General features: G+C 37.1%; 15 protein-coding genes, 1 non-coding gene and 4 pseudogenes across 20 annotated transcripts; 14 read left to right on the top strand and 6 right to left on the bottom strand.

The window, feature by feature from the left end:
• Positions 1–7853: 7853 nt before the first annotated feature.
• LOC141844505 (transcription factor GHD7-like) lies at positions 7854–9197 on the top strand. Its single transcript, XM_074732539.1, has 2 exons — positions 7854–8381; positions 8697–9197. The coding sequence occupies exons 1-2, from the start codon at positions 8019–8021 to the stop codon at positions 9006–9008; spliced, it is 675 nt and encodes a 224-aa protein (XP_074588640.1). The 5' UTR covers positions 7854–8018; the 3' UTR covers positions 9009–9197.
• Positions 9198–15645: 6448 nt separating this feature from the next.
• On the top strand, positions 15646–16311 carry LOC141843963 (zinc finger protein ZAT9-like; annotated as a pseudogene).
• Positions 16312–18001: 1690 nt separating this feature from the next.
• On the top strand, positions 18002–22314 carry LOC141844584 (SKA complex subunit 1 homolog). Its single transcript, XM_074732626.1, has 9 exons — positions 18002–18120; positions 18215–18339; positions 18429–18541; positions 18638–18701; positions 19704–19771; positions 19857–19962; positions 20066–20095; positions 20242–20355; positions 22084–22314. The coding sequence occupies exons 1-9, from the start codon at positions 18024–18026 to the stop codon at positions 22159–22161; spliced, it is 795 nt and encodes a 264-aa protein (XP_074588727.1). The 5' UTR covers positions 18002–18023; the 3' UTR covers positions 22162–22314.
• Positions 22315–30084: 7770 nt separating this feature from the next.
• TRNAF-GAA (transfer RNA phenylalanine (anticodon GAA)) lies at positions 30085–30157 on the bottom strand. Its single transcript has one exon. It is a non-coding gene; the product is annotated as a tRNA-Phe (tRNA).
• Positions 30158–38251: 8094 nt separating this feature from the next.
• LOC141844105 (14 kDa proline-rich protein DC2.15-like) lies at positions 38252–38843 on the top strand. The gene has a single exon (XM_074732106.1). It carries the CDS (start codon positions 38252–38254, stop codon positions 38672–38674), a length of 423 nt encoding a protein of 140 aa, XP_074588207.1. The 3' UTR covers positions 38675–38843.
• Positions 38844–46843: 8000 nt separating this feature from the next.
• Positions 46844–56412, top strand: LOC141844082 (nucleobase-ascorbate transporter 11-like). 2 transcript variants are annotated; one of them, XM_074732079.1, is made up of 11 exons: positions 46844–47551; positions 49058–49155; positions 49227–49397; positions 50789–50889; positions 52307–52442; positions 52606–52656; positions 52750–53037; positions 53764–53998; positions 54267–54547; positions 55175–55536; positions 56041–56412. In XM_074732079.1, exons 1-10 carry the CDS (start codon positions 46891–46893, stop codon positions 55391–55393), a joined length of 2241 nt encoding a protein of 746 aa, XP_074588180.1. In that variant the 5' UTR covers positions 46844–46890; the 3' UTR covers positions 55394–55536; positions 56041–56412. The 2 variants fall into 2 exon arrangements, with proteins under 2 accessions (XP_074588180.1, XP_074588179.1); XM_074732078.1 differs by having other exon boundaries at positions 55175–55551.
• Positions 56413–57236: 824 nt separating this feature from the next.
• Positions 57237–58876, top strand: LOC141844282 (alpha carbonic anhydrase 7-like). The gene is made up of 7 exons (XM_074732322.1): positions 57237–57506; positions 57576–57793; positions 57883–57989; positions 58053–58155; positions 58224–58391; positions 58483–58536; positions 58648–58876. The coding sequence occupies exons 1-7, from the start codon at positions 57425–57427 to the stop codon at positions 58747–58749; spliced, it is 834 nt and encodes a 277-aa protein (XP_074588423.1). The 5' UTR covers positions 57237–57424; the 3' UTR covers positions 58750–58876.
• Positions 58877–63653: 4777 nt separating this feature from the next.
• Positions 63654–66291, top strand: LOC141843891 (putative pectate lyase 1; annotated as a pseudogene).
• A 36-nt stretch (positions 66292–66327) lies between these two features.
• On the bottom strand, positions 66328–69633 carry LOC141843893 (large ribosomal subunit protein eL37x). The gene is made up of 4 exons (XM_074731916.1): positions 69574–69633; positions 69343–69478; positions 68999–69100; positions 66328–66492 (listed from the first exon to the last, which is right to left on the bottom strand). The coding sequence occupies exons 1-4, from the start codon at positions 69574–69576 to the stop codon at positions 66446–66448; spliced, it is 288 nt and encodes a 95-aa protein (XP_074588017.1). The 5' UTR covers positions 69577–69633; the 3' UTR covers positions 66328–66445.
• A 490-nt stretch (positions 69634–70123) lies between these two features.
• Positions 70124–74078, top strand: LOC141844191 (uncharacterized). The gene is given in 7 exon segments (XM_074732222.1): positions 70124–70200; positions 70810–70866; positions 70944–71041; positions 73116–73432; positions 73511–73581; positions 73583–73749; positions 73751–74078. Coding segments are annotated over 6 exon segments (816 nt in total). The 5' UTR covers positions 70124–70200; positions 70810–70857; the 3' UTR covers positions 73905–74078.
• Positions 74079–74264: 186 nt separating this feature from the next.
• LOC141843888 (uncharacterized) lies at positions 74265–82247 on the bottom strand. Its single transcript, XM_074731912.1, has 18 exons — positions 81627–82247; positions 81078–81188; positions 80931–80987; positions 80719–80795; positions 80553–80652; positions 79544–79617; positions 78829–78929; positions 78517–78620; positions 78073–78126; positions 77931–77986; positions 77818–77856; positions 77460–77601; positions 77154–77338; positions 76769–76839; positions 76598–76670; positions 76270–76331; positions 74842–76108; positions 74265–74749 (listed from the first exon to the last, which is right to left on the bottom strand). Exons 1-18 carry the CDS (start codon positions 81705–81707, stop codon positions 74491–74493), a joined length of 2913 nt encoding a protein of 970 aa, XP_074588013.1. The 5' UTR covers positions 81708–82247; the 3' UTR covers positions 74265–74490.
• Positions 82248–84509: 2262 nt separating this feature from the next.
• On the bottom strand, positions 84510–89551 carry LOC141844127 (putative calcium-binding protein At1g02270). Of its 2 annotated transcripts, XM_074732133.1 has the most exons (10): positions 89328–89551; positions 89137–89241; positions 88941–89046; positions 87297–87517; positions 87133–87209; positions 86949–87063; positions 86742–86867; positions 85276–85386; positions 85089–85196; positions 84510–84941 (listed from the first exon to the last, which is right to left on the bottom strand). In XM_074732133.1, the coding sequence occupies exons 1-10, from the start codon at positions 89400–89402 to the stop codon at positions 84702–84704; spliced, it is 1284 nt and encodes a 427-aa protein (XP_074588234.1). In that variant the 5' UTR covers positions 89403–89551; the 3' UTR covers positions 84510–84701. The 2 variants fall into 2 exon arrangements, with proteins under 2 accessions (XP_074588234.1, XP_074588235.1); XM_074732134.1 differs by lacking the exon at positions 84510–84941 and having other exon boundaries at positions 85107–85192.
• A 4868-nt stretch (positions 89552–94419) lies between these two features.
• Positions 94420–99266, bottom strand: LOC141844391 (uncharacterized). 3 transcript variants are annotated; one of them, XM_074732450.1, is made up of 7 exons: positions 99139–99266; positions 98307–98695; positions 97139–97276; positions 97014–97056; positions 95922–95984; positions 95692–95806; positions 94420–94717 (listed from the first exon to the last, which is right to left on the bottom strand). In XM_074732450.1, the coding sequence occupies exons 2-7, from the start codon at positions 98669–98671 to the stop codon at positions 94587–94589; spliced, it is 855 nt and encodes a 284-aa protein (XP_074588551.1). In that variant the 5' UTR covers positions 98672–98695; positions 99139–99266; the 3' UTR covers positions 94420–94586. The 3 variants fall into 3 exon arrangements, with proteins under 3 accessions (XP_074588551.1, XP_074588549.1, XP_074588550.1); XM_074732448.1 differs by having other exon boundaries at positions 98307–98771; positions 99139–99256; XM_074732449.1 differs by having other exon boundaries at positions 98307–98730; positions 99139–99256.
• A 2096-nt stretch (positions 99267–101362) lies between these two features.
• LOC141844586 (heavy metal-associated isoprenylated plant protein 44-like) lies at positions 101363–102014 on the bottom strand. The gene is made up of 2 exons (XM_074732631.1): positions 101844–102014; positions 101363–101755 (listed from the first exon to the last, which is right to left on the bottom strand). Exons 1-2 carry the CDS (start codon positions 102012–102014, stop codon positions 101363–101365), a joined length of 564 nt encoding a protein of 187 aa, XP_074588732.1.
• Positions 102015–110919: 8905 nt separating this feature from the next.
• Positions 110920–111435, top strand: LOC141843962 (brassinosteroid-responsive RING protein 1-like). Its single transcript, XM_074731969.1, has one exon. The coding sequence runs from the start codon at positions 110920–110922 to the stop codon at positions 111433–111435; it is 516 nt and encodes a 171-aa protein (XP_074588070.1).
• A 667-nt stretch (positions 111436–112102) lies between these two features.
• Positions 112103–113017, top strand: LOC141844577 (brassinosteroid-responsive RING protein 1-like; annotated as a pseudogene).
• A 6344-nt stretch (positions 113018–119361) lies between these two features.
• LOC141843832 (brassinosteroid-responsive RING protein 1-like) lies at positions 119362–119913 on the top strand. Its single transcript, XM_074731853.1, has one exon. The coding sequence runs from the start codon at positions 119362–119364 to the stop codon at positions 119758–119760; it is 399 nt and encodes a 132-aa protein (XP_074587954.1). The 3' UTR covers positions 119761–119913.
• A 4859-nt stretch (positions 119914–124772) lies between these two features.
• LOC141843961 (brassinosteroid-responsive RING protein 1-like) lies at positions 124773–125184 on the top strand (annotated as a pseudogene).
• A 5671-nt stretch (positions 125185–130855) lies between these two features.
• LOC141843960 (F-box/kelch-repeat protein At1g23390-like) lies at positions 130856–132475 on the top strand. The gene is made up of 2 exons (XM_074731968.1): positions 130856–130890; positions 131290–132475. Exons 1-2 carry the CDS (start codon positions 130856–130858, stop codon positions 132473–132475), a joined length of 1221 nt encoding a protein of 406 aa, XP_074588069.1.
• Positions 132476–142324: 9849 nt separating this feature from the next.
• LOC141844579 (F-box/kelch-repeat protein At1g23390-like) lies at positions 142325–143727 on the top strand. The gene is made up of 2 exons (XM_074732621.1): positions 142325–142330; positions 142429–143727. Exon 2 carries the CDS (start codon positions 142453–142455, stop codon positions 143668–143670), a length of 1218 nt encoding a protein of 405 aa, XP_074588722.1. The 5' UTR covers positions 142325–142330; positions 142429–142452; the 3' UTR covers positions 143671–143727.
• The last annotated feature ends 452 nt before the right edge of the window (positions 143728–144179 follow it).

Here is a 144179-nt window from a genome sequence, read left to right as displayed (position 1 = left end):
ATTCCTAAAATATTATTTAATTTAATTAAAAATATTATAAATAGTATATTTTATATTATTAAATTTGATCAACATAATTTTTAAAAAAAAAGTCAAAATCATTATAACAACTTTAGTGACTACTACAACAGTGGCAATGGTGTAGCGGTTAGATCCGATATAATCCATATATATCTTCAAAATGATATAATATTATCCAATTTGAGCTCACACCCTCATGATTTTATTTTTTGACTTTATTCAAAATGTCTCATACCAATCTAGATATCTCTATCTTATAACTCCAAGATCTTTTCCATATATTTTCAATATGGGACTTTGATTGTATCCCAATAATCTATCCCTCAAACAAAGAAACACTGAGAGCCTCTCCTAATGGTCCCAACGGACCCTTTACTGGTCCGGTCCCAACGGACTGCCCCCCTTAATAGTCCCAGCGAGCTCTTTACTAAGAGCCCCCAATCATTCCTTTGTAAGGGTCTCCATATAGACTCACATAGACCTACTTTGATACTATTGTTAGATCCGATAAAATCTATATAGATCTCCAAAATGATATGATGTTGTCCAGAATCTTTTCCATATATTTTCAATATAGAACTTTGATGGTATCTCAACAATATATTTTCCAACTTTATATTTCTTTGTCAACAAATAAGATTTATATATATATATATATATAGATTTGATATACTGCGCGACGTATCCTCCCCGACTCGTGCGCGACCGATCCCCGCCGTCCACGGCCGGACCGGCATCGAGTTGCGGTTCCAACGGGCCCGGTCCGGCGGCCGGAGGTGGTCGGACGACGGTGAATAGTGGCGGAGAAGTGGCGAAGGTCCGAGGAGAAACACTGTGCAATTGCGATAAACGGACGGCTGCGGTTTCACGCGATTCGACTGTGGACGGCGGGGATTGGTCGCGCACGAGTCGGGCAGGATACGTCGCGCAATATATCAAATATATATATATATATATATATATATATATATATATATATATATATATATATATATATATATATATATATATATATAAATCTTATTTGTTGACAAAGAAATATAAAGTTGGAAAAAAAAAGTTAAGGATAAATGTTTTTCTATTTGTTTTTAATATTTATATTTTATCTTCGAAAAAAAATACACGAATCGAATAAGTGTGATTTTTTACTAAAATAATATGATTTTAATCATTTTAAAAAAAAAGAAAAATAAGATATATTTATTTATGGAAGGGGCAAAATTTAGGCAGCTTTTTATGAGAATTGTCAAGGGTAGCTTTTTGATTTATTATCAAAAAAGCTCTTATTTCATTTACGTACGTACATTTTATTTTTTTGAACTGTCTTTATTTGTAGTGTTATTATAGCAATTACGGATTTATAACTAGTTACAACTTAGATATTTCAATTCAATTCTGATCAATACAAAAAAAAATATTATAGCAGTTATAGTTCATAATTGATATAATATGGATACTTCAATTGCAATCAATACTAATAAATTTTATTATAGTAATATTTCATCTTTAGTCAATATTATATTATAGCAATTCAATTCTAATCAACACTAATAATATTGTATTGTAGCAACTACAGTGTTAGTACCGATGGAATTAAAATATCTCCACAATGGTATAATATTGTCCACTTTGGGACTAACCCTTCATGGTTTTGTTCTTGGGCTCAACCTAAAAAAGTCTCGTACCAATAGAGATATCTTTCATCATTTTAAACTCATGATCTTTTCTATGTGTTTTAGATGTCAAACTATATTTGTACCCTTACAACCCAACATACAGTTCATAACTTTTGTAATATGAACGCTTCATCTTTAGTCAATATTAATTAACACAAGTTAATATATTATAGCAGCTATAAATCATAGTTGTTATAACATAGACAAATTATTTCTGATCAATAATAGTCATTAATATTATATTGTAGCAGCTTCGAGATCATAATTATTACAATTATGTAATTATAGTAATTATAAAATCATAACTGTTATAATTGTGTAGCAGTTACTATTATAATTATATAGCAATTATGGTTCTAGTTATTTAGAAAGTAAAGTGTAGAATGAGGTACTATTTAGATAATAAATCAGAAGAGACATCTTTTGAGTATTTCAATAAAAAGATGTACATTTGAGTTTTATCTTTTATTTATCCATTCTAAGGGGTATTTTGTGTGATGAAGGATGTGCCTGATTTAAATAAAAGAAAATCATGGCGTGTTCTTAAAAAAAGGTTCGTTCGGAAGAAATCTGCATATTTGTAGCATTAAAAAATAAAAATTAGATTAGAGGTTTTCTACACTAAAATAAAATTAAAATATTAATAAGTAAATATATTTAAATATTTTTTTCCAAATTTATTAAATCTTTTAGAAAACAGTTTCATTTCTAAAGTGTATCAAACTTCATCTTTTTTGAATTGTATCTAATCTTATATTTAAGAGCACAAATAAAAAAGACACCACTTATTTTTAGAATCATGGAGATGATGCCCTACTTTAATTTTTTATCAAAGGATATTTCACTCTCATGTACAATTGTTAGTGCAGTGGAAACGGCTTAGATCGCTAAAGAAGATGAGTGAATAATGATATGCAAATCAAAAGTTTGATTTCTCTTACTAATATTTTAACAAGGACAGTAATTAAAAACACGAATATAACATAAAAATACAAATGACAAATTTACTTAATTATAACTCTCGGATTATTAGTCTAAGAACTAGCTCCACTAAAATCTCCTTATCGAAAACAATTTGAAGGTGAAAAAATCTTGTACAACGGTTCAATGTAAAACAATAAAAATAAATTGAACGAGAATGAAATCGAGCGTGTTTATTTCTTCTTCAAGCTTAAGTCTATTTATAGACTTCATCTCGATCTTGTTGGGTTGCAATTGTGCAAACATAATCCCACATCTAAAACACATGGAAAAGATCATGAGTTTAAAGGATGGAAAGTATCTCCATTAGTATGAGGCCTTTTGGGCAGAGTCCAAGAACAAAACCATGAGGGCTTAGGCCCAAAGTGGACAATATCATATTATTGTGGAAATATTTTGATTCCATCGGTACTAATAAGTGGTATCAGAGCGAAGTCGTTCTTCACCAGACTAACCGCCGGATGAGCCATGATCCGGATCTAACCATGTGGGTTGAACCTTAAACAAAGAAAGTGGGTGCTCCCGTGTTTGAATCAAGAGGACCTGATACCAGGCAGGAAGTCCTAGTAGGTCGGGTGGACCGATGGGCAAAAAGTCCTAGTTGCGGCTAGGTAGGAAGTCCTAGTAGGTCGGGTGGACCGAGGGGCAGGAAGTCCTAGTTGCGGCTAGGTAGGAAGTCCTAGTAGGTCGAGTGGACCGAGGGACAGAAAGTCCTGGTGGGTCAAGGATTCAGATATCAAAAACGACGTTTGAGGGGGGTCTGTGGTCCTTTGTTTGAGGGGGGGATTGTTGGGTTGCAATGGTGCAAACATAGTCCCACATCTAAAACACATGGAAAAGATCATGGGTTTAAAGGATGGAAAGTATCTCCATTGGTATAATGTCTTTTGGGTAGAGTCCAAGAACAAAACCATGAGGGTTTAGGTCTAAAATGGACAATATCATACCATTGTGGAGATATTTTGATTCCATCGGTACTAATAGATCTGACCGTTGTGCTGACGTGGCCGTTCCAGGCGCTTAGATTCGTCGAACTCAATCCACTCTGACAATGTTTCACTAATAGCTCTAGATGACTCCTTGCAATCTGGGTGCTTGGAAATGATCCAGGACGCTTTGATTCTAATGATGTGGACTTCATCTTAATCCATCTTGACAACGATCACACTGACCTGGATTAGGTATCTGGGCGCCCAAAATGGATTCAAGCGTCTTGTACAGCTCCAGCGCTTGGAATGTGTTAGTACCGATGGAATCAAAAGGTCTCATACTAATGAAAATATCTTCTATCTTATAAATTCATGATCTTTTTCATGTATTTTCAATGTGGGACTTTGATTATATTTCAAGAATCTTCCCCTTAAACAAAGGACCACTGGGAGTCTCCTACTATTATTCTCATGGTCCAGGTTCGAACTCTCCTACTGAGAGTTCCCCATCCCCTACCATTATCCTCATGGTCCGGCTCTGAACTCCTCCTACTCGGAGTACTCCTACCATTATTCTCATGGTCATGGTTCGAACTCTCCTACTAAGAGTCCCCCATCCCCTACCATTATCCTCATGGTCCGAGTCTGAACTCCTCCTACTCAGAGTCCCCCTACCATTATCCCCATGGTCCGGACCTCCCCTACCTCTTTCATTTTTCCTGAGGGTCTTCATATGACTCTACATAGATCATGACTCTAATACCACTTGTTAGTATCAATGGAATCAAAATATCTCCACAAATGGTTTAATATTGTCCACTTTGAGCTTAAGCCTTTATAATTTTATTTTTGAGTTCAACCCAAAAGGTCTCATACTAATAGAAATATCTTTCATCTTATAAACTCATAATCTTTTTCATGTATTTTCAATGTGGGACTTTGATTGTATCCCAATAGAATGGTCAATCCAAGGTTGACCATTTTCCTCTTTCATTATGTCTAGTCGCCTTGCGTAGTCTTCCTTTCAGTTTCTCGTCTCTCGGATGCACTGAGCCCTTCCGGCTCACTCCCGTGTGTCTTTCTCGTACCGACGGAGTACTCTTCCGCAGCTCCTCGTATCTTGGTTTCACCGAGCCCGTCGGCTCCTTGCTCATATCATCCTTCTCGCTTGCTTGCGTCTTCTACCAAGGTTCACCATTTGGCGTACGTGGATTATCCTAAGTCCCTATACAGTTGGACACACACATCAAATATAATATACAGACCTAATTTCAGACTTATTTGATTACACATCAAAACTCTACTCGAGTCCTAACAACAATTACTCAATTACCCTCCAATATATTATTCTCATTATTATCTCTATATTTTCTGTCTAAATATTGAACTAGAGATGCGTTGTAGCATTTATGAAACTATAGTTGTTACACAGTTGTAGCAGCTACGAATTTATAACTACTACAACTAAGCTGCTACACAGTCATAGCAGTTATGATTTTGTAGCCACTATATAATTGTAACAGCTATGAAATTGTAACTACTACAATTATGAATGTTAGGTAAGCTTTGAGATGTCATAATTTTTATCTCGGATTGAACCACGGAACACATAATATATCAAATCAAAGCTCGTTCGAGATCTATATTTGTTACAGGATCGATGTAATCCATAATGGTCCAATTTTAGATTAAAAAAATATCGTTTAAACATTTTTTAGAGGTTCCAAAGAATTTTAATCCTTTTATTTAAGATTGGTTTCCAAATTATAGCAGTTACGATTTCATAACTATTACAACTGTTGTAGTTGTAGTAGCTACAAAATTATAGCTATTATAACTATAAGTTACAACTATTATAATTGTAGCAGCTACGGTTTAATAACTGCTATAATGCATCTGATCGATTCAAAATTTAGATGAGAAATACAGATAGGATGATAATAAAAATAGTAGTGAAAAATAATTATATCGTTTTAAGTGGGAGTGAAGCGTCCCTTTGACGATTTACGAAAAAACGTCTTCTTCATTTTTATCCTATATTTAAATAGAAAGCTAATTTTATATTTAAATATATTTTAAAATATATAAGATATAAATAAATAAATTTTAAATGGTCAAGTTACTGTTGTTGGTAGGGTGGTTGGATTGATTGTAATTGATTAAATTAAATTAATGTTGGTATTTGAAAATAAAATATTCATTAAATTGACTATTTTATGCCACGTTTAATATTTTAAAAAGTTTAAACTATTTTTTTCTAATAAAAATAACACTATCATAAATTATAAATTGATGGATCAAAATAATTTTGAAATTATAAAAGAGGTAAATGTCTACCTAAATTTATAGGTAGATATTTTTAAATTAATAAAAAAATATTATTTTCATTCTCTTAAATTTCTTTTGTAACACCAATTCATACATTGAAATTAGGGAAAAATATTTTTTCTCTTTAACAAGTACAAAATACATTTTTTTTAAAAATAATGATTTTAATATTCAGTTCAACTGCTTCAAAATATAATTTGACTAACTATATTTATTTAAATTTAAAAAAGCTTGAAGGAATTGAATATATAAGGCATCTTAAGATAATGATTTGTGTTTCTTAATTTAATATGAGGAAGATAAAATTAGAATAAAATAGTAGTTAATCTTTTTTTTAAAAAAATCTATAAGCGGAGCTATTTAAAAATAATAATTTAATCTTTATTAATTTTTTAAAAAAGTGTATCATCGTGATTGTGTCCTTATTTTCACATGCATATTAAAAAATAGAAAAATAAGTGTTTTATCATAATTTTTATTTAATAACAATTTTAGACAAAATAAAATATAATATAAACAATTTTGATCAAAATTGATATTAAAGTATTGAGCGATTTTGAATAGGTTAAAGTGATCTTTTATCAAATTAAAATAATTTTAACCAGTTAAAAAATTAAATAATTTTATTTAAATTAGAATAATTTGACCAAAATTACTTCAAGAATAAGAATATTTTGTAAATAAAAAATAGTTTAACACCCTTTTTGTTATATTTTTCCCAAAGAAATTTGATTGATATACAAAAAGTTAAATCATGATATGTGATTTCTCAATATCAAAAGATGTATTTACAAAAAGGGTCGAGTCATGAATGATAATTTGGACAAAAATCAAAAAGCGTCTTTTTTTTCCTAAATCAATCACATGAGCATCCCTCTCTCATTTTTATCAAAAGAGCATCTTACCCGACCAACTTAGATAAAATAACACAGTTATCCTCAAATACACTAGTCGACATTATTATCTCTTGGCATACGTATTAAATTTTGAACCAATAGATTAGTTATATGAACAAGATAAATCCACATTGTAACTGTTATCGTAGTTATAACAACTATAGTTTCAGAGCTGCTACAATATGAATGCTATTAAACAAGATAAGTTTGCATTGTAGCAGTTACTGTTTCGTGGGTATACAACTTGAATATTTTTGAATAAGATAAGTTTGTATTGTAGCAGCTATGAAACCGTACATATTATAACTACGATAACAATTATAAAATCATAGTTACTATAATATTGTAGTAACTACAGTTTCATAGCTACTACACTGTAGACTTATTTTGATCGATTAATTCATAATTTAATACATATATTAAAAGAAAATAATATCGAATAATATATTTTAAGGTGACTATGTATGAGGGTGGGATGCAAACCTTTGATAAAAAAATAAAATAAAAGATAGGGGCCTCGTGATTTCTCAATCTCCAAGGGCGTATTTGGCAAAGGGCCGTACGGCTAAGCCAACATGACGGCGACGCCGGAAATTAAAAGATTTAGCGACAAGATCTCCATCGCCTCCGCTTCCTGCATTCATTTCTGATCAGATATTGCACTTGCCAACCTCTGGCCCTCGCAGCCGCCACGCGTCCCCCCGACAACCCATCCTCTGCGGCGCCCCGACACGGAGCAGCGTCTTCCCCCGCTCGTCTCTCGACACGTCTCCTCGTCCCCGGATCACTCCGCGGGCAGGTGCAGCGTCGCCTGTCCCTGTCCCCCTTGCCGAATCGCGATTCCTCCGCCACAGCCCCGACTCATTTGTTTTATGATCGACGAGCGATTTGGTGGAGATCTGAAATTTGGAGGAAAAACAAAATAAAAGTGGCGAGGAATCGTCCACGTAGAGAAAGTACGATCGCTATATCTCTTCCTCACACCTCATTGGCATCCTCTTCCTTTCCAAGATTCTCTCTTGCCTTCTCTCTTCCTTCTTCTTCAGAGAGAGAGAGAGAGAGAGAGAGAGAGAGAGAGAGAGAGTAGCCACGCATCCATTTAACTCCCTTCTCGCTCACAGCATCTAGCCGAACATCTTCGCTAGCTGCTAGCTCCGTCTGCTTCGGAGGACGCCAGTCATGGCCACATGATCGGAGCCATGTCGGCTGGGAACGTGTGCAGCGTGTGCTGCGGCGCCGGCGCGTGCCCCCACTGCACCGACCTGAACAACGCCATCCCGGTGCTGTTCGACGAGCCCATGCGGGAGTTCCAGTTCTTCGGCCACGACGACTCGGTGGCGTGGATGTTTAACGATCCCAAGGACGGCGGCGATCCGCCGCCGGAGGAGCAGCGTGCTGCGGAGGGGTTCAAGTATCTCGACGTCCTGGGAGGAGGGGGAGGAGGTTTCGACGGCGCCGGACATGGCCTCACGTTCGACGTCTGCTTGAGTGGCTCCTCCCGGCGACCGGACACGATCCCCGCGATGGCGGCGGCGTCCAGTGCCACCATCGTGAGTAGCTTGCTCCTCCACTAACCTTCTCAGCTTTGTTCCCTTAAGAAATTTCACGAGATGCAAAGATTTTGCTAGCTGGTAGGGAAAGTTTATAGATATGATCAAGGATCGATCAGGTAGACTGTAGATTTTCTTTTTCTTGATTTATCTATCGTCAATTAAATTCATTAATATAAAGATAAAGATCAAAAAAGGGCACAATTGCATGTTATTTCATGTGGCTTTGCTAGCTAGATTTGATATACATCAACATCAAGCCATTTTTGTTCCAAATACTTGCGATCGACTTTCGTGAATCTCTTTCCCGTGTAGATGTCCTTCGCCGGAAGCACATTCACCGACGCCTCGAGCGGGATCAACAAGGAGGTCGGAGAAGGCCTGGCCGCCGACGGCCAGGGAGACCCGATGGTGGAGAGGGAGGCCAAGATCATGAGGTACAAGGAGAAGAGGAAGAAGAGGAAGTACGAGAAGCGGATACGGTATGCGTCGAGGAAGGCCTACGCTGAGATGAGGCCGAGGGTAAAGGGGCGTTTTGCGAAGACGACGGAGTCGGCAGAAGTCCAGCCACCGCCGGAGCAGCAGTCTTATGGCCCTGATAGAATTGACTTTAGATGGTTCCATTAAGAAGAGGAGGAGGATTAAGAAGAAGAAGAATAAGTGTACTAGAGGTTCCATATCCTCATAGCTATTGAATGATTAAGCATTCAGTGTATTATTACTTGATCGAATATTGGGAGATAATATGACTTCTGTTAATTAATTAGATTAGATTAGTTTCAATTTCTATAGCATTAAGATGGCATTTGCATTGCATTGAAACATGACTTGGGCATTCCTATAGACAGAGGAATAGTTAGTATACCACAAATAAAAGAAAAATAGCTCAATGGACAAAGTTTTCATCAATGTCGGATTTTGAAAAAGGTCTATTGTATACAATTTTACTTTACTTTGCAAGAGACTATTTCGAGATTTGAACTCGTTCATGATGCATCTAAATCTTTTTAATTTTCTAGTCTATCTAAAGAAGCTAGGTAGAGATTAAGTTTGCTTAGTTAAGTGTGAAGTTCAATAACTCAAGGTGAGTTTTAATTGACTAGAGAGTTCGATCAATTTGGTAGTCAATTGAACACGAGACAGCAATCAACTTGAGGTTCGTTTCAGTCATCTAGACAAGATGTCCAATTGAGTGCCCAATTAGTCGTTAGCTATACAATAACAACTTTTACTTGATCATGATTAGTTGTTAATTTTGTTTATAAAAACTGTTAGGGAGCTTTAACCAGGAATGGTTCCATTGATATATCATAGTGTCTACATTGCTCGAAGGTCTCCAAGGACTTAGACACATGTTGAAGGCTCCAACTTGAACTCTTAATAACCTCTTCTACTTAGTGTTGGGTTGTAAGAGTGCAAACATAGTCCCACATCTAAAGTACATAGAAAAGATCATGGGGTTAAAAGGATGAAAAGTATCTCCATTGGTATGAGGCCTTTTGGGGAGAGCCCAAGAATAAAGTCATGAGGGCTTAGGCCCAAAGTGGACAATATCATACCATTGTGGAGATATTTTGATTCCATCGGTTCTAACAAGTGGTATCAGAGCGAGACTGCTCTTCACCGAACTAACCGCCGGATGAGCTATGATCACGTGTCTGAATCAAGAGGACCAGACACTAGGTGAGAAGTCCTAGTAGGTCGGATGGACTGAGGAGCAAAAAGTCCTAGTTGCGACTAGGTGGGAAGTCCTAGTAGGGTGGACCGAGGGGCAAAAAGTTTTAGCTGCGGCTAGGTGGGAAGTCCTAGTAGGTCGGGTGGACACAAAAAGTCCTGGTGGATCGAGAATTCAAACATCAAAAACGACGTTGAGGGGGGCCTGTGGTCCTTTGTTTGAGGGGGGGGATTGTTGGGTTGCAAGAGTGCAAACATAGTCCCACATCTAAAGTACATGGAAAATATCATGGGGTTAAAAGGATGGAAAGTATCTCCATTGGAATGAGACCTTTTGGAGAGAGCCCAAGAACAAAGTCATGAGGGTTTAGGCCCAAAGTGGACAATATCATGCCATTGTGGAGATATTTTGATTCCATCGGTACTAACACTTAGTTTTCATTTTATCTTTTTTATTTTAGAGGAGTATTGTATTGTAAACATCTCAGGTGTTCCATTGTCTCTGATCATAAAGAGACGAGATTAATGAAATCTTTACAACATGACTCACCGGACAAATCATATGTAGTGGAGCAAGTCTTTGTATTGGTGCAATTAATCTCATGGCAAGATTGACCAAGTTGATCAAATTTGAGTTGACTCGAGTTGAATTTTGACGTTTAAGTAATATCTTAGTTATATGTCAAGTAGGTCAAGGTTGACCAGATACTTGACGGTGAAAAAGAGTCAATTAGGTCAAGGTTGACTAGATATTTGACGGTGGAAAGTTCAAATGGATCACGATTGACCGCACTTGACACGAGATGGAAAGTCCAAGTGGATCATGGAGGATCGAACACTTTGTGATGATAGAAGTCTTGACAAATCAAGGTTGATCAGATGTCAGGCAACAATGAAGCTCCGATAGGTCAAGGTTGATCGAATGTTGGACAACAAGAAGTCCCAACAGGTTAGGATGATTGGATATTGAACAGAGGAAGTCATAACAAGTTAAGGTTAATCAGATGTTAGGCAATGAGAAAACCTAGCAGGTCACGGATAATTGAATGTTAGATAGAGGAAGTCCTGATAATTGAGGTCAATTGGATACCAAGCAAGACGCAAATTCAACCTTGAAAAGGTTGACATTAGGATTAACAATTGATTGACATGACGTAGCAATTGATTGGTAAATTCTAAACTCAGAATTCCATGTTTGTTGCATGCAATCGATTGATAAACCTTAAACTCGATTGGAATTCAAGATTTAGAATTGACTATTAATCGATTAGAAGAAGATGACTAGCAAATAGAATGCTTTGGAATCGATTGGTCTAAAATAATACTTTGGCGCAATCGATTGGTAAAGTAAAAATAGGCATTTAGTAGGTTTAAACGGTCGGATTTGATGTGGCAATCAATTGGTGAGTAAGACCAATCGATTGGTAGGTAGAAATCAGCCTAATTGCAACCCTAGAAAAGAGAGTTTCATGAAGATTAAAAGTAGTTGATTCTTGAGAGGTTAGAGGCGAAGTACTGTTGCATTTCAACTATCAAGAGACATTCCAAAGTGACAAGCAAACATCCAATGTAGAGTTCTCAATTGTAAAGTATTTTTACTTTCATTTCAATTTATATTTTGTATTGCTTGTATTTGTTCTTGAAAGAACTTGTTGTAAGAGGCTTCTCCGCCTCCGGAAGATATCCAAAAAGGAGGAGTTCATAGTGGAGGGAGATCATTAGAGGTAGACCTTGGATCAATCTTCTAAGAGACGGATACACAGTAAATCTCGGAATTATGCATATAGCGTTGATTTTGGATTCAAGTTTCCTCCCCACATTCAATCACGAACACGAGATCAAGATGATAAGCAATCAAAGTTTTTCACTTCCCCTCTAGCTCATAAGATCTTAACACTTTGAACCATATTAATTTGAATGCGCTATACATGACACAAACAACCAAACACACTCAAGCATTCGTTTGTGAATCTAACATTTGATTTGTCTCTGTCTTAAAGAAAAATTTAAACTTATAGGTTACAACTATTCACCTCTACCCTCTAGCTTGGCTTAACACGATCAAATGATTCCATGACTTAAGTCCTGCAAAAGGTCATATGCTGACCTTTAGCGCCCCACAGCCATATATAAAGAGGTAAATCAGGTACGCAGTAGTCAAATAGGAGGGAGGTCTTACTTCCAAGGTGGTAGGATCCCCAAAAATTGATCCTTGCCCAATCCTGTAAATCTATCTCCGGTGAACCAACTGTGCTAAGCTCTGAGGGCATAATGATTCGATGACTTAAAGGTCTCTAATGAGGTGGACTTGAAGGCGATCAATGAAGGATGTTATGCATTTGAAGAATCAAAGATTCTTAGCAATAAAGAATCTAAGACAAGGGGCTATTGAAGACCTAGGAACAAGCATCTTTAGCAAGAGGTTAAAGACCTAGATGCAAGCATCTCGAGCAAAAGAGGTTAATTTATCATTCTTACAATCTTACTAATTAGGAGTATATATATCGTGATAGAAACCAATCGAGAAGAATTCTCAAGTCGGTGCTTCTTCTACGAGGAATTTTTATATCATTTTTAAGTACTTGAGTTGTGCTACGTACCATGCATGAAATTAACATCATGTGTTTGAAAGGAGGAGTTCATAGTAGAGATAGTGATCTCAGAATGGACTCTTGATTAGTCGCCTTAAAGAAGTGGATACCAAGTAAAATCTTAGAATTGTACATGTGGAGTGACGTTTGAATCAAAGTTTCCATTGTACATTCAAATGACAAGCACAAGATTAAGATAAGAAGCGATCAGAGTTATTCACACCATCCTCTAGTTCGCACGGGTCCTAACATGAATATGATATAGGACTAGCACAAGAAAAGTCAAACTTCAATAGGTCATAACTTTTAACTCGGCTATTAGAATGAGGCGTGATTTTTTCATACTCGGAGCTCATTCCGAGATCTATATTTGTTATTAGGTAGAACTCATAACAGTCTAGTTTTGAGCCCATCAAATATCGTTTAGTGTATTTTCGGAGGCCTCAAATATCTTTTTTATTTTTTTGATAATATTTTATGTTTAGGATATATTTGGTAATTTTTGGTAATTAGGGATATCTTTGTTATTGAATAAAAAATTTTCTTTTCGGTTGTTTTTCTTCATTTGTAGATTTTTCATTTTGTTTTCTCCATAATTCCTCTCTCCCTTCAACCAGTAGGATAATCACTATTTTATTCGGCATCAGAATATTTTTGTGCTGCTCCATTGTTAGTGATTATGTTTGCTCTAATCTCTATCCAAAACTTTGAACGGTTCAAATCATTTTCATAATGATGTAGTTATGAAGCTAATTATTTACATGGCATAATGATTGCATCTAGTGAAAGCTAATGGGCTGTGCTTGTCATTAAACGTCCAAATCAAACATTTTTCTCGGAGGAATTCTCATTAACTCATCAAATTAACATTAAATTAGCTTTAGGGAAACATGATATAAATAAATATAATCTCTTTTTTTTTCAATTCTTTTTCTTCATTTATATTAGTGTATCGGAATTCGAAAAAAAATATCAAAAGGACTTTTAAAATTTTTTTATCTAAAAAATAATACTATCAAAAGGACTTCTTGATAATTCTTACAAAAATTAAGATCATAAATGAATCAAACGTTCATGAATAAATTTGATATTCGATTTGATAAGAGCTAGTTTATGTTCGTTTAATAAACACAAGATCAATTAAGTGAACAAAAAAATGATAAATCCCAGCCAATCCAGATGCCCAACATCCTTTGATTGCGTTCCCCATTTGGAAGAAAATTCTTACAAATAACCACGGGTCTCTGGGTCACAACCCGGATGTCCTACCGTTGCACCATTGCCCCGGAGACGACGGTTCAATGGTGCAGCTCGTTAATATATATACAAGATCAATTAAATGAATTAGCTTGAATACATATTTGTTGGGTTGCAAGGTGCAAACATAGTCCCACATCTAAAACACATGGGAAAGATCATGGGTTTAAAAGGATGGAAAGTATCTCCATTGACATGAGGCCTTTTGGGGAGAGCCCAAGAACAAAGCCATGAGGGCTTAGGCCCAAAGTGGACAATATCATGCTATTGTGGAGATACAAACATCCTTTTGGACCCAACAATTGGTATCAGAGCGAGACCGCTCTTCACCGGACTAACCGCCGGATGAGCCATGATCCAGATCTAACCATGTGGAGACCCTAGGGGAAAACAAAGGAAGTAGGGGAGACTTGGACCATAAGGGACATGGCAGCCGGATCATGAGAAATGGCAGCGGAGCTTCCAGTGGTCCTTTGTTTGAGGAGGGAGTGCAAACATAGTCCCACATCTAAAACACATGGTAAAGATCATGAATTTAAAAGGATGGAAAGTATCTCCATTGTCATGAGACCTTTTGGGTAGAGCTCTTGGGACCATAAGGGACATGGCAGCCGGATCATGAGAAATGGCAGCGGAGCTTCCAGTGGTCCTTTGTTTGAGGAGGGAGTGCAAACATAGTCCCACATCTAAAACACATGGTAAAGATCATGAATTTAAAAGGATGGAAAGTATCTCCATTGTCATGAGACCTTTTGGGTAGAGCTCTTGGGACCATAAGGGACATGGCAGCCGGATCATGAGAAATGGCAGCGGAGCTTCCAGTGGTCCTTTGTTTGAGGAGGGAGTGCAAACATAGTCGCACATCTAAAACACATGGTAAAGATCATGAATTTAAAAGGATGGAAAATATCTCCATTGTCATGAGACCTTTTGGGTAGAGCCCAAGAGCAAAACCATGAGGGCTTAGGCCCAAAGTGGACAATATCATGTCATTGTGGAGATGCGGACATCCTTTTGGACCCAACAATATTTGTTCAGCTCGTTAATATTCGTGAACAACGTTCATAAATAATATTCGTGAATAATATTCATGAATCATTTTCATTAATAAAATTCTTATCAACATGATAAGTAAATAAAGAAATTTTTAAAATGAATAAATAAATTTATATTACCAAGCTCAATAATCAACCAAATAAATTTAAAATGTAAAAATTTTAAACAATCAAACAAACTTGAATTGAGAGTTAGACAAACATCTACACAAAATTTAAACCAAGTTCAAACTCATAAAACAAAAATCAAATCAAACTTGAACAATCATTTCAATGACTTGATTCTTTTTAGACTTGACTTTGTCTCCGGCTTCGTTCATTTATTTTATTAAATAAGTTTGAACAACATAAAGCTTAACTCGATGTCACTCGTTTAGGGCCCTAACAAAAATAAGTCTAAAGTAGTACTATTTTATACAAAATAGCTCCAAGAGTGATGCTATTTTGCATAAAACAGCTAAAATGTGGAGCAAGAGTAATTTAAATATTAAATTATAATTGTGGTATATTTTTGTTAATTTTTAAAAGAGATATAAATAAAAAAATACACTCTTTTGATTTTTCTGGCTAAATAAATAAAAAGTTATTTTCTGGGCTTGTTTTGGTTTGAGGAATGCTTGTCAACTATTCTCTTCATTATTCTCGCTCGCCGGAGAAGAAGAACACTAGAATTGCGTTGAGCCAACCATGGAGAGGCTACGCTTCAACGATGGCCGGGCTCTGGGAGGCCACATGCGCTTCCACGCAGTCTCCTCGGCGGCCACCGCCTCCGCGCCCCTGCTTCAGGGTGATTCGTCCGCCTCTTCCGGCCAAGAAGCTTCCTACGGCTTGAGATAGAATCCTCGACAGGGAGAAAGGCCTCGTCGAGGCGGAGCCAGCGAGATCCATCTCGGATACGATGCCGGAGGATTGGAGGACATCGCCCTGTCGCTCATGATGCTCTCTCAGGACTCTTCTTATAATCGGTCCGCCGCGCTCCGACGGCTTCAATGACGACTACAGAGAAGAAGAGGATTGGGGGAGAGGGAGGTTCGGCCATCTCGGCCGCCTCCGCCACCGCGGAAGGGGCGAGTCTGGTACCAGTGCGGCAGGTGCAAGAAAGCCTTCTGATCGTACCGAGCACTCGGCGGCCACCGGGCGAGTCACAAGAAAACCAACTGCTGCGCTACGGATTTAATTCCGAGCCCTGCAAGATCTACGGCGATCCAGGCCGACTCCGCCGACGCGAAGGTTCAAGGGTGCCCCTTCTGCTTCAGACTCTTCAGAGCCGGCCAAGCCCTCGGCGGCCACAAGCGGTCTCACTTCACCTCGTCCTCCATCGTAGTGGCCAACAACGCCTGCATCGGCTTCTGAGCCGGCGATCGAACAGTAGAATAGAATGGTTCGATTCCAGCGAAACATGGCTCTAGTTGCTAATCTGTTTCTGTCAGTTACTTCAATTTCAAGCTCTCGTTGTTCTTTATCTCTCCTTCTTCGGGCTTCCTTCGTTAGCTTCCGGCCGGCGTCGAGGTCGATCGCTCGCTCCGCCGACTGGAAGGTGGTTTGTGGCTCTCAGCAGTGCCACGCGCTCTAATTCCACCTCTTCTCCACAATGTCACTGTTGCATTACGGCCATGTCTCCGCTGTTAGCGCAGAGCACGTCGACGGTGCGTGGCGGTGCGCCAGCGGCGGAGGCGGCGGGTGCAATTGAGTGGGTGATATTGATTGGCTTGGCTGCAACATAAAGGTGGAATCCGTTATCCAGAATCCTATACGGTCAGTTCTGACCATATGTGAGAAAGTTGTTCTGTTGAGATCGCCTTATGAATCCGTCATCAACCACGCAGCACCAAGGTAGAAGAAGATGATAAACCTATAAACACAAACACAGTGAGAAGGAAGATAAGGGATGTCCCTAGCTCGACCACTCTGACGCTTAAGTTAGTCACTGAGGAAGAAGCAGAAACTAAGAGCGGGTTGAAGTTGTTGGAATTACGTATCTTTGCATGCAATATCGAGAGATTATATAAACGGAGAGGGGAGAGAATTTACCAGTTTTGTCTTATCATTAATTAAGGAGAATATCTGCGCAGTGAGATTTTATCAGAAGAGCTGTCTTTCGTTATTAAGGAGAATATTACGCAGTGATTTTGTCAGAGAAGCTGTGAGAATATTGCACAGTGATTTTGTCAGAGTTGTCCTACTAAGGTATGGAAAATATCTTGTCGTGATCATCCACGATCATATTCCCTCACCGTCAAGGTGGTGATATGATTGTTTGACATATTTTGATTGTGCCTGACTGAGAACGGGCTAAGACAGATCGTGTTTGTTAATTAAATAAAATGGATCAAGTTAAGTGGCGGAGTAAATAGGAGATGGGGATTTGGGTGAGTCGAACGTGCTTGATTAAGTCCAACCAACCAGTCAAGTCCACCGTGACGACTAGGTCTCCCTCTGCTTGTGCAATATGTCCGAACAAGTCACCTTATTTTGTCTGACGTGTCGCGATCTTCGACTGGTCTTTGCAGACCAGGTCATAACACCCATAACAAAAATAAATCAGAAAATTACAATTGACCACTACAGGGAGAGCATTGTCTCGGTTTCACTGAGATTCGATCCTTACCTACTATAATAAATTTATTCCATAGTAAACAATTTAACCATGCTCCGAGAACGACTTTGAGTTGCACTTCACCGAACATCGGTTGCCCGTTTTAAGGTAAAATAATTGGGCAAGTTCAAATATTAAATATTTAAAAAATTATATAGGGCGCCCTACCACTACACTTAATTGCCATGGTAATTCAATTGATAGTCAAAAGAACACTCTATATATTAAAATAAATTTATATATTTCAATTTATTTATATTTCACTGATCATAAAAACTATTTCTTTTCCCGAACTGGGAATATCTTCTCTCTTTTCTATTTTTCCGCTTTAAAAAGAACTCGGCGCAAATTAGAAACTTGCCCTCCAAAAAGGCTCCGGAGCATTTCAAAAGTCGGGAATGGCGGAGATTTAGGTATACAAGGGCTCGGCGGACTGTGAATCTGCGACCAAGCAAGCGAATCAGCGATCATGGATCTGAAGCAAGCGGGATCGTCCCTTGACGCTCTCGTCTCCTCCTTCCAATCGCGCATCATCGAGCTCCAGGAACTTGTCATCGCCCGCAACAGTGCGTCATCTGACAATCCCCCTCTTTCTTCCATTTCTCGACGATCTTGAAGAATTTCTGCTTAAAAGATCTTCCTATTGTTCTTCTCGTGCAGTGTATCCGACCACCAGCATGCCTGATCTGTCGGCGGTCGACACTACCCTGAAGACGATGGAGTCGCAGATCCAGGCGATCAAAGATCGGCTGCAAGAGGAGCGAAATGTCATCCCTAAGGCCAAAGTCTCTCTTGTTCTGCATCCGTTTTTAAGGCTAACCCTAACTTATGGACTCGTTTCTTTACCTTCTTTCCTTCTCGTCTTATGGTGTAGAAATTCATCGAGCTGTCCCAACGACAACAAAGAAAACTGCAGCACATGCTTTCTCACATGCCCCCCGCAATGCTTGAGACCAGGTCACGTTCGGATCACAATCCCTCCATCAGGTAATTTATTACGCATGAATTGAGATCTATGGGGGGTGTCGGATAATGGTTTGGGAACCCTAGTTCTTCAAAAATTCCCTTTTTTGTGTTACACAGCATGGTAACAGACGATTTGGAGGAATCTTTTCATCTTAAGGAGGAACCTGTTGCAATGCCTAAGGTTAGAAAGTGCTTAACTACTTGTTTGCTATAGAATCTCATTTGCTCTATCAGAATGTTTGGCATGTGCAAATCGTCAATTTCCTAAATGCGCAAAAACAAAGTTTGTATACAAGACTATTTAAATTCATCTTACACTTTTTACTCTTATTGAACTAACTGGCATTCTTTCTCTTCTCTTTTTGAGTGAAGATAAGATTGAGTGCATCCCATCATGCATTAAGCACGAAATATAGTACACAGAAAAAGGGCATACCCAAAGCAGAGTGCAATGGACACGAAGAGGACTTGGAAGCTACAATCTACAAGTTTGCTCTACTGTGCTACATAAATAAGTCTTTGTGCAGTTGTTTTGCAGATGAATTGTGTTAGAATCGAGTCTAAATGTCTAATTTTTATAGACCTGCAGTAGTTTTTGAATTGATATTAACAAACTAAATTAAGATTAGACAACGAGATCCAGAATTGTGTCGGATGTCCAAAATAGTGATGTTGCTCTTCTGGCAACCCAACTACATAAGGGACTAAGGCTATGGCTCAGATACTCACTGTGCATGACCTCAGGGAGGGTGTCACAGTCTTCCAACACTGCATTAAGAAATAAAATAAAGAGAACAAGAATTGAAACAATGATTATCTGTATAGAAATTTGTTTATGATGCCTTGAAAACCATCCACCATCAACAAGTTCACTGCAAAGCAATCGTAGTTGAAACACATGCAAAGATGAAAATTGAAATGGTAAAAATAAAAGTTTTTTTTTTCAAAGAAAAAGTAACACAGCAGACCTACAAATTGATGTTAGGTTTTTCATGTACCTAGAAGCTTTTGCTGACATCTGACAATCTTTTTATATCTAAATTGAGCATAATCTCATAACTTTGTGCCACTGTGTTCAACAATAATCAAGTTTGATCCCACTAGGTGGGATTGGTTTGTGCTACTGTGTTCAAGTAATATTATTGTTTGATCTTGAGCTGAACAATGAATTACACCTATTTAGATGAGGAAGGGTCCGACTCCTGCTCCCCGTTGGTATATTTCTTCTGATGAATTGGACTCACTGTCATCGTAAGTTTATACTTAATGTAACTATGGATTGCAATGTTCTTGTGGTTGTTGGTCATTGAATCAACTCCATCTTTTCAATGATTAGTTACATGAGGGGAAGACTGACATTGGACAAGGTCAACATTGCTATCAATGAGATAGCTGTTTACGCAGAAACAAATTCTCACCTAATTTCATGCCCAAAGAAGAAGGTTCAAGCTGCTCACTACTTTGTTTTTAAAAAGTGAAAAAAGAAAAAACTTAATCGGCATTTGTTATAATGAAAGATGCTTATTGTTTCTTCTTCTCATGTAGCTAGCTGAAGACACCTGGGAGAAGGCCCTTGTAAGTACATTCATTTGGTTACCAAACAAATTTCTGTTTTCTTGTACATGCTGTAATACACAAATTGTAAATCCTCATGTTATGCTGTATGTGTATGTGTATCTCCAATTTTAGACAAGTCTGCTGGTCTTGTTGTCAAAATGCAGGAACTAAGAGATATAGTATCAGCTGATTCAGTGAAGGGCAAGCACTTTTTCCTTGAAACTGACATAAAAGGACCAGGACTCAAACTTGACAACACAGGAAAAGCAATTCTAACTGTAAGTCATCTATCATTGTTAGCAAGATGTTTATTGTGCCTGTGAAGTGCTCCACAAATTTGGTACTTGGGTTTGTTGCCTTGGTTCTTATGATCATACTTCCCTCCTTAATCATATCAGTATTGTTATCGGCTGTTCCACAAACTTAGGTATCAATTGTATTAGGCCGGTAGGATCATTGGTTGGATCAGAAATGGTGAGAAAAATTTAAAAGAAAAAATATAAAAAATAAAATAAAGTTCAATGTACGTGGCAAAAGATGTCAAATGATTTGATGATGGGAAGAATAGCCATCTCATTCGAAGGTCTTGTTGGCTTGGGCAATTGAAGTTCTTGGCCCTTATGGGAAGAACAACTATCTCATATCTCTACTTCATGATTAGAAATATGCAACTTAGCACGGAAAATTTGGATATATTAGTGTCTTCTTATGACTTCTAGACAATATGGAATGAATGATAGCCTTATGATGCTTCTATCTACTTTCAGATAAATATAAGATACTCCTCGGCAAATAATCTCACAAGCAAAATGTCTCCCACGTATCTCAGACATATAAGAATAGAACGGTCGCTTAATACAAGAATACTTCACTACTCTTTGAGGAAAGTGGGATGAACTATCTATACATTATCCTATTTCCACATATGCCAAAGTCTTGAAGCGTCAATTAAAGAGTTTCAAGTTGGAAAATTCCTATTCAAATGTGTTGATTTATACGTTGCAACCTGTTCATAATTTCTTGCCAATGCAATTATGCATCCTTAGACCTTAGCCAATGCTCTGGTATGCGTCCTTCATGGTACTCTAGCAAGTCACCCCTCTTCTCCTTCTAAAGCTATGACAGATATTTTATTTATATCCTTTGTCTTCATTGCTGTTGCAGAAGTCATCCATTAGATCACTGTTTGAATTAGTTCAGAGGATAATCCCTCCAATGCTGCCTAGTGGGCTCCCATTGGAACATGGCTGGTTACCAATCTCTTCATTATATTGCGTCCCTTCAATGCCCTTTCAGATCTAATTACCTCATGTACAAACATTGCTTGTCACCAACAACTGCATCCCATTCTCTTATTGGATAAGATCACATCTTATCGTGCAGGGTTTGATGGGGTGGCACTAGTCTCGTTGACTAATACCTCACCAAAAGCCAAATTACAGGCTGGGCCATACTGTCACGGTTTATCCATGGACCATTTTTCACCGTCAATTGAGTTACACCCACTACATTCCAAAGAGTAGTCGATGATAGATATTATTGCAGCTCTTATATATTTAGAAGGAAAGGAAAGACCGAATTTTCAACAACACTGTCACAGTCTCACATATTAATCCAAGCATGGTGGTGTACACATCCCAAAACTGACGGTGTCAGTTTGTAGATGAGAAATGGAAATGTATAGTAGTCCTAATTAGTTGTATTTTGTTATTGGATTATATTATATGTTTATCTAAATATTCAATTCAGCTGTATTTACATGTAATTTGCACCAGTTGAGTCCAAAATCATTACCATGTAATTCCTCTCCACTAATCTTGTGTAATGGCCTTTGCTTCATATAAGAAATTCCACAAATCACTCCTTGTTATAGGCCATTGAAATAAAAAGTTGTGAGTTGGATTTGTCAGTTTCTACAAATTCTATGTAGCAATAGTTGGAGTTCTTGTGGACATGTGATTGCTAAACATTGTGTGAGGTGCTAATTTCTGTTTTGTGGCCCACAGGTCCTTCGACATCTTGGCCGTATCGTTGAAGCTCGTATCGGTCATCACCGTGTGTTTAGCCTTCAGAAGCCTCAATAACATCCTCACTTTTCTTGAATGCGTTTAAATGAATGTCATCTATGGGTCCTAGTAAGATTCTTTCAGCAAGAACACTCACGAGATTGTCTTTCAAAGATTGGTCGGTGGCTCGTAACTCCGTGTGTTGTTTTCGTAAAAATGCACTTGTGCTAGGAAAAATTAGTATTTGTAAAGTCGATTTAAATATTTTTTTGTGCCGTATGCGCTGACTGTATTCATGTTAGAGCTTTAGGAAAATGTTCTTAGCTTTATGTTAATTTATGTTTTAATAATTTGATTGGTAAAAGTCAAAAGAGTGTTTTTTTTCTACATCATTAAAGGGATTATTCACTTTTTATTTTAATAAAAAAGTGCCCTTTTTTCATTGTTCAATTATATACATTTATTTAATTGTTCTTTAATACTGTTCAATCTAGTATTATTATCTTTTATCTAAATTTTTTATTTAAATCTTGAGTTAGTCGGATGTATTATAGTAGTTGTAGTTTTGTAATTATTATATATGTTATAGTATATACAATTTTATAATTATTATAATGCATATTTGATTTATTAAATATCGAAAGGAATTTACACTATAACAGTTATAATGTGAATGATAGAAAGTTACATTATAATAATAGTTATGAAGTTATAGTTATTATAATGCAAATCGATTCATCCAACAATCAAGTTGTAGTAGATATAAAATTATAATAATTATAATATATATAGTAGTTATGATTTCATAATTTTTATAATGTGTTTAACCAATTTAAAAATTAGATAGAAAATTTAAGTAGGAAATAATAGTATTGAATAGATCGAAAGATAGTTGGATAAATATATCTAATTGAATAGTGGGAAGAGGTGCATGAAAATGGAAAGTGGATATCTGTTTCATGATTTGGAAAAAAAAAGGAACGTCTTTTTTATTTTTATCCTAGTTTTATTTATAATTTAGCTAACTCTGAGATAAGATTTGATAGTTGTTTTTTTATTTATACTCTAAACGTTCATACATTACTAATTTACTATGTGTCTACATGAAATCTAAATAAAAGGGATTGAATAATGGTAAAAATTATGTTATGTGATTATTTATAATGAAAAAATTTTGTCACGCATATTGTGATTTTTTTTTAGTTTGTAAATTTGAAGAAGGGGTTGGTAGGTCATATTACAAATTGTATGGATGATTGCAACCTTACTTTTATTATAGATAATTTAATAAAAAATCTCATGGGTTAACATGGTTGATTCCTAATAGACGTTGTTACAATAAGGTCTTGGGGTTGATTTTTAGTGGGTGTGGAATGCCCTATTGGATGTTTCATCCGCCGTTGTATTTGGATGAAGTCTTTCGTGATTCACCTCTCTTTCAAATTGTTTGGGACAAAGAACTCTCATGATCATGATATCACTTTTTGCCATAATAAATAATTTAATAAAAATTTATTTTATATTTTGTGGATGGAACTCAAATGGATTCTTAGAGGGGTCTTCTTTTTAACGAAATCTTCAACAAAATTCTATTTTCTTTTTAATTTTTTTGAAATGATTATATTTAATGCAAAGTGTGTCTTTAATTGAAATAACCTTCAAGGAAAAATTTTCACAGGTTGTAGGGATAGCTGGCGAGAGTGTGTATTTTATAATAATTAATATTAATAAAATAGGTTTAGAGATCAATAGATTTTGTTGCAGATATTTCTACTCGTAATTTTTTATAGCCATTTATGACTCTTGATGAAGGTCTGAGTGAGAAAATTTGGCTCTCGGGGCATAGCTGAGTTGGTTACGACGTAGCAGACTTGCAGAAGAGGGCAAGAGTTCGAATCCTGATGAAGCCAAGCAATACCCTCCTGCGTCGTGACCAACTGTAGTTTCTCGATTTACCTCCTCACAGATGGTCGTGAGGCCGACCGTGTGGGACCGCTAAAGTGGCGGATCCACCTTTTTGCAGAAGAGTGAGAAAATTTGATGAAGGTTTGAGTGAGAAAATACTCATAAGATTGACCGTTAGAAAAGAGTCAATGATACACCATTAACAACCTATTACTGTGAATGAAATGATATTTACGTGATTGACTGATAGGGAGATATAGAAGATCAGTAATAGTTTTGTATAGTATAAATTGCCATGCAATTATAGATTATCCGATGGCTATTCACGACTTTACTAATATTTAATAAAATAGATTTGGGAATTAATATATATATATATATATATATATATATATATATATATATATATATATATATATATATATATATATATATATTATTATTATTTTCATCATCAAATGCATATATGCTGTGTGGATTTTGAATAAAGTACTCTGTCGCTTGCTGTCACATTATACATACTTTATGGATCAACCCCAAATTATTTTTTTTTATTCCCAGGGATTTTATGAGACTGACTAGGATTTATCATTTTTTTAGAGTAATCTTTTTTTTTGTTTAATTATTTTCAAATGATTATGCAAAGTGTATCTTTAATATGAAAATCCTTTAAGAAAAATATTTTATGTGTTGTTGTGATAGGTGATTGCTCATTTGAGAGAGCGTCAGATTGAAGATCTTAAGGTGGTCACGTATTCGTTTCGCGCTCATCCCAATAAATTTATTTTATAAAAATTAATATTAATAAAATAGGTTAAGGGATTAATATATATATATTTTTTAAAAAAATATTATTTTCGTCATCATTTACAAAAACGATGTTATGTTGATTGTTTAGAAAAAATAATGCTCTTTTAATTTTTTTTCTCAAATGACTATACGAAGTATGTCTTTCATAAGAATAGCTTTCGAGGAAAAGGGGTAGAGTGTTGTGATGATAGTCAATTGGGAGAATGTCAAGTTGAAAATTTGAAGGTCACATATTCGATCTACCAATAAATATATTTTATAATAATTAATATTAATAAAATAGATTTGGGGATTATATATATATATATATATATATATATATATATATATATATATATATATATTATTTTCATTATCATTTACAAGAAGGGGCACACACAATGCTAACTTGCATGATATCCGAGTAAAGATAGCTTTTTAAGCACTTGAGCAAGAAAATTTAGAGTTTTGAGCATGAATAGTGAACAAATAATGGCTAACTTTCTTCCTTTATACATGCTAAGCTTTTTTTGAAATCCGTTTGATCGATTTTTCACTGATTTAGTCAGCCACCAAATAACGACTTTTGAATCTTTTGAAATCCTATTTGATTTTGTTAATTTTTAAATATCAATCGAATCGATTTATATATCAGTCGATTGATATAGTTGATCGAATGACTAGTCGAATTGATTCTTTTCTGTTTGCTTCTAAAGTAGAATCAATCGACTGATATCATGAATCAGTCGAATCGATTTTCTTCTATTTACTTTCAAAATATAATTAGTCTACTGATATCACGAATCAGTTGAATTAATTCTCTTCTATTTGGTTTTAAAACATAAACAGTCGACTGACACAACGTATCATTTAAATCGATTCTCTTCTATTTGCTTCAAAACTTAATCAGTCGACTGATATCATAAATCAGTCGAATTGATTCTCTTCTGTTTGCTTCTGAAACAAAATTAGTCAACTGATATCATGAATTAGTCATTGCTTCCGAAATAAAATCAGTCGACTGATACTCCTTATCAGGTGAATCAATTCTCAAATCAATTCGACTGAACTGATAAACATAATTGAAATTGAACAGAAGTCTTTCTAAGATATCAGTCAGTTGATAATTCACTTCTAATCGACTAGTATCAATATCAATCGACTCCTTTACACTTAATACACAAGTGAGATTTCTTATAATTTTATTCTATTCTTTATTGATATCAACCATCAAAACTATAACTCATGGGTGCGATTATATCAACATTAATCTCCAACCCTATTTTATTAGTATTAATTATTATAAAATATATTTAGTGCGATGAACGTGGATCGACCACGTGATTTTCAATCTTCAATCTGACACTCTCCCAACTGACCTATCCCTGCAACATACTATGTTTTTTCCTTGAAGACTATTCTTATTAAAGACGCAGTTTACACACTCATTTGAAAAAAATTTTAAAAAATAAGACCACCCCAAGAATTCATTTGGGTTGATCCAAAAGGTATATAATCAAAAGTAAAGTTGTAGTCATCTTTACATTTCTAAACAATCGTATTTAAAATCTACATAACATATGTATACATCACGCCCTTCTTATAAATGATGATGAAAATAATATTTTATATATATATATATATATATATATATATATATAATCCCCCGGCCTATTTTATTAATATCGATTATTATAGAATATATTTATTGCAATGAATGTAAATCAAACATATGACCTTCAAATCTTTAATCTGACGCTCTCCTAACTGAGCTAGCCTTGCAATACACTAAGTCTTTCCTTAAAGGCTATTTTTATTAATGACGTACTTTGCATAGTCATTTGAAAAATAAAAAAAAAAAGTGTGCTTTTTCTAAACAATCAATGCCTTAATTATTATAAAATATATTTATTGCAATGAGCGTGGATCGCATACGTGATCTTCAAATCTTTAATCTGACGCTCCCTCAACTAAGCTATCCCTGCAACATGTTAAACCATTTTTTGGAAGGCTATTCCTGTTAAAGACACATTTTATATAGTCATTTGAAAAAAAAAATAAAAAAAAAAGTGCTAACATCACACCCTTCTTGTAATGATGACCAAAATAATATTATATATATATATATATATATATATATATATATATATATATATATATATATAAATTATATATATATATATATATATATATATATATATATATATATATATATATATATATATATATATATATATATATATATATATATATATATATATATATATATATATATATATATATATATATATATATATATATATATATATATATATATATATATATATATATATATATATATATATATATATATATATATATATATATATATATATATATATATATATATATATATATATATATATATATATATATATATATATATATATATATATATATATATATATATATATATATATATATATATATATATATATATATATATATATATATATATATATATATATATATATATATATATATATATATATATATATATATATATATATATATATATATATATATATATATATATATATATATATATATATATATATATATATATATATATATATATATATATATATATATATATATATATATATATATATATATATATATATATATATATATATATATATATATATATATATATATATATATATATATATATATATATATATATATATATATATATATATATATATATATATATATATATATATATATATATATATATATATATATATATATATATATATATATATATATATATATATATATATATATATATATATATATATATATATATATATATATATATATATATATATATATATATATATATATATATATATAAATTCCCAAATTTATTTTATGAATATTAATTATTATAAAATATATTTATTACGGTGTGTATAGATCCTAAGATCCACCTTCAGATCTGTCTAACGCTCTCCCAACTGAACTATCCCTGTAACACAATAAGCTTTTTTTCCTTAAAGGATATTTTTATTAAAGGCACATTACATAGTTATTTAAAAAAAATAAAAAATAAGACCACTCCGAGAATTCATTCGGATTGATCCAAAAAGTATCTAATAAAAAAAATGATACGCTACATGAAAATATAACATGAAACTCAATATGACATACTCAATTGCATGGATATGACCCCACTGTATGGATGTAGAATCGACTACATGAAATGTGTCATGTAAATTTCTCAGTGGCGGAGCCACAGGGGGGGCGCGTGGGGGCGGTCGCCCCCCCCTGACCCCTGTGTAAAATACCGATTTTAATTGGACGACGGCACTGGAAAGATGCAACTTTGGGTCGAAACTCGTGAGAAGACGGCGAGGGGCGAAGAGGGAGTCACTTCACAGAGCACAAAAAGCGATTTTTGTCTACTATACTGGAAGGCGAGAAAAAGCGAGCAATAAAAAGACGAACTACGAGTAGGGAAGGTGGAGTTTAGGGTTTAGGAAGAGACTGGCCGCAGAGGTAGGGAAAGGGAGGGAGGACAGACATGGCCGCCACTCTTGCTCTTCTTCGCCTTTTGCAGCGCTGGTTCTTCTTTCACTAGTCTTTTCACTTTCAAATATTTTTCTTATTTAATTTTTTATTCCACTTTATGAAGAAACAAAACACTGTAAATTTAATAATAATTTATTAAATGCATTTAATATTTTTAACAGAAAAGTGTTAATATGAGATAAATTTTAAAATATATTTTTAAAAAATAAAGAGCAAAATGACATAAAAGTGTTATAAATTTTAAAATTTTATAATACTGATGAAGCACTGTTATAGGACCGTAGCGGACGACGCGATCGGGAGATGAGAGAAAAGAAGAATCACGATTTGGGAAATGGTTAAGATCAAATGGTTAAGATCCAATAACATTATCCAATAAGCTATAAATCCAATACCCTTTAACTATTAATTCTTAAGTAATTTGGGCTGCTCTTGGGCTCAATTTAATTGGTCTTTAATTGACTTCGACGTTTCCAAAATTTGGAAACTTCACTATTGTCGTTTTCCTTTTCCGTTTCCGCGTTTCCTATTTCTCGTCTCTAAGTTTCCAAACTGCATAGATGCCAGGTATATTTTTTATATAAAAAATAATATTTTTTATATAAAAAATAATATTTTTTATTGAAGGTTAGTCATTGCTAACTGATATGCACATAATTTTGTATCAGGTCTTATCGAAGACAAGAAAATCAGAAAGTTATTCTCTTCTTGACAAATTGATTCGACTTATTTTGACTCTACCAGTTTCTACTGCAACATCAGAGCGTGCATTTTCTGCAATGAAAATTGTGAAGAATAGGTTGCGGAATAAAATGGAAGATGATTTCTTATCAAGTTCTTTGATAATGTATATTGAGAAAGATATTGCTCGCAGTTTTGATATCAATTCTGTCATAGATGAATTTGAGTCTATGAAAAAGCGAAGAGCGCAACTTAGATTACGTTGAATGTAACTTATTTCTTAGTTAATTCAAAATTTTATTTTATTAGTATGATAATGCGATGTTAGAAAATGGCCCCCCCTCGACAAAAATCCTGGCTCCGCCCCTGAAATTTCTTACTACATTTTTCATATAATATATCATTGTTCCTAATCAAAAGTAAGATTACAATCATCTAGGGCATAGTGTGACACTAAGAGAACTTTTTCTAAACAATCAACATCCAAAATCCACCCAACATCACGTCATTCTTGTAAATAATGATGAAAATAATATCTTTTAATATATATATTAATCTCCAAATCTATTTTATTAATATTAATTATTATAAAATATATTTATTGCGGTGAGCATAGTGACCTTCAAAATTTTAATTTGATATTCTCTCAACTAACTATTATCGCAATACCTTAATCCTTTTCATCGAAGACTATTCTTATTAAAGACACATTTTGCATAATTATTTAAATTTTTTTTAAAAAATGAGTGTTTTTTCTAAACAATCAACATCACACCCTTCTTGTGAATGATGACAAAAATAATATTTTTAATATTAATTATTATAAAATATATTTGGGTGAGTGTGGATCCGACACACGACCTTCAAATTTTAACTTTTTTCTTCGAAGGCTATTCTGATTAAAGACATATTTTTAATAATCATTTAAAAAATAATTATAAAAGAAGTGCTTTTTCTAAACACTCAATACCACACCCTTATGACAAAAATAATATTTTTACTTATCCCCAAACCTATTTTATTAATATTAATTATTATAAAACATATTATTGCGGTGAGCGTGGATCGAACACGCGACCTTCAGATCTTCAGTCTGACGCTCTCCCAAATGAGCTATCCCCGCAACACATTAAAGTGTTTTCTTAAAGAATATTCCTATTAAATGCACACTTTGCATAGTCATTTGAACAAAATTAGAAAAATAAAACCACTCCAAGAATCTATTTAGGTTGATCCACAAAGTATATAATCAAAAGTTACCTCCTTATAGATGATCGTGAGACCGATCGTGTGTGATTGCTGGGTTGAAGGATTCTACCTTTTTACAGAAGAAAAAAAAGGTTGCAATTGTTAAGGATCGTGAGACGGCTAGAGGGGGGGGGTGATTAGCCCGAATCGAATTTCTCCTACAAATTCGGTTAGTACGCAGCGGAAATATAAAAACAAAGAGAATCAATGCAAACACGAAAGAAGATTTACGAGGTTCGGGGATAACTTGCCCCTACTCCTCGGCGTGTCCTTGAGGTGGACGAACCCTTGATCTTCGGTAGATCAGACCCCGGTTAAAATCGGCTAAATGAATCTCCTTCTCGGTGGAGAGACCTCTCCACAACAATCTCAATGATAGAAGTTAAGTATGGAGATTACGAGAAGGAAACAGAGACAATCTTACAAAAGACTTACAGCCCAGCCTCAATACAAACACAAACCAAGAGAGCTTCACGGAAGGCAGAGAACACAAGCGCGAGCCCTAGCCAAGCTTACAATTAGTAATATGATCTAATGCTCTAAGGGATAATGTGATAGTAAGAGATCAAAATCCACATATGTTATATGTATCATGCTCTTCTTGTAAATGATGATGAAAATAATATTTTTTAATATATATATATATATATATTAATCCCCAAACCTATTTTATTAATATTAATTATTATAAAATACATTTATTATGATAAGCATGGATCAAACACATGACCTTCAAACCTTCAATTTGATACTCTCCCAACTGACTCACAACACACTAGCCTTTTTCTTGAAGGTTATTCTTATTAAAGACACACTTTGCATAATCATTTGAATTTTTTTTTTAAAAAAAGTGTTTTTTTCTAAACAATCAACGCTTCTTGTAAATGATGATGAAAATATATATATATATATATATATATATATATATATATAATATATATATATATATATATATATATATAAATCCCAACCCTATTTTATTCATATATATTAATTATTATAAAATATATTTATTGCGGTGAGCATGGATCAAATACATGACTTTCAAATTTTCAATCTGACATTCTATCCTCGCAATGAGCTATCCCACAATGCATTAAGCTTTTTCCTTTAAGGATAATCCTATTAAAAACACACTTTGCATAGTCATTTGAAAAAAATAAAAAAAAATAAGATCACTCCAAGAGTCTATTTGGGTTGATCCACAAAGTATATAATCAATAGTAAGGTTACAGTCATCCTTACAATTAGTAATATGACCTAATGCTCAGGCCATAATGTGATATTAACGCTCTGTTTGGGATGAGTTGAGGGAAGGGGAGGGAAGGATAAATAAGAGGAAGGAGAATTTTACCCCTTGTTTGGGATGGAACGCGTTAAGGAGGGGAAGAGGAGAGAAGGGGAAGGAGAATTTGGGATGGAGTGAGTAAGGAGAAGAGGAGAGAAAGGTAAGGTTCACCCTTGCATGCTCATCCTCCCCTCAAACAAAGGACTACTGCGAGCCCCTTACCACTATCCATATGGTCCAGATCTGGGTCTCCTTTGTTTTTCCTGAAGGACCCCATATGACTCTGATACCAATTGTTAGTACCGATGGAATCAATATATTTCCATAATAGTATGATATTATCTACTTTGAGTCTAAGCCTTCATGATTTTATTTTTAGGCTTTACTCAAAAAGTCTCATTCTATTAATGATATCTTCTATCTTATAAATCAATGATATTTGAATTGACTTTGATTGTATTCTAACTTTTATCTTATAACTTTTTTTGTCATCATTTATAAGAATGGCGTGATGTTGATTGTTTAGAAAATACACTCTCTTTTTTTTTAAATGACTATGCAAGTTGTCTTTAATAAGAATAACCTTTAAGGAAAAGGCTTAGTGTGCTGTGGGATAGCTTAATTAGGAGAGCGTCTAAATATATTTTTATAATAATTAGTATTAATAAAATAGGTTTGGGAGTAAATATATATACTATTTTCATCATCATTTACAAGAAGATTTGTAGCTAAGTGGAGCTTCTTCTATTCTTTTCCCTGACGCAGCTGAGTCATTTGGACTTGAATTAGAGACTTTGTCCGTGAAGTAAATCATCGCACCTACGATCCAACCAATTGAGAGATAATCAATAGATTCTTTTTCAAGAGTGATTCATCCTTCCCGAATGTAACATACAACTCTTCGTTGTATTGCGCTCTTCAAGTGTGATTGTTCCCCTTCTCTATTTGATGGTGCTTTTCCCCTTCTCTATTTGATCGGGCTTCTCCTATACCTATGAATTCCATTGGACCTGGAAATGAGAAGAATCTTTTTGATATTCTAATATCAATAGGTTGATTGTTTCGCTCTTGTATCTTCCAAGCGGAAAAAAGCTTTATGAGGATTGTTTCATGGATCCACAAGAAAATACTTGGGTTCTCCCAATAAATCAAAAATGCATCATGTCCGAATCTAATCGGAGTTTACGGTGATAGAGGTGGAGGAAGAGGATCGGAAAAAAAGGAATTCTAGTTGAGAAAAAGTACTCTTACTGACACATTATGCCCTGGGGCATTAGGTCATATTACCAATTGTAAAGATGATTGCAACCTTATTTGTTATTATATACTTTGTGGATCAACTAAATGGATCCGTGGAGTGGTCTTTATTTTTTTTTGAAATGACTATGTAAAATGTATCTTTTAGTATTACGAGGATAGTTTAGTTGGGAGAGCGTCAGATTGAAGATTGAAGATAGCGTGTTCTATCCATGCTCATCGTAATAAATTTATTTTGTAATTATTAATATTAATAAAATAGTCTTGGGGATTAACTTATACTTTTTTTTAAAAAAAAAATATTATTTCCTTCTTCAACAAGAAGGGCCAAAATGAAGCTGGGGTTGTGCCCGGACGTGCTGGTGCACCTCGGCGTCTGTAACCCGATGGAGACCGTGCGTAGCATGGCCTGTTGGAGGTGGAGGTTCTCGTGCACGTCTGCTGCACCACTGAGCTCATGGTGCTCCATCTCAATCTATATGTCCATTCTATTTGTTGGCTGCTCTATATCTCGCTGTCAATTTTATTTGGATCCGTCAGATTAGCTCGTCCTGCTAAACAATTTAGATGGATTGAATTAAAATTTTATCAATACATTTTAAAGTAGATTTAGATGGACCGATCCACCTAGGCTCATGATCTACGTGGATCGGTCTGTGACGGATTTGAGTTGGCCCACAGATTAGAAATTTTATTTTATTTTTTTAAATTTAAAATTAAAGTAGAAAATTAAATGAATTAGTGGGCTTACATGTTTAAACCACAAGTCAAACTTAAAAATTTCAATTTGACTCATTTAAATCACAATCTCATTTAAAAATTTTAATATTAATTTTTTATATATGTTTTTATTTTTTGATATACTTGTGGGTTGACCCACCTAATCCGCAACCTATATTAAGTTGGGTTTGAGATTTCCCAACTTGTCAAGATAATGGACTAGCCCACTCTGTCTGGTCATATGACGGATTGATTTTGTTCCGATCGAATATCGTGGACAATCAAGCTAAGTCACCAGCCAACAAAGTATCTGACTCACATAAGACCTCACTTCCGCTGGCGAAGAGACATGAAAGTAGACTGAGCGAAAGAGTTAGATTGGTACCGGAGAGTTCTGACATACCACTCCGATGTTCAAGTTAGTATCAGTGGAAGATGATGAAAGTGTAGAAAAAGAAGAAGACAAGTATATGTACTTGTTGAAATTGCTGAGAGCTTTTCTCATACCTGTTGGAGGACTTATATACCTACAGGAAAGACATCTCCACGTTGACTCGAGGGAGACCATTTGCTGGGGCTCGAGGAGACCGACTCTGACAATTGCTAACATGGGGTTCCGACATGAGACATCTAGGGGACCAAGTTTGCCGACCTCGTAACTGCACTGTGGCATGACAATTGTTGATTATTCTTACCTTTTGGCTATATGCAAGTGTAGGAATGTATTCAAGGAATCAAGCCTGACAATCTCGTAATTGCCCTGCCCCCTTTGTAGGCATCACACGTTTAGGAAATTTTAGTAATTTCTACATATGTAAGACGAAGGGTGGCAGCTGAGACGGGGCTCGAAGACCAAGGAGGTCAAGGGGCCACTTGACTGAGAGACTCAAAGAGGATGAGCGATTAAGGAATTGAATTATCTGAGAGTCGGATTGTTGAATTGTCCAACTGTGAAGTGGCAGAAAGATTGAGCGGCTAAGAGGCCGAGAGATCAGGAAGCCGAAAGGCTGAGTGGTCGAAAAATCGAGAGGTCAAGAGATCGGAAAGTTGAGAGCCGAGAGACCACGTGACAGAGAGGCTGAGAGATCGGAAAGTTGAGAGATCGATTAGTCAAGTGATTGAGTAGTCGAGGGGCCAAGAGATCGAGTTTTAAAATGACAGTTTATTTTATATTGATTATTAGATTGATCAGTATAATAGCTTTATATTCAACGCATCACGTCGCGTCTTGTCGATCTATCTATCTTTAGGGAACTTGTAGACGTATTCGCCTGTCCGACTCCAACAATGACCCGACACTTTTCCTTGGACAGCTCAGTGCAATGGCAAAACTGGACAAACAATTACAACTCACTCCAGAGTCTGATACTGACATGCATCATGAATATGAGCAAGCTGGTCACGGGCGTACTACTCTCATCATTATCATTCATCGATCTTCATTTAATTTTCCCCAGCACAATGAATTCTCACTCTACGACAATGATCAAAATTTCACCGAGAACTATTTAGAGTTCGGACTACTCACTCTACAAACTAACTGATCACTGTGACTGATTTGATCGGAGTTAACGCAGTTAATTATGAATAAAGCTGTCAAATAAGCAATCCAAGGATGTTGGCATCTGAATTGGCCGCAGTATGCGCTTTCCGATTTACCCTGGTGGTCGATGAGAAACTTCCGTAGGATCGGACCGGCCATCTCCAAGGATTGAGTCCATGAGACTGACTGAGATTTATCATTTTTTTATAATAGGATGTACTAACTCATTAAAATTTCATGATATGATGAGATTAGACGGATCGATTTACCAACTTGATATATTAAAAAATCTCAACTCTTTTATAAAAAAAATAGAATTTGTCATCTCAGCAGCCCCACACGGTCGGTTCCACGACCATCTGTGAGTAGATAAATTGAAAAAGTTACAATTGATCACGACGGAGGAGGGTATTGCTCGACTTCACCGAGATTCAAATTCTTATCCTCTTCTGCAAGTCTACTCTATCGTAACCAACTCAGCTATACCCTGGGGGCAAAAAAAAATCTCAACTCAATCTAATAAAAGGCGGATTGCGAGTTAAGTGGGCCAACCTACATATCTATCAAAAAATTAAAAAATATTAAACATTTTAAGTTTGGATTATAGTTTAAATTGGTTAAGTTGAAATTTTTAAACTTGAATTGTGATTTAGACTGATCAAGTCCACTAATACATTAAATTTTTTATTTTAATTTTAAATTTTAAAATAAATAAATAAATTTTCTCAATTTGTAAATCAACTCATGTGAGTCGCAGATAGATTGATAATCCATCTAAATTATTTGACAGGATAGATCCATCCAATGAGTTCAATCTAAATTGATAAACTCACTACCTAACCTATATATCTCTATATTGCAAATAGAGATATATAAGTTAGGTAGTGAGTCTATCATGTTTATGGATGATTATAAGAATTGACATTATCAATGATTCATCGTACATAATAACGTGATCGGTCTCCCAAAAGTTAATGACCCTTTATTCTTGCTACTTTCTGTCTAATCCTAATCTTGATCATAATCCTTTAATCATAGTTAGGACATATAGTTTCTTTCCTTATTGTTGCTGTGAAATTTGAATATTCATTGCCAAGTAAGGCTAATTTGTTATCTCTTGTGAAATTCATCACTCCAGTGGTTTTATATGATCGGTCTCATGATCATCTGTGGAGAGGTAAATCAAGAAGCTGCAGTTGGTCATGACGTAGAAGGACATTACCTCGACTTCATCGAGAGTCGGCCCTTTCCCACTTCAACAACTGTATTTCGTCATAACCAACTCAACTATGTTTCGGAGGTTAAAAATACTATCTTGTTATCTCTGAATATATAGGACGTTGGACTATTTGGGCGTGATCTATTCGATGCTTAAATGAATCTCCGCGATAGAAAAAAAGAAAAATATTTTGAAATGAAAAAGATAATTAGAGAAACTAAGCTCTCATATTATGAGTCTCCTTTTTATCTTTTCTATCGAGTAATGATTTTCACTTTCTAATATTCATTTCTCTGTAACGACTAAGGTTCTTCATTATCAATCATCTCTTTCTAAAATGTTTCATCTTCGTATTAAGCTCTCTTCCATGAACATTCTGCACTCCCCTGTGCACTAGTGATGTAATAAAAATTATTGAATCCGTTGATTCGTACGCGAATACCAGAAGTAATTTTTACAACTTATTGATTCTATCAAAAAATACAATGAAATAAACAATCAAACTCATGTTTAGAGAAGAAAACTTAAATAGTATTAATCCAAAACTATTTTAAATCTCTTAACTATGTGTTTAAATAGATCTAAAATAAAATTCTAACTTACAAATGTTAAAAATATCCTCAATCTTTAAAAATAAAATATTATTATAAATAGTAAAAAATATCTTTGGAGTCTCTAAAAAAATACTAAACGATATCTAATGGGATCAAAAGTGAATTAGTACAAATTGCATCTGATATCAAAGGTTTCTAAAAGAGCTTCAATTAGCAACTAACCATGTCTCAAAAATTATGATCTCTAAAAGTTTACCCCGCCGAATCCACATCACCTAATCCCAAGTGTTAAAGCATCAAACAATCTGAAACTCTTCTCGAGTGCTAAGGACCGAATGATCTCGAACTCTCACATACTCAAATCCTAAGTGTCAAGCACAGTGGCAGATCCAAGAAGTAAAGGTTTAAAGGTGGACTAGACTTTGAAGGTGAAAGAGTGAGTTTTAATAGATTAAATAAAAAATTTATAATGATTATACTCTTTAATTGTACTATTAAAAATATAATTAAGCATCTTTAAAAAATTTGAATTAAGCTCATCCACTTCAATCTGTTACTCCAGCGATTTTATATGATCGATTTGATGATCATGTTGGGATAACAATCAAAGTCTCACATTGAAAATATATGGAAAAGATCCTGAGATTATAAGATAGAAAATATCTCATTGGTACGAGGCCTTTTGAGTAATATCCAAAAACAAAACCATGAGGACGTGAGCTCAAAGTGGACACTATCGTACTGTTGTTGAGATATATATATATATAGATTCCATCAGATCTAACAGTGGTATCAGAGTGGGTCCATGTGGTGGGGTTCCTAATAAGGGGTCCGTTGGGACCGTTAAGTGGGCAGGTTTGTTGGGATAGAAAATATCTCATTGGTACAAGACCTTTTTGGTAATATCCAAAAATAAAACCATGAAAGCGTGAGCTCAAAGTAAACAATATTATACCATTGTTAAGATATATATGGATTCCATCAAATTTAACCGATCATATGTGAAGAAGTAAATCAAGAAATCATAATTAATCACTGCAAAGTAGAATTAAACTCATCCAGGGATTATTGTAGGGTATGATATCACCCTATCATGATGAACAAGGACCATGCATAAACCTCACCTCCTTTTTCACCTGCAGATGCAACTCACATTGGCATGATGAACAAAGCATCCCATGCATGATTTGCCTGCCAAAACCAATGGCGCTGCAGCTCGCCCACCGATTCATCGTCCCAACACATGCAGCAGCCTTCCCTGGCCCCTTCAAGTTCTTGTCAGTTTCTGCACAGCAGCTGTTCGACGTAATTCCTCTCCCCCCTCTATAAATACTCCATTCCTCACCCAAGGAATAATGCATCAGTTGATTGTGAGCAAGCAAGCGGCTATGTACGTATTAGCCATGGGCAGCGGTGGCTCGGCGTCGGCGGGTCTCTTCCTGGCCCTCAACCTCCTCCTCCTCTTCAACCTGGCCGGCTCCTGCGGCACTTGCCCGCCGACGCCGAAGCCGACGCCGACGCCGACGCCGACGCCTTCGTCGGGCGGGAAGTGCCCCATCGACACCCTCAAGCTGGCGGCCTGCGAAAACGTGCTCAACGGGCTCATCACCCTCGGCGTCGGCAAGTTCCCGCAGCAGCCCTGCGACTGCTGCACGCTCATCGACGGCTTGCTCGACCTCGAGGCAGCCGTCTGCCTCTGCACCGCCCTCAGGGCCAACATCCTCGGCATCAACCTCAACGTCCCCATCAACCTCAGCCTCCTCGTCAACTACTGCGGCAAGAAGGTCCCCTCCGAGTTCCAGTGCCCTTGATCTTCGACCGTGCACCTCCACCTCTCCGTCGTCTTGAACATCCACTCATGTCCTTTTCGATCGAGCAATATCTATTTGGTTTCTGCTGGATTTAGTAGTGTGCTATTCTTTCGCTGTATGTTCGACTGTTCTTGAGTGCAATGAAATGATGTTTCTGCTTGACGATCAATTTTATATATGTTTTATAATAATAATAAAAAAATAAATCTCAGTTAGTCTTATTGACTATCCTTGAAGGTGATCGATCCGATCCTACGAAAATTTATCATTGACCATCAAGATTTATCTGAAAGTGCACGTAGTGGTCAGCCCAAAAACCCAGCATCCTTTGATTGCGCTCCCTATTTGAAAGAAAATTTATGTATATACGTCGTAGCTAGGGATTGAACCACGAGTACTTATGTTTTATAATAAGGAATAAGCTTAGGGAAAAAAACATTTTTTATTTGTTTTCTAGATATCGTACTATTAATTTATGTTTATATTTTAAACAAAAAATATATAAAATTGGATATATGTTCTTTAGAGCATACAAAAAAATATTCAAATTTATATGGGAACGAGAATATAGTCTTATTTTTTAATTAATTAAAATGACTAGATTGTTAGGTTAATAAAAATATTTTAAAATTAAAAAATAATTTTAAATTCACTTCTTTATGCTCTTAGAAATATAAATTTGATTTTTTAAAAAATGTAAATGTATAATATGAATGTATAGCTATATATATATTCATATTTTTTTGAAAACCACCTCGTCACACTCATAAATCTACAGTAGTTCCTTGCTATTCACATAGTGAATTATCGATAACATGATAAGGTGCGTATTTATACTAAATTTTCTTTCAACATGGTGAACTGACAATCCTAGGATGTTGGGCATCTTCTTGTCTCATTACACCTCCCATCGATCTTCCTCCATAATTGCTTGATCAGATCATATGTGAAGAACACATGTTCCTGCTACTCCTCCTCTGGGGCTCAATTTACCCTGATGGTCGGTAGAAAACTTCCTATACACCAATATCCATAAGATGAGGATCGGTTGCAGGTAGCTCTTTCATACTATTTTTGCTCATGACCTCGAATTAGCACCTCTAAAGTGATCATATGCCCTTTGTACCCCCCCCCCCCCCCCCCCCCCCCCGTCTTGCCTGACTAAACTATGATATCAACTACTGTGCTACAATCTCTGGGGTTCTAATTGTGACTAGTATGAATCTTTGTACTTATTGATGAGAGGCCGGGGAATCTGGGATTTATAAATAAACATCTATGAGGTAGTGATTGAATTTATATGATAAAGTATCATATCTTCTATAGAAGCAGTGTCAGATGGTTTGAAACTCATTCCTGCCTCCTTAGGTTCGTACCATGCAATGGATGGATGTTTAATAGTCCACGTAAATGCTTGTATACATTGTATATACGATCAATGAAACCACTAGGCAAATGGTAAAATGGACATTTAGAAGTATTTTACTTCCTGTAACACAAAAGATATGAGCTGAGCTTAACCAGCATAGGATAAGGTGTGCTTTGTTCATGAGTTAAATCTCCTTATCAAAGAGCCCATGAATGGACTATAATTTGCAATTATGAACTTTTTTGATGCTAGTTGAATCCCTTATAACAATTGAAATAGGAAGCCCATTTCATATTTCATTACAAAGGGTACTTACCTATTTATATACAAACTCATATCTATACATGCTAAACCCAACAAATTAGGGATTAATAAAAAAGAAAATATACAATTTGAATCCCAAAATATTAGGTGGCATTGTCTTCCTTGATTGTTGGCAAGATCTTCTATGTTTAACATTGTCTTCCTTGCTTGTCAACAAGATATTCTCCATTTGACATCCCCTCAAATTGATGATGGTTGTCAACATGCATAAATTTGCATACAAGATATTCATAGTGTGCAAAGGATACCAGCTTAGTGAACAAGTCAGCAACTTGATTGTGAGATGAGACATGAACAAGATGAAGAATTTTATCATGAACTAATTCTCAAATGTGATGGCAATCAACCTTAATGTGTTTGGTTCACTCATGATAGACTCGATTAGTAGCAATGCTAATGGCACTTGTATTATCTCCAAAAAGAGGAATAGAATCGTGACACAAGTGACATCAAGATCAAACAGAAGAAGTTGATCTCGAAGCCATACAATTTCAAAACAAATAGAAGACATAGATAGATACTCAACCTTGGTGGAAGATTTAGATACACTTTCTTGCTTCTTACATTTCTATGAAATGGGTAAGGCACCTAGAAAAACACACCAAACTATCGTAGAGCGATGAGTATCAACACATCCTACATAATCAGCATCAGAAAATGCTTATAAAGTGAGAGGTGTGTTGGAAGGGAAAAAAGTCCATGATCACGAGTGCATTTGAGATAGCGATCAAATTGAGTCTCATAGGAGTTGAACAAACTTTATTATGCTAGCTTGATCAAATCCTCAATATATTTGCATTGTGCGAGAAAAAGACGATGAGAGGAATACAACACTTTCAAACAACAAGTAAGAGTGTCAAGATCTTTCATATGAAAAGAATCATGAAGAAACCATTTAAACTCAAGAATTCCCTATAGATCACTACCTGTGGTGACCATATCATCTACATAAAAAAGTAGAATTATAATACCGTGAGAGGAGCGACGAGTAAACAGAGGGTAACCATTTGAACTTTGTTGGAAACCAATTGAACAACTAGTCATGTGAAAATTTTCAAACCATGTTCACGGTGTCTGTTTAAGACCATAAAGAGATCTGTTAAGTTTGAAAACTACATTAGAATCACCAAGAGAATAATTAGTATGGCACTCCATATAAACAGTCGATACCATGATAACAATTAAAATAGAAAGCTTGTTTCGTATTTCATTACAAATGGTACTTACCTATTTATATACAAACTCATATCTATACGTGGTAAACCCAACAAATCAAGGATATATATATATATATATATATATATATATATATATATATATATATATATATATATATATATATATATATATAAAAAGTATCTGAAAGACATCTATCCTCTTAAAAACCAATGATATAAAGAATCATCCTCCTTGTTTGCTTATCCACTCGTGCTATGTATATATAGGACTTTCTTGAGTTTGCTTCTGTAAGAACCAATGGAATCAAAATATCTCCACAATAGTATGATATTGTCCACTTTGGACCTAAGCCCTCATGACTTTGTTCTTGGGCTCTCCCCAAAAGGTCTCATACCAATGGAGATATCTTTCATCCTTTTAAACTCATGATCTTTTCCATGTGTTTTAGATGCGGGACTGTGTTTGCACCTTTGCAACCCAACAATCCCCCCCTCAAACAAAGGACCACAGGCCCCCCTCAAACGGAAAGTCTCCGTTTGATGTCTGAATCCTCGATCCACCAGGACTTTTTGCCCCTCGATCCACCCGATCTACTAGGACTTCTCACCTAGCCGCAACTGGAACTTTTTACCCCTCGGTCCACTCGACCTACTAGGACTTCTCACCTAGCCGCAACTAGGACTTTTTGCCCCTCGATCCGCCCGACCTACTAGGACTTCTCACCTAGTCGCAACTAGAACTTTTTGCCCTTCGGTCCACCCGACCTACTAGTTGGTGCAATCATCCTCAGGTCAATGTTGACCAAGTTGGCCAAGCTTGGTTTGACTCGAGTTGGATTTTGATGTTTGATCAATATGTTGATAAAATGTTAAGTAAGTCTAGGTTAACTGAATACTTGATGGTGAGAAGTCCAAGTGGATTATAGAGGACCAAACACTTTGCATGAGATGGAAAGTCCAATATGGAAGTTAGCAAGAGGAAAGTCTAAGTGGGTCAAGGTTGACCGAACACTTGATGAGTGAAAGTTCTTACAAGGTAAGGCAAATTGAGAAAAGTTCTTGCGGGTGAGAAGACCGGACGTAAGCCAAAAGGGAAGTCCGAGAGGGTCGAAGAGGCGAGCTCTTGGCACGGGAAAGTCCTTACAAGGATAAGGCAAATGGAGGAAAGTCCGTGCGGATGAGAAGACCGGACGTAAGGCAAAAGGGAAGTCGAAGAGGGTCGAGGAGCGAGCTTTTGACACGGGAAAGTCCTTACAAGGGTAAGGCAAATGGAGGAAAGTTCTTGTGGGTGAGAAGACCGGACGTAAGGCAAAAGGGAAGTCCAAGAGGTGAGCTCTTGGCATGAGAAAGTCTTTACAGGGTAAGGCAAATGAAGATCAAGAAAGTCGACGACCAAACTCTTGATCAAGCGAGGAAATCCAAGAGGTGAGCTCTTGGCATGAGAAAGTCCTTATAGGGTAAGGCAAATGAAGATCAAGAAGATCGACGACCAAACTCTTGATCAAGCGAGAAAAGAACTCGGTAAGACTTCATTTCAGCCACTTAATCCTGGTGTCAGTCAACTGATTTTAAAATCCAGTTGACTTATTTTACACTTCAGTCGACTGGATTTATACTTCAGTCGACTGGGAGCGAACAGAAGGTAAAATGACTCAACTGGATTTCACATCAGTCGACTGAAATAAAACCAGTCGACTTATTTTTCCCATCAGTCGATTGAAATTTGAATTTCGATAAAAATCAGACGTGACTCCAGCAATTCAGTGGCCGTTTTCTAGGTTTGACTAAATAGTCGACTGTTATGGTAAAACCAGTCGACTGATGACATAAAAACTGAACTTGTTTAAATGGTGAAAAGCCACTCGTGGAGGTAGAACTCAACATTGTTTATGCTCCAAGTGCTTGTGCTCTAGTGATCAAGAAACCTGTTGGTGTTCATCTACAAAGCTTGGAGCAATCCCTTGAAGAAGAAGAAGCATTCTCATCACTTTTGTATAACATTTTTACTCTTCTTCTTTCTTCTATTGCTTGTTTGTTTGTATACAACTTGTAATCTGTCGTAAAAAGGTTTCTCCGCTTTTGGGGTTTGTCCGAGAAGGAGAAGATATAGTGGAAGAGTGGGCTGAATGAAGATCCTTGGATTAGTCGCCTTAAGGAGGCGGATACCTAGTAAATCCTTTACGTTAGCATTGTTGAGTTGAGAGGGTGTGTAGTGAAGATTCTTTATCGACGAAAGTTCAAACTTGATCAAGTGAAGCTATTCAATCCCCCTCCCCCTTCTAACTTACAAGGTCCTAACAGCTTCAAGGCAAGACATTTCACCTCAAATTGTCAAATTTAAAGTCAATATAGTTATTGAAGGGCATCACCCCCGACTAATAGCAGCATGTCATTTGCATAAGTCAAGTGGACAATCCGCTAATGCTAATATTTCGGATGAAAATAGATACATGAATGGATGGCTTGATTGTTCAAAATTTTAAATTAATATGTGATAAAAAATATTATTAAAAAAATAAAGGCATCACTTTAGATAAAGATTAAAATGATGCCTTTTATTTTTAATAGCGACAACAGGTAAAAATACATCTCATCCTTTTTTTATTATGAAAATATACCAATAAAACTATTTCAAAATATTATTTTTATCAATTTCATTAAAATTGTTTTCTTTAAAATTCGTCGATGACTTTAGATAAGCTTATTTCCTTGGTATTTTATCATCTCTTTGTTGTATATTATCAACTCACTCATAGAGATGACAATGAGTCAGATTGGATTACATATCAACTTCATTTATTATATTCATCTCCATCCTTATATCTATCAAATAATCAATTTTCTGTTATAAGGATTCGAATCCTAGCGAAGTCAGACAATATCCTCCTATGTCATGATCAACTGCAGTTTCTCGATTTACCTCCTCATAAATGGTCGTGGAGCCGATCGTGTGGGGCCGCTAAGGTGGCGGATTTCACCTTTTTGCAGAAGAAAAATAATCAACTTTCTTAATTTTGGTGAAACTGAGACAATACCCTCCTTCGTCGTGGCTAATTATAATTTCTCGATTTACCTCCTCACTGATGATTGTGGGACCGACCGTGTGGAATCGCTAGGGTGGTAGATTCAACCTTATCCAGAAGAAAAAGTAATCAACTTTCTTCTACAGAAGAGAAAAGTAATCAACTTTTATTATCTTTAGGGCATAGTTGAATTGATTATAACGAAGTAGAGATGCAGAAAAAGGACAAGAATTTAAATCTCAACAATTGATCATGTGAAATCAATTTTATTTTTTTACTGAAGTATTCATACCTTATCCAAATATCTTATTATCATCTATAATTATATATATATATATATATATATATATATATATATATATATATATATATATATATATATATAGTTCGTCTATCCTGAGCACCGGATTCTTACGCACCGCGTGCGCACTCCTCCGACGTTCACGCGCTTCCACCGCCCGTTCATCGCCGTCCGACCACCGCCGGCAGCCGGACCGGATCCGTTGGAACCGCAACTCGACGGCGCACATTCCGGTATCGAATTCTGGCCGGATTGGGCCGGAATCCGGCCGAAACACGGCAGCAGTGACTGGCGCCGCTTCCGGCCGAAACACTGTTGTCCGATTCCGGCCGAAATCCGGCCGGATTCCGGCCAAATCGCGGCCGGAATCCGGCCACCGCCGGACCGCCGGCGAGTTGCGGTTCCAACGGGCCCGGTCCGGCGGCCGACGGTGGTCGGACGGCGATGAACGGGCGGCGAGAAGCGGCGGAGGTCCGAGGAGAAACACTGTGCAATGGACGGCTGAGATTGATCGCGCGATCGGATGAACGGCCGGGATTCCGGTGCTCACGGGTGCTCAGGACGACGGTGCTCAGGATAGCTCTCCCGTATATATATATATATATATATATATATATATATATATATATATATATACAGAAATGATATACTGCGCAACTCATTTCCGCGAGCCGTCCGCGACATCTGACGTGGCGAGAAGTTTCACTGTGCATCTCCGTCGACAGCGTGGCGCTAGCAATAAACAAACTTTCATCCCGCGTTTTCCAAAATCCCAAAATCCAAAATCGCGCGGCTGAATCTTCATTTGCTCCACGGCGTCGGGCGAAAATCGCTATTGGATCCCTAGCTTCCCTAGCCGGTACCAGACGCCACGAGAAGACGCCGCCGCCACACAATCTCGGCGAGCCGTCGGCGTCCATTCCCCGCGAGAAAAAGGCGCCCCCCTGGATTCGTCAACAGACTCATCTTCGAAGGTCCCTACCTTCCCTAGCCCGTACTAGACGCTGCGCCGCCGCCACACAATCTCTGGGAGCCGTCGGCGTCCATTCCCCGCGAGAAAAAGGCGCCCCCCGTGCCTTCGTCGGCCGACTCTCCTTCGTAGTTCCATTCTCTTGTTCTATTTATGTTTGGACAGAAATACTTCTGTTACAATCTTATGTTCCATGTCTTCCTTCTTCGATTTCTTTCAATTTCTGGTAAATAATGTCAATTGTCAATTTTTCTTTAAAAGGTAAACCGGCTGGCTGGGAAACGGTACTCAAAAGCAGACTATCAACCTCCACTCGCCCTCCCTTATTCAAATGGTGGAAGCCCTCATCTGAGTTCGGCATTCCATTGGTCATACAGGAGAACCTTATTCAAATGGTGAAATGAAAAAATATATAAAATTCAAATCGAGAAATATTAATGGTAATAAATATATATATATTATAATTTAATCGAATATATATATATTTTATATTTAAATTTAAAATTTTTCATACTTGATTAATTAATTATTTACTCAGATCTTTATTCCCCTTTTTTGAATCGAATATATCCTTCGCCAATTTTCCACAACGGTCATTTTTCAAACTAATAAAAAAAAAACACACACACGCAACAGCCACGTGGCCGCATGTTCATCGGAATTCAGAATCTTCACCTTCTTCTTCTGTGTCTTTTTCGAGTCACGGTTCAGGAAGCACAGACACGAGATTCCTTACCCGTCACACAACTTCAATACTTGTTCTCCACTGAATTCAGCGGAAGAGTAATCCGTACCGTGATGGGAACAGCCAATCAGGAGCTTCCTCTCCACCGTGCTCGCCTTCCGTTCAGTTACTTCGCTCACGCAGTCAACTTCGTCTCTACCAAATCCAGTAGTAAATTAATCGCTCCGATCGGAGAAAAAGAAAGAGAAAAGTTACTGGAAAAAGACTCACCGCTCTCCCCGCTCACCTCCCTGTCCTCTCCTCTCAGATCCCTTACCTTCTACTCCTCGCTCCGCCTCCGTTCCCCCGATCTCGTCCCCTTGAGCCATGGACGCGTCTGGATCGAGCTCGGGAGCTCCGCCGGGGAGGGGGCAGAGGGCCAGCCCTTGGCCGCCCCGGATGGAGCCCTTCGTCCCCAGGACGGATCACAACCCCCGCGAGCTCAAGTCCTGGGCCAGGCGCACCGGCTTCAAGCCCGATCTTTCGGGCGAGACCGCCAGCGTCTTCAGCGACCAGGACTCTGCCGACGAGCCGCAGGCCCCCGCGAGGTTGGATTTGGAGAACGGCATTCGCCGACGGGGGGATGGGATTCCCAGGAAGCATGAGATCGAGCCGGTAGTGGGACGGGGGAGGAATGGGGCGGAGGACGGGGGTGTCGAGATCGGCCCCGCGCCTCCGAGGGCTGAGAAGGAAAAGAGGAAAGTTGGGATCGAGCCGGGGGGAGTCGGGATTGTGGATGAGAGAAGGGAGGCTGGACATGAGCCTCTTTTGAGAGGTAAGAGTGACGGGTCGGTGCGTAATGGACACAGTAATGGCTCTGCTCCAGTGTTTCCTGTAAAGCCCGACAAAGATTCAAAGGAGGAAGCAGAAAAAGATGAAAAGGGAGTGGAAATCGACTTCTTTTCGGACGATCAGGAGTCTGAGGGTCCATCCGGGCACAAGCAGCCGTCAGATTTTCAAACTGCTGTTACCGACAGCCCTGGCGTTAGTAAGTCCCTTTTTTTTCAAATTGACACTGAAATAGCTCTGGTTTTAGTTGGATCCCCAGCACACCTAGTTAGTTCGCATATGCAATCTTTGCATACCTGCTTCTGTGTATAAAAGTTGGATAAAACCACCTCTATACAGCACGAAGCTACTTTGATTGACCTCTTTATGCAATTTCTAATGGTTATCAATGTCTCAGCAGTTGCTATGAAGAAAACTGGATCCATGGCATTTACTTTTTCTACATCAAACATGAAATACAAACTAGTTGCATTCTTAAATATGAGGAATGAATAGAAAGCTCTTTTCTGAATTTGCTTGAATCTCATCCATAAAGATGATGGTGAGAGCTAAGGAAACTTGTTCCTACTCAATTAACCAGATGTTTTTCTTTTATGACATTTCACATTTACTAGTGGAGATATCTCCCCATATCTTTGGTTTCCTTGTGTTTCTTGTTTTGTAAAAACTAGTTAAAATCCAAAGATCTTTTTTTAAAAAAATAAAAATTAAAATCTGTTAAACTTGCACATTTGGTTGTCTTAAAATTTTTTACAGATGATATTGTTTTGATAGATGAAACACGTGAAGGAGTAAATGTTAAACTAGAATCTTAGCGGGAAACACTAGAAGTGAAAGGTTTTAGACTTAGTATAGTAAAAACAGAATATATGAAATTTAAATTTAGCAATATTAGACGTAACGAGATAATTGTTAAGATAGGAGATGACGAGTTACTTGAGATTGAAAGCTTTAAGTATTTAAGATCATTTTTGCAAGACGATGGAGGGATTGAGAGAGATGTCTTACATATAATACAAGCAAGATGGTTAAAATGGAAGAGAGTATCGAGTGTTTTATGTGATCGTAAAGTATCTCTAAAATTTAAAAGGAAGTTCTACAAAACAACGGTTAAACCTGCTATGTTATATGACGTTGAATGTTAGGCTATGACTCGAGTACATGAGCAGAAGATGAGAGTTGCAGATATGGGGATGTTAAGATGGATGTGTGGTCATACGAGGGTGGACAGAATAAGAAATGAAAGCATTAGAGAGAAAATCAGAGTTGCATCTATTGAGGGAAAACTCCGAGAGACACGTTTAAGATGATATGAACATATATTTAGACGACCAATAACTGCTTCAGTTAGGCGATGTGAAACTACGACAAATACACTCATCAAACGAGGAAGAAAAGGACCAAAAAAGATTTGGTTAACAACAATAAAACAAGATAAAATTTATTTAAATATAAATGATGATATAGTAATGGATGGAGCCTAATGGCGTAGAAAAATCCATATAACCGATTCCATCTAGTGGGATAAGACTTGGTTGTTGTTGTTGTTGTTGTAATTGTCTGAACAAGTCAAGAACGAGTTATTATCTTGTTTAACATTTCTTGATAGCATTTCTAGGGCATGTGAATTTTTAACTGGATCTTCTGCTGTATTATACAAATTTCAGCTTGTGCACAACTAACCATTGTATGGATCTGTTAGCAGTGCTCCTGATATTCTATGGAATACAACATTACTTATCCTTGGCTGGTTCACTTGTGTTCATCCCTTTGATCATGGTACCAATCATGGGAGGCACTGATGTAAGTCAATTTATTGTGTTTCTCACATTTGAGCACAAAGTTAGCGGATGTAATTAGAATTAGAATGGCAGGAGGAGACAGCTGCTGTCATTTCTACAATGCTACTAGTTTCTGGCATTACAACAATAATGCATTCTTATTTTGGTAGTAGGCTTCCACTTGTCCAGGGAAGCTCCTTTGTATATCTGGCTCCTGCCTTAGTAATCATTAATTCAGAGGAGTATAGAAATCTTAGTGAAAATGTAAGTTTCTGTCTCCTTTCACTTGTTCTGTTAATTGTCTTTATTATCATCCACTAGTGATTTGTAGCAAATTCTATCAAGATTTAGTTCAATTTTAAATTCCAAGCCTTTTTGTTTCTTCTACCAGTTGGCTATTTTATTCACCATAGTTTCTCCTTGAAGGGAATCTTTGAGAAAGGATGGTTGTTAGGTATAACTAATTATCATTGATGAAACACCATCCTTCAATTTTAGCATCTTATCAAATGAGACTTATAATTGCCAAAATATTAATATGTAACTGAGACCTTCTCAATGCAAAGCTTCTAGAGTTGTCCATCTGTTTAATCATTCTCTAGCATAATATCGTAACAGATCATGAATTTGAGAGCATCCTCGTGAAAAATGTTCTTCCATTATTCTAGATTGTTAACCTTCTCATGCTAGCATGTGGATCCACTTTTATCAACAATTATTTGGATATTTATCAAAATGGTAGTCATTCAAGCTTCAGTTCATTGGTTGGGCTGGTAGATCAATTGCTTATATTACATGTTGATTTGCGGCTTGACCCAACTAAGCTCACTTGCTATTAGCATGGGTCAATTGATTGAATGACATATTTACTAAAAAATATAGTTTCTTGATTCAATTTCTTGTTCTATTAATTTATAGCACAATTTTGTCATTAATGTTTGATGCATTTGATATACATTAACAGTTCCCAAGCTTTTCTGAGAAAATTGGTAATAAGTTATTGATACATAGGTCAAGTAGAAACAGCTAAATATCTATGAAATCAGACAAAAAGGGATATACATTAAAAAACAACTGTCAAGCTGTGGAGAGACACTAAGTGATAAAATTTTTTTTTTGTAGTAACAACTCTCATTGACCTATAAATAAATTCTCCTAGTCAGAATTTTATGCACATCCAGTAGTTGCAATATATATTTTCAATAAGATGTGAAATTGAAATTTAAGCTATTGATACTTTCAATAATATGTCATATTACCAATTACTTTCAGTGAGCGGTATTACAAAGTATATAATCCATAAAAAATAAGACAAACTGGTAGACAATATCTTTTTTAATTACAATTTGCACTTCTGTTCTAGTTCCTCTCGAGATTAGTGCTAGGAATCTTGAGTTTTTTTTCATACAAATAGATTGTGATCTTTTGATATGATCCATTTTCATTTAATCTGATCCAAATCATGTTGTCTGATATGGTGTTTGGTAGATTACTTGGTTCAATCAAAGCAGTAGTTAAATGGTTTGGCCCTTAATAAGAAAAAGTATGCCCTTTTTTTTGTTAAATGTAGGAAGTTAGTTTTCTTGTTGAACGTTGCATTTTATCTGTTCTATTGTTTGATTATCATTGGAACTTTTTTGTTTGATCAAATGCAGAAGTTTAAGCATACAATGAGGGAATTGCAAGGGGCTATAGTTGTTGGCTCAGTTTTTCAGGCTGTTTTAGGTTATAGTGGCCTCATGTCACTTCTTCTAAGGTATTGTAATTTTCTATTTCATGTATATTATTTCTATTAGCATTAGAGTTGGAGCATTCATGATGGGTTGACCTGAACCCAATGACATAAAAAAAAGAGTATGTTATTCTGAACTATGAAATGTTTTTGATGAATGAAATAATAAAATGCTTAAACAAAAAAATCATCTACCCTAATGGTAGATGCTTTGGCTCCTTTATCACCGAATATAAATGCCAAATAACAGAAAGAATTATGACGTTGGCATTTTAAGAGTAAACTTAATCTCAACAGGTCTCATAGAGTGAAGAAGTGTGGTTCCTTTCTCGCACTGTCATTTTGGCCGATCTTACATACACATATGGTATTCATGTGTCATAATATTTGAAACTTTTTGATGTATTATGAAACATTGTATAGATTTTAGTTTAGTTTATACTCAATGACTATCCTGAATTCTCAAAGTGTATTCGCTTAGTCTAAAGATAATAACTGAGAATTCACATATGGCTTTTACATAAAATTTGGATGCATGCATATCCACATGGATTGTTAAATATATTTACAAGTTACCTCCTCTCATATTCTCATCATTAACATTATATCTCATCACTATTCGTATTTAAGTACTAGAGGTAATCATTCATGTGAGCAAGCCAATCTAAAACCTACTGATATATGATAGATTATATACCATGCCGAAAACAAAATTAAGAACATATTGCTCACTTGCATTTATTAAAGAACTACAATACATGAGTTTAACTATGTTCAGTAATACACATTTTATATTCTATATAGACCTTAAATCTATGTATAAGGTTGAAGATTGCTCCAACACCCTTTATTGGTTCCTATCGCCTCAAATTATGCCCTTGTAGATCAAAAATCAATGCCTCTAAAATGCAGAATAACCTCTACTACAAATTCATATAGTGAAATCTTCTTCTCTCCCATGTATAATACCTCTCAATTCTTCTTAGATTCTAGCTCAATGCTGATGAAGAAAAGTGAAAAAAAATCTCACCTCTAGCACTTCCTGTAAGAAAAAAAAGAAAGGTTCCTTGAGAAGTCTTTTTGATCACATACATCCTCTAAACACACCGCATGGAAAGTCTCCTAGGTCTCAGAATGCTCCACCGATGAAAAATTCACGGCCTTACTATATACAATACTTGTGTTATGTTGAAGATCATCCTAAAAAGAATCTAAAGTAGAATTTATTTAATACTTGTGTTATAGTCAGATCTATTTGGCCCAACTCAATAGCGATGACACCTGAATCAACAATGTCAAATAGAAACACGCTCTTAGGGAGGAAACAGGAGAAATTGTCTTCTTGTTGGTAGGCAAGGCCAATGATGTCTAGTATAATTCCTCTCCTAGTATATGTTCCTTCTTGACTTATCTGTGCTACTGTTTCCTTATAATTCTGCAGGTTAATAAATCCAGTCATAGTTGCTCCAACCGTGGCTGCAGTAGGATTGGCATATTTCAGTTTAGCATTTCCTCAAGCTGGAAATTGTGTGGAGATCAGCATTCCTTTGATTTTATTGATTCTTATTTTTACACTGGTAAGAACTATGAAGCACTTCCTGGTAATTTCTGTAGAATGTTCCTTTGATTAGCAGTTTGCCCGCTGCAATGATTAAGCCTCCTTTTGACATTCTTTTACTAAAGTAAAGGACATTTCTATAGAATATTCATGAATGTCTTGTCTTTCTGATGTAATGGCAGTACCTCAGAAGACTATCCTTATTTGGGAACCGTTTATTCTTAATTTATGCGGTATCACCTTTTTCCTCATCTTTTGTTTTAATTTGCGTGAGTATACCTGTACAGCACCTAATACAGAAGCCTGGTTTCTTCCTCTATTATTAGGTTCCACTTAGTGTCGTCATTGTATGGACATATGCATTCTTTCTGACAGCAGGAGGAGCTTACAACTACAAGGGTTGCAATTCAAATGTACCAAGTTCAAACATATTAACAGATGGATGTAGAAAACATGCAACTATTATGAAGCATTGTCGAACTGATGTTTCTAGTGCATGGCGAACTGCTGCTTGGGTCAGGGTTCCTTATCCATCCCAATGGGGCTCTCCCACTTTCCATTTCAAGACGTCATTTATCATGGTCATTGTATCATTGGTTGCATCAGTTGACTCGGTAAGTGGTTTTCATGTTAATTACCCTAGGAAAAGTTAATTGTTGGTGGGGAGGCACTTTTCTCATCTTAAAGGTTCAAATCTTTTGATTATCCAAACTTGAACATATGATTTTTTTTTTTACTTTTGTCTAGAGATACTCTACAATAATTAATACGTGGATGCTTATGCCACCAAAGAAATATGCTGCTTATCTATTTTGACTCAGACAGCTTCCCGTTTATTTGTAGGAGACGTGATTATATGGGTGTCTATGAATGGTTTAGTTTTCTTGTTTTTGGGATCCCATTTTATTAGTTGAACTCGAATTGGCTAGTTATATGCTTGCTCAAAAATCATGCAGCAACTTCTAAAATTAAAATCAGAATTGCCCTAGATAGTTTAAGGATAAATGGCCAAGTACGACCTGAGTCCTGAATCTTATGATGTGAATACGTTTTTTACTCATGAATTTTTATGAATAAGTAATCCAAGGTCTGTTTTCATTGTTCTAAGAAATACATATTCTTAATCTATTGCATTCTTAACGAATATGTATTCTGATTTAATTATTATAGTTCATGCTATAATTGTTAAAATCATAAAAATGTTCATATATATGAAATAATTTTTTTGCAATAAGTTAGTATGCAAGAGAGAATGAAGCCAAAAATATTTCCTGTTGCTTTCTCACATATTCCTATAACCAATGTGCTATTTAATTTTTCTTATTTGATATTTCATCCAGATTGGCTCATACCATGCTACATCATTATTAGTCAACTTAAAGCCTCCAACTCCTGGAATTGTCAGCAGAGGAATAGGCATGGAAGGGTTGACAAGTATACTAGCAGGACTCTGGGGAACTGGAACTGGATCAGTGACACTGACTGAGAATATACACACTCTTGATATAACTAGAATGGCATCCAGAAAGGCTCTGCACCTTGGAGCAGCTCTATTGATTCTATTTTCATTTGTAGGTAAGGTAGCTTTCTGTGCAAAAATCAAATGATTGTCTAATGAAAGTATTCTCAGTTTCCTCTCCATGTTAATAATTAAAGCTTAAATAACTGTACTTGTCCCATCTATTTTGTCTCGATTTTATGATTCTTATCTCTTAATTAAACTCTATGCAAATATATATTGCCAGTAATTATTCCTGCATAATGACATTAAATCTGCAAGCAAATGAGAAACATGCTAGTATTCCTTGCCAACACTCTGATTTTTCACTCTCTCCTTTGACAGGAAAAGTTGGTGCTCTCCTGGCTTCTATTCCACTTGCCTTGGCTGCTTCTGTTTTATGCTTTACATGGGCTTTGATAGTTGCACTAGGCCTTTCTACTTTGCAGTATACACAAACAAGAAGTTCAAGGAATATAATTATTGTTGGGTTCACATTATTTATCTCTCTAACCATCCCTGCCTATTTTCAACAGTATGAACCCAACTCCATTCTCATTTTACCAAGCTATCTTTTGCCCTATGGAGCAGCATCAAGTGGTCCAGTCCATACAAGCAGTGAGGGAGTAAGTTTAACATCGCTTTTGATTGTTCATACCCTACTAAGCCTTTCTTATTGAGATCGCAATTATCGAACTAGTGGTACTGAGTATTTCACACTGAATTGTGACATTTAAGTAGTTAAATATTTCAGTTTATATGGACGGGGGCATTTTAGTTGACAACAGTTTTTATGGATCGTAATAACTATGATCCTCGTTTTCAAAAGATTTGCCACTTGTTTCCCAATTCTATCATAAGTGATTGTATTTCTAAATCCCACCCTACTTCCTTTGCTACATTACTTGTATGACTATGTTGGAGTTTAATAGCATGCTGTGACCAACAGTTACTTGGTCTAGTGGAATTTGGGGTTCTAATTCTTGAGAATTCTTTCAACCCCTAGAATTGGCATTATTTCTTTTCAGAGTTTTTGCCAAACAAGCTTTCAGATTACACATTTACTTGTATTCAAGTAGATCGATTGCTTTATCATATGCCAAGCACTACGAATTTAGTTTTTCTTTCTGTTTTGAATGGGAGTTGTCCTAGTGTCAATTGGATAAAATAAGAGCATGGAAGTTTATCATAACTATTCAATATGCCATTTCATGCTTCAGTTTCATCTCTAATAGGTTTCCTAATTTTTGCAGTTCAATTTTGCTCTAAATGCCCTGTTATCTCTTAACATGGTGGTTGCACTGTTTGTGGCCTTCATACTCGACAACACGGTTCCTGGTGGCAAGCAGGAAAGAGGGGTGTACATATGGTCCGATCGAAGTACACTAGACTTCGATTCGACTTCACTCGAACCCTATTCTTTGCCAGCAAAAGTTAGACCCTTGTTCAGATGGGCTAAATGGGTTGGCTAGCAACCTCATTCTTACACAATGAGATTATATTTATTTCGTTCCTCTCTATTCTATACACACGAGCTAAGGGAGGATGCCGACTATTGTTCTCGTAAGATTAGCCTGTTTGAACAGCAAGGTTCACGCTACAATTCTAAATGAAGGTAAAGACAGAAGAGGTAAATTGAAAAATTGTATTGGTTTTATCTACCTATAGTGTAGTTATATGTTGAGTCGGTTAGCGCAGGGCAGACTTGCTGAAGTTATATGTTCATTTTCTATAGACAATAAATGTGCTTATGAATTTCCATACAACCATAAGATCATATTTTAATGACTTTATGACCACAGTAGCTTAGAAGAAACTCACATATTACTTGTCTATGATTTTCTTTTTGTATTGGTTTTATCTACCTATAGTGTAGTTATACGTTGAGTCGGTTAGTGTAGGGCAGATTTGTTGAAATTATATGTTCATTTTCTATATAAACAATAAATGTGCTTATGAATTTCCATACAACCATAAGATCATATTTTAATGACTTATGACCACAGTAGGTTAGAAGAAATTCACATATTACTTGTCTATGATTTTCTTTTTCTTCCTATTGGAAAATCTAACCAAGCTTTATTTTTTTTGAATGACTTATTTCCCCTTGATATTAAAGCGCATTTGACGTTTCCATGGAGCAGCTGGAATGAAAAGTCATTGGGGCAGCCACCTAAAAGGTTTAGAAGAAAATTAAGGATGGTTGACTTGTGCAATTGACTCTCGTACCCATCGTACAAATCTCAAGTAAACATCTGAGACTTTTCTGCAAACTGAAATTAATTCAAAAAGACAGGGATTTGGTTCAGATTGACCTAGCCGTCAGAGTTGAATCGTCATGGTAAGTGAAATTTTAATGTGTTTCTGCATAAGTCTCAACGCTGTTTTGCAAGTCCAAACGTTTCTTCCTAAGTTTCTTCATCGTTACTTAGCCATGACAACTATATATGTATTAAAAAAATTTAAGACCGTCCTTTTAATTAACACTAAAAAAAAGGTAAAAATTAAAAAAGTGCCCTTTTTTTTTGGAATCATGCCTTTCTTTTTTGGAATAAAAAAGTATTCAGTTCTTTTGTAAAATGATATAATTATTTTTAAGTATATTATTTGATATTATTATTTTTTATCATATATATTAAATTTTTTACAATTCTGTTTCACAGTTATATTCTACGGATATATATGTTAAATTCTAAACATTAGTTCTATGACTTATATAAATTTACATTGTAATTATTATAACATAAATATTATTAAATATGATAAGTTTAAGTTATAACAGTGAATATTGGTGAGGTCAACGTATTTTTATAAATGCTATTAAGATTAAGGGAATAGGTCATATTATATTTATGTTGTAGTAAAAATTGTAGTTGATATAATTTGAATATTTTTAAATATTTGTTATAATAGTTATGAAATTATAATAGTAAATAATTTAGAATTGATTAGTAAAAAAATCAAAATTGACTAAATAATACACTTAGGTTTGTAAAAAAAAAAAATAATCCCAGTCAGTCTCATGGACTCAATCCTTGGGGATGACCGGTTCGGTCCTACGGAAGTTTTTCACCGGCTATCAGGAGTAAATCGGGAAGCGCACACAGTAGCCAACTCAGACGCCCAGCATTCTTTGATTGTGATCTTCATTTTGAAGAAAATTTTTATAAATATACCGTAGTTGGAGATCGAATCATGGGTGTCTGAGTTACAACTTAGATGTCCTACTGCGGCATCATGGGCCCAGGGACCACTTAGTTTTGTAATTTTAAGAGAGCTGGTGGGTGGGGTTTTTATTATTGCCCCCAAAAAAATCTCTATACAGTAGGCGCCAGGCGTCACCCGCACCTGCCCTTTTGCTTCTTCAATCTGAGCATTTGTGGTTGACAAATTTGGACCATCTCCGGTCTTCCAATTCAGACAAAAACAGAGGACTCCTCGACGATTTCCTTCCTTAAAAGTCCTCCACAAACTCCGCCCTGAGCAGTCATCCACTGCTAGCGATGAGGCAAGCTCGAGGATCGCCCTTCTCTGCTCTCTTCCTCCTCCTCCTCTTCAGCCATCTCGCCGCAGCTCAAGAAGTCGGTAGGCTCTCTCTCTCTCTCTCCCTCTTTTTTGGTTGCGCTGCAGCATGAGCTAATTAAGGCTGCGCAGAGGACGAGAGCGAGTTCAGCTACCTGGCAGGCAGCCCGAATGGGCCGGAACACTGGGGAGAGATCCGCCATGAATGGGCTCTGTGCAACAACGGAGAGATGCAGTCGCCCATCGACCTCCTGCACGAGAGGGTCCGCGTCTCCCCTGCCCTGGGCAGACTCCGGCGGAGCTACAGGGCGTCCAACGCCACGCTGAGGAACCGCGGCCACGACATAATGGTAACCAATTCATCTCCTCCTCCTCCTCCATGACTTTCCCTTCCCTGCAACATCGATCTCTCACCTTCGACTCGACTCTGCTGCTGCAGCTGCAATGGGAGGGCGGAGCCGGAACCATCCGCATCAATGACACCCATTTCGAGCTTCGACAGTCCCATTGGCACTCCCCATCCGAGCACACCATCAACGGAAAGAGGTCCTCCTCCTCCTCCTCCTCCTTTCTTTTTATGCTGTTTCTTTGCTAATTTCTGGCGTGCAGGTTCGCGATGGAGCTGCATATGGTGCATGTGTCAGCGGACCAGCGTGTAGCTGTGATCGGCATCCTGTACACAGTCGGGAGGCCAGACACATTCCTCGCAGAGGTTCGAGAATCGATGATAAACCTAGCTAGATCTCTAGACTGATCATGATCTTTCTGTCTTACTGTCAGCTGATGGAGGAGATTCAGCAAGTGGCGGATGGAAGAGAAGAGAGGAGAGCAGTAGGGTTTGTGGATCCACGGCACATCAAAGTAGGAAGCAGGAAGTACTACAGGTACCTGGGCTCGCTGACGACTCCGCCTTGTGATCAGGGAGTCGCTTGGACCATCAGCGAGAAGGTAATTGATTAATTACTTAATTAACGCATGCTTCGATCGAGTTTTCTGCAGGCTGCTGATCGATCGTGAATTTTGTATGAGATGAATGCAGATCAGAACTGTGTCGAGGGAGCAAATCGGCTTGCTGAGAGAGGCTGTGCACGATGTAAGTTCAGTTCGATCTTGTTTAATTCGATTTGAAATATTATTAAAGAGAGAATTAAAAAATGGTTAGAATATTAGATTCATTGCAGAAGGGTTTTGTGTTGTTTGACAGGATGCAGAGGCGAACGCAAGGCCGGTTCAGGCGATTAATGGCCGGGAGGTCCAGTTTTACAGTCCTTGGCATCGTAAAGACGTCGAAGTGGTTCATCCGTAGCGAAGAAGAAGAAGAAGAAGAAGAGGCTTTTGGTCGATCGTCGTTATGATTTGATTTGTTGTTATGCGTGTATGGCACGGTTATTGATATTTTGCTGCTCAGATAATAAATATCATTGTCTTGTTTACCCTCTATCTGTATCGGTGAGAGCAATTTCATTAAAGTTTTCATTAAACTTTTGAGATATAATTAAATTGATTACGACTATTTATAAAAAGATAAGAGTTTGAATTTTAATAAAGTCGAACAATTTTTTCTTCATCATGATCAATTGTGTTTTTCAATTTATCTTCCACAGATGACCTTAAAATAGACAACGCATATGCTTTGCATAAGTATCTTACATTGGAGGAGGAGGAGATCTGTCTTTGTCATGTTGAGAAAAAGATTTACGTTGAGTTGGTTATAATATAAGAGTTTGTGTTTTTAAAAATATATGTGTTAATATGAGAATATTTTAAAATAAAAATAAAATTTTCTTTTTATGTTGAGATCTCCTTTTCTCTTCCTTACATTTCAAATTGAAATATAAAAAATTTTAATGATTGAGCATGAAAAAGTACTGTTTACCATTTTCTCCCCTTCTTCTCTTTAATTCACTTGGTAAAAAATATTAAAATTCTCTCTCTTATTTATCCTCCCCTCTTCTTCTCTTAATTTGACCAAAAAATTAATAATTCACTGCCACGTGATCGACCGGTTGGTCGACCACTGGTCGATCATAATCCTCCTACAAAAAGTTCGACCATTTATGGCTCCCTCACTCCTCCACGTAAATTAACTTTCACTCATAAAAAAAATAAAAAGTAAAATAATACTCAATTTCCGAATGATGCATAGTTTAAATCAATGATGATATTGAATTATCTATCAGCGTTCATTTATGTTTTTTGAATTTATGTGATGATCGGACGATTTGTAAGATGGGATTATTCATGTACAAATTAGTCGGAAATAAATATCAAAATTAATAAAAATAATAATAATATATCATAATATTATATTGTACAAGTAATCATACTTTGTTATTGTAGTATCCATAAAATTAAACTATGTAAAAAAAATCAAATTTTATCATTAAAATTGAAATAATTGATATTCTTTTTTTTTTTTAAATAAACTTTCAAATAAATCAAATTGAATTTCAAAATTAATTTATTTCGTTTACTTATATCAATTTATTCTAAATTTTACTCACCCATACTTGAGACTCTTAGAGGAGGGCAAGTTGCATTCGGAGTTTAGTCATGACTTCAAATTGAGCTAGAAGTAGTTAGGAAGGTACTTAAGTTGCCAAACTTAATTTTTGAAGACTGATAAAGGTGGTTGGACCATCGAGCACTCTAGAAGCCGAGAGAGGTGCTAGCTCGGGTTGTCAAGCTCCCTTAAAATGTCGAATACTTTGAGTTATGCGACTAGCTCAAGGGGGGTCCAGATCGAACCGGTAGGAGAGTTGACATGACTCATGCTTGGTCTATTGACGTGGAGCCCAACCACGTGGGTTGGACTTGCTATGCTCGAAGTAGATATATCTAGGTATCAATGACCATCATCATCAATTACTCATCAAAAAGATATAAATTTTAAACAATTTCTACAACCAATAATTAACATCCTAAAATTTGACAAAGATGGGAGGATTTTGAATTCTTCAACTAGGAAAAGTCATAATATATTTTTCTCATATGTTTAGTTAGAGATGGCCATGAATCAGATTTGGATTATATCTTTCTTTCCCATTTCTATTTATTGTTAAAACTAATGGAATCAAAATATATCCACAATGGTATGATATTGTCCACTTTGGGACTAAACCCTAAATCCTCATAGCTTTGTTCTTGGACTCTCCCCAAAAAGTCTCATACCAATGGAGATACTTTCTATCCTTTAATCTCATGATCTTTTCCATGTATTTTAGATGTGGGACTATATTTGCACTCTTGCAATCCAACAATCCTCCCTTAAACAAAAGACCACAGGCCCAACGTCATTTTTTGATGTTTGAATCCTCGATCCACTAAGACTTTTTGCCCCTCGATCCATCTGACCTACTAGAACTTCCCACCTAGCCGCAGTTAGGATTTTTTATCCCTCGGTCCACCCGACCTACTAGGACTTCCCACCTAGCCACAGTTAGGACTTTTTATCCCTCGGTCCATCCGACCTACTAGGACTTCCCACCTAGTCGCAACTAGGACTTGTTGCCCCTCGGTTCACCTGACTTATTAGGACTTCTCACCTGGTGTTACCGATGGAATCAAAATATTTCCACAATGATATGATATTGTCCACTTTGAGCCTAAACCCTCATGACTTTGTTTTTGGGCTCTCCCCAAAAGATCTCCTACCAATGGAGATACTTTCCATCCTTTAACCCCATGATCTTTTCCATGTACTTTAGATGTGGGACTATGTTTACACCCTTGCACCCCCAACATTTATTATGATCATTTTCATCCTCATTCAGTATTAATTTTGATCTCCATTCTTATATTTATCAAAGGATTCTACAAACCCGCTTCCATACTTAAATCCGAAAATTTTCATATCTGTTTTTTAATTGTGTCTAAAAAATTCCTCAATATCTTTTTCTATTTGGGTCGGGTATTGAATCCTCCATTCAATTTAGAGGAAATTGTCATCCCAATGTTTGGCTCTTTGTTCGTCTACTCCTTTTCAATCGAAATTGATGTGGAGATTCCCTTAATATTCAAGTGACAAAACTGCATAGGCCAGGCCAGGCCATTAGTTTCTTACATGAATTCTACTTTTGAAAAGGATCGATCGATCGAGTTTCCAAGTCTTCACAAAATGGAAGGTTACACCTTTTCTCTTCTGTTGACGATTGATGCAAAAAATTGATGAAAAATATAAGCAATTCAACATGATCTGTATCGATGTCGCATCTAGGTTAAGCTGGGTCGGGTTTGGCTCGATTTGCAAGCCAATGCTTATCCGGTCCAACTGACCTATTAGGATTTATCTGTCTTGAGAGTTTATCATGGATTTAATTGGGATGGTCGGAGCCTTCACATAGACCATAATTGATACTAATTGTTAAGACCGATGTAATCAATATATCTCCACAATTATATGATATTGTCGATTTTGATTTAAACCATTTTTGGACTTTACTTAAAAAATATCTCATATTAATAAAGATATCTTTTATCTTGTAAACTTATGATCTTCTTCATGTATTTTCAATGTAAAACTTTGATTGTAATTCCAATAATATTCTCAAGACCAAGTACAAGGCATTGTTCAAACTCCTCGTGATGAATTTGGGGTTGCGCCAACAATCAAGATAAATTAGAACTAAATCATCTCTAGCGTTGTGTGTATACTTAGTTAGATCGAGCACGATCTATGAGAGTATTGGAGCGACTAAAAAAAATCAAACTAACTAAGAGAATGCCTATGATCTCAAACAAAACATTCATCATCATTCATCTCTACAAAAAAACTATAGATCCTATAACTAAAATGATGAATTAGAGACGAGCTAAATCATCAAACATTGTGTTGTTTATCGATCATCTCTTCGTTTCACGGGGTCTTGGCATGCTCGCTACGTTTGCAATGCCATTGGTTCGAAACAATCTTCACTTCCTTTGATGACACTTCTAATGTTTCTATCGCCCGAAAATCAAAAAGATTGTGAGCTCTTAGTTGTGTTGCTCAACGACGACGCTTGATCAATCCGAACTCGATCAAACCCAATCAAAATTTTAAAATAAAATTTAATTTAATTCTTAAAAAAATTTTACAAACTCTAAATCTGGATCAATCCAAACTCGATCAAACCCAATCAAATAATCTAAAACTCCTAACCCTTTTTTAAATGCAAAAACTCTCAATTCTAATCTGATTTTTTTTCAAAGTTGGATCTAATCGGGTCGATGATATTGGGTTGTAAGGGTGCAAACATAGTCCTACATCTAAAAATACATGGAAAAGATCATGGATTTAAAAGGATGGAAGATATCTCCATTGATATGAGACCTTTTGGGTATAGTCCAAAAATAAAACTATGAGGGCTTAGTACCAAAGTGGACAATATTATGTCATTGTAGAGATATTTTGATTTCATCGGTACTACAAGTGGTATCAGAGTGGATTGCTCTTCACCGGACTAACCATCGGAAGAGTCATGATCCAGATTTAACCATGTGGGTTGAACCTTAAAAATAAAAGAAATGGATGCTCCCGTGTCTGAATCAAGAGGACCAGATGTTAGAAATCTCTAATCTAACCTAATCCTAAATAGATTATAAATTAGATGGATCAACCAATAAATTCATCGAACAATTAAAAGATATATATAAAAAATATTAAAAATTTTAAATTTATATTATGAATTAAGGAATCAGTCCACGAATCCATTATATTTTGGAAAAAAATTCTTTTCAATCCACGAGCTAATTCAATTTGTCTAGATCATAATCCATATAGACTAATCCATTTAGATCCGTATTAATAAAATTTTAATTCACTTCTATAAAAAATAAAATCCGTTACTCCAGCAATTTTATATTATCGGTTCGATCATATGTGAAAAAATAAATTAAAAAATTATACTTACACCACGACAGAAAGATATTATTTTAACTTTATTAAAATTCCAATCTTTATCCACTTCGATAACAGAATAAAATTTTAATTCAATCGTCGCATAAAATTGGCGCCCACGCACGTGAATACCCACGTCGCCGTCGCTGCTCCCTGCTCCTCGCCGATCCACGTCAGCCGACTTAACGGCCGTTTGAGTCCCACAACTGACCAACGTTCTATAAAATGGCGGTTCGTCGCTGCCTTCTCCATATCAATTTTTCCCTCACTCTCTCTCTCTCTCTCTCCGGCCGGCGATCGAGGAAGACGCAGAGGGAAGCGGCATTGCAGCAATGGCGATTCCGAGGTCGTCCGCCTTCGCGCTCCTCGCCTTCTTGCTGGTTTTACCAACGGGACACGGGTACGTTACACACATCGCCTCGAATCGAATCCAATCCTCTTCTCCATTCGCAACTCATGGTTTCCAGAGCACGCATTGCCGCATTCGAGATCTAATCGAGGTTAATGGTCGCTCATCTCAGGGTCGGAGCTACGACAGCGGAGGATGCATCTTCCGCCATGGCCCAGCTGAGGTCAGTTATCATATCATCGTCAGATCTGACCAAATCGTCCTCCCATTTTTCTCCCTTTTGTTTTGCTAATGCGAAATTCAATCTCCCCAAAACTCGACCGTCACTTTGTTGCTTCTCTATGCTAAACCAGATCGGAAGAAGGCGTCGCCGTCGGCGCGGTGGATGACCCAGAATCGATAGCATCGCAGGTGGCCATGTAAGCTAATCTTTCGACACAGCAAATTCTCAATGAATTGGTACTTTTTTATGATTAATTGAAGATTGAAGATTGAAGATCTTCTCACGAGAATGTGACTTTCGATTTATTGTTATGGGACAATGATGTACGTCTAAGGGCGAGTCCCCTGATCCAGACTGGAAGGAACTAAGAAGTTAGAGTAATTTTAGCTGTTTAGATTAATTTTTCTCGCCTCTTTCATGTTTGAGGATTTTCACAGGACAATTCCAACACACTCGTGTTGCATGCATGCATAGATAGAGATTCCAAGGTTGGCCGGCCGTCCACATCGGTGGATAACTTGGCCGAGTTGAGCCAGGTGAACCTCAAACGTCCATGTTACTGCGTACCAATCTGTCTGGAGACGGTACGGTTGCAGTAGAGCCAAACCATCTAGTTAGTCCCCACACCTTCAGTGTTCATACCTCCTTTGTTGCTACTCTTGTTGGAATGAACAGAGATGACAAAGGATCGAACAAATTAAACTAGAGACAGAGAACTAGCCCCACAGAATGCCACACCATCTCATCCGCCATGAACCACTAAATCCTTCTGTGGAGGATATAGAAGTTCATTGGCCATAGCTGTGAACGGATTAAGCAGGTTGAAACTGAGTAAATTAGATAACATAAAGCGCCTTGACCCTTGTTGATCCTATTCTGCAAAAGATGAAATCTGCTACCCCAGCGGCCTCACACGATCGGTCCCACAATCATCTATGAAGAGATAAATCGAGAAATTATAGTTGATCAAGATGAAGGAGGATATTATTCCGTATCATCGAAATTTGAACCCTTGTTAGACCTAGAACAATATGTGCAAAGATTGAAATAGAATGGCAATCATTGACATCAAAGTCCTCCATGGGGAATATCCAAGTGCATAGTGAATTTTCTTTTTTTTTATATATATATATATGTATAAAATTAATGAATATATATATAGTAAATTTGTGTGTGATGATGAGCAGGCAAATAGAGAACAGCACAGCACGGCTGTCGAAGGACGACTCGTCGACGTGCGGCACCGGGAACCCCATCGACGACTGCTGGCGGTGTGACCCGAAGTGGCACCGGCGCCGCAAGGGCCTGGCGGAGTGCGGGATCGGGTTCGGCCGCAACGCGGTCGGCGGACGCCACGGGCGCTTCTACCACGTGACGGACCCCAACGCGACGACCCGGTGAACCCCCAACCGGGCACCCTCCGCTACGGAGTCATCCAGGATGAGCCGCTGTGGATCATCTTCCAGGGCGACATGGTCATCACGCTCTCGCAGGAGCTCATCGTGAACAGCTTCAAGACCATCGACGGCCGCGGCGCCGACGTCCACATCGCCGACGGCGCCTGCATCACCATCCAGTTCGTCACCAACGTCATCATCCACGGCCTCCACATCCACGGCTGCAAGCCCACCGGCAACGCCATGGTCCGCAGCTCCCCCTCCCACTACGGCTGGCGCACCATCGCCGACGGCGACGGCATCTCAATCTTCGGCTCCAGCCACATCTGGGTCGACCATAACTCCCTCTCCAACTGCGCCGACGGCCTCATCGACGCCATCGTAGGCTCCACCGCAATCACCATCTCCAACAATTACTTCACCAACCACAACGAGGTAATCTTTGTACGCCTAACTCAATTACCAGCTCTCATTCAACAGCGCATCTACTTGTGCAGGTGATGCTTTTGGGCCACAGCGATTCGTATAAGAAAGACAAGGTAATGCAGGTGACCATCGCATTCAACCACTTCGGCGAAGGCCTGATTCAAAGAATGCCGAGGTGCAGGCATGGCTACTTCCACGTGGTGAACAATGACTACACTCACTGGGAGATGTACGCCATTGGGGGAAGTGCGAACCCCACCATAAACAGCCAAGGCAACAGGTACCTCGCACCTAAAAATCCCTTCGCCAAAGAGGTGACCAAGAGGGTGGGAACCCCGAAAGAAGTGTGGAAGGAGTGGAATTGGAGATCAGAGGGGGACCTCCTACAGAACGGGGCCTACTTCACCCCGTCAGGAGCGGCTTCCCCTTCGAGCTACTCCAAGGCCTCGAGCCTCGGGGCCAAGCCTTCCTCCATGATCGATTCCCTCACTGCAGGCGCAGGCGCCCTCAAGTGCCGTAGAGGATACGCCTGCTAGCACAATCCTCTTCATGGAACTGCTTTCAGGTTATGACTTATGATTTAATTATTTTAGGAGTGAGCAGAAAATCGATTAAATAAAACAACAGACATAATTGAGTATGAGAAACACGATAGCCAAATGTGACGAGTAAACTCAGTCTTAAACAAAAATGTTCTGACAAGATTGACAAGTAACAACTAAACTCATTTTAAACTGCAGCCGCCGCTGCCTTCTTCCTAGGAGCTGCTTCTGTCCCTGAAAGCAAAGCAAGTTGAGGGCCGGCAGCAAAGATAAAGCCATAACCATATCGAACTTAAAGGAAGAAAAGGAAAAAAATCCTAAAAGGTACCCCTATGTTTCTTTCATTGGCAGTGACAGTCCCATTCTTTCTAATTACCTAAAAAGGTACCATAGAAATATAGAGAAAACCTAAATGCCCTTCTCCCTCGCCGACCGACCACCACCGAACCTTTGTGCTCAGGTCTGTTGTTGACACCCATTCGAGCATTCCCCCACCTGACTCCTTTGTTATTCTGCAAGGATCTTGTTCCAATTGACATCAACCCGGTTGAATATACCAGTAAAAACCAATGTTACCTAGCACATCGACTATGAAAGCAAGCACATGTGGCCTATGTGCCGGTGGTGCATAACCTAGCTGCCATTTGCGACAAAAAACACAAGCTTACTGGCTGCTCCTCCGGTTCACTATGGCGCACCGCCTGCAGATGATGTGGGGGTGGGGGAAGCTAACATGTTTGTAGTGTCGTCGGAGTACATCCTTCAACTCCACCCAAGCAAATGAGGAATCCCAGAGTGGGGGTCGGAAATGGACCTAAGGCTGATGCAAGTGGTGCGATCGGCAAGTGCTGGTTCGCGAGCCATAGTTGGCGCTAAGAGATGGCTACATCAATAAAGGAGTAGAGAAGGGCAGTTTCTATGGCATGGGCACCTTTTGGGTAATTAGGAAGTACAAGGAGTTGCCAAGGAAAAATGAAGAATAGTGATAATATGCAATTAGTTTCAAGAAATCTGGAGCAGACTTTAGTTCACAGAGAAACCCATCCACGATTAAACCAAAAGAAAGAATCAGCAACAAATGACTTGCCAATGGTTTCTATAATTCAGCAGTTGAATTATTGTTTTATCTACAGGTGTTTCAACTACCAGCTCTGATTGCATAAACAACATACTAAAACTAAGCAAATCATATAATATCTATTGGTGAAAGGATCATTAGTCTGACCTGAATTTTGATGTTTGACAATACACTAGGTCTGGTATATTTGATCAAAAATTGATCCAAATATGATTTAATATTTGAATGTGAACAAAGTCTAATCAGATTAATTTGACTAGAAGACTACCGAGAAGTCCTAGTCGATTAGTCGGACAAAAAAAATTCTAGTTGAAGGCTAAACAAAGTAAGTCCTAGTTGAAAATTAAGCAGAGGAAGTCCTGATTTGAAAAATTAGGCTAGGAAAATCCTAGTTAGAGACTAGACAAAAAAAAAGTCCTGATCTGGAGGAGTAGATAAGGAAGTCCTAATTGGAGGCTAGGACAAGTACTGATCTGAAGGATTAGATAAGAAAAATTCTAAATGAAAGTTAAGCAAGGGAAAGTCCAAATTGAATGTTTAGCAGGTGAGAAATTTTCCTATGAAAGTGACTAATCCTAATTAAAGGTTAGGCAAGGAAAAGTACAAACTGGATGTTTAGCAAGTGAGAAGTTTTCCTATGAAAGTGACTAGTCCTAATTGGAGGTTAAGCAAGGGATAATCCAAACTGAATATTTGGCAGGTGAAAAATTTACCTATAAAAATGACTAGTTCTAATGGGGAGGTAGGCACAGGTAAGCGAGTAAGTTAGACCTACAAGATAAAGTTTAAATAAGCCTAATAGATCAGACGGACTACAGGTGGACTTAGGGTACTTACATGTTTATATGCTTATATTGCAAGAACCCAGAACTGGAAGCAAAATAAAGGAAACATAAGAGGAACATAGAAAAGCAATCGAACCAAACTCGGAGTCAATTCGGATCAAACCCAAATTGACTAGATCCGAGTACCTGAATGTTATTCCAGGCGCCTAGACGATTCAAGCGCCCCTAGAAGGTTCAGGTGCCCAAATCAAGAAGAATAAACACTCCGAAGAAATTAGATCGGATTAGATCTTATCTAGACGCCCGAATAAAAATCCAGACGTCCGAAAGACTTTATATAAGGAGGTTGAACATGTACCACAAAGACAAATTCTACGTCTCATTCATCATCCTACGGTGCTACTGAACACAAACGGAGTTAGACTCGTGCAATCAGAAAAGTTCTACGAGAAGTGCAAGAGGCTCATGACTTCTGGATCAATTACGACACGTTGTTTGATTATGCTTCTTAAGTATTACTTGTTTGTACTTATATTTATTATTGATTGTACTGTAAAACGGATTTTTTTGCCTCCGAACAAATATTTGAAAAGAAGACTATTAGTGGATGGACATCTACCCGTGCATAAATCTTGGACGTACTAACTCTGGGATTAGAAACTAAGTAAATCTGCATGTTTCTGCTTGTTTATCTAATTCCGCTATTAGTTTTTGAAATAGAACGAACTAACGACAAACGCGCAATTCACCCCCCTCTAGCACACCCCATCGATCCTACAATATCTACAAGCTTTTCTAACAAGTGTCAAGCAAGGAACCATTTGAGAGCTTAAATCCTTTATTGGTTCTAATTGATATCTGAGTGGATTAGGCATACCTTCTCTGAAATTGTTCTTGAACCTTCTTGGTACATGACGAAGATACCTCATTCTTCCTGTACCTGTCGTCTTTCTTCTAATTGCCTTCACACTCCAGTTGTCTGTTTCAAGAAGATCTCTCTCGTTACAGCAAGACAGCGCAACATATCATAGAAGAAATCGCAGAAAGAAACTATTTTCAAGCCCAAAATGTAACACACCGCAGACGATCAGAGCCTCCTTTCGAAAGAGAATAATGTGTTCACAAACAAGCAGGAATCGATTAAGCAAATAGCCATGTCCTCATACAAAGCGAATTCTAATGAAAGTGAACGAAAATAAAGGGAAGGTGATGATTTCTTACACTTGCGAATCCGCGCAGCGGGGTAGCCGCAGGAGCCGCACCGGCTCTTCTGGAGGTGGAAGCTCCTGCGGCCGCACCTCACGCACAGAGTGTGGGTCTTGTTCCTCCTCTTTCCGAAACTTCCCGTTCCCTTGCCCTGCAACAAAGAGAAAGCGTCACAAATCGAGTTAGGGATCGAAGACAGTGATTCAAAGGAGGTCAACAGCCGATTCGCTGGAGAAAGCTACTCACCATGGCCCTTCTCGCAGCTTAGCGGCGGTGGAGAGAGGGAAGCTCACAGAGAAAGAAAAACCCTAATAAGCAGTCTCGAAATTATATACCTTCAGGAACCAGTTCCAGCCCTCGATCGGACGGACAAGATTGATTGTTATTGAAATTCTGAATCCTAACCGTTCGATGCCTTTTTAGAGAGAAGTCTAATGGGAAATTCAAGAGAAAAAAATTAAAGTTATTTTACCGTCTTGTCTATCAAAAATTAACTGCTTCTCTATCAGCGGTCCGGTCCACCGACCGGTTGCATCGGTCCAGTCGTCTCTAGAAGCTTCTTGCCCTCATAGCCCACGCCATTTCCGCGCATGGGCTTCTAGAATGTCCCACGACACGTCAGATATCAGTGCGGCATCTGGAACAGCGTCCCCGTTCAGAACGGACCAGAGTTCGACACGTAGTCCGTTGCTTTGATCTCAGACCGTCTTTTGCTTAGGTGGCAGCCTCTTCGACAGCCCTGCACATATTCTCCTGCAACCTTTTCCCCACGGATGGTGCGGAGCTGCCCTTTAAAAGGACCGGCCCCGAGCCAGCCCTCAACGTGATCGTCGCCAGACGCGCTGTTGTTGGTTGAAGGCCCCTTTCCCACAGGTATCTTTCCTTTTCCGCTGCTTCTTTCTTTCTTTTTTTCCTTTTGATTTATTTGTCTCGGTGATTCTTTGGACGATCCGATCCTTAAATGCCGATTTTGCTCCAGGGTAATCGGAATTTTTGTACGTATACGCATTTGATTGATTGATTTATTTTAATTCCTTTTTTCTGGTTTGAATTTTATACTTTTGCATGAGTTTTTGATGACTACCTTCCTTCAATTGCAAGTTTGTTTCCATTTGATTCTGTCCATATTTTTAGGGTTTAACTACAACCTCCGGAAAATGTGAATCATTTAGGCTAGAAATCTAACAGTCGCCATGTTTTTTTAATTGCCTTTTGTTTTGTGTCCGTTTCCTTTGCTTAATCTGTTCGTAATGATAGGGTTTGTTCGTGGTCTCCGAAGAACCTAGAGTAGCCAGGTTTAGGGCATAATTCGAATTTCGAACAGTTTTGACTGTTTTTGGTTAATTTCGTGTAGTAGACGACATTCGAGAAGGATTGGGCTTTTTTTCATGCTTTATTTATAAACCTAGGATTTGGTCATGATTTTATCTCTTTATCTCTGTTTAGATCCATAATGATAGTATTTTATTATCGTGTCCTCAGGTTTTCTTGTGTTGATAATTCAAGCAAATTCATCAATCGCCTAGTTAAATGGCAGAGGTACAAATTTAATTGGGGCTAATTTGGTTCAATAGGACGCGTTCAGTTATATTCAATATTTTGTCCTTGTACTGTAGGACGGATTCAAGGTGAAATTGCACATCTACGATCTAAGCCAAGGACTTGCAAGGCAACTTTCAACGACATTTCTGGGAAAGGCCATCGAAGCTGTTTGGTAAGCATGTTGATCCTTTATCGTAGTTTGCTTGTCTTTGAAATTCAATTTGGGATTTAATGGCCAAAGGCTTTCATGTTTATATACTATTCCTTCTGTCCTATTAAAGGAAATTAGAAAGTCTCTCCTGAAGTTTTGCCTCTCATGATTGCATTCCTTTGTTTTTATTCATTTTGTCCTGATCTCTCTTTTGAAAAACATTGGATGAACTTTTATTTGGTACTAATTTTTAGCACACTAGATGGATAACGAGTCATATGGCAAAATCACTTACTGTTCAATTGTCACTTCATATCTTCGATTTCTTCTTGTTATTATGTATGCAGATATCTAAATATAATCACTCTTGCCAGCATAGAGTTTAGCTATATGTTGATTTGTCTAATTGATTCCTAACAATTAAAAAAAACATCTGTATACTGATAAGAATTTCATAATACGTGGGAGTTAGCGAATGCCTCTAGGCTATGGAGCCCTGTAAAGCCTCCAGCCAATTGTATTAAAAAAGATGCAAGATTTGATTTGAACAACTGCCTCTATCTTTTCCGTGGCTATTTCCCTTGCCTATAAGAAATTGGGCCTTGGACTATCCAGTAAAAAATGATGGAGGTCTGGAGGAAGGGGAATGGGAGAAGAGAGGAGAGGGATGTGCAGCAGTGAAAAGGATTTATCAATGACCGAGGGTGAACACATATTACCGAAATAAATGAAAGAGACAGATGTTTATCACTATTTCCTTGATTTTTTTCCTTGAAGTTTGGATTTTTTATGTCAAAAATCAAACAAACCATGATTTATAGTAAAGGATCTCGACCACATCATAATCAATCTGTATCAGTTCAATTCTTGATGAGTTTATAATTTGACAGGATTTTGTTATATACATACAGAAAATATTGGAGTTTGGATTTTTGGATGTCAGAATCAAACTAAACATGATTTATTTGTAAAAGACCTTGACCATCTCAGTGAATCTGTAAGCTATGTTCTGCTCAATTCTTGATGGCTTTTGAATTTGACAAGATTTTGAGATATACAGCAAAATTCTTCAGTTATGGAAACATTGGTGGGACAACAAATTAACATCTTTGTAGTGTTTTTTCAACCCATCTATGAAGTTGAGTTAGTCAATAAAAATACTGAAACAATTCAACAAGTGAATTCACCAACCATTCAGTGAACTTATCAGTGCTATACTTCTAGAATCATGTCCCTTTGGCAATCTTTTACAGTTATGGATAAAAGTGATCAAACTGTTTGGCCGGTTTACTACCAAAGGAAGGAAATAGCTAGGGGGAAAAATGGAGATTTTTTTTTATGGAAGGAAAGACGATGAAAAATAAAATAAAATTTATTTCAAAGATGAAAAAAAAAATTTGAATTTCATTTCGTAAGAAAAAGTGTGTTTTCTCCCAAAGTGGATGTACTTATAGAAAATAGTTGTTTTCTTTCCTTCAGGATTTTGATTTTTCTGTCAAAGGAAGCAGAGGACTAAAATCAGGCTGCAAAATATCAATTTGTCATTTTTTTAATTATGAAATTGTCATCACAGTTTGAACTAGTTATTAGTAAGAACTTGTCAAAATTCAATAAAACAAAACACTGAAGAATTTGCATGCATCGTCTCTGTAGAAATTTCTTTTTGCACTAGAAAAGGAGTTGCTAATAAACTAGTTAGCTTTGGATACTCAACCATGCTAAAAGTGGTCTATATATTACAAGTAAGCTTTTTCTTTTTTTTTTTCTTTATTTGCAAAAATTTGTCAAAATGCAACAAAAAATTAATTTGCATGCATTTGCAACTTTTTGCCTTTGGATAAGGAGTTGCTAATAAACTACTCAGATTTAGGGTATTCAGCCTTGCTAAAAGTGGTCTATTATCTATATATCCCTTTTTTTTTAACAAGAACTTGTCAAAGTTGAATTAAAAATAATTGAAGAATTTGTATGTATTTTGTTTTGATAAATTTCTCTTTGAACTGTTAAAAGGAATTGCTAATTATCTAAGATTTGGGATGAAATTTGTTAGATTGAGCTTTTCTCATATTCCTTTTTGTTTTTGTGTGCTTAACAGGCATACTGGTCTTGTAGTATATGGAAAGGAGTACTACTTCTCAGGAGGCATTCAACAAGATCCCGCCGGAAAGACTCCCTACGGAACTCCGATGAGGGTTGTAGATTTAGGCGTGACACATGTTCCTGAGGACGTATTTGAATTGTACTTGCAGGAGATCAGTCCCCGTTTTACCGCTGAGACCTATAGCCTTCTCAACCACAACTGCAACAATTTCAGCAACGAGGTAGCACAGTTTCTTGTCGGCGCCACCATTCCAGATTACATTCTTCAATTACCCAACGAAGTGATGAGCAGCCCAATGGGCGCAATGCTGTGTAAGATCATAAACTCATGTTCTTACCCATTTTATTACAAGAAAGCTCATACAATGCATCAATGGTGCTTATTTGCAGTGCCAATGCTCCAAGGGTTAGAGACTACTCTCAAGTCCGGTTCTGTGCCTCAAGCTCCACAGTTCAATCCTTGCATCGAGTCATGCTACTTCAACCCAGACCAAAGCTGTTGTAGCCGAACAAACAGCAGCTAAGTCGGTTGATTCGGCGACACCAACTAAGCCACCCAGCAAAACTAGTGCAGGATCACCTGCTGAAAAATCATCGAACAACAAAGCGCCAGAAGCAACCAGTGATCCTCGCCGCTCGCGGCAAAGTACAGGATGAGATCGTCAAAGAATTTGCTGCAATCATGGCAACTGGCACAATTCGTGCGAGTGAGGCAGCCGCCCTTGCGACCAGAAGGGTTATGGAAAGACATGGGCGATTAAACACGTCTGTTCAGCAAGGATGAAGTTTAATAACAGGAACTCATACCTTTTGGGGGGAGCTGGATTCTTCATTGATTTGATTTGAAACTATTTCCTATTTGTCCTAAACTATGGATGTCGTGCTCTAATCAATTCTATATACTTGTCTAATTGCAATTACTATAATCAATTCTATATTTGTGAAACTTTTGCTGTAATTTGGTAAGTCTCATAGCCTCCTCAGTAAATTGCATTGCTAACGATATGGAACAATCATGCAGAATTGTTATGTTACCCTGGGGCAGTGACCTGGTAAGGAGCTTCTTGAGATGAGTAATGGCGATAGGACCTGCTAACATCAGAATTGGTTTATGCACCCTGCTACCATGAACTGCATCGTTCGAACTTCCAAATCGATATGAACATGATTTGATGCAAAAATGATCGAATTTGATGCTATACATTTGATGAATTTGAGACACCACGGATTCTTTACAGCCACTGATTACATTGCCTTTCCCTACTACAGGGTATTATTCTCAGCTACTAAAGAACTCCCAACTCATGATGCTCTTTGCAGGGGTTTCAAGAACTAAATTACCCTATCTAAGAAATCTGCCTTGCCATTGATCAGCAGTCGCAGTGAAACACAGAATTGCTGAAACAGCCGATCTTGGGTGCAATTTTTCGTACGCCAGTATCATGGACCGACCTCATGTTGAGGGCCGCTATGAGTACCCTGTCCATCATATTTATTTGAGGAGCTTCAAGGATTGCCTTTGGAGGCGACAATGCCCATTGCATTGCCCAAATAGCAAGCGGTCGCATGTAGATCAGCGATCGATAGTGACCATCTGTTGTCCATCCTTCAGGAGTTTGAAACCAGTACCTGCATGATCACCCGAACCATAAATTCGGCTATACCGAGCTTTACAAAATTGAGGGTGCAATTCTCACAAGGTGAATGCTGCAAGGACTTACCCGAATCCTTCCTCGGACCAACCTGTAATGAAAATTCCTTCAGCAGTTGCAAAAGCTTGATGCTCCATTCCATGAAGAAGCATGGTGGCCGCCAAACTATACGTCACACCGGTCCAAATTTCGCGCGATTGCATACAGGAGTTATCCACCTTTCCGTTCGGATTCATTCCATTAACTGCCCCCATGCGTCCCCCCTTCACCTTCATCACATTGTACTCGAAGATCTTCTGCAGAGTGTGCCGGATCTTAACTTCATCAAAAAGTGAGGGCAGCCCTGAAGAAGCAGCATACCACTGACCAGCCAGTTGATCAGCTTGTATCGAACGGCTGTTGCTGCTGCTTCCGCTGTCATAGTTGAAATAGGAACCGTTCCACAACTTCGCTTCGAACACAGGTTTGGCTTTCAAGAATTTGATCTTGCATTTTTCAGCAAAAGCATGGTCTCCGAGGCGTTGGGCCATTGCTGCTCCAGCTTCAAGAGCAGCAAGCCAAAGACAACCGCAATACGCACTGATACCGTGTACCGTCCACGCATCGTATGTCTGATCTGGGAACCCATCATTCTCGATCAGGCCATCACCATCTCGATCAAATTGTTCCATGTAATCTATGGCTGCACAAACTGCAGGCCACACATCCCTTCCAAAAGACATGTCGCCGGTTGCAGCAAAATCCCTATACACTTGGAGCACAAACTTTGAATTAAGATCCTTCCATTTACTGGTGTCATGGATATTGTAGGCATTCATCTCATTCCAAGGATCATGTGTTCCTAAATCATGAGGAACGGCGCCTCTGACTTTGCGAATTCCCCAGGTGCCATCAGCCAGAAACTTGACTTTCCTCCTGTCCTCGTGCAACACGGCCTTCGCAAAATCGCGTTGAATTGTCAGCTCTATTTTGGGGAAGAGATCCAAAAGAGCGAAAGATGCATAAAAGTGCACATCATATGTGCACCACATAATGTACTCTACTCCTTCCAGGTACAAAAATCTTCCAACATTTTCTGGGTTATGCTGCTCTTGCAGGATGTAACCAGACTCTGCAGATCCATGGCCACATACATTGTCGCCGTATGCCATATCAGGTAATACTGAAGTCGGTGATAGAATTCTCTCGTTCGTCATGTTTCTTTCTGCGAAAGTCTGTTCCACAACCAAATTAACCTGTTTACCTTTGGAAACAGATTGTTGATCTTTACTTTTCACAGATTTGTTGTGACTAGAGCCTGAATTTTCTTTCTCCTCGATTGTCGGGGGCTCACCATCTGCATTGTATGTATCAATTATGTTCAGGTTACACGACGCAGTTATAAAACATAATGGAATTCTTATAGGAAGTTGGCATGCTTGTGCAGTTAGGCATAAAACAGATGTGACATGGAAGCAAGAAAGAGCTAAGAAACCGACAATTGTAATCAAAGAATACCTGTCCAAACAGTGCCGCCGGCAACTAGAAAATAGAGTTCATTAAAAAGGGTGAACTTATACCTGCAACAAACAAACAACCAGGTTGAAATGATCTCTAGTGAAGAAAAAGAAAATTATTCCTGAAAAAAAGAGAAGATATAAGGTAGCTACAATTTACAGGTGACTCTCTTAAAGGCATTTTCCAAGACCACAAGGGTTTCAAAACCACTCCAAATGAATTGTAGAATTACATAAATACAATAAAAATATTTAAAAGTATATGCACACCTACTATAGTCTACTATATTGCATCTAAGTAAATTACCTACAAGGGTATGAAAAATTACCATTCAGGAAGCTTTTCATTCTGCAGTATTGGATTTTGCCATTTTTCAATCTCTTCCTCCCACCCCTTATAGTCTGCCAATGATTGAATTGCATTTAAATAACAAAACCCGTGGATATCGAGCAGGCAATTCGTATAATTACATATATAATAGGTTTTAATCTGTACATACTCTTTAATGCATCATGTACCAAGTCAACAGCTGATGATCTCTCAGAGGTACCATAAAATTTCGTATATCTCCTGTAAGAGAAGTAATGGATGAACAACTAAACATGTCGATTGGAATAAAGCTATCGAATCAATAAATAATGGCTGTTTATGAAGTAATTACAAGGTTGCTACTTTTTTCGGAAACTAAAAGCATAGTAGGGAGGGATTTAGTGACAACCTACAGGTCCACACAAGTTTGTATATGACAAAAGGATCTTAATCGATTTAAGGCCCAAATATGGTGTTTAACCATAGTTCAAAAAGGGGAAGATTGTAGAAATTAGGATATTTCCACCTTCACACTGAAGAAGAAAAGAGAAAAAGAACAGCACAAAGGGCACTACCTATGATATGTGCTTCCCTTCTGAAACTTCACTTTAGGCGATGACCAAGCTAAAGCAAACACAATGGTGCACCTGCCCTGTGGTTCGACCCATGTAGAGGCTGAAACGGCTGCACAAAGTGTATCACTTGTAGAAGATGGCATGCTGGGGCCAGTATTCAAATTCTCTATCTCAAATTGTCCATCCTATAACAAAACCAATATGTAACCGATCAATTCTGTAACAAGGAATGCATTAACATCCCTCAGTTAAAATACACAAAGTTCTCCTTGAGAAAATGTGCCAAAAAAGGAAAGGATTGCTTACTTGCACCATCTTGTCCCACATGTCCTTGGCTGTGGGATGATCTTCCCCTGTAAGTCCAAAACTTGGTAAAACCGTCACAGTGACATTTTGGGTTTGGCATGCAGCCATAGCAAATGTCACAGGAGGTGTGTCTTTTGCAGACCTGGATGGTTCCCCATATAGAAAACTTAGCAAATATTTCGACTACACATAAAATTAAAGGGCACTATGATGAATAGCTTCATAAAATTTGAAGTTCTTTGAACCAGTATAATTATCACAAAGAAATATTTGTAGGTGGGGAATTAGATGAAGGAAGGGGAGAGCCAAAAGAAACCTGATAGATAAGAATAAAATAAAAATAAGGTTAGAAACTTGCTTGTGATGTAGAAGTACCCCGGTCACTCCATCGTCTCCTCTGTATACATAACAGAAGAACATATGTCAATGACAACACATGAAACAGATAAACAGATTGAGTAGAAGACTTGCATGAATGGCTCATTAATGTGTCCGCCGCTATGATGAGATGCTCCTCCAATGGAATTCTGCACCATATAAAAATTACATAATTAGATAAATTATGTAATTTCTAGACCAAAAGAAAATAACTAACGTCAAAAAATTCAATTACCGCCCAGGTCATCAGAAGGCTAACTTTTGCTCTTTCCCGTCCAGTGTTAACTAGCTACAGAAGAATGAAAGAACAGAAACTTGACAGATCCAACAACGAAAGAAGAAAGAAAACAATTACCCAAAAGAATGGCAGCCTCAGAATAATATAAGACTATCATATAAATGATATGCAATAAATCTTTCATCATTAATGCAGAAGAATAACTACATACTCATAAACAAAGCGACAACGCAATCTTAGAGAATTAAGCTTCACAAAGCTTCAAATTAGCATGCCTTTTGTCACTACAAAAAATTCTGATACTAAGAAAGGCTCAAACAGGCTCTAATTATGTTTTTCCATTGTAATAAAAAAAAGAACAAATAACATGAGTATTTTCAAAGAAAGCACACAAAGTGGATGCTCTTTATTAAGTACAACTACAATAGAGAACATACTCACTGTGTAAACAAATACAGCTGTGGGAAGACTGCTTTCACGATAATTATGAGGTATAAATGGTGATATTTGGCGACATGAGATTTTTAGATCAGGATCTGGTTCACCTGCAAAAAATGATAAATTTTACTACATCAATCTTCCAAGAACTAAAAAACATTATGGAATATTTTGGGATACCAAGATTAATAATCTCATCTTATCCACATGAATATTGCTTTAAAAGAATTTCAAATACTTTTGGCAATGTATAGTCCCTTTCAGCTACAATGCCTAAAAGATCACTGATTGCAGTGCAGATGAGTAAAAAAGTACCATCATAAACAGTCCATGCCCTAGGGAACAGAGCATGATATGTTGAATGCTGACCAGTCAAGTTCCAGTCCCATGCAGATATGCCAAGATCACCATTTTTCCTATAGAAAGAAAATGATTAACTGAAAAACCTGTAAAAGATGGAAATTGCAATCAACAGCCAAAAAAGGCTGATGATTGATTTCCTTTTGGTAATAGTTGCCAAATTACAAGCTACTTAGGAAATCCATGAATAATATCAAAGTTTTATTGTGTACTATATATTTTCCCTTCATGCTGTAGCAAGATTAAACATGCTAGTAAATATAAGCCAATGATTGGTCTTTCAACAGGGAAAACCTTGCTTACGTGAAGTTAATGTCTAGAATGTTTCAGAATTAAACAAAAAAAAAAAGAGGGGTTTAGAATAATGATATTACACCTAGCTTTTGTTAGGTTGAAGGATGATGATTATCTAGGGTAGAAACAAGAGTGGGAAAGGATTATTTTAATTTATCAATCAATTGGTTTACTTGTTTCAAGTTCTCCGGGTCAAGATCATTTTGTGGGCTAATTTAATTCAGCATGCCTGATGAGTTAAAACAAATAATGACCAACTTAACATCACAGTTGAATGAAATGAAATTGCACAATAAATTACTATATGGCAAAATATGTGTCAAAAATATACCGAATGGAAGATTGCATAGAAAGAGAAGTAACATAGGTTTCTTACTTTAATCCTTCATGATGTCCAGGGGCTAAAACAGATGAGTACTTCTTGTTTCCCCCTTCTCGTGATATAAAAATCTACATATTCAAGTGATGGAAGGTCATGCAATTGTCTAAGGATTGGAAAACCATGTATTAGTTAAAAATTTAATGCAAAATCTATTTGCTAACTAATGGAAAAGCTCTAACAACATAGCTGATAAGCATAATAGAACACAATAAGTTGCTAGAGAATCAACCGCTAGAGGAAAAACTACTAATCAAATAACAAATTGCACTAAGTAAACAATTTTCATGTACAATCAATAAATGAACTTGCAAACTTAGTTAGAAGTAAGTAAAAACAGTTATGCATGAATTTATATAAGAATGTAGTGATAAAAGTTTGATGCAAATAAACTCTAACAATGGCATAAAAGAAAATTATTTCAATTTGAGGAATACAATATTCTTCAAGGTCAAATAGACAACATGTGATTTGGAAGACTGTAACAAAAGGCAGTAAAGATGGTCAAGATATATTTGAAGTGCAAACTCAAAATGCTCATTCCATTCTGGGTACCATTTTGGTGCACCAAACATAGCCTGAGCAATGGTTTATGCAGCATTTGAAGAGCAACTTGGGAAGTTAAGGTGCAGCAAAAATATCTGCACTTTATGATTCTATTGTACCAGAGCAGAACTATTGAGATCAGGAATAAGGAACAAAATAAAGAGCAGGACAAGTGAAAAATTGACAATTAACAGAATCTGAATTAAGCAATATAGTAAATTTTTAAATATAAGAAAAAAAGGGAAAGCAATGACAAACGATTATCTCAACTTAGTTTGGTGATCCCTATATTGTTTAATAAACTTGAGTTTGCTCAGAGAAAACTAAGTAGAGAAAGATATGGCAAAATCAAAACCAAGAGAGAAAAAAAAACCATAACTAGGAGCATAATGCTTTTAGATTAGGGAAGTTAAAGATGAAGAATGAGTGAAACAATACAGAGAAAAGAAAAGAGAATTACAGAGAACTGATTTGCCATAACCGGGGACATTTCACATGAACCAGGAACAATTTGCCAATGTTTGAATTCCCCTCTAAAACCTCTTGAGATGCTGCCACTTCTGCAAACAGAAACAAGAATAAGAAGGGCAGATTGACAAAAAAACATCCGCTAAAAAATTACATACCCCATTCCTCCAAGTGGCACACCTTGAGAAGCTGAAGGTTTACATTGTTCTCTTGTGAAAGGATCAATTGGTGCTTTCTGTATAACAAAGATGAGGAATCAAGATGTGATCCATGAAAAGTGAACAGGGGAGAAAATATGGAATTTAGATTGAAGGGAACCATAATTCCTAGAGTCGGCAAAAACAATCAAGCGTAGAAGTTAATCAGTTACCCTTCCTTGTGAAGCTTCTTCTCTGACATATGACCAAAGGCGAACACCAAGTCGTAGCTGAATTGAATTTGTTATGATATATAATCAAGAACAAGCAAAATCATTCGCAATGTAAACAGTCAACAGTGATAGTTATAAGCCAAATACCATTTTAACTGCCTCCATGAATGTCACGCTGAATTCCTTTAATCTATTAGCATGACTATTCAGCCTTCTCCTCCATGCATGTTCTGGTGGAGCGCCTCCATCAAAGTCCAGCTACGAGTACACCCAGGAATGAATATTAGCAATTTAGCAAAGGCTTCGATCATGAAATTTTAAGTAAATAATTGTTTATTATAGTTCTAAAATAACAACCAGATTAAGGATGAAGTCGTGGAGAATACCAAATTAAAAACACAAGCTAACCATAGAATAAGTAGAAGTAGAAATCACTTGAAAGCCTCCAAGCTTTTTTTTTTTTCTTCATATACGGCCAAGTTTGTGAAAGCAATCGCAAAAGAAAGAGAAAAAGGACTGCCTTATCCAACATCATAATCTATGCACATTTCCACTCATGTTTTAAAAGGAAACCGGATGTTGCAAAATCAAATCTGAAAGCAACAACTTAAGAAGTAACGTTTCATCCTAACATGATCGAGAAATACGAATTCAAAGTGGACTTTGGCAATTCAAAAAAGCGAAGAAGAGGCTCACCAACTGCAAAGTGGTTTTGTTGACATACTCCTCCGCCGGCCATGAACTTTTCCTGAAGTGGAAAAGGCTCCCGTTCACCATCGCAGAGCTATCAAAGCACACAGAACCTTCAAGGCTGCAATGAACAAACTTTCCTCTCCTCTCAAACCACCAAAATCTCAGATAACGAAAGCACAACAACACAGCAGATCCAAGTCGAAAGAATGAATTTTCCAATCAAGATCCCCTCAATCTCCAAATCAACAAATTCTCACACCACCAGAAACATCCAACGCTGTTGATTCAGGAACTATGTAAGAACCCGATCGCCGAACACCGACATTCTTGTGAAGACAAATTGCACATTTGCTAAACCCGATCAACAAGCAACCGCCCAAAGCGAAAAGAGAGATCTTCAACCAGAAAAAGCATCAACTAAATAAAAAAAATGTCCCCTTTCGAAACCCCTCTCAACCACATCGAATCACCAGAACACCACCCCAGTCCACCTCGACGATCAAAGAATCACTCAAACCAGAACGACATGTGCTCCGCTTGCCTCCCGCGGCGGCGTACGGCGATCAGAATTCTCGATCCGCCGACTGGAATTCCGCAGCGAGTCGAGAATCGCGACGCCTTCTCTTACCGCCGCGACATCCCACTACTTTAAAGACGGCAGCGATGCGTGCCCTCCCGTAACGGCACGCAATCCCGTTATTATGGTCACGTCACGGGCGGTGAAGGTGACGGGCGATTTGGATTGGGAGCGGTCGTGTCGTAACGGAGTGACGCGCCTTGGTGGCGGCCACGAACGCGACACCGACACGGGCGGGCCGGCGGTGCTTAAATCGTCCGCACCTAAATCAACGTGACCCGCCGAACACCCCCGTTGCCAGCATGGGACCCAGAACGTCGAAACGTGGGACCGTCTTTTCGTTCGAGTTAAAATGCGGGTAAACTGGTCAAAAACGACTGCTAGTCGAACCTGACGTCACACGTGGAGTTGTTCTGTTTCTAGATTTTCTGCGGTCTACTGCACGGCCTGTACTACGCGTTAACTCGTGCTTATTATTGTTATTATATTTTTTTAATAATTAGGTATTCATTTTTACTATTTGATTAATTTTAGATTGATTCATTAATTTAAAAAATCAATTTCGATTCAATAAAAATTTTTTATCGATATTATAAATCAAAAAATATAGATAAATCTTAACATAACGTTCAACATCATAAATTTTTTAAACTTTTTAAATATAATACGATTTAGGTGAAATTTAAAATGTTATTTAAGAAATATATCTTTTCAGTAATAAGTTAGAATTCGTCATTCCAATGGTATCACACGATCACACGACCGGTCTCATAATCAAATTGAAGAGATAAATCGAGAAATTACGAGTTGGTCATTATTTATTATTTCTCAGTTTTATTGAAATTCGACTCTTATCCACTTTAGTAAATCTGTTTCGTACTAGCCAATTCAATCATTTCTGAGGGTAAGAAAGAAATTATCTCATTTTTTATCGTAGCGGGGTAATCTTTTCTGTAAAAAAGTAGAATCATCACCTTAGCATCCTCACACGATCAGCCACACGACCATCTATGAAGAGGTAAATCAAGAAACTACAATTGGTCATGACACAGGAGGGTATTGCCTGACTTCGTCAGGATTTGAGGAGGTAAATCGAGATTTTTTAATTACACGGTATTCCCACGATTAATCTGTTTAATGGAGGTAAATCGAGAAACTACAATTGATCATGATGCAGTAAGATTTGCCTGACTTAAAAAAAATAACCTTTAATCCTCTTAATATTGCGTCGTAACGTATAAGGGTAATTTAAACATGAGTTTATTATTTATTATGATCCATGGAATATCCAGTTGGTTAGTGGTGGCATATTATTAATTATTAATTATTAATTCTTATTATTATTGATGGATTTATTATTTATTTATTGTTGTTGTTATTATGGGTAGGAAAAGGATGGTCCGTAGACGTAGACCATTGAAAGGCCACGAATGCATTATTTATTTTTTATTTATTATTATGACCAAAAAGTGGCCGAAACTTTGGATTCAATTCATATTTGTGGCTTAGGAATTCTATTTTAATTTAATTGATATTTATTTTTTGTTAACAAATAATTAATATGAACATATAATTTAATTTTTATAATTCTTCAATGATTTCTATGAATAATTTGAGGATCCTTTACTAAACCTTTTCGACGTAGAAAATACGTGGCACTTTTTCATTTTCGTTATTGTTCCACTAAAACAATATTGCATCCAATCATTTTGCATGGTGGACCTCTTCGCTCATTTTTATTTTTTTTAAATTTTTAAAAACAATTTACATTTTTTTTAATTTTAGTCCGTATAAATTCTACCAACTGAATTTTTCTTTTCATGAATTCTTGGTATTATTTTATAATATAATACTTTTTAAAAAATTTCTTTCAGTATTGATTTCACACCAATAAAAAAATGTGTGACTTCTTCTAATTAGAATATTCTCATGAGCCTTTTTTACCAATTCCTACTATTCCAATTTTTTCTCATTTTTTAAATATGTACATTTCTTTTATCATGGAAAATATATTCACCTTCATCACAATGTACATGAATATGTACAACCGGATTGTGACCCAGAAATTCACGGTTCGATCTTCAGTTACGGCGTATTTACAAAAATTTTCTTTCAAATGGGGAACGCAATCAAAGGATACTAGGCATCTGGATTGGCTCGCCGTATACGTGCTTCCCGATTTACCCTGATGGTCAGTGTGAAACTTCCGTGGGACCATCCCTTCCCGATTTACCCTGGTGGTCGGTGGACCCCTAGAGATTGAGTTCCATGAGACTGATTGAGATTTATCATTTTATGAATATGTATATTTATACAAGTAAAAGATATGATTAAAAAAAATTGACAACTGAATTTTTGACCTTTTCATTGATATTTTCACACACAAAAAAAATGATTTGAGCAAAAACAAGATCAACAACAGAAAAGATCACTAAAGAAGCAAAATTTCCTTCAGCTTCATCTGCATTTTCAAGAACTGCTTCTGCAAATTCATCAGAAGTTCAGCAACTTTGTGGAGAAAATGACAACTTCACAGGAGAAAACACCACGGTTAACGGTGCATGGTCCGAAAGAGAGTAATTCTCCGGCCACATCCCCTTCTCTACTTCCGGCGGAAAAAGAACCGCATCTTTAACACTGAAACCTAATGCAACCGGCTTCGCGGTGCTTGATCCCCACTCGGTTCCCTGCTCTATGCTTTCTTGAGGATGCTCTGACCATCTTGGACACCAAATTCGCTGCTGAACAATGATGTTTTAACTCAGTCGACTAAATTTACAAAGCCGAGCAGTTTCGAAAAACATATTCAGAAACGAGAAGGCCACCAAGAACATATTCAAGGAGAATTACTGAGTTGTGATAAGGAACATCACAGATTTGAAATTTACCTGGAATTCTTCATGATCCACCGTGCCATTTCCATCAATGTCAGCTTCAGTCCACAAGTCTTTTGCATCTTCAGCAATAAGGCCATCGCGATGACCGGTTAGACCTAACTGCATCAATTCAAGGCACGAGATCATGCACTTTAATACTGTTAAAAAGGGCAGCCTGATCTTTATCGAACATTAGTACCTGGTGGAGCGCCTGACAGAACCCAGGATAGGTAATGTAGTCACCAGGACTGTCGGCTTTAAGGAATGCAAAGGCATTTTCTTCAGAAAGAGAAGCCGCTTGCAAAAGATACTGAAACAACAAACTGAAATTAGTTAGCGAAATCCCTTTGCGAAGAACTTTCTCTGCACATAACCTGGAAAATAAGGCCCATACATTCCACAAGCACCACAGTTGGTTTAGTTAGGATACCTGCGGAAAATAGAAAAGAACAGCGAAAGATTTTAAAACTCTTAGGATGCCAAAATTAAATCACTGCTCAAAATCCAACAAACTCTAAATGTACAATTAAAACTCATCCCAAAGCCCCAACTGTGATTTTATCTCGCTATTCGGTGGGCTAACATGTTGTTTTGTAACACACGGTTTTATGCAAGTTTGTATTATTGAATATGGATTTATGTGTAGAACTCGTTAACCCGTATTCTGTTATTATTAATGGCTTGATAACAGAATTGGACCTACTACTATATATAAGGCGTGGTCTCCGGAGGATATATAACTTGATAACTTGAGACCTCTCCGCTTCTTATCTTGCCTTTGGCAGACTACAACGTCGTTACTTTAATCCCTACGGAAGATCCACCTACTGTTCTTCTCAGGATCATCAAATTTCATGGAGGTCGCTAAGACGATGACAAATCCACTGCATTCAGGTTCATCATCTTTATTTCGTTTATTAAAACTCATCCCAAAGCCCCAACTGTGATTTTATCTCGCTATTCAGTGGGCTAACATGTTATTTTGTAACACACGGTTTTATGCTATTATGAACAAACCTATTAAGTGACTTAATTGCGAGTTTGTATTATTGAATGTGGATTTATATGTGTAGAACTCGTTAACCCATATCCTATTATTATTAATGGCTTGATAACAGAATTGGGCCTACTACTATATATAAGGTGTGGTCTCCGTAAGATAGGATAACTTGAGACCTTCCCGCTTCTCATTGGTGAGGAGAGTATGACGTTGTTACTTTAATCCCTACGGAAGATCCACCTACTGTTCTTCTTCTTCTTTTTAGGATCATCAAATTTCGTGGAGGTCACTGAGACGATGACAAATCCACTGTATTCAAGTTCATCGTCTTTATTTCGTTTATTAAATTTTTACTATAAATTTCGATGCTACTACATCCTATGCATGAATCTTTCTTGATTCCTACGGTTTGCTAGAATTTGCTTTAGGATTCATTATCTAGAAAGCCTCCGACACCAACCCCACAGTCGTGTTCGCTAATAGCAACATCATTTGCACATCCTTTCATATAGAGATGGATAGGTCTATTTTCATTTTGTTAGTTAAGATTTAAAATCACCACGCAAAGCAAACCGCCAACTTTAGTATGTTTTAGTCGATCAAAATGGGACTATGTATTTATAAATGAAAAAGATATACCTCAGAGTTTGAGAAAGATTATTTACCTTAATAATGGCAAAGACTGCTTCTTTCCAGCTACTTCGAAGGGGTTTCCTAGACTTGTTCGGATTTAAAAGCCATATGAAATCAACACCGCAAATGTTCCCATGATGGTTACGGTGGCTCACCCACTACAAATTGGAAACACAAAGAGGAAAGTAAGTTTAGAAGTATAGGTCCTGCATATCACCTGAAATTATATAGAAGATTACCCTGTGACAATCAGCATCGCTGTCAGTATAACGGTGAGCTGCATCGTATGATGACACAAAACCTTGTGACCTGAGAAACTTGTATACTTGACCTCGTTTGCTTCCATTCCAATCTCTGTAACAGATGATAGATTACGGAAAATCTGATTCAACTCAAACTTTTAAAAGGCAATGAAATACTGACCCACAAAGAACAATAGGAATAGGACTAAGATTGTTCTCCTTCTGATATGTCTCGATGGACTGAAGTATCTTGTATACCTAACAATTATAACAACATAATACGGTCCCTATCAGGGTTCCTTTGGACTGAAAACATGAAATAGATCAGAGACAATAATATAGTACCTGTTGCAAGCGGACTATACAGAGACTAGCATCGTGTGGAAATAGCAAATGTGTATTTACGATAATGATTTGTACATTTATGCTGCTACTACGCCCTTGCCATAAAGGAACAACTGATTCAACATGTAGTAGCTGCGCAACACGGTCACCCAGATCATTAAAGAGCATCTCATGATAGTCTATAATCCTAAAACAATCTCTCCGAACAGCAGTGAGGAGCCCTGTAATACGAGCATATGAATTTAGTTCAACTAGCGATCCAGTATCAAGTTGCCTAATGAAAACAGATGAAACATTCCAATTTCAACTAGCGGCCACTGAATCATTAGGTTCTAATCATATACCTAGTTCAGGATGTTTCCATCTTTGAGTATGAAGTGTCTGATTTCACAAAATACATTGGATTTTTAAATATGATTTGAGCAACTTCGGCTAAGAACTTATCAAGATGATCTTAGCAAAAAAAAAGGGAATCTAATGGCAGAGACTTCTGCCAAATAATATGGCATTTATGTAGGGATTCAGTGCACAAAAGGTCAACATACTTCAAGACAAAAGGCTGTTATTAGCAAATCAAATTTCAACCTTTGAACTTCGAACAACGATGCCGTTTAAGTTTTATTTGCAGAGAGACATCCATTCACTAGAAACTGAGTCATTCTTGCGGTTAAATATTTAGTGATAAAGATAATAAGGGAACAAAACTATATGCTTACACTTCACTCTAGAATCTCAATAATTCTATGACAATGTCTTGGACCTAATGCAGATCCGCCATAATAAGGTACAACTACACTTGAACCGCCACTGAATTACAAAGTTTCATAAAATTCCCTTGAATGTTCTGGCGTAGCACCAAAGATATGCAATCTCAAACAAAGAAATAAAGAGTCGAATAGAGAACAAATTAATCGAGAGAAAATCTTATTACGGCAAAGATATTTAAACACAATTGGACCCCTTTAAAAACCCCAACCTAAACAAATTAGGAACAAATCAAATTAAATTAAACTTCTCTGAAAAACTACCTTACACTCCATAGTAAGACAATTAGCAACCCAAAGATTTCTTTTAAAGACTTATTTTCCCATAAAGAAGACAAGGACCTACTAAAATGAACTCTTGCAGCTCTAAAGAAAAAATAAAATACAGTATCATTATCATCATCACAATCAACATCATCGATCCATAGTTATCCCAACTATTTAGGGTCAACCACATGTATCCTATCCCTCCATTTATCTCTATGTTTACCTTTAGCTGAAAAGGGGCATACATTTCAAAAGCAAGAAGCAACAAACGCGGGCTCTCTTTGAAGGGAAGCTTTGGCGCAACGGTAAAGTTGCTGACGTGTGACTTAGAAGTCGAGTTCAAATTGCAGAAATAACCTCTTGCAAAGCAAGGTAAGACTACGTACAATAGACCCTTCCTTAAAATCCCGTATTGGAGGAGCTTTCAGGCTGCCCTTTTAACAATAAAAGGCTACCTACAACAAATACTAATGCAACTACCATAAAAGATGCTCGATGTCCATGGTCAGTATATTGATATCAGAAAATATGTAATATCACCATCAAATAATAATGATGTTAGCAATTCATAAACCAAACCAAATTCTAACAAGGGGCAAGAACTCAAAAGCACCGTCGCCGCGGTTGTTTGTCCGAGGAAGCTTGAAGCTGATATACCCAGCATCTCCAAGCCTCTTTTCGTACATATCCACCAGCTCCTCGTTCCCCAGCCATACCTCCTGCAAAATCTCAATCAACCAATCGCCCAAGCTGCAATCTTTGAACCCTCAACACAACCGGGAGGAACAGTAGCATCGATTTTACCCCACCTGAAGGCATATGATGGAGGACCGATCTCCCAGGAGGCGGTCGATGATGCGCTCGTTCCGGCTCAGCCAGTAGCCCCTGTGCTGGCTCTCCCGGCAACTCTGATCCTAAAGGGAAAACAGCAACAACGCCGGAAACCTAAACCGAAGGAACAAGGACGGAAAACGAAGCCGAACCGACTGGATTCGGGTACCTTCTCGCTAAGGCGCTTGTAGATGGGTGCGAGGATGTTGAAGGTGGTGCAGGAGACAGACAGCTCGGAGATCATCCTATGGAAGTCGTGAGTGGCGCGCCGTCGCCGTTGGGGTGGTGAGGAGGGAGAGGGGAGGAGGAAGCGGGGATTTGAAAGGGGGGATGATCAGAATTAGGAGGAAGGAGAGGAAGCCATGGGCGGACAGGAGGAGGACAAGCAACGTTGGAAAGCGACCGCTTGTCCCGGTTGCCGCCGCAACCTTGCCATGGATGACGGGAGGCAGCCGGTCATCGGGGGGTCGAGCCGCCATATCTGTGGTCTTGGGTGGGTATCCGCCGCTGGATTTCAAGGTGGGAGCCGCCAGATTTGTGGTCCAAAGAAGCGGGATTATGAAAATTTCTATTTTAGTGAGGGAGATTGGCTAGCAAGGCAATGGATCTTATTTTTAAAAAAATGATAATCACAGTCAGTCGTATTGACTCAATCCCCGAGGGTGATCTGATCCCATGAAAGTTTTCTACCGGCCTTACGATCCCCATTTACGGAAGTTTTCTATCGGCCTTACAATCCTCATTTGGAGAAAAATTCTTACAAATACACCGTAACTGGGGTACGCCGTAGCTGGGGATCGAACCACGGATGCTTGGGTGACAACCCGGATATCCTATCGCGTAGGGATGGCAATTAGACCCGGACCCGATGGGGAATCCGTTCCCCGAACCCATTTTGACCGGGGAATCCCCGAATCCGAGAAAGCGGGGATGGGGATGGGGAATCCCCGAATCTCAGAAAACGGGGATGGGTCGGGGATGGTATTCCAAATATTCCCCATCCCCATCCCCGAACCCGACTTTGATAATTTCATTCATTGAGATTCATTAATTTGATTACATCCTTATCAAATGAAAAAAATAAGTCATATTGATAATTACTTGTTTTAATACTATAGTTTCATTATTTTTAAAACAAATAATACTTCCTTTTTTAATTAATAAAAAGGTAATAAATTTTAAAAAATACTTTTTAAATATGTCATGACGGGGATGGGGATGGGTATGGGGATACCCATGGAAATACCCACGGGAGAAAACCACCCCCGAAACCCGTGGGGATCCCCGAAACCCGGTGGATACCCGAAACCCGACGGGGACGGGGATGGTATTTAAATTATGATACCCGACGGGGATGGGGACGGGGATGGTATATGGGTTTGGGTTTCGGGGATGGGGATGGAGAAGGCTTCCCCGCCAACCCCCGAACCCGTTGCCATCCCTACTATCGCGGCACCATGGCCCCAGGGACGGCAATGGATCCTATTTAGATCGTATATGAGGATGCGATATTTATCTTTTCATATATAATTGTGGGATAGATCGTATAGTTTTTGGGACATAATTGAATTGATTACGATGGAATAGACTTACAGAAGAGGACAAGGGTTCAAATCACAATAAAATCGAACAATATCTTTCTCCGTCGTGACCAACTGTAGTTTCTCGATTTACCTCTTCATAGATGGTCGTAGGGCCGACCGTGTGGGGTCATTGAAGTGACGGATTCCAATTTTTTTTGTAAAAAAAAAAAGACCAATTGTATAGAATCGTGTTAGAGTGACATATTTCACTTTTGTAAGAAGATATTTAATTTTTATCTCACCATCAGGTATCCATAATCTATCTTAAATATCCTATTATTACTTATAATTACCTATTATTATTTATAATTATATAATATATATAATTTAAGTTGATATATTCGAATTGGGTATAAGTAGGATTCTATTAGACCCATTTTCATATTTGAATCTAAAAATTCTTATACCTGATTATTTAATCAGCTCTAAAAAATTCATTCATATCCTACATTCAAGTCGGATATTGAATCCTTTATTAGATTCGGAGGAAATTATTAACTCATGTCGGTCATCTTGAAAAAGAACAAAAATTAAATATTTAAGTTTTAGTATTTAATAAAAAAGTTTCTCACTAATTACAAATAGCGGTTGATATTTCAATTTTTAATTTTAGATAAAAATCAAAAGGCGTTCATTATTTGCCAAAACGTTAGTAAGCAACATTTTTTTTAAAAAAAAAATGTCACATGATCATCCCATTTAAAATGAAGTGCTCGGAATACCTTTAATATAGGTTTGGTTTTAAAATTTCTATGTTTTTTTAACTGACTTGACTTTAGTATTTAGGGTTTAAGCTTCAAGAATCTCTTGGAGCTTCACCTTAAAAACTTCGTCTCTTATTTTTTTTCTTTAGTTTAGGGTTTAATTTTTCCTCTCAATCAATGGCGGAGCCAGCCCGGGTAATTTACCCGGGCTGATTCCAAACTACCCGGGCTATATTCTTTATTTTTTCAAATTTTCCTTTCTTTTACCCATAAATTCAAAAAAAAACTCTTCTTTAATGGTATTGGGCCTCCGGGCTATAGCTCGGGTACCTTTCAAGGTGGCTCCGCCCTTGCTCTCAATGTAGAGGTTTCTTTTCTTTTTTTATTCGTAGGTTTTTTTTAAAAAAAAAAATCTTGTTTTCTTGTTATAATCTCCGAAGAGTTCAATTTAGTATGTTTTTATTTTGTTATTAGTGTGTTTTAGATGAGTCAAATGCAGAGGATTCCATGACACCCATTATATTTCAAATAAATATCTTTTGATCATGATTGACCGTGTAGAAGTTAGCAACCAACTGCTACAATATGTGGTAACTTATTGTAATTTGTAACTTCTACAAAGTGTGATTATCAAAATTTAATTTTGCTTCTTTGAAAGTGATAGCATTGTTAAAATAATATTTCAATAAGCAAAATAAAATAAGGAAACTGCATGACACTTACTACATTTTAAATAAATATCTTTTTATCACAATCGACCACGTAGAAGCTAGTAACCAACTGCTATAACATGTAACAACTGGTTGCTAACTTATACAACAGGATCATTATCTCATTTTGATTATGCTTCTATGAGAGTGACAATATGATTAAAATATTTTAATGAAAAATAAAAATAAAGAAGACTCCATAACATTCATTACATTTTAAATGAACATCTTTTAATTATGAATAATCATATAGAAACTAGTAGATAGCTCCTACAATGTGTAACAGTTATTGTTAGTTTCTATAATAGTGTCATTATCTTATATTAATTTTGCTTATTGGAGAGTGATAACCTGATTAAAATAATATTTCAATGAGCAAAATAAACGAAGAGGATTCTATAACACCCATTATATTTTAAATGGAATTATCTAATCATGATCGATCATATAGAAGCTAGCAAGTAGCTGCTACAATTTGTAGCAGCTCATTACTAGCTTCTACAATAGTATCATGATTTTATATTGATTTTATTTATTGAAAAGTGATAATCTGATTAAAATAATCTTTTAATGAGTAAAACAAATAAAGAGGATTCCATGAGACTTATTATATTTTAAATGAATATTATTTAATCATGATCAACAGTGTAGAAACTAGCAGGTATAACATGTAGTAATTGGTTGCTAGTTTTTACAACAATGTCATTATCTCATATTGATTTTGTTTATTAGAGAGTGATAATATAATTAAAATAAAATTTCAATGAGCAAAACAAACGAATGTGACTCCACGACACCCATTACATTTCAAATGAACATTATCCGATCTACTGTGTAGAAGTTAGTAGGTAGCTACTACAATGTATAACTGTTGGTAAACTTCTATGAAATATAACAATTAGTTATGGTTCAAACCCTAAATAATAAACTTGGTTCAAAAATATAATTTTTGAACTAAATTTATATTAAAGGTATTTCGGACTATTCACTCTAAATGAGACGCTCATGTGACTTTTTTTTTTGAAAAAGTGATGTTCATTTGACAAATGATTTTTGTCATTTTTTATAATATAATTGCATAATTTTTATTAAAAATTATGTAGAAATAAATATTCTTTTTTTCCTTAGTAGACCTAATATAATCGATAAAGAATAAATGTTTATAATAAATAGACATTTTTATAACTTTTAAAGCGTATGTAAATATTCTTCAACTAAGTACTAGTCAAATTATTAACTTGTTTCCATATGGTATTAAATGATAATTAAGGTTATTAATTTTTTTATACGAGACCAAAAGATAATTATGGCATCCATATTGATTTGAACATTAATAATATCACCTCTTAAAAAAATATATGACTCACTTGTCACATATTTATTATATTAATCTTTTTTTTATTAACACACTCACACACAATTTTACTATCCACTTATTCATCTTTATTCTTATTTTATATTAAATAAATAAATATATTAACGGTGTTTGAAAGAATATTTTTTAAAATTTTATTTATTAACTCTGTTTTGAATTGAACGTGTGTAAGTATTATAACACTCATCTATATTAATTATAACATCATTTAAATATTATAACACCTACGTGTTAACATTAATGTGGATATGAATAAATTTACTATTAACTTCTTTATATTTATTTAATATATATATATATAAACTTTAATATTTATAAATAAAGTTCAAGAACTAAGAACGAAATAATATTGAAAAATAATATGAATAAAAATTTTAAATTATATTCATCATAAAAAATATTATCAAATTTATAAATAAATAAAAATTTTAAAATAAAAATAAATAATATTTAAATATTAAACTCATTACTCAATTAAATAAATTTAAAAATATAATTTTAAATAATCAAATTAAAAATTCAATAACACTAAACAAATCAAATTAAATTAAGCCCGAATCAAATTTAAACTCATCAAAAAAACAAATCAAGCTTAAATAACTATTTTAACCGATTAATTTATTTTAAACTAATTATTTTATTAAACAAATTTGAACATCATAATTGGTTTGTTGAACACTAGGGCTGAAATAGTTTAGGATGATTTTATAACTCACTAGGGCCCAAATAGCTTGACATAGATAAAACTTTAAATTGGTTTGTTGAACAGATATGCTACATAATCAAGACACTCCCCCCAATTGATAGCTACGGCGTTTTGTTTTGTAAGTGTAGAAATAAACAAAATAACAATCAAGTTTTATCTTACTAGATAAAATCGACTTGAAAATAAACCAAAGATATCAAAATTTATACTGTATTGTGGTATATACAAACATAATCAGACTTCTTCTTCAACAAAAGGTAGAATCTGTCACCTCAGCGGTCTCATACGATCGGCCTCACGATTATCTGTAAAGAAGTAAATCGAAAAACTGCAATTGACCACAAATATAATTAGACTCCTGGATGATAGAGAGGGTTCGAAGTGATATCGGTATGAACATGGTCACTCGTCGCGCCCAATTCTGTACAGCATTCCATCGACAGCCGCAAAGCAGCAGCAAGGCCAAGCACAATAAGAACACCTACAGAAAGGGGAGTAAGTGATGCAGGGCTATCTGAAGAGAATCCTTGAAAAAACAAAAAAGAACAATCAGGGAAGAAGCTTAGAGCATGCAGTTCTACCACTATTGTCTTTAAGGCTATTTCACAAGAATTTAGGATGATATTTAAATGACAAGTATTTAAGATCATACGAATATTTACATAGACGATCAATAAATGCTCCAATAAGATAATATGAAACTATGACAAATATACACATCAAAGAGTTGATTATTTAAATAACAATAATAAAACATATGAATAAAATTTATTTATATATAAATAAATGATATAATAAAATTTGTGTTGACATTTCTGACACTTGGAAGGGTAGGGATAAACCTTATTTGCATAATACAACAACCTTTCAAATGATAACTTGATGGTTATCATCCCACAAACTTAAGCTTTTAGCAAAGAATCATGTATGGCTTTGTAGAATTTAGGGTAGGAACTTTTAATTTGTACTGCCTCTAGAATTTGAGATAACCAACACATGGGCTAATCGTATAAGTATTACCGAGGAACAAAACCCACTGAACAAACAACCATATCAACCTAATACCCCTAATACTTTTTGGCAAGTTAGCATAGATACTATTTATGCTTGGCATGAATCCATCCCTAGTCCTTCCCACGCTCCACATTGGCAGAGGTGTTTTGCAAGCCAAGATTACACCTCTCACCTCCTACCAAATCAAGTCGCGCACCATCATTGCATAATTTTGCATTGGTCAGGGAGGCATCCATGTTTTAGTAGAGATAATGTGTTTAAAAAGTGAACAGAAGCAAGGGAAGCTTCTTATGGCTGGAGCTCTCAACCCCTACATGTATATGCATTTGATAATTCTCCAAAAGAAACTTAAATAATGCAAAATATGCAGAAGGTATTGTTCCATTGGCACTATGCAGATCCAGACGGATAAAGATGTTCATGGGAGGATAGAGATTGTACCCGTTATGACATTCACAGGTAGTGAAGAAATACCAAGAGAAACAGATACTAGCACATCCAAAAATAATCCTCCAATTAGAAGAGCAAATGCAACCCAAAGTGGATTCAAACACACCTGTTGGCAACAAAAACATGAATTATTAAAGAGAATGACAAAGAACGTAGTGGAGTGGCAGTGAGAAAACCTATGAATAAGTTATCGGAGCACTAAGTAAAGCCTACTAGCATACCCTTCCATTCTCTCGTTGTGCTCTCCCGTGAACTGAATTGACTCTCCAAACCCGGTAATTTGTCTGTTCAATGAAAAGTTTACAAAAACAAGAAAAAAATAGGTTAACACAGAGATTCCATAGCTGATAGCACAAATATTAACATTTATTTATGAGTAAGAATAAAAATATATAAAAAATGAGGATGACAAAAAAAAATGTTTAAACTCCTTGAAGTAGTTGATTCAACTTTCAAGATGGACTGAATTAATAAAAAAAAAAGTTTAAACTCCTAAGTAGTTGATTCAACTTTCAAGATGGACCGAATTAGCAAATTGAGGGTAGAAAGAATATATTTAATTCCCCCCCCCCCCCTTCTTTTTTCCCAACACTTTGAGAAACTCAGTTTGTTTCATTTAAATACTTTTTTTGAGAAATAAATATTTATCAACCGAAACACTTTGGAGAAAAGTAGCTTATTTTATTGGGCTAGATTGTGCATAGGAAACATAAAAATAACTTTTGGGGTTTCATTGCCGGTAAGCACAACACCACCTAGAGCAAGCACTACCAAACATGTCATCTAAAATTTCAATCTTTTTTGTAATATTAAAAAAAAATTGTACGTTTATGAATTTTATAATTTTAAGGTTTCTACACTCTATGTTTGTTATTAATTGAATTAAATCATTTATGAAATCCATTTACATTTATTTATATTTTTGTGCCAAAAATGGATAACCTGGGAAAACATAGAAAATCTTTTCCTCCTTTTTATTACTTTTTAATCTTAAATGTGATTTATTTTTGTTCATATATATTTTACTAATTTATATCATTATTTCTAATAACCATGTTGCCAAATATTTATGATGTCATGGCCGATTGACCTAGAGTGAATAAACTAATTTAACTGAACCAAATATCAGAAATTACAGAAACTATTTTCTTAGCATGTCATTTTTTTAGTTAAATTTTTTTAGCATGATTTTTTAGAAAACAAAATAACCCTAGAAAGACATCTCACACAAAAATCATGGTAACTTCAGAATCCAAATATATCTAAGATTGCCAAATATCACTAGAAGTGCAAAATTTGTATAGAAAACTTACACTTGGATGGGACTCAGGAAATGGTACATTTGAAGCCACCTGCCTGCAGCAAAGCTCACATGTTGAAAACCAAAACTCTAGCCAAAGTTTAAAACTAAAAAGATTTCAATTTGCAGAACACAAACTGGCATATCTCGCATTTGTTGGACCCTTTAGTACGGAACCAAATTTCTATGCAAGTGCGATGCACTTTTGCCAGTTCACCTCTGCATCCACATCCAAGATCAATCAGCGGTTCTTCTGTTTGATGCTGCTGACAGACTCTGTCAAGTAAACACACCGCAAACTCACATGTAAGCACTATGAGGGTGATAGAAATCCTAAATGAAACTCAAAGCATCTAAAAAAGCACAGGATGTGAGAGAAGAATCACACAGCTACAACAATTAACATGTGCCAAATAAATACTTGATGAAAAATAAATAAATCATCTTATGAGATCCAATCAATTATTTATGGAGCAGTCTGAGTAGTGCATCACAGGAATTATCGTTAATCAGCCCAAATAAGATGAGATTAGACGATAAAGAATTTGGATAAATGCATGGAAATCACAAAATAATCTGAGGTCAATACCTAGCAGATTTGAACTGAAAATGCTATGGGTATTGAAATGTAGAAACTATCTGGAAGTCACAACTTAGTGAGTAGACCAGATAATAATCCATACTTCATGGTTGATGTTGGATGTCAACACCAAGCAAAATACCAGCATCAGAAAATAGGCATACAAAGTTCAACATTTTGGATGCTCAGGCACTCAGCGACTGGCTGACTCAATTTGAAATGCCATCACATCTAGAGATATCTTTACTCTATCCTTTTTGGAGGAAAACAAAAAACAAAAAAGAGTTATATATGTGCAATTATATGCACGTATGCTGTGATATTTACTTATTTAGCTAACAGTCACCCGAGTTCTTAGAATAATTGTTCCAACATCAACAAGTCTTCACATGGAGAAGGGAAGGTAAAAACATGATCAAAGATTTCCTTAAAAGAGAAGGCCTTTTTATTTTTTTATAGCATGCTTTCCCTGAATATCGACTGACTTAAGAAACTGAAAGGGGGCAAAAAAAAAAAAACACTAAAAAGTTTTTTACCAGTACAAGTCTTGGAAATTTTGCCTTAGTCTTTTAGACTTGTGGCTGTTGATAATTTTTTCAAGTATTGTCTTGTGCTCATATCTCAATTATTTGAAATATTGTAGTTCATGGGCCTTTAAGAAAAAAAAATGAACAAGAGACCGAAACTATTTAACAACCTATAAAAGACCACTATGTTACAATTTACCTGCACTGGTCTCTGAAGCTTTCAGACCTTGGCAAAGAAACCTTGTTGAATGTAGCAGCAGCAGTAGCAGTAGCCACCTCATTGATTCTCTCGTAGTCATCCAAGGCATCAAGTTTTGAGATGCTCGTATTAGGGTCTGGACCATCCTCTGGGTGGGAGATGACCATACCAACAGTTGGAAGATGCACAGCCCCACCCATGTGTCTCCCTTCTAAAGCAGCACCTACCCCGCCTCTCTTTTGTATCACTCCATTTTGAGATGGAGAAGCGTCCTTCTCACTGTGATTAGTGACCCAATTCAAACAAGCTTCCGGACAATCCTCGTGCTCACTTCGCTTCACTTTACCGCATTCATCATTCGGCATTGATTCTCAACAGGACTACAGCTCCTAGAAGTCCAAGAACAGCTTATTAAGTCCTTTCCCTACCCAAGCGATTGAGATCAGCTTTCTCCTCCTCTAATCACTGTGATAATCATAAAAATTGATAGCTGGTAGAATAAGCGGAGCATACACCAATGCATTCAGAGGCCTATGACAACGTATCTTAAATCTGTTTCAACCAATAACCACCAGATCTCCGAGGATAAATCTTACGGATACACAAGTAGATTTCGGATCGAAAACCAAACTATAACAAGTGATAAAAGAAATCGAAATCCACATAAAAGACGGTTGAACACGGATCGGTGCCAAACGATCTGCTCGCTCAAACGCACAAGATTCGAACTCGAATCGGAGACAGAAACGATGAAGAATAGCACTGCGAGACATCGAAATCCGAACTTCAAGAGGAGTTCACAGGCCACGCGCATCGAGGAGTGACATTGTACCTGCAAAGCGAATCGAAGATCGTCGGGAAAGCGCAGATCTTCAGGCAGCGGGGAGGTGGCTCGGGCATATTCCGTGCTCCGCCGATCGCGCAGAATCGACGGGAATATCGAAAGATAGTTTCGACCTGGAGGCGACGGGAGTGATCTAGTGGTCGGATGAGTAGGATAGCAGGTACCCTAATAAGGATACACCCAACCATACCCGTTACGAGAAGTCCTCAAACAGTGGGACCCAGATGGTAGGCGTGGGGAATAGTGTTGCGTCCCCAAAAACCAACTCGGTTTGGATTACCTTCCTAATTATTACTATTAATCAAAGTAGAATTAAGTAAAAAAAATATAACTCCTAAGCATAGTTTGAATTGATTTAGGGTTTCATGACGAAGTCAGATAATACCTTTCTGCGTCGTGACGAACTGTAATTTCTCGATTTACCTCCTCACAAATGGTCGTGAGGCCGATCGTGTGGGGTCGTTAAGATGGCGGATTTTACCTTTTTTGCAGAAGAAAAGAATTGGTTTAAGGTTTAGCTATGATAAATTTCCGCAGCATAACTGAATTAGTTATGATGAAACAAAGTTGCAAAAAAGAGCAAAAGTTCAAATCTCAGCTAAGCCGAATAATATTCTTCTCCGTCGTGACTAACTGTAATTTCTCGATTTACCTCTTCATATATGGTCGTGGAACCGAATGTGTAGAGCTGATAGGGTGGCAGATTCTATTTTTTACAGAAAAATTAATTACGACGAATAAAATAGATAAGGATTGAATTTTGATGAAATCGAAACAATGCCCTCTCTCATCGTAGTCAATAAATTTTAAATAGAAAATCTGAAGATGATTCCTAATTATTATTCATATCGTAAAAATAGTATTTTTTTTAATACTATATTTTGTCTTATTTTTACGTGTTATTAATTGTATCTTTTTTCTTGTATGATTTAAATAGATGACCAGTGATACATCTAACGACACATTCAGTCGTTATTAAATAATTAAGATTATATATAATCATTAGATTATATATTTATTATCAATAGTTATTAGTTCCAACTTGTCAATACGATAATTACATATATGTTTTTAAAGTATTTTTTTTATGATCAACTTAAGAAAATTATATTTATGGAACAGTCATTTAGATTTATTCATTCATAATTTATGGAAGGTCATTATCCGCTTCATGAACCATATATGATGAATCGTAAACTAAACCATAATCGATAGTTTCGAATCGTAAATTATAATCATGTTAGACGGTTAAAATTAAGAGTCAATCTTTCAGGAATGAATCAACAATTTCGAACCATTGAATTGTCGAATCGACAATTCTGAACCATGGTCAGATTCAAGGACAGAGCTAAGGTGGGAGTGACGGACGACACCTCCATTAATTTTTTTAAAATAAGAGATGTAGAAATATAAAAACGAGGAGCGGAATATGAGGCAAATGGAGAGTGACTACACGATCGTCTCCCTCAACGTAAATATATATATTTCGCCCTTCAATATGAAATTATTGATTCCATCCATGATCGGATCTTGTTGTAGTCGTGTATGATTTCGCTTATCTCTCTACTTAGTTGTTCACTCTAGCTAGGGTTCTCTCTCAAGATTTTTATATGGTTAATTTCTTTCACTCTTAGCTTCTGTAAAAAGGTAGAATTCATCTACCCCAGCGGCCTCACACGATCGGTTATACGATCATCTGTGAAAAGGTAAATCGAGAAATTACAGTTGATCATGATGAGGAGAGCAGATTATTTTTCTTCGCCAAGATAATTAAAAGGTGGCAAACACTAATCCATCACTTTAACAAGATTTCTTTTCCACGGCCATTAAATGAGGAGGTAAATCGAGACCAACTGCAGTTGGTCACGATTTCTTCACTAATCCATCGATCTATGGATCGAGATTTCCTCCAAATTAACCCCCGGGGCATAGGTGAATTGGTTACCACTTTTTTTTTTTTTTAAGAGATTTCTCCAAATTAAATTAAAGCCGTCATAATTAAGTAAATTAAGTCGTCAAGCACAAATATAATTAAACACGTTCATGCACGCACGCACGCACGCCTGTGGCATCGAGAACAGCGTGCATGCGTTCGTCGCAGAGGAAGGAGACCGACCGAGCTAGAGACAACACATGGAAGCTCCCAGCAGGCCACAATCATGGCGGAGCAACGCATGATGCATCCCAGTACACCTGCGTACCTACAACACGATCACATGACGGTGCAGGCGTTGACGTCGTCGTCGTTGAACAGGTTACCGACGCGGTCGTCGCCGCGGTAGGCCTCCGGCGGCCGTCCGTGGCGGTCGCCGTTGTATCCGTGCTTCCGGTAGTTGTAGCTGTCCCTGTAGGCGTCCTCGTCGTCGAAGTAGTTCTTCGCCGTCGTGAAGTAGAGCGGCGGCTCCGGGTTGGGCCAGAACTCCGCCTTCTTCCCGCTCCGCCTCACCTGCTTCAGCACCTTCCCCCGCTCCACGTACCCCGTCACCGTCACCTTCTCCATCTCCACCTCCACCTCCACCGAATCCACCCCTCGAAGCTTCATGAGGGCCTGTTTCACCACCCTCTCGCACCCTGTGCAGCACATCCTCACCTTCAGCTCCACCGTCTGTATATCGATCATTAACACGAATATATCAGATTGATTCGATCGGCTAAAAGTTTCATTTTCTCGATCGAGCGGAAATTAAACGAACCTGCAGAGACACAGACTTTCCGTTCGTCTTCTTCCTGTTGATCATCCTTGTGCCTTCTGTGTAGTAGTAGTGGGCGCTGTCGCCGCCGTTGCTGGTGTTGCGGTAGCAGTAGGCGCTCCGGTGGTCGCCGGAGAAGAAGATGGAGAGCAGAGTGTTCAAGGATCTTCCCATGGCTCGCGATCGAGGAAACGTTACGTTACCTTACGGATTTAATTTGAAGGGAAACAGGACAGGGATCAGGATATTATTTTGGGTAAAAAAAACCCTAATTATCACAAAAAAAAATGATAATCCTAGTCAGTGAATAAGTCCGGTCTTAAGATGAGCCGAGCTTTGTCCTTTGATTATCACAATTGTAGTGAATAAGTCGAGATTTTGTATATTGTTCAAATTTATTTGACAAACTAACTTCAGCAAAAAGGTAAAATTTATTACCTCAATGGTTCTACATGATCGGCTCTATGACCATTTGTAAGAAGGTAAATCAGAACGCTGCTGTTGGCGACTACAACCCTTGCCTAATTCAACAAGTTTGCCTTACAATAATCAACTCTTCTGCAAAAAAGGTGGATTCGCCACCTTAGCGGCCCCACACGGTCGGCCTCACGACCATCTGTGCGAGAAAGTACAGTTGGTTATGATAAATATTGCCCTACAGTATAATCAACTTATACTATATATAATAACTCATATGTTCCGGGAACTATTCGATAAGCTAACATAGATAAGGTAAGTTGAGCTTAAAATAAATTAAATTATTGAATTATATTAAGTTTGTCTAGAGCTTAGTTTATTTAGATGTTATCAAGTTTTGAATTCGAAATTGTTTGATCGTTTGAAAATTTTATATTTTAAAATTTATTTGGTTAGTTAGTGAGTTTGATATTGTAATTTTGTCTCTTTGTTTTAAGAGTTTATATTTATTTATAAGTTTGATAAGAACTTTATTAATAAATATGATTTATAAATTTTATTTATAAATATTTTATAATTTTTATTTATGATTATTAACATTGAAATATTCAAACTTGCTCATTAAATTAGTTATTCAAATTTATTCATTTAATTAATTTTATATAAATTAAATAAACATAAATAAATTTTATAAAATTAAATATCAAATTTATTCATAAATATTTAGATCATTTAGAGTCAATATACATGCCATGCAACGTTATGCTCACATATTACATTTAAGAAGTTTGAAAAATTAATGATATTGGACCATCTTTTAAAGATTCATTTGTATTTCTTAATTTATTTTAATAGTTGATGGAAAAAATTTTATTAGATCGATTATTTTTAAAATTAATTGAATCATAATAATTATATACCTAAATTATATATATATACAAAATTAAGCATGTTGTTAACTTTTTGTGAAAAGGATGATCTTTTGAGAATTCACATAATTAGGAGTACTATTTTTTAATTTTTACTCTATTATTTTATCCTTGGTGGCGCATGCGGCGCTCCCTTTCCCCTTATTAGTGCTGGAATTATGGGTACGAATCCCCACCACAGGAAGCCATGGCATGATACCAATCCATTTTTTTAAGAACAAAAAAGCTAAGAAAATATAATAAAAATAAATAAGTAAATAATAAAACTCTATTTCAAGAAACAGAGTGTGTGAAGAAAATCTTTTGAAAATTTCAGAATCTATCAGAAATGGACCTTCTTTTTGCCAAACTTTGATATCTGTCACTAGATTCTATTCCAAACCTGATAGAAATCTTTTGAACTGCCGCACCAATTTGATATTGTAATTAAGTAGGCAATGGATCACACTTTCGGCGGAAACAAAGTTGAATTTCTAATATCTCGGAGATCAATTTTTAAGTGTACATAAGCTATGAAAATAATAAAGTTGTATGTAAATGAGTCAAATGTTTTTGAGTAAATTTGTTATTTAATTTATTCGTTTAATATGTACCAGATCAATTAAATGAATAAATTTAAATAATTCGTTATTTATATATGTTCAATTTATTAATATTCATGAATATAGATTGTGAACTGTTAACTGAGGTAATGTCCTCCTCCGTCGTGGCCAACTGCAACTTCTCGATTTACCTCATCACAGATAGTTATGGGGCCAACCGTGTGAGGTGTTGGGAATTCCACCTTTTACTATAAATGAACTGTTCATGAATGGGGCATAGTTGAGTTGGTTACGACAGAGCAGACTTGCTGAAGTGGACAAGGGTTAAATCTCAACGAAGTCGAGATAATACCCTCTCCAATCGTAGCCAACTATAGCTTTCTTGATTTACTCCTCATAAATGATCGTGGGACCGACCATGTGAGACTGCTGGGGTGACAGATTTAACCTTTTGCTGAATTGAACTGTTCATGAATAATATAGTAAATAAATAAATAAAAATTTTAAAATAAATAAATAATTTTATATTATCCAACTCAATAATTAATCAAATAAATTTTAAAATATAAAAATTTTAAATAAATAAATAATCCTGTTCTTTGGTATAAACTCGAATTGTCATGCTCAAACCAAATTAACATAAGTTTTTAAAAAAGAAATTAAATCAATCTTAGACAATCATTTTAACTTTAATTTTAGACGATTTAGTTGATTATCTTATCAAATAAGTTTAAACATCACTAAATTTGACTCGATTTGATTTGTTTATAGCTCTATGAAAATTATTTACCTTTAGAATTTATGGAACGAAATTCGAGCATTCGAGTTACTAAAATAAAAAAAGTTAAATTTCAAACAGCCAAACCCTAATGTGTAATCATGGTCACAGATCAAATATGGACCTGGAACACTAGCACTAGGTCCCCCTCTGAATTGATATATCTTGTTGTGTAATTATGGTCACAGATCATGCTGTGGTTTGGTGGCAATAGGGCGACCTAATTAATTAGGTTGATTACTTTTCCTACCAAACAAGGGTACCATTTTATTATACTCCCAGAGTATGATTGAGTTGATTACTATAAGGCAGATTTACTGAAGTAGAGAAGGGTCGAATTTCGATGAAGCCAAGGCAATGCATGTTCTCTTTCGTAGTGGTCAACTACAACTTCCCGATTTATCTCCTCACAGATAGTTATGAGGCCAACCGTGTAGGGCCGTTGCGGTGGAGGATTCCATCTTTTATTAAAGGGTATCATTTTGTTATTGTTAAGAATTACATGATTTTAGGAAGAAAAAAATATATTTCTTTTGGCCCGCGAGAAACATTCTAATGTTTAGATGGTCCTGATCGAGGAGATATACCGCTCTCGTAGAGTTACCGTCGTATGTCTAAATAGGTCATCATCAATACAATTTGCGATAAGAGAACAAGACTCGCGATATGGTTAAGAGTTGAGGGTCATGACAAGCACTTGTGGTGCAACTATCATAGCCACACCATGACCATGGGCTTTCTTTGTTCTTAGATTGTAAGTGATAGAAGTATTAAGATGAGGAAATGAGGAATTCAATAGTTGAGTTGTTGTTTTGGACTTAAAGTAAATCAAATTTTAATTTATTCAGAAATATTTGATAGACTTTAACATCCAAAATAAAAAAGATCTATATTTTTATAGTTAAAATTACCTGATGAAAGAACAAAAAAGAAGTAAAATTTGAACACGCCCTTTGAAAATTTGCAAAAAATCAAAAGGAAGTTCTTTTTATTGAAATTATTAGAATGACACTCCTCTTTTATTTATTATCAGAATAACATCGATCTTATTCCGTATCAAAATATATATTTGTTACAATTCGATAGCTACTACACAATATATATATATATATATATATATATATATATATATATATATATATATATATATATATATATATATATATATATATATATATATATATATATATATATATATATATATATATATATATATATATATATATATATATATATATATATATATATATATATATATATATATATATATATATATATATATATATATATATATATATATATATATATATATATATATATATACTATAATAACTACGATTTTATAACTATTACAATATAGATATTTTAATTTTCATCAATACTAATAATATTATATTTTAACATTATAACTATTTACAATATGAATATTTCATCTCTGATCAATCTTAGTCAATATTATATTATAATAATATTTTAATTTTTATTAATACTAATAATACTATGATGTAACAATTACATAACATAGTTATATAATCATAAATTATTATAATTAAATAATAATTATTAATCTCGTAGCTACTATAATAATATTAAAAATAAAAGTAATTTTAAAAATTAAAATATACGATAATAAGATAAGGAATATCTATGATGATTCTAATAAAAAAAAATATCCTTTTGATTTTCACCGTGAATATTTTGTCAACCCACAACAAAACTCACATTAACATATAAAAAGTTAACAGTGAGAATCTACTTTAATCATTGTCTTTGTTCTTTTGGTAACACCTATAATAAAATACTGATGCCATTTTCACAGACTGATCATTACTGACCACCATGCGATTCCTCTGCACGCTTACTGATCACTCATCTTTTCACGACTATTCTCTTCCGCATAAAAATTAAAATTCATCGTCTCAACGATCTCACACGATTGATCTCACAATTATTTATAAAAAAATAAATTAAAAAAATTAAGACATTATCTCAACTTAGCAATTATTCAGAACATAGCTTGATGTGGGGGAGAGGAGAACGACGGACAGGAACCCTGTAGCAAGCCCAGGACTTGAATTAAGACTTGGCTAACACATAAGTCCACTTCAAAATAGAGCTTAAGTCAAGTCAGGACATCCAACTTGTGATAGAATTCGTGCGAAACCAACTGGCACCGATTCGGCTCAAAGGGAGGTTTGATTAGAGACATGGACGAAGGACAGATGTAGCGTACACTTTGGGAACACACAGGCATCGTCTCAAAATCATAGATCCGTTATCTTAACGGCTCCTTTAGAGTTGATCTCACAGCTATAGAAGGAGGTTCATTCAGATACATAGATGTTAGGTGTATGGCAGAATCGATCCTAAATCGTCACCTCTTAGAATTGACCCCTGACTATTACACTAACAATACTATATACTCAACGTTTGTGCTACGCTCTGGGACATAGACATCTCCTCACGATATGAGAGAACATGTGGTTGGACTCACTAGATATAGCATAAATATGATCCGAGGATGTGTGAAACAAGTGTGGAATATGCGTGGGATGCCCGATCAAACTGTTTCCCACTCGGATCATACCATATAAAAGGATGTTGGCTCTCACAGACAAAGGTACGAGGACAATATATTTTTTTACGTTTGTCGGTTAGCTTTTTTCTCTCTCTTCCTGCTTGATAGGTCTGACTTGAATGTCAAAGGAGTTTCGTCAAGGTCCGTTTTAACTTCCCTTCTAATTTTTTCTTAATATAGTGCTTTAAGACTTTTCATCATTAACAGAGACTCTTATCAAAATCACTGATCTTCATCGGATAGGGGTCGATTTTCACCGAGAGCCTTGGAAATCTCTTGCTGTCCACCTACTTGAAATTGCCCCGTCAACGACAGATCCGACATCAACCTACTTGCTCATTGATCCTTCTTATGCCTGACTCACCCGAAGAACTTGGCTTAGACGCGCCGAGTGGGCTACCCATCCCTGATCTTAGCCGGGTCATAACCGATGCATGTTGTTTGAGTACTTAGAGTCTTCATGAATAAGAAATGGGTTGGCAAGATGCTAAACAGGCGAGGCTCACAACAACAGTAGCAGATATATCATCAGGACAACTTGGGTGCTAAGCGACGGATTGGTTTCATGTATGCCGTAGAACGTAGTCTTTGACATTGTTTTATAGATGCATCCAAAATCCGGCTCTTCATTGGATTCAAGTGATGAAGTTTCATATGCTATGCTTGAATAACATTTTAGCAATAAAGAAGGAATCCGTTATCCAATGATTCCATATGATCAACTTTACAATCATCTATGAAAAAGTAAATCAGAAAGTTACAATTGACCATTAGAGGAGAGGGCATTGCTTCGGCTTCGGCGAAATTTAATCCTTGTCCACTTCAATAAATTTATCCTGCAATATATACTAGAATAACATGCATTAGAGGAAGTCAGAAGTCAGACAAAGCTCCTTTTGATGCTCAACTTAAACTAGGGAAGCAAGAGCAAAATGTAGTGAGAGAGCATGCTAGAGAAAAATAAAAATCCTCTTTTATATGACTTAGGCTCCATCATCGCCAGCCCTACAAAAGCGGCGAGAGGGTTTTGATTAGGACCAACCTGGTCTTGTCGAGGGCATACTTTTTGACGGTCGCTTGGTCATCCATGGTAGTAGGGCGTCCACCCCATTCTACCTTACTCCTGTCTAGGCCATGCCTATAATGGGCTAGGGGTTTGTTGTCATTTGGAGGATTAGACCATATAGGTACGGGTGGACAAAGGTCTATGTTGTTCGGAGGGCAATATGTGTGAAGCCATATATGACCCATGATGTTGAGTAGTTAATTTAATTATATAGGAAAAATGAAGCTACGAGACAACATGTTGAAACTACATCAGAAACTTAAAAGAGAAGAGCTAGCATGGAAATGCAGAATAATATTGATGGAAATTATTGATGAAGTTGAATTTATGAAATCTCAACATGAAATCTATTTAGCCAATTCAGATGTTATTAATGAAGATGTTGAAATTCCAACTCTTAGTTCTGAACCAACTAAATTCAAGTTAACTCTTTTGTTGGAGCATCGTCCAAGAACAAAAGTGCAAAGAAAGGTAAAGTTGATGGTATAAGAAATACAATTGAACAAGTAGCTTAAGCCATTACGAGTTCAACATCTAAAATGGTTAAGTCAGTTGAACTTCCTATTTTTGATAATGAAGTGTGAAGTTTGTTGAGTCTATTATTTGTTGAGCAATATAAAATTTTACATGCTATTTGTATCTTATTCAACGCATGAAGATGTTGAGAGTTTTACTTGGATGTCTTTATGAGTATCGCAAAAATTTATTATTCCAAATGATGGACGAAGAGAATCCACCGCATGATTAGCATGTAGAAAGTTAGGGTTTGCGATAATGTTTCTCTTGCCTTCTCATACGGAAATATAGTTCACTTTCTATAATTTAATATTGGGCAAAGATGAAAAGGGCATTCCTTTTTTTATCGAATTGTTAAAGGGACTTCCCATTTTAATTTTTTATCAAAAGGGCACACACCCCATGTACAATTATCCAATTATAGTCTATTATATTATTCTTATTATTATCTTTTTGCCATATTTTTCATCTAAATCTTGAACCGGGAGCACGTTATAACAACAACAAAATTATAATTGCTACAACTATATGATAGTTTAATTGTAACAATTATGAAATCGTAACTGCTACACAGTTGTAGCAATTACAAATCCGTAGCTGCTATAACTGTGAATGTTAAGTAAACTTTGAAAGGTTATAATTTTTATTTGTAAATTTTGAGAGGTCATAATTTTTATCTCGAGTTGAACCATGAGACATATAATATATCAAATCAAAATTTGTTCAAAGATTTATATTTATTACTGAGTATTACTCTTAATGATTTAGTCTTAGGTCTAAAAATTGTTGAGATGCAATCAAAATCTCACATTGAAAATACATGAAAAATATCATGGATTTATAAGATGGAAGATATCTTCATTGGTATGAGACTTTTTGGGTTGAGCCCAAAAATAAAACCATGAAGGCTTAGGCCCAAAGTGGACAATATCATACCATTGTGGAGATATTTTGATTCCATCGGTACTAACAAGTGGTATCAGAGCCATGGTCTACGTAGAGCCATGTGGGGACCCTTAGGAAAAACGAAAGAGGCAGGGGAGAGCCAACCCTTGGGAAAAACGAAAGAGGTAGGGGAGGCTCGAACCATGAGGATAATGATAGGGGGCTCCTAAGGGACTTCGATTTATAAGATCATGAGTTTATAAGATGGAAGATATCTCCATTGGTATAAGACTTTTTGGGTTAAACCCAAAATGGACAATATCATACCATTGTGGAGATATTTTGATTTATCTATACTAACAAAAATATCATTTAAAGATTTTAGGAGGCTCCAAGAATTTTAATCCTCTTTATTTAAAATTATTTGGTATATTATAGCAGTTACGATTTTATAGCTGCTATATTATTATAATTGTAACAATTAAGATTTCGTAGCTGCTATATAGCTGTGTGTGGTAGTTTAGTTGTTACAACGACCAAATCGTAACTACTATAACTGTGTAGCAGTTATGATTTCATAGCTACTACAACGCGCTTGATCAATTTAGAATTTAGATAGAAAATATAGACGAAATAATACTGAGAATAGTACTGCAGAATAATTATATCATTTTATATAAGAGGAGAGTGTTTTTTTATAAAAAAATTAAAATAAGAGAAATGATACTTACCATGAAATGGTAGTATGAAATTGTAGCATGACACTTATAATTGTATACAGTGGGTCCCACTGTATGCCAGTGGGATCCACTGCTAATGTGAATGTCATACTACGATTTCATGTTGTGTATCACCACTTTTTAAATTAATTTTGTTGACGATTCAATGCAAAAAGGAGTGCCCTTTTCATCATTGTCCTTTAATATTTATGTCCAACTTGTGAGATACTAAGCCTTTTTTTTCTAGTACGTGTCAAAGTCAATGTTGGTCATCACGTACGACATCACCTTCTCAGCAAAATCAAATAAAAGTCAAAGTCTTCAACATAACCACCTTCCTCTCACATTCCTCCACGAATCAAAAAATCTCTCTATATATATTTGATTTTCTTTTATTTTTATTTTTTTTTAATTTCCTTCCTCTTTTCAAAGAATCGTCTATCCATCCCTCTATTATCTATCCTCTGAAATAAATGAATATAAGAAAAAGCAACAGCACTTCTACCTCCATAGAAGACTAATCGCAGACTGATCACAACAACTCGGAGCCATAGTGTAATTTTGACTTCTCTTTGTGAATATCTATAAATCAAGTTCCCTATCAACTCATTGTGCCATAGTGCAAAAGCAATCAACCATCTAAATCGGAATGCGCTTCCTTTTCGATACGTACGATGCGGTGCCGAAACCGATAGTGCTCTTTTTCCTCTATCTCGACTACCTTAGGTTCGCTGCCTTGGTGACTCTTCGCTTCCTCGGCCTTTACTCTTCGTCCGAGCCGATCATCTCCCCGCGGGAGGACTATGAGTTTTACTTCCCTGATGACGACGTCGGAGACAGCTCACCGCCGGCCGGCCCTCTCAAGATCAAGAGGCAGCTGAGAGTGGTGGAATTCAGTAGCCGAGGGTGGAGGTGCCACGTGGAAGACGGTGACGACGAGGACAATGAACCCACGTGTGCCATTTGCCTAGGCAACTTGGCGGCGCAGCACAAGATCCGAGAGCTCGTGAACTGTGCCCATGTCTTCCACGTGGAGTGCATTGATAAGTGGGTGGATTCGGGGCAGGTGAGTTGTCCTTTGTGCCGGGCAGACCTGCTGCCCGAAAAGGAGGATGACAAGTGGCGAAGCTTCCTCGGCCGTCCATGGTGGACCCCGTTCAACTAATGGCGGCGGATCCATGATAGATTTGGTCCAACCCCCATGTGTAAAATTTCATTCTTTTAAAGATAGATCTTGACATATCTATACATAGAGGACAAAAAATGAACAAGGAATCTCGAAGAGACAAAGCATTCTAATTCAAATTCGTCTTGATCTCTATTCTAATTCATATAATTTTTATCTTAAAATAATTTTCTTGACTTCATTTTTGATCCGAGAAAGAATCCCATTGAGCCGTGAGCTCATCGAAAGGAAATTAGCGGCTACTACGACGATATACTTTGAACGAACGATTGAATAAATTTAGTCGTAGAAATCGCAATTCATCGTCATCTCCAACTACCTCCCCATCTAATTCTTGACGATGGTTCATCGTACATAGTGGTTGAACAACCCGGGGACCTCCATTCCACCACCTACTTCAACATTTAAAACATTAATTATAAATCTATAATATTTTAACCAAAAAATAAATAATCAAAAATATATATTAGATTTTGTTGCGTGTTACATGCTTATAAGCTTCCATTGTTGACTCAAATGTTCTTAGTCATCAAGGATTTGACAAGAATGCATATGCTAAACGTTTTTTTAAATTTAATTTAATTTAATTTGTTGATCTATAAATGGTCCATTAGTAAGTAGGAGATAGCTTAAGCATAAGCAACCAACCACCCAAAGGTCTCTAGTAGGAGGATCGTCATGGGCTTCCCTTCCAAGGAGTACTTGGTGGTGCCGAAGCCGGTGGTGCTCTTCTTCCTCTTCCTCGGCTATATTAAGTTCCTCATCTTGATGGCCCTCTACTGTCTCGGCCTCTACGACTCACTAGAGCCACTCATCTCCCCTTTGGAAGAGTTTGAATTCTACTTCTTAGATGATATCGGAGTCTCACCGTCGACGAAGCCTACTAGCTAGCCCTTTGAAGTCAAGAAACAGCTAAAGGTGGTGGAATTCGCTAGCCTAGCGCGTAAGTGCCACGTGGAAGAAGACGAGGATGACAACGACGATAATGTGCCAACGTGTGTTGTTTGCCTAGGCAATTTGGAGGCGAAGCACAAGGTTCGAGAGCTCAAGAATTGCATCCATAACTTCCACGTGGAGTGCATCGATAGGTGGATGGATGCGGGCCAACTAAATTGCCCTTTGTGCCGGGCAAGTCTATTGCCTACTATCTCAAAGGATGGCAAGTGGAGAAGCTTTCTCCGTCTTTGGGGTGTCGGAAATGATCTTTGAAAAATTAATAATATATATCGATAATATTATATATATATTTATTTATTTCTACTCAAGTATTATATATAGATTCATTGGTCAACAAAGTTGGGTTGAGTGTCAATTGTGACGAAAAAGAAGTTTAGGTCTCATTTGTCCAAATGCTTTGTATCTTGACTTGGGGTCTTATTTAGTTAGTTGAGATTGACAAGTGTGTGAAGAAAGACAAGGTATAGAAGAGAAAAAACAAAAGGAATATGTTATCGTAACAATCGTGAAGAAATCATAAAAGAGAAAAGAACGTAAGAATTTAATATGGTTCAGCGATGTGCCTACTCTATGAAAGCAATGGCAAAAATTTTCCACTAGAATTATGAATGAGGGTTACATGTGTTCTATTTATACAACTCTAAGTCATATAGATGTATTATGATGGAAATACTCCTATATCATTCGCAATTGCAAAAAATCAACATCTCTAGTATGAAGCACGGCTTGGTTGTGGGCTTTCCAATAGCTCTAGCAACCGACACGGCTTAGTCGTGCTTCCCACCACGGTCATGTCATGCTGAACATAGGTTTCCAGAATGAAACACGACTTCTGCCACACCCATGCGACATTTGTTCTTGAGATTGACACAACCTAATCGTGCTTCTCACCACGGTCGTATTAGAGACTAATTAAAGTTGCTACACTTTTGTAATAATTTTATTTGAAATTGCTAAATATATAAAATATTTTTTTTTGTCAAAAATGATACACAAATGGTTAATGTTGTTACATGACTATTTTTTAATCATTTGATTACTTTAAAAGCATGGTTAAACTTGGATTAACTTCTACACTGTAGTTAACTATTCAAATCTATTTTTTTAAAAAAAATGATCATGTAATAATTGTAGACTAAAACTGCTAAATGATCATCTTAAAATCATTTATTTACTTTGAAAGTAAAATTTAATTTAAAATTGAAATAGAAAATGATATTTTAAATCAACCACTTCATATTTTTAATTGTTTGGTGAGTAGATTTTAGTAGCCTCCTACAATATATTTATATATTCAAATTTAAACTCTGTGTACCGAATTTTAAATTTTACGACAAAATTCATATTACTTTCCTTTCTATTATTATTATTTTTAAAAAAAATCATATAATATTTTTTGGAGGGTTAAAGGAGCATCCTTTTTGATGACCCTATTATAGGACAAAGCCGATGAACTTCCCTATGAGATTTACTAATGATGCAGAAGGTGATTTTGTTGGTACAATCAACTTCAAGACAAAGTTGATCATGTTGATCAAACTCAAATTGACTTGAGTTTGAGTTTTGATATTTAAATAATATATTAGTTAAACGTCAAGTAGACAATATTGATCGGATACTTGATGGTGAAGAAAATCTAAGTGGGTGAAGATTGACTAGACACTTATTGATCGGAAATCCAATAGGGAGTTGGCAAGAGGATAATCCAAGTAGATTAAGGTTAATCAAATACTTGATGATCAGAAGTCCAATAGAAAGTTGGCAAGAGAAAAGTTCAAGTGAGTCAAGGTTGACTGAACACTTGATAATCAAAAGTCAATAGAGAATTGACAAGAGCAAAGTTCAAATGGGTCAAGGTTAATCGGACACTTGGTGATAGAAAGTCTTGAAAGCTTAAGATTGATTGGATGTTGAACAATAAGAAAGTCCCAATAGGTCACGGATGACTAGATGTTGGGTAGAGGAAGTTCCTGCAAGTCACAGATGATTGGATGTTAGGCAAAGAAATTCTTGATAGATTAAGGTCAATTAGATACCAGACAAGACACGAATTCAACCTTTAAAAGGCTGAAATTAGGATTAGCAATCAACAAACCCTAAACTCGAAATTTCGAGTTTGCTGCTTGGAAATCGATTGGTGCAATCAATTCAAGCAATCAATTAGCCTAATGCGGATAGCGAACAAAAGGGTTCGGAATCGATTGGTATAATTGATTGACATCCGACAAACGATTGATCAATAAAAAATAGACATTCTGTAAGTTTAAATAGTCAGATCCAACATGACAATCGATTAATGGGTAAGATCAATCGATTGATAGACGAATTTCAATTTGATGTCAACCCTAGATAAAGGATTTCATGCAAAAGGGGGGGGGGGGGGGACGGGGGGGGTGAACAAACAAAGCAAGGTTTTCATTATAAAATCATTTTCACTTTCATTTTCATTTGTATTTGTATTCTTATTTCTTGTTGTATTATTATATTCTTATAAGAACAAGGTTTTATGAAGTTTCTCTACCTCCAGAAAGTGTCTGAAAAAGGAGGAATTTATAGTGGAGATAGTGATCTCGGAGTGGACCCTTAGATTAGTTACCTCAAGGAAGCGAATACCAAGTAAAATTCTTGAGTTGTGCATATGGAGTAACGTTTGAATTAAGATTTCCATTGTGCCTCAACACTAAGGCTACTTTGAGAGTAGGCGAGTCTGATGTTCAAGGTTTAGCTAGCTCGGTTGTATAGATCTTTTGTGGCTTGCCCCTTGGGGTTTCCATAGACAAGGCTAAAATAATACAGCAGAAATCCACGGTCTCATTTGAAGTTGTTGATGAAACTTTCTTCTAATATATAGTTGAACCTACATAGATAGATTAACGCAAGTCAAAGGGCTTGCCAGGGGTTATCCTGATAAAGCTCCTCTGATATTTATGTCAGACTAAGGACGAAAGAATAACTAAACAAATGAGATAGTCGGGAATAACATACCTGTCTGATGTTAATATCATTATAATTATCATATATGGAGAGGAGAACAGTGAAAAAATATATGATACCATTCCAAAGGATGCATCTCTTTCATATTCATCAAAGGATGCATCCCTTTGTAACTAGCGTCACTGTTTCATAATAATTGTAACCGCCACGTACACTTATTATGCTACGATGAACTCAGATCCTTGATCCCACAAGTCCAAGGCTTTTGTACAAAGATAGGGTTCCTGAATCACTAAAAAAAAACCTAATTAGCGACCGAAAATTCGGTCGCTAATCGGTCACTAAATTCCATTAACGACCGATAAAAAAAATCGTAAAAAAATTTGTCGTAATTCGATTTAGCGACCGATTTCAAATTCGGTCGCTAAATTTAGCGACCGATTTTGAAATCGGTCGCTAATTTCATATTAATATTTTAAAAAAAATATCAAAATTCATGATTATATTTACCTACAACAACATTAAAACTTTTTCTCAACCAGACTTTCAATCCACAATTAAATTCCATATGACAAATTTTTCTAAATGATTAAAATAATAATTTTTATTAATTACAAACTTGTTCATACATAGAATTGTAACAAAAATAAATTTTGATATGAAACAGAAAATCTTCCTCTGACGGCACCATACTCTTCCTCCGACGTTTTACAAACTTTCGTAGAAGTAGCTTCAGGAATTGAATCAAAATCTCTCATTTGCTTTACACCTTCCTCAGCAGTATACTCCTCCTTAGTTGAGTTATAAGTGATAGTTGAGTTATAAGTGATATCAAGCACCCTTTCATCCTCAGACGTTTCTTCTGTAGACAGCAGATTTAGCATTTCAGAGCCTTTCGTAAGCCATTCCAACCTTCAATAAAAATACTACACAAAGACAAAAATTGAAAACATAACTTAAAAAAAAGGAACTCTAATAGGATTTGGCTGCGAAACAAACAATTGGTCAATAGGAAGGTCATATATAACTTACTATTCCATAGTTGGATATGCACCAATTGACTGTAGAACTAGCAAAGAGGCAAGCAACAGATCGAATACATGACAAGTTTTATTACCTTTAAACGGAAAACAAATGACTATCAAACTTTGCTTAAGTTGTTCCTGCAAAACATGACAGTCTTTGATGATTAGAAAAGCAGGAACCAAGCTTAAAGAGAACATTTAAAGGTGATTGAAAGTTCCGATGTACAGGAAAAATTTTAAAGCAGTACCCATAAATTAAAATGAAAAAATATTTTAGAAGTACATGGATGATACAATTCTAAATGTGTAGTTAATTAGAATATATAGCATTTATAATACATAATATCGCATGAAAAGTGTAGTTAATCAGTCCCAACAAACCTATACCTCTCCACGACAATCAAATCGAGTTTGTTATATGACCATACTCTAACAGAGTCATCAATAATCACCATAGCTGATTTCATATCCAAAACACCATCTAGATCCTTGCTTTTGGGAACCCATTCATCTTGCTCTTCTGTCCTCCTTAAAATATCTTCATGAACTGGATCAACTTCTACAAACTAGAAAGAATTGAAAATTTTTGCTAGTAACAAACTATATATAAAATTATCTGAGTGGAACAAAGATCGAGGTTGGATATTCTAAAAAATACCTTTGCAGAATTAAGTAGTGTATGGTCCAAATCAAGGACAAGACAAAGCTTCCTAGCAAACATTTTATTCTGTTCTGCTATCCTCCTTGATCTCTCTTTTTGGATGGTTGCTTTTCGTTCTTCATTATAGCCATCAAGTAAATGGTCAACATCTCCCCAAGGATTGGTTGATTGTTTAGTACCTTTCTCACCTGTTTCAGAAGCCAGAAGAGAGGTGGCTTTTGAATCATTCAATTCTCAAGCTGCCTCTACAGTCGAAGTTTTGGAACAAAGGCATTGTCATTTTCACTTTTGCTTCACTATAACTTAAATACTAAATCGAAGTTTTAAATACTTCTCTAGTTTCCATTCTTTACCAATGGGTGCAAATAAAACCCCTAACTCCTCTAGTTTCCATCTATCCCCAAAAGATAAAATTCTTCAACTCATCACGTTGCTGAATTGATGACTTTGTTTAGATTTGCAAGCATGTTTAAAATTCTACAAGCTTATTAGACTAATTGTTGACTAATAAACGAGTACACTTTTCTTGAGCAAAGGATTTAACATAATGACAATGAGGAATAACAGTCATATAATGAAGAATAACATGCATATGAAATTGAACTCCCTAAATACGGAAAACATTTACAAAGCTTCAAGATGCTCATTTCTTGCATTACCTAAATGCTGGAGTGGAAGAAAGGAGAAATTTATGAGCATAAACTTTACCTCGGCCTTTACACAGGCGGTTCCATCGAGATCACCCATGTGAATCTCACTCCCCTCGGTGTCCACCATCACAGCCACGGCGAACCCCTTCTCCTCGTTGAGGCGGCGGACCTTTCAGATCACCTGGCATGCCACTCTCGGATGCCGCGGCACATGTTCACCCTGGCGACATTCATTCCTCCGACGGCGAGCGCCCGATCTGGTCGGCGGAGCAGGTGGCGGGACCAATGGTGCAGAGCAGCTTGGTCGGCCTCGTGCTCCGGAAGTCGTTCTCCTTGAGCTCCGCCTTGGTGATGGCGTCGACATCATGGATGCAGCGCCTCCGTCGGAGGGGACGAGGCCCAGATCGGGAAGGGAGGAGCCGGAGGCGGCGGCGACGGAATCATGAATTCGGTCGTTAATTAATTCCTGAATCCTAGTTCTCGTATAATTAACGACTGAACCTGAGTTCGGTCGTTATTTAGCGACCGAATGAGGGTTCGGTCGCTAAAAATAGCGACTGAACTCAAGTTTAGTCGTTAATTAGCGACCGAATTAGGATTCAGTCGCTATTTTAGCGACCGAAGTCTAGTTCGGTCGTTATTTTTTAACGACCGAATAGAAATTCCGTCGCTAAATTCCTTTTCTATCGTTCAATTCTAAAATTAGTAGTTTAATTAAAATTTATCCGCTACTTTAACGACCGACATTTTATTTCTGTCGCTAAATAGCGACCGAAATTTAATTTCAGTCGCAAATTAGCGACCGATAAATATCCGTCGCAAATATAACGATCGAATTATTGTCCGTCGCTAATTTAGCGATCGATTTTAATTCGGTCGCCAAATAGCGACCGAAGTTAAAAACCGGTCGCTAAATTAACGATCGAATTTTAATCGATCGCTAATTCCGTCGCTATTTATGAGTTTTTTTTAGTGAATCTTTGACTCCTAGATGCTCTAGCAATTAGGTATTTAGGCTGCTCCTGAGTCCTTAGCTTCTGGAAGCTTAGGCGGTTGGGCGGTCAGGAGATCAAACATTCAGATTTAATTTGGATTCTCAGGTCCTCAGGTATTTGGTACTCGGACAATCGACACTCAACACTCACTCAAGGTCTCGGCCACTCGTCTACTCGGGTACTCGACTACTTAGACACTCGGGTGTTTGTAAGCGCAATCCACTGAAGTGTTCGGGAATTTGACGCTCGGTCTTCTATGCTATGGGCGATCGACGCTCGGGTCTTCTATGCTCAAGCGATCGACCTCAACTCCTTTGACACTCAGGGTGCTCGGCCATTCGGCAATCTCAACTAACCTCCCGCTGACCCGGTGGATACCGACAGTCCCAATCACATGGGCACTCCGTCGTCCCACAAACCCAACTCGATCGGTTCCTGATACGACCGTAAAGACTCAACCGTTGACCACATGGCCAAAGTCAAACTTCCAGAAGCCAGCACCAAACTGAATTCATTAGATGCCGAGTCAAAAAGAAAGAAAGCTAACTGGCCATACGCATGCATCACACCTGGGCCCCACGTGGACCCGTCCAACCACCTTCAATTATTATCTTCGGTGTGCGTACGTGTAGTTTATAAATAAATGCTCCATATCTTCTTCAATATCCAAAGAGAAGCTGTCGATGACGTTCCCTCTGGTCGCCTACTGCGTTGCACTGCCATGGCCGGTGGTGCTGCTGGTCAAGACCCTCGCGCGCATCCGCTCCTTCCTCGTCGCCACCCTCGCCGGCGTTCGAAGCCCCAGACCTCCTCCACCTCCTCCGCTGCCGCCGTCGCTGATCATGGCCCGACTCCCGGTGGTCCGACTCCAGGACTCAGACGCCGGCGACGCCTGCGCCTTCTGCCTGGAGAGTCTGCAGCCGCGGGACGAGGTCCGCCTGCTCGCCAACTGCCGACACACCTTCCACCGCGCCTGCACCGACCGCTGGGTCGCCAAGGGCCAGGCCCAGTGCTGCCCGCTGTGCCGGTCAGACATTTTGCCCCTCCGGCGGCGGCGCGATCGACGGTGGTTGGAACGTTAACGTACGTGCAGGTCGAGCCGAGGGAATTGCGATGGAGACAGTGCGTGCATGGGCGGTAGGGAAATGTGCATGCATGGCGATAAGTACGTGGTTAGTTGGAGTGTGAAATCTATTGTGGTTATACGTCATAGAACAATTAATATAATAGAAGAATTTTCTGTAGAATAAATGCTATTTGTTGTATTTAATAAATAAAATTAAGTGAATAAATAAATGTGCTTTGTTGAGACTAGTGTGGTTGGAAAATGAGACATTAATAATGTACCTTTCTTCATTAGATTTTTCAAGGATATCTAATATTATGGATCTACAATTGAAGATAAGCTTTACATTATAAAGAATTATCTTTATAAATTTCAACAGCTTAGGGTTACACAGCATGCGGAAAGTCAAATTTGTTGTAGTGAACAATAAAATCAAATGTTATCCGATTAGATACAACTTTTCTACATATAGAAAAATATTATGACAATTAGACCTTTTAAAAACCTTTATTCACCATTAGCTTGAGGAAATCATGTTTATGGAGTAGTTGTTTGGGTTCATTTCTCTATAATTTTCAACACATGCATGTTTCCCGATTCAAAAAATTCATATGTGATTTTCCGCAAGGCCCTTTTGCATATTGAAGGTTGTCTCTTCTCTCAAATTATTATAATTTTTTTGTATCATTTTCCTCCCTTGCCTTGTAATATGTCACTATTACACAAGCTAACATCGTCTTTATTATAAATAGTGCTTATTAATTTATGTGTACTCCCACTGAATAAAATTGAGAATATGTAAAAAGAATTCTTTGCTATTTCAAATGCACTATTATGTATGGTTTTCTTCTATATCACTAATTATCACGAGAATTATATACATACAATGATACAAAGACAAATGCTCTATTAGTGCTTATGCAGTATTTCTTGGATGAAACCTTATTTCATAAACATCACGAAAGCAATTTATTGTATCTCGCTAGAGCGCTAATTACGGCTAATTAAGTGTAAAGTTATAATTAATGCATCGTCCATACTTCAATCTTTTATTTTTGAACTACACCTTCCTACAAACACTATATGTAAAATTAGGTAATAACATTGAAGTAACATATCTTGCAACAAATCAATCATAGATACTTAAATATGAATAATCAAAAAAGTTTTGACCATTATTAATATTGGATGATCCAGCCACTAGTCAACGAACGGGCTGATGTGCACAGTCCCCGGAGATAGTTGTTAGAAGGGATGAAAGGTTCTGAAAAAATATTCAAAAAAGAGTTATAATGCCACTAGGAGGAAAGTCCCGACAAACCACTCCGACACTCAAGTTAGAGTTTTATGATAGAAAGGAGATTAAGAACTTGGGGAAAATAAATTTTGTATGTGCATACCTGTGCTCATAAGATATGGGCGGCCTTTTATAGAGTTATCAATGTATCCAATTTCTGAAACATCAACATCGATTTAAGATATATTTCAAAATACGTGATACCGTTTATAGTATTTTCAATACACGTATTCTAATTGTCCATGTCTTCCGAGATATTTTTCTTATTTTCCGAGGAAAACAGTCTTAAGGTTTCATGATCTTACAGATGAGCTGATATTATAGACTCAACTTAGAAGCGGATGCGAAAGATCCAAGACTGAGATGAGGGATTCGAGATTGAGATGAGATCGGTGCATGAGATCAAGTAGAGGCCAAGGTCAGGACCCGAGGCCGAGATGAGGTAGCTAGGCGCATGAGATCGAGCGGAGACTGAGGTCGGGACCCAAGACTGAGATGAAAATCGACGTCCGAGACCAAGGCATATCCGAGGTCTATACTCGAGACCGAGATGGAGCAGAGGTCGAGGTCGAGACCCGAGACTTGAGACCAAGATGAGATTGACATATGAAACTGAGATGGAGTAGAGGTCGAGGTCAGGACTCATAGATCCAGGATTGAGATTGCCAACTGGCTACCATTCAAGATTTATTTTTGCTCTTGCCTAATAGCATCACATCATTCCAGAAATAGCATGAGGATTTTGGACTTCTGCCGTATCAACCATGTTTGAAGAGTTTAAACAAACCATGTGCCTCGCAAAGGGCAACGATATCTAACAAGGACAGTGGAATGGAGTAGATATCCCTAAAAAGTTATCTCTAAATTGGCCAACATTTAGTTAAAATGTCACTCTCTCTGACTAAGACTTATTAAATATCATTGATTTTTGAACGGGAGTCTTGACTCAATAATAAAATTATTGTCATATGAATTATAGATTACGAGTTTGAATTTTGAAAATAATTTCTTACAAAATAAAATAAAACTATATACAATAGATCCTTCTCAAAATTCCGTATTGATAGAAATTTCATTTATCATACTGTCCTTTAAATATCACTGATAATTTCAAATTTTTTTTTCTAAGTTCTCCACCAGCAACGTAACTCACGTCGATTCAGGTCTTCTCCTCCCTCACTGTTCCATCCGAACTTGTCCTTGTTCTTGATGATATTCATTTAGATGTATCAACTCTTCTTCTTCACTGTTCCATACGATCTTGTCCCTGTTCTTAAAGATATTCATTTAAATGTATCAACTATTCTTCTTCACTGTTCCATCCAATCTTGTCCCTGTTCTTGATGATATTCATTTAAACGAATCAACTCTTCTTCTTCTCCTCCCCTTCTTCTTCAATCCCAACTTATCGGTGTTCTTGATATGAGCCGTATTTGAATTTCATGCATCTCCTTTTTTATTTTTCTTTCTCTTTTAGATTTTTGAATCATACCTGTTGATTGCCGTGTTAGAGGTCACATGTTTTGAGTTTCAAAAATAATCTCTTTGTAAAATAAGATAAACTGTGCGCCCCAATAGATCCCACGACTCTGCATTGTGAAAGTTTCATATACAAGATTGTCTATTTTTATAAAAGTCGATCATGACTAATGTTGTAGGTTTTTTCAACATGGGATGCACTTTTGAGTACAAGAAACCTTTTACAAGTGAAATATAAACCGAGTTGAACTGTAACCGATTTGATTGAAGGGTGAATTGGGAATTTTGACGAAGTCGAGACAATGTCACCTTCTTACTCTAACTCCAATAATGTGTCGAAACAAAGATGATTGTCAAACCGATCACATGTGGGTGCGAAAGTGACACCTTTTGACTAAAAAAGAGTCTCGATCGATAACTCTTTGCAAAGAGGTGGATCCTAGACTCCCTAAGACTCATACATTGGCCGATAGGATACACATTATCCTTTTTTATAAAAGTTGATCACAAGATAATCCAATCCGATTCTCCAAACATTTAGTCATCCCCAATTCGATCTTTGCCGAGCCTAACTAAGTACAGTTGAAATGAGATCATTACCAAGACTCTTCCAATTTTAAGGGGAGTGTTGTTGCAACAATAAAATTACTGTCGCATGAGTTGGAGTTCACATATTTAGATTTTGAAAATAACACCGTATGATAAATCATTCTTGAGATTTCGTATTGATAGAAACTTCGTGTATCATTTTGTAAAAGGTGAAATCCACCACCTTAGCGGTCCCACACGGTCGGCCCTACAACCATTTGTGAGGAGGTAAATCGAGAAACTGCAGTTGATCACGACGCAGGAGGGTATTGCCTAGCTTCGTCAGAATTCGAACCCTTGTCTTCTGCAACTCTGCTGCGTCAGCTATGCTTCAGGGGCAACTTCGTGTATCATTTACTGCAAAAAGTGGAATCCGCCACCATCTAAAGTACATGGAAGAGATCATGTGGTTAAAAGGATGGAAAGTATCTCCATTGGTATTAGAACTTTTGGGAGAGCCCAAGAACAAAGTCATGAGAGCTTAGGCCCAAAGTGGATAATATCATACCATTGTGGAGATATTTTGATTCCATCGGTACTAACAAGTGATATCAGAGCGAGACCATTCTTCACCGGACTAATCGCCGAATGAGTCATGATCCAGATCTAACCATGTGATTTGAACCTTAAACAAAGGAAGTGGATGCTCCCGTGTCTGAATCAAGAGGACCAGACACCAGGTGAGAAATCCTAGTAAGTCGGGTGGACCGAGGAGCAAAAAGCCCTAGTTGCGACTTATCATTTTCTGTAAAAAGTGGAATCCATCACCTTAGCGGCCCCACACGATCGGTCCCACGACCATCTGTGAGGAGGTAAATCGAGAAACTGCAGTTGATCACGACGCATGAGGGTATTGTTAGTACCGATGGAATCAAAATATCTCTACAATGGTATGATATTGTCCACTTTGAGTCTAAGCTCTCATGGCTTTATTCTTGGGCTCTCCCCAAAAGGCCTCATACCAATGGAGATACTTTCCATCCTTTTAACCCCATGATCTTTTCCATATACTTTAGATGTGAGACTATGTTTGCACCTTAGAGTTTATAACGGAACAGTTCCAGATGCATGACGAAATAGGAGAAAAAGAGGCTTATCTCGGAGCTTCAAAAGGCAGGATGTATGTCGGAACTCTACAGGCCATGGGAATCGACAATGAGCTACTTGTCCAACTATTCCTGCGCAGTTTGACCGGACCCGCGCTGACGATGAACACTGAGCCAAATACCATTCGCACATGGCCAGATGTATCATTGCTATTATGATTGTTGTTCATTAATCTCTCGATCTATTAACAATTAAGAAGCCAAATTGATAGAACAGCTTGCAGGATCAAATTTCACGTGGGCAAGGACGGGGAAGAGGTCAAAATGCACAGAAATTGAGCTCCTCCGGCCGAAGATCACACCGACGGCGAATCCGACTGGCCGTTCGCCGCCACGGCTGCACCGCCGGGGCCGGAGAAAGGGGACGGCATCCGTCGAAGGACTGTAGCGAGGAGTCCCTTTCAGTGAACGATGATATCTTGGATTGGCCCACGACCATCGCGTCTTCATTCCGCGTCTTCATCTTTCCCCGCCGCTGTGTATAAATCTTTGCAAATCTTCGAGTTCGCTCTCTCGCTCGATCGATCTTGTTGGATTTGGCGAGTTTGGTCGGGATTAATGGGATTCCCAGCGGCCTACTCCGACCTACAGCTGCCGCAGTTTGTTCTTCACGTTGTTCTGCTACTCGACGCCGTCGGGCTCGGGGAGATGATCGAGACCGAGGCCCTCTTCCCGGACTCCGCCCCGCTCTTCGGCGTCCGCCGCCGTCAAGGCGGCTGATCCAAGGGGCGCTCCCGGCGGCGCCGTACGAGGAGCTGGCGGCGGCGGCGGAGGAGGAGGTCCGGCGGCTGAGCAACTGCCGCCACGTCTTCGACCTCTGGGTGGAGCACGAGCAATCCACGTGCCTGCTCTGCCGCACGCTTCAGGACCGGCGAGAGCTCCGATCGCCGCCGCGGCCGCCGCCTCCTCGCCGGATTCCTCCTACTACGACGACCACGACGGTGACTTCTACTCCTCCCCCGCCCATTAACCACAAATTCCACCCTCCGATCTTCCATCTGCATATACAACACGACAAACAGATCAATCAGTAGCTAAATTTCGGCGAAAAATCAAAGCAAAAACAACAACAGAAACAAAAACTCATCAGAAACTCTGTTTCTTACTCCTTTTTCTTTATGTTTCAATAAAAAAGAATTGAAATTTGTTGCGCAGAGTCAAGAATTCTGCCTGCTTATGCATCTGCAAAAATGTGATCAAATCACTGAAAGAACATTCATCATTGTTTTAATCTGATCATCTCTTCAAATAACAAAGAAACATCTCAACTTCTTCAAATACTAGAATCAAATTTTCTCATTGTAATGTCTTCTCATTGGCTTATTCACACTGCTTTGATCCTCAGTAAAGGTTATGCGAGTGCTTTTAATATCTAAATTCATTTTTGTAAAAGGAAAGAGAGATAAAATGATTGAAAATGGAAGAGGATGTTAAATGTTTTTTGTGATTGTAAGATGCCTTTAGAGTTTAAGAAAAAGTTTATAAAATAACAGTTGGGCCTATTATGTTATACATACAAAAGTTTATAAAAAAGAGAATCGATGGTGATCGAATATTATACTTGATATGGTGGAAAGAGAGACCTAATACAGGAGTCAAGTCAAAAGTTAAGTCTAGATAAATATCAAGAGTCAAACTTAGATGAAGGTCAAAATTCAAGTCTAAGTGGTAGCCAAAGTGGTTATTCAACTCTAGAGGACTCAAACTCCTCGACTTCATCAGTTCAATCTATCTAACTCTAGAAAATGTAGACTCCTCAATTTCATCGGCTCAGCCCACTCGGCTCCAGAGGACTTAGATTCCTTGATTCTATTGACTTGGTCCATCTGACTCAAGAAGATTAATTCAGACTTCTTGACTCCATTGGTTCGGTTCATTCGACTCTAGAGGACTCAAATTCCTCGACTCTAGAGGATTCAGATTCCTCGACTCCATCGGCTCAGTTCACTCAACTCCTGAGGACTCAAACTCTTTGACTTCATCAGTGCGGTTTATCCAATTCCTGAGGACTCAGACTTCTCGACGCTATTAGCTTGGTCATTTCAATTCTAGAGGGTTTAGATTTCTCAAACTCCTTCAGCTTACATCTTATGAGTAGCCCACTGATAGCTACTATGAATATTCTCAAACGTAACACCACGGTTGGATGGAGAAACAATTATGTAGTTGTTAGACTTGACCTCCTAAAGGTTCTCCCACATACACATGGTATCAATCAAATGGAGAAGCATATAATGATGGACGGATCTAATCTCTCATTATTGTGATATGAAGATGCTTTTTGATAACTATATAAATCCTAGAAAAAAAACTCACACGAAGAAAGAAGAAAGTATGCACAAGAACACATTCATTTTCTTCTTCTTCCATATTTTCCACTGCTTTCATTCTCCCAGAGCCCTTGTGCTACCTCAAGCGTTGGAATGGCCTCACTAAACCCCCTCAGCACCCATTCTAACATCTGCTTAAGTGTTACAAATATTTCAACACCTTCCTCATTCTCAGCTTGTAGTTCTCTTCGTCGCCAAAGTCTACAACATTACCTCTTCAATAGTCGCCTTATGCTGATTCACCGTATCACAATCTTAGATAAGAACAATACTGATGCAGTTTCCTACCAGAAACATCTCAGAATAACGGACAGGAAGAAAAACCTTAGCATTTTCGACATGTTCAAGGTGTTTCAAAGACTACCAACTTAGAAGAAAAGTATTCGCATAAGAACAGCAAGTGCAATTGATCATCTTCATGATCTTTCACTCCCAGAGATAAAATAACACCATGAAAGACAAGAAGCGTCTGTAACTGATATCTTAGGAAAATGACATCTGAAAGATAACCTATATTTTAGGAAGTGATCGATAATGAAATTTGTTCCTGTTGAGATGCGCCTTCGGGCGAGACGACCAGCTCACTCTACAGCACCCCGTCCAAGATCTGCCTCCCTGGTGGATAGTAAGCCTGCAAGAAAGAGCACGTGAGATGGAGGGCCGGGGATCCTCCCCGGCGCGACCACTCCGATGCTTAAGTTAGTCAGTGGAGATGAGGAACTGCTAAGGAAGAAGAAGAGAAAAATTGTAAGAGCTCGTTTGTGCGCGCGTACCTTTCTCCACTGGAACACTAACCCTCTTAAGGAAGGAGATTCTGAAACGTCATATCCCTGACATGACCCGGAGGGCTCCATCAACGTTATGAATGTGTCCTAAAGAATGTCTAAGGGTATGGTCCGAGGTATGACCTGTTTAGTGGGCTCGTGGCGGCATTGACTTGCAAGAAAGGAGCAGTCCCCTCAGACACGTGTCGTGATGAAATAAGTGAGAGGACACGTGGGATCATTATAACAAATGATGGGAGGAGTGGCCCTTGGGAACTAGCGGGTGAGAGAAGGGGACCGAACCGAAGTGGACTTCGGTTCATCCCCCAGCATGGTGCACGAAGAGAAAGGGGCGTGACCGAACCGAAGTGGACTTAACCGACCAGCATGGTGCACGAGGAGGAGGGGGCGTGACCGAACCGAAGTGGACTTCGGTTCATCCCCCATCATGGTGCACGAGGAGGAGGAGGCGTGACCGAACCGAAGTGGACTTCGGTTCATCCCCCAGCATGGTGCACGAGGAGGAGGGGGCGTGACCGAACCGAAGTGGACTTCATCCCCCCAGAAGAGCGAGCGAGGAGGGGTTACATGAGGTCTCCCGTGCCTCCTCGGGTGCGATTGATCTGATCACCTGTTAGGACTTGGTTAACCTCGTCCGTATCCTTTTAACCCCATAACAAAATTAAAGAATAATAGTTTTCATATAGTAAAGGTTATGCGAGTGCTTTTTTAATATCTAAGTTCACTTTGTAAAAGGAAAGAGGGATAGAATGATTGAAAATGAAAGAGGATGTTAAATGTTCTTTGTGATTGTAAGATGCATGCCTCTAGAACTTAAAGAAAAAGTTTATAAAACGATAGTTGGACCTACTATGTTATACGTACAAAAGGTGAAAATTTGCCGCCTCACTGGACATTGTAGATGAAGCTTCTTCTCATGTGTCATAGGGAGGTAAGAGTCCTCTCGGCAACGCCCTTTTGATGTTTAAGTAAGGGCCCAGAAGAAAAAATGGAATGAAGAACTAACGAGAGAGTTAGAGCGGCGGAGAAGATCCCCTACCTTGTGGACATATCTCATACTATGGGGTAGATGGGAGATGGTTAGGAGCAGACGAGATGAGGTACCATGCTCAGGAAAGGTCACAGAGACAATCATCAAGAATTTGGGAAAACTTAGCTTGGAAGTCCTTGGAAGTTTAGGGGAGGCGATATCAGAATGCCAAGTCAAGGTTAGAAGAGGCTCGGAGGGGCAAGATATGTATGGAGCTTAGACGTTGAGTCATGTAGGGTGCTCTATAGGACCGATACTCAAGCTGCCAAGCACTATGGAGACTATGGAGGAAGGTGCTTGAACTACCGAGCACTAAGGATGTCGTAGAGGTGCTCGGACCGTCGAGTGACGTGATCACCTACGATGAGAGGTGTTGGGGTCAGGAGTAGTGCTAGCACCACATGTGTTGGATTGACTGACATGGAGTCAGATCATGTAAGTTGATTCTACTATGCTGGAGGGGGATCAATATCCAGTAGTATTAGAGCTGAATGTTAGATTTTGAATCGAGCACATGAGCAGAAAATGTTAAGATAGATAGGTAGACAAATAAAAATGAATAGAATGAGAAATAAAAATATTAGAAAGAAAATCAAAATTGTGCTTATTGAGAAAAAATTCTGAAAGATACATTTAAAATAATATGGACATGTACTTAGATCATCAATAAATACTTTAATTAGATGATGTAAGACTATAATAAATATACATATTAATTGAGAGATAAAAGATGCTTGATTAATAATAATAAAATAAATTATATTTAAATATAAATAATAATATAATAGAATATTTAAAATGTTCTCTCTGTCATAGGAACAACACTAGCTAACTCAAGCTAACTCAATGATAAAGGAGGTATCAATGTCTTTTGTCTATCATCTTAATCAATAATTTTCTATTCGAGACCTAGACAAACTCTATTCATATTTAACATTAAGGCCTAGGCAACACTTGGTGGTTCTAGATCTTTAAGATGTCCAAAGTGGTTTGAGCTAATAGGAATCAACATTTTCATATATTTACCTACTTCTATTCATTTTAAAGTTTTACATTTAAATTTTATATTTCATATTAGTTATAGAACCAATGAGTTCTAATAGCCATCATCATATCAAGTTTGTAGTCTTCATGAATTAGTGGCCAACCCTAAGAAAAAACATAATCACCAACTTTCAAAATTTCCAATTGTTTTCAACAAACTTATCTAATAGTTGTTTGGCTTATCTTTCATTAAAAGTGATCAAATAAGGTATATTAAATTATTAATTCTAGACTATATCTCTTATGCTATGAGTTTTGATTAATAGATCAAATTATTGCATTTTATTTGCCAATGAGTCAATAAAGTATTACATATAAATTGGTTAAGGTTTTTAATTTAGTCTAAACTCATGAAATTATTTTAATTTTCTTTTTATAAAAGTTTAAACATGAAATATTGTCAACTTTGATTTTTTTTTTTTTGCATCTTTGTTGATTTAATTAGTTTTGATACAATATAAATAATTCGCTAAGAATATGGAGCAAAACTTATATCAATGATCTTTTCATAGTTTTTTTTAAAAGCCTTTTCTTTTGAATTTGATTTTAAATCTACATAAAAAAAACTTTGTTTGCTCTCTAGGAATCGGAATACCTTTTCTTGTAAGACTATCAAATTAAACGACACCCTAAATTTCACGATTTGAATCTCAACTACGATATATTATAGAGTATTTTTTTTAATGGAAAGAAAAATATGAGATGTTGACTGTTATGGATTTATCTCGATCGGAGAAAAATTTCTATTGAGCAGGACCGATCACCTCTGATTATAATAAAAGGTGGAATCTGCCATTCTAATGACTTCACACGATCGACCCCATGACTATTTGTGAGGAGGTATATCTAGAAGTTGTAGCTAGCTATTAAGGATCAATCACTTTTAAAATTAATTGGATCGTAAAATTAGATATATGAATTATCAATATATATATATACGAAAATGATATCATGAGCGACGGATTTGTGCGCGCCCGTGCGCGACACTGCCGATCCACCATCACTGCCGCCGCCCTTGCCGCGCCGTTCGACTACCGCCGACCGCGTGCTCAGGCGTGATCGACGCGCCCCTCGTCGGCGCTTCATCCGGTGTCAGATTCTGATCGGATAGTGATCAAAATCTGGCGTAATTTGGCTGGAAACAACCAAATCACGCAGCCGACAGTGGCCGCGCCACGGTAGTGGCGCAATCGGGTCGGATTCTGATCGAATCGAGGCCGAAGATCGGCCGAGGAAGGACCGGCCGACGTGCGACGCTGACACGTCCTCCGTCGGATTCCGACTGCGATTCGATCGGAATCCGACCAAATTACGTTGGATTTCGGTCACTATCATACTGAAATCTGACGACGTCGAACGAAGCGCCGGCAAGCGGCGCGTCGATCGCGCCCGAGCTAACAGTCGGCTGTAGCCGAACGATGCAGCGAGGGCGACGACAGTAGTAGTGGATCGATGGTGTCGCTCACGGGCGCGCACGAATCTCTCGTGTAGGTATTAGTTCTCTCTATATATATATATCATTAAAATTTTCAATTTATTATAAATCTAAATTTTACTTAACAAAAATCTAATTCTATATTAGAATTTATCAATCTATCCGAATAAATGCACAAGTTCTCCGATCCGACCGACCGCGCTAGCTACTGCAGCCGCGTGTCAGAACGTACTTGGATCCGACAAAATCTAACTGCAACGGCGCATAAATTGAGTGGGCCCGGACAAGTCATCCATATATTTTCAATAGATAATATATTTTTTTTTGGAAACACACTGAATTTAATGTCTTTTCCTTATCAATCCAAGTCCCAACAATCCTGCGTTGCGTTGCTTACAATCCACTGCACTTCTTTTCATTAGCTCGGATCGTAATTCACTCGCCGGCGGAGAGTTCGAGCACTGGAAATGGCAAGGAATTGTGATCGGGAGGCGGAGGAGGAGGCGGCTGGAGGCGGCGGCCTCAGTAGAACTAGTCTCGACGGAGATGTCCTCGACGAGGTCGTCGCCCGTGTCTCCACCCTCGACCTCCTCCGCGTCTCCCGGGTCTCCAGAGGCTGGCGGAGCGCAGCTATGTCCTCCGTCCTCCGCCGGCGCCGCCCGCCCTGCCTTCTCCTCCGCCTCCAGTCCCGCCGCAGAGCTTCCGCCCACGTGTACGACCCCACCTCCGGCGCCTGGAGGGGTGTCCCTATCCCGCCGGAGGCCAGCCTTCACGGGCTCGATGCGCCGCGCGTCGCCGCGCTCGCGAGCTCCCTCTCCGGCGGTCCTTGCTTCTACGCGCTCTCCTCCTCCAAGCTCGCCCTCGCGACCGACCCGCTCGGCACCGCGTGGCGCGACCTGGAGCCGCCGCGTTGCTGGCGTACGGACCCGACCGTCGCCCTCGTGGGCACCCGCCTGGTGGTGGCCGGCGGCGGATGCTCACTCGAGGGCAGCGCAGGCTCCGTCGAGATGTGCGACGCGTACGGGGGCGGAGGAGGCTGCCTGTGGGAGCCGTGCGAGGCGATGCCGGAGGCGTTCAGATTGTCGCCGGCGATCTCGGCGGCGGCGTCGGAGCGGCGACTCTATGTGGTGGAGAGGAAGCCGCCGTTCGGGGCTAGCTGGTTCGATACGGAGACGAGGCGGTGGGGTCCAACGCGGTCGCTGAGGGTGCCCGACCCCACCGCTCGCCACGTGGCGATCGGGTTCTCGAACGGACGGCTGCTTCTGGCGGCGGCGGGGGGCGGGAGTGGGATAGGGTGGGGGTGGGCGGCGGAGAGCGTGCGGGTGTGGGCGGTGGAGGAGGAGACGCTGGAGGTGGCATCGGAGGAAGTGGTGGCGGAGATGCCGAGGGAGATGGTAGCTGGCCTGGCCGAGGAAGGCGGCGGCGGGTGGGGGTTGCCGGCGATTGGGTTCCTGTGCGAGGGTGGTTTCGCTTACTTCTACAACCCTGTTTATTTGAAGGAGTTCTTCCTGTGCGAGCAGCAGGCGGCGGGCGGCGGCGGCGGCGGCGGGTGTCGGTGGGAGCGGGTTGGGCCACCGGCGTGCGTGGAGGAGCGGCCCATGGACAGGGTGGTGCTCGGATGCTGCCAAAAATGGTAGTAGACGATCATGTTGTATTTAAGCTAAAATTGCCAAATACTACATTTAGGGCTCGAATCGAGCTCAAATGTTCTCAAATGTTTATTATGTTTGATAAGATAATCGAGTCAAATTAAATTATTAAAATAATTATTTATGTTTTGTTTGATTTTTTTATGAGTTTATGTTTAATTAAGTTTAATTTGAATTTGATTCGTTTAAATATTATTAAACTTTTAGTTCAAATTTATTTGATTGTTTAAAAATTTTATAATTTTAAATTTATTTAATTGATTATTAAGTTTGGTGATATAAATTTGTTTGTTTATATATCATATTCGTGAGAGTTTATTGATGAACATTATTTGTGAATAATTCATGTTTTTTTTAACATTAATGAGTTAAAAATATATATATAAGTTATTATCAAATTAAATATTAAATTTATTCATGAATATTTAATTCACAACGAGAAGACTCAATTTCTATCAACAAAAATAATAGGTGGGGATCTATATGTTTAGAGTAATGATTCTCTGCATGAAAACTCAGCAGGAAAATACAGCATGACAGACACATAGGGCTGGGTCCCACTTGCATGCAGGTGGGCTCCACTGCTATGCCTGTGTCTGTCCTGCTGTATTTTTCTGCTGGATTTTCATACAGAGAATCATTACTCATATGTTTATACTTTTATTTTATTTATACAATGGGTTAGAAATTATGAGACAATCTAAAATTAATTTCTTATTTATTATATTCATTCCTTTTCTTTTTAATCTTCAACTATCTTTACTTCCTCTCTCATATTTATTGATATTGTTCCATAGAAAGACTATTCTTTATCTTTAGGTTGGAGATATTGTTCATCGTTTAATAAATATAGAAGTATCCAAAGGATGAATGTCCATTTTATCTCTCATGAGTAGAATGTACGGTGATGCGGAGATAACTAAGAGTCTAACTTTTAACTCGATCAACATAGAAGCTATGTGGCAGGTCAATTGTTGAGCCGATTCAATCAGCCGATCTTTTAACTTTTTGAGTAATCTGATCTACCAAGCCGACTTGACTAATCAAGTTGCAGACCTCTCAACTTCCTAAGCGGTATGATTTGTTGAGCCAACTCAATTAGTCGAGTCGTCGACCTCTCAACTTCCTGAGTAGTCTGACTTGCCGAGCTGACTCAACCAGTCGAGTCGTCGACCTCCTGACTTCTCGAGCAGTCTGACCTGTCGAGCCAACTCAACTAGTCGAGTCGTTGACCTCCCGACTTCTCGAGCACTGCCAAGTTTGTCTGATCTCCCAACTTGCAAAGTCAGCAAGATCGAGTCCTTTAGTTTGGCCAAGTTATACTTTTATTAATCAGGTTCAGCCTAGCACAAGTAGACATGGGCAATGATCCTCAATTTACCAGGCTCTCTTCTCCACCTTCCCATGATTTGGTTAAGTATCTACTGCCTCCGGGGCATAGTTGAGTTCGTTACAACGGAGCATAGTTATAGAAATGGACAAGAATTCGAATCTCAACGAAGCCGAGATAATGTCCTCCTTCAACTGCTGCTACGTATCTATTCCTTTCACACGGATAGATATATGCCCTGGTAGAGTGATCCTTTTATCTAATTGACTCAACCTCTCTTATTATTATTTTTCCTTATTATCAAAACACCACGATCACTTAGACATCGGAGTGATTTCGCTAGGAGAACTCTTGACGAACCCTTTAATCTATATTGGTTCAATCTCAGATGAAAGCTATAATCTCTCCAAGCTTACTTAACCTTCATATAATTATAGAAACTACGATTTGATATATTATACATCCTTTTGATCTTTGCCATTTATTCTCTTTACTTATGAGTTGATGTAAACCCTTTGGTTAGTGAAATTTGATTGACAATCTTTTTATTAGAAAAAATTGGAATGAAATACTTTATACTCCTTGTTTGCTTAATGATTGTGAATTTGCATTAGATAGGATGAATTATTCATAAAGTATGATAGTGAAACTTAGATAAACATTTCGATGTCACCTCTTTGATAATGATAATTCATTTGTACTAAGTATCTCAATGTCAAAATTAATTAAAACTTTTCAATTATTTCTTATAAATTGATAATAATTATTTTATAAAAATATGATTTCATGTTATTTTTACAAACAAATTAAACTAAGTAAAGTTATGTAAAAAATATAAAAAGAATAATAAAAACTTATGAACTTTTATATTGTAAATATAAAAATAAATATTGTTGAATTTATTTTTTTTATAGCTAAATATAGTTTTTTTTATAAGTTCACAATAAAACATAAACAAGCAAAGACATTTTATATATATATGAAAAAGACATTTTTAAAATGATTGATGTGATTAGATTGCACAAATACAACTTAAAACCCACTAAAATTAAGTTGAATCAAATAAAAAGAAATAAAAAATTATTTAAAATTTTCAATTAAACTTTAGTTTAGTCCTAAAAAAATAATATATATCAAAGTTAATTTGCCTTGCCATTGGAAGTAGATAGATCATTATGAACACCTAACACTTGATTAGAGTTATTGATGGTCGAATCCAAGACCTACTATGAGAGTGATATTTTACCATCCTCGTCAAAACTTCTAGGGGAGCTTTGTTCGACACAACTCATTTACATCAAAAGTTTTCGGTGCAATTAATCGTAAAAACTTACTTAGTTTGATGACTTCGGATCAGTTTACTTGCGGATGAAATAAATTCTATAAAAAGAGGACAATATGAACTTCTCATTTTGTTCATTACTTCGATGGAGCAAGAAATTGTTAGCATGGAATGTTATAATTATCAGTTTGATAAAGGATAAATTATAATCTAATTATATAGGAATTCAATTTTATTTGCTCAAATGTTTTCCAAGTGGACAAATTTGTAATTTCACAAATATGGTGTGTCAATTTATAAAATTTTAAATTTCAATTGATAAAGAAGCAATCTATAGTTTTGGAAATTATTTGGACCAATCTACAAGATGCTAATCGTACCATAGAGTTGTTAGAGTTACTTATTCATTTTTATCCCTACCAAACTTTGTTATAATCGATCTATTTAGTATCCAACTTGGTCATTCTCGCAAGTGAAACCCTCGAGGTGAGCTCTTAGAAAATGGAGTCCCGACTGAAGGTTTGGCAAGTAAAGTCTAGGAAGTAAGTTCTCTGTAGGTGAAGTCTTAACTAAAGAAGAAGTCCTTATTAGAGCTCTGACATATGAAGTCCTAAGTGTTGGGATACAGTTAAAGTTTCACATTGAAAATATATGAAAAAGAGTATAAGTTTATAAGATAAAAGATATTTTCATTAATATGCGACTAAAACTAAAAAAAATCATGAGAATTTAAGTTCAAAATGGTATAATATCATACTATTATGAAGTCCATATCATCATCTACATGTTTGATTGACAACATAGTTATTGGAGATTCATTCATGAATTGATCTTAATTAAGATCCAAAGAAAACAATCATAATCAATAGACCAAGCTAAGTCTAGAGAAGTCAACTGATGGATTGAATAGTCGACGAAATTTTTTACGATTTTTTTTCAGTTGCTGTTCGATCGTTAAATCGCTAAACGAGTTTAACGACTAATTAGTGATCGAAATTCTGATCGCTAAATGTGATTATTTTTGTAGTGACAGTATTGTTAATGCAATCATGTCCATGCATTATAGTTTTGATAGTTGATATCAGTAAAACTTAGAGCAAAGTATGAGAAATTTCTTGTGCATCAAGTGTGCATGAAAGTCTTTATAGGTAAGAAGACCGGATGTGAGGCAAAGAGAAGTCCAAGAAAATCGAGAAACGAACTCTTGGCAAGAGAAAGTTTTTACAGGTCAGAAGGCCGGATGTGAGACAAATCAAGTCCAAGAAGGTCGATGATAAGATTCTTGGCAAGAGAAGAAAGATCGAGCGCATCACGGATTAGATGCACGGAAGACACCATTTCAAAAGGTTCAGAAGCCGTTATTGGCCACTGATCAAATCAGTCGATTGGTATGAAAAAATCAGTCGACTAATCTCAAAAGAAACTGAACATGTTTAAATAGAGAGAGTTAGTTGTTGATGGGTCTTGTTCATGCCATCTTGCTCCAAGTTTTCTTGCTAAAGTGCCGAAGAATCTATCTGGTGTTCAACTACACAACTTGGAGCAATATCTAGAAGAAGAAGAAGCAAATCCATCAAGATCATTGTAAAACTTATTTTCTTCTTCTTCTTTGTGGTTTTTTATTGTTCTTGCACAATAATGTAATCCTACTGTAAGAGGATTTCTCCGCCTTCGGATTTGTCCGAATTTAGTGTAAGTGGTGAGCTGAAAGTAGATCTTTGGATTAGTCGCCTCAAGTAGGCGGATACCAAATAAAATCATTCAAGTTAGAGTTGTGTTTGTAGTGTGACTGGTTCGTAAGAAATTTCACTATCATAGATTAAATCTAAGTGAGTTAAACTATTCAACCCCCTTCTAGCTCATAAGGTCTTAACACGTCTTTCACTAATCTTGTGTAATGGTTTGATGATAAACTTCTCTATCACATTCGATTTAAAAATTCTTAAAAAATAGTGACAACAGTTACCACCCCAAATTGATGATTCCATAATAGACAATATATATTCCATTTCCAAGTCAAATATTGTCGATGTATGCACTTGACAACTACGATCAACCCATTAAATTCTTCCCAACAAAACTCACATTGCTACTTTGTCCTAAACAATTAAGACAAGTTGACTTGATGAATGAAAACCATTAAAAACAAAATTGATCACTATAAACAATAGCACTAAATCATATGAATACATTATCATCAATGAGTATGATTGATAAAGTTGCATATAAAAGAAATTAGGCCCTTAAAAACCTGATTAATTAGGGGTTAATTTAATTGTTCTTATAAACATCAAAGTGTTTACTTTTATAATTGTTTGACAAATGACACTATGTTTGTTAACAGGATAGTTGCTTTTAATTGGGAATTTCTTAGGTACTATTCACCCAAATCTAGTCAATGATTTTAAGGCAAAAATCAAAATGACATCTCTTATTTTTGGACTAGATGTGCCTCACTTTGATTTTTTTTTTTAAATAAAAGGCACCTTCATCCTCGTGTGCAATTACCTAACTACCTCTTTGATATACTATTCTTATTATTTTTTCTTCCTTATACTTCTCATCTAAATCTTAAATCAGGGGCCCATTGTAGCAGTTATGAAATCGTAACTATTATATAGTTATAGCAGCTATACAATTTCATAGTTGTTAGCTATAATTATAAATATTATATATGCTTTGAGATGTCATAACTTTTATTTTAGGTTGAACTATGAGAAGCACAATATATCAAATCAAAATTTATTTAGAGATCAACATTTGTTATCAGATGTAACTCATAATAACCCAATCTTAAACTAAAAAACTTCATTTAAAGGCTTCATAACTGCTCCAAAAAAATTTTAATCCTCTTTATTTAATATTATTTTTATGTTGTAGCAGGACGGTTTCATAACTACTACAACTATTTTAGTTGTAATAACTACAAAATCATAACTGCTAAATTATAAGCTACAATTATTGTAGTTATATATAGAAACTATGAAATTATAATTACTAGAACTATAAGCTACAACTGTCGCATCCAACTAATTTAAGATTTTAGTGGGAGATATAGATGAGATAAAAATGAAAATAGTACTTAAGGATAATTATATTATTTTATATGGGAATGAAACACCCTTTTGACCATTCGAAAAAAAAAACTTCTTGATTTTTTCATACAATTATATATATATATTTTTTAAGTTTATGTTAGGATGACAACTACACATTTATAAAATAATAGTAGATCTGAAACCACTCTAGCGTACGTCGTTTATGGATTCAAATTCAATCCCTCGTCACAAAACCGCTTGATGAAATATTTATATCTCGTATTGGAACAACATGAACATAAAGAAAAAAAAGAAAGAAAGAAACAATGAATTCCCTTGACTATCTATTAAGAAAAGTCAAATAAGAAAGTCTTTTCAATGAGTTGACCACTCAACTCAATTAATTTAACTGTTCTTATAAACATCAAAGCGTTTACTTTTATAATTGTTTGACAAATGACAATATGTTAATAGGATACCAAATCTAATCAATGATTTTATATTTTCTTTCTCTACTTCAACCTTGAGAATATTTTTTTCAAAGTTTGTGCTAAGATGACACCTACACATTTATAAATTAGAATTAGATTAGGAACGACTTTAGTGTCATTTATGAATTCAAATTTATTCTTTTTGTTACAATTCTGTTGGTGCAATCAATCTCTAGTTAAGGTTAATCAAATTAACTAAACTCAAATTGACTCATTGGATTTTGATGTTGATCAATGTGTTAATTGACTCGAGACGGGAACTCTAAGGCTACGTTTGGTACGACGTAATGTAATCACGCTTGTAATGTAATCAAGTTTGTAATGTAATGTAATGTAATCTTGATTACATTACTATGTTTGGTTGAAGGAATGCATGTAATCTTTGATTACAATAATGATTACATTACAGTGTTTGGTGTACATTATTTTCAGAAAGGAATCTAATTTTTATTATTATAAAATACCAATAATACCCTCCTATTTTTTAAAATAAAATAAAAATAAATGTAATAATAAAGATTATTTTTATTATCTTTAAAATAAATTATTTTATTAATAATTAATAATTAATAATTTTTATTATTAATAAAATTAATAATTTTTATTAATAAAATTAATAATTTTATTAATTATAAAATATAAAAATTATTAAAATATTTATTAATTACTAATTAAAATAAAAATTTTTAAAATAATTAATTAGTTTAAATAATAATTAATTAAAATTATAAAATAATTAATTAATATTTTATTAATTAATAATAATAATAAATAATTTTTATTTAAATTATTAATAATTATTATTAATAATTTTATTATTTTAATTATTTTATTAATTATAATTATTAATACTTATTTTAATAATTAATAATTATTATTTTATTATTACTTTTATTAATTATTTTAATTAATTTTATTAATAATTAATTATTAATTTAAATTATAAAATAAAATTATTAAAATAATTAATAAATATTTTATTAATTAATAATAATAATAAATAATTTTTATTTAAATTATTAATAATTATTATTATTAATTTTATTATTTTTATTTATTTTAATAATTAATAATTATTATTTTATTAATACTTTTATTAATTATTTTAATTAAGTTTATTAATAATTAATTATTAATTATAATTAATAAATTATTGATTTTATAAAATTATTAATTTTATTAATAAAGTGGAAGGGTATATTTGGTACGATAAAAATAGAATCTGTAATGTAATCGGATTACATACTATTTCCTTTGTAATCCAGATTACATATCTTGGCTCCTCTTTTGTAATCCAATTATATTACATTACATCTATAAAATGTTACCAAACAAAGTAAATCATCTTGTAATGTAATCCTGATTACATTACAAGCCTGATTACCCCTTACCAAACGTAGCCTAAGTGAATCATGATTGATTAGACACTTAGTGATCGAAAGACTTACATGAAGTTGGCAAATAAGAAGTCCGAGTTGATCATGGATGACTAGACATTTGACGGTTGGAAGTCGAATATAGAATTTGCACAAGAAGAAAGTTCAAGTGGATTACAATTGATCAGTCATTTAAAGATCAAAAATATAACAAAGAATTGACATAAAATATAAAATCCTAACAGATGAAGGTTGACCTCTTCATCCTCCAATATAAGGAATTCATAGCCTAGTCATCAAAAGGCAAAATGAAGCTCAAAATTATTCAAAAAGAATTTGATATGAGGTTTATTTTGACCTTGAGCCCTCAATGAATCTATTGGGACCGATACGTTGCCACACACAACAATTTCTACCTTGACAATGTATTGCTCCACTAATTCATATGAAACTCCAATATGAGACTTTAGAGTGGTCCTATTCCTCTTAATCTATTCCCCCATTGCACATGTCAAAAGCATCCAATTCACATCTTTATTTTTAGTTGACATCATGTATCCAACCCTTCGGATTGATTAATCTTAAAGATGATCAATTCAGTTCCACGAAAATTTCTTATCAGCCATCAAAGTAAATCGAAAAACCGTTGTAACGGACGATCCAGAAGCCCAATATGTTGGGATATAATCAAAGTTCTACATTGAAAATACATAAAATTTTTTTGAAATTATAAGATGGAGACATCTGTATTGATATGAGATTTTTTGGGTAAAATTCAACAATAAAATTATTATCATACCATTTTAAAGATATATGTGAATTTCATCATATCTAACATAATATAAATAACCATGGATCTAATGGTATTGGTTGTTAGTCACCTCTATCGATGACTTCCCCTTCATTATTTGCTTTTGCTTTTCTTTATGTTTTTGTTTTGGGTCATTATCTTTTGTTTTTCTTATAATCTTAGATTTTCTCAAAGGAATTTTTCAAAGGATGTATCGTACTTTCATATTAAAAAATAAACTAAAATAAAAAAAAATTCCTTTCCCTGTACGACCCACCACGTGGTGGGCCCTATCGGGTGATCTGGCCGCTCGACGTGGTCACGTGGGCATCCTACCAGACGATCTGGCCTTGTCGGACGACCTAATTACGTGGCAGCCCTGGGCAAGCAGCCGGGCCCCCGTGGCCCAATGAAATTGAATAACCAGGATGAGTATCCAGGTTGTTCGGTCACGGGCAGGGCCGCCATACGGAATTTAGTCGCTCGGTCAAGGACGACCGACCGCCACGTGTAACGGTCTTGTCACGCAACTTGACCACTCGACCTGGCTACACAACGACTTTCGGACGGCTAACCAGGCTGAGCATCCGGCTAGGACCGTCGCGTGGCCAAGTTGTCCTGTGGGGCCCATGGAATATTTTAATATGTTATTAATAAGATACACCTATGTTTTCTTTGGTGGAATTTGTCATTCTGCGATTTCATACAGTTGATCCGATCATTTGTGAGAAGGTAAATTGAAAAAGTAATTTGAATCTTTGTTCTTTTTTACAAATCTACTCCATCGTCACTAACTCAACTATGTCCCAGAGGCGATATGCACATATTTTCTTATGTAAAAAGATGGAATCTGCCACCTTAGCGACCCCACACAATCGGTCCCACGACCATCTATGAGGAGGTAAATCGAAAAATTACAGTTGGTCATGACGCAGGAGGATATTGCCTGATTTTGTCCGGATTCGAACCCTTGCCCTCTTCTGTAACTCTGCTACGTCGTAAATCTCGATAGCTAAGTTTTGGGTCAAATTCTACCGTCTTTAATTTAATTTAATGGCCTTGTCCTCCTCTACCTCGTCATTCTGCGATCTCATACAGTTGATCCTGTGACCATTTATGAAAAAGTAAATTAAAAAAGTAATTCGAATCTTTGTTCTTTTTTATAAATCTCTCTATCGTTACTAACTCAACTATGTCCCGGAGGTGATGTGCTCATATTCTCTTCTGTAAAAAGGTGGAATCCGTCACCTTAGCGACCCCACACGTTCGGTCCCACGACCATCAATGAGGAGGTAAATCGAGAAATTACAGTTGATCACGACGCAGGAGGATATTGCCTGATTTCATCAGGATTCGAATCCTTATCATGTTCTACAACTCTACTACGTCGTAAGTAACTCAGTTATACCACGAAAGTGATATGCCTATATTCTCGACGGCTTAGTTTTGGGTCCAATTCTACCGTCTTTAATTTAATTTAATGGCCTTGTCCTCGTCTACCTCGTGATTGCTGAAGAATCGTCACTGTAGGAGAAGGTTGAATTGGCATTAATTAGATGCTTTAATTCGATCTGTTCTTGAATCTCGATCGTTCTTCGTTTTCTATAAATTCGGCGGTGCTTTTGCGGTTGCAGTCGTCAAGGAGCAGTCGGTCGGAGATGGGTCGGAAGACGGCATGGCATGGCGCGGAGGAGGAAGAGCAAGGAATCGACGGGAACGCCGCCCACCGGGTGCTCCATGGCGACGTCCTCGACGCCGTCGTCGCCCGCATCTCCTCGCTGGATCTCCTGCCCGCTTCCTGCGTCTCGAAGCAGTGGCGGGCGGCGGCCCTCGCCGCCGCCCGCCGGTCTCCCCGTCGCGGCGCGCCGTGGCTCGTGCTCCGCGTCCACGGAGGTAGAAAGCCCGTCGCCCACGCCTTCAACCCCATCTCCCGCAACTGGCGCTCGGTCGCGCTGCCGTCCGGCGGTCCTTTCGCCGGCCACGATGGGTCGGCGGTCCATGTGTCCAACTTCCCCTGCTCCGCAGGCGGCGGCGCCGGAATCTACGCGCTCTCTTCCACCAGGATGGCCCTCGCGGCCGACCTCTTCGGCACCACGTGGCGCGAACTGGAGCCTCTGCGCAGCTGGCGAACGGACCCCGTGGTGGCCCTCGTGGGGCGGCGCCTCGTGGTGGCGGGCGGCGCAAGCGAGCTCCTCGAGGACGACCCTGCCTCCGTCGAGGTGTGGGAAGGCGGCAACTGCGGGTGGGCGGCGTCGGACCCGATGCCGGCCGCATTCCGGTGGTCGACGGCGATCTCCGCCGCCGCATCGGAGCGGCGACTCTACGCCGTGGAGAAGCAGCCGCCCTTCAGCGCCAGCTGGTTCGATCCGGAGGCCAAGCGGTGGGGCCCGACGCGCCGACTCCAAATCCCTGACCCCACAGTAAGACACGTGTCCGTCGCGTTCGCCTGCGGGAGACTACTACTAGCGACGGTGGGCGGCGGCGGTGGCGGCGGTGGCGGGAGGCTGGATTGGCGGCCGCAGACGGTGCGGCTCTGGGAGGTGGATCAGGAGACGCTGGAGGTGGAGGCGGAGCAGGCGGCGGAGATGCCGCCGGAGATGGTGGCCGCCCTGACGGACGAAGGCGGATGGGGGATGCGCTCGTTGGGGTTTCTCTCGGCGGAGCGATTCGCCTACTTGTACAATCCCCTCTTCATGAAGTTCTTCTTCCTGTGCGAGCTCGGCGAGGGCGGCGACAGCAGATGGGAGGCGGTTCCCCGGCCGCCGTCCGCCGACGACCGCCCCATGCACAGTGTGGTCTTCTCCTGCTCCCAAATCAGTGAATCACCGCCGACGACTTTTTCCAATCTGCACCTCCCTATTTTAAAAAATATTTAAATCACACTCTATTCAATTTTGCATCCTAAAAATAATTTTCGTAATTATTAAAATATATAATAATTTTACTACTCTATGAACTTGTGCCTTTTTTTTTTCTTTGTTAAAATTTCAAATTTGCATGCGTTGACTTTGATTTTTGATTTTTGATTTTTAATTTTAAAGTTTTCCACACTTTCTCAACTCCTCTTGTCTTTTTGCAATTTTTCCAAATGGCCACCTCAATTTTAATTAATTTTTTTAAATATAGTTTAACTAAGCTACTCCCCTCCTCTAATGTTAAGGGATAGGAGGAAGAAGAAGATAAGTAAATAAATAAATTTTATTACCTTTGTTCGCGGGCTTCTTTCTCGTGTGTGTGTGGTTGTACGAATAAGTGTGACGACTAATAGCATCATGGATGACGAGATCTCACAAAGATACTTACTAGTCTAGCGGTATCTATTGGTATCAAGTCTACCTTGAATGATTTAGTTAACTAAAACAACTAATTCAAGTCAATTGTTCTA

The sequence above is a fragment of the Curcuma longa genome, chromosome 13 (genome assembly GCF_044706935.1).
Source record: "Curcuma longa cultivar G26 ecotype Majalengka, Jawa Barat chromosome 13, ITB_CL_G26_1.1, whole genome shotgun sequence".
In the NCBI taxonomy this organism is placed as follows: Eukaryota; Viridiplantae; Streptophyta; class Magnoliopsida; order Zingiberales; family Zingiberaceae; genus Curcuma; species Curcuma longa.
This window is presented reverse-complemented; position numbering and strand designations above follow the sequence as displayed.

Coding starts and splice junctions, on each gene's coding strand:
- LOC141844505 (XM_074732539.1), top strand. CDS start 8,019: ATGATCGGAGCCATGTCGGCTGGGAACGTGTGCAGCGTGTGCTGCGGC. Junction 8,382..8,696: donor CGGCGTCCAGTGCCACCATC/GTGAGTAGCTTG, acceptor TTTCCCGTGTAG/ATGTCCTTCGCCGGAAGCAC.
- LOC141844584 (XM_074732626.1), top strand. CDS start 18,024: ATGGATCTGAAGCAAGCGGGATCGTCCCTTGACGCTCTCGTCTCCTCC. Junction 18,121..18,214: donor ACTTGTCATCGCCCGCAACA/GTGCGTCATCTG, acceptor CTTCTCGTGCAG/TGTATCCGACCACCAGCATG. Junction 20,096..20,241: donor ACACCTGGGAGAAGGCCCTT/GTAAGTACATTC, acceptor GTCAAAATGCAG/GAACTAAGAGATATAGTATC.
- LOC141844105 (XM_074732106.1), top strand. CDS start 38,252: ATGTACGTATTAGCCATGGGCAGCGGTGGCTCGGCGTCGGCGGGTCTC.
- LOC141844082 (XM_074732079.1), top strand. CDS start 46,891: ATGGACGCGTCTGGATCGAGCTCGGGAGCTCCGCCGGGGAGGGGGCAG. Junction 53,038..53,763: donor TGGTTGCATCAGTTGACTCG/GTAAGTGGTTTT, acceptor TATTTCATCCAG/ATTGGCTCATACCATGCTAC. Junction 53,999..54,266: donor GATTCTATTTTCATTTGTAG/GTAAGGTAGCTT, acceptor CTCCTTTGACAG/GAAAAGTTGGTGCTCTCCTG.
- LOC141844282 (XM_074732322.1), top strand. CDS start 57,425: ATGAGGCAAGCTCGAGGATCGCCCTTCTCTGCTCTCTTCCTCCTCCTC. Junction 57,507..57,575: donor CGCCGCAGCTCAAGAAGTCG/GTAGGCTCTCTC, acceptor AAGGCTGCGCAG/AGGACGAGAGCGAGTTCAGC. Junction 58,156..58,223: donor CAGACACATTCCTCGCAGAG/GTTCGAGAATCG, acceptor TCTTACTGTCAG/CTGATGGAGGAGATTCAGCA.
- LOC141843893 (XM_074731916.1), bottom strand. Junction 69,101..69,342: donor CGCTGCGCGGATTCGCAAGT/GTAAGAAATCAT, acceptor TTCTTGAAACAG/ACAACTGGAGTGTGAAGGCA. Junction 66,493..68,998: donor CAAGAACAATTTCAGAGAAG/GTATGCCTAATC, acceptor CTTTGCTTTCAG/GGACAGAAGCAGCTCCTAGG.
- LOC141843888 (XM_074731912.1), bottom strand. CDS start 81,707: ATGGTGAACGGGAGCCTTTTCCACTTCAGGAAAAGTTCATGGCCGGCG. Junction 78,127..78,516: donor CAGCTGTATTTGTTTACACA/GTGAGTATGTTC, acceptor ATTCTTCTGTAG/CTAGTTAACACTGGACGGGA. Junction 77,857..77,930: donor CACATTAATGAGCCATTCAT/GCAAGTCTTCTA, acceptor TTATGTATACAG/AGGAGACGATGGAGTGACCG.
- LOC141844127 (XM_074732133.1), bottom strand. CDS start 89,402: ATGATCTCCGAGCTGTCTGTCTCCTGCACCACCTTCAACATCCTCGCA. Junction 87,518..88,940: donor GACAAACAACCGCGGCGACG/GTGCTTTTGAGT, acceptor CTCGTATTACAG/GGCTCCTCACTGCTGTTCGG. Junction 86,868..86,948: donor GCGATGCTGATTGTCACAGG/GTAATCTTCTAT, acceptor TCCAATTTGTAG/TGGGTGAGCCACCGTAACCA.
- LOC141844391 (XM_074732450.1), bottom strand. CDS start 98,671: ATGCCGAATGATGAATGCGGTAAAGTGAAGCGAAGTGAGCACGAGGAT. Junction 95,807..95,921: donor CACAACGAGAGAATGGAAGG/GTATGCTAGTAG, acceptor TGTTGCCAACAG/GTGTGTTTGAATCCACTTTG. Junction 94,718..95,691: donor ACCTGTGAATGTCATAACGG/GTACAATCTCTA, acceptor CCCTTTCTGTAG/GTGTTCTTATTGTGCTTGGC.
- LOC141844586 (XM_074732631.1), bottom strand. CDS start 102,014: ATGGGAAGATCCTTGAACACTCTGCTCTCCATCTTCTTCTCCGGCGAC. Junction 101,756..101,843: donor GAAAGTCTGTGTCTCTGCAG/GTTCGTTTAATT, acceptor ATCGATATACAG/ACGGTGGAGCTGAAGGTGAG.
- LOC141843962 (XM_074731969.1), top strand. CDS start 110,920: ATGCGCTTCCTTTTCGATACGTACGATGCGGTGCCGAAACCGATAGTG.
- LOC141843832 (XM_074731853.1), top strand. CDS start 119,362: ATGACGTTCCCTCTGGTCGCCTACTGCGTTGCACTGCCATGGCCGGTG.
- LOC141843960 (XM_074731968.1), top strand. CDS start 130,856: ATGGTGTCGCTCACGGGCGCGCACGAATCTCTCGT. Junction 130,891..131,289: donor GGCGCGCACGAATCTCTCGT/GTAGGTATTAGT, acceptor TCGCCGGCGGAG/AGTTCGAGCACTGGAAATGG.
- LOC141844579 (XM_074732621.1), top strand. CDS start 142,453: ATGGGTCGGAAGACGGCATGGCATGGCGCGGAGGAGGAAGAGCAAGGA.